The 113359-nt window shown below is 54.1% G+C and overlaps 7 protein-coding genes across 17 annotated transcripts; 2 read left to right on the plus strand and 5 right to left on the minus strand.

Annotated features, from left to right (window-relative positions):
- Nucleotides 1-2837: 2837 nt before the first annotated feature.
- Nucleotides 2838-12254, minus strand: TMEM161A (transmembrane protein 161A). 3 transcript variants are annotated; one of them, XM_060144853.1, is made up of 12 exons: nt 12087-12254; nt 9170-9273; nt 8657-8737; nt 8173-8270; nt 7904-8060; nt 6906-7057; nt 4741-4801; nt 4501-4644; nt 4284-4397; nt 3968-4142; nt 3753-3849; nt 2983-3374 (listed from the first exon to the last, which is right to left on the minus strand). In XM_060144853.1, the coding sequence occupies exons 1-12, from the start codon at nt 12252-12254 to the stop codon at nt 3121-3123; spliced, it is 1605 nt and encodes a 534-aa protein (XP_060000836.1). In that variant the 3' UTR covers nt 2983-3120. The 3 variants fall into 3 exon arrangements, with proteins under 3 accessions (XP_060000834.1, XP_060000835.1, XP_060000836.1); XM_060144851.1 differs by having other exon boundaries at nt 2838-3374; nt 3753-4142; nt 12087-12137; XM_060144852.1 differs by having other exon boundaries at nt 2838-3374; nt 4284-4644; nt 12087-12137.
- A 9071-nt stretch (nt 12255-21325) lies between these two features.
- Nucleotides 21326-56049, minus strand: BORCS8 (BLOC-1 related complex subunit 8). 6 transcript variants are annotated; one of them, XM_060144855.1, is made up of 15 exons: nt 55526-55987; nt 51854-51966; nt 48499-48609; nt 44894-45053; nt 41983-42231; nt 32211-32310; nt 30668-30768; nt 25925-26007; nt 25153-25356; nt 23791-23925; nt 22836-22983; nt 22531-22664; nt 22349-22442; nt 22079-22190; nt 21326-21783 (listed from the first exon to the last, which is right to left on the minus strand). In XM_060144855.1, the coding sequence occupies exons 1-15, from the start codon at nt 55560-55562 to the stop codon at nt 21558-21560; spliced, it is 2007 nt and encodes a 668-aa protein (XP_060000838.1). In that variant the 5' UTR covers nt 55563-55987; the 3' UTR covers nt 21326-21557. The 6 variants fall into 6 exon arrangements, with proteins under 6 accessions (XP_060000838.1, XP_060000842.1, XP_060000840.1 ...); XM_060144859.1 differs by lacking the exons at nt 21326-21783; nt 22079-22190; nt 22349-22442; ... (6 more) ...; nt 41983-42231; nt 44894-45053 and adding exons at nt 46958-47033; nt 51327-51391 and having other exon boundaries at nt 32226-32310; nt 55526-56049; XM_060144857.1 differs by lacking the exons at nt 21326-21783; nt 22079-22190; nt 22349-22442; ... (6 more) ...; nt 32211-32310; nt 44894-45053 and adding exons at nt 46958-47033; nt 51327-51391 and having other exon boundaries at nt 41995-42231; nt 55526-56049.
- Nucleotides 55681-61209, plus strand: RFXANK (regulatory factor X associated ankyrin containing protein). 3 transcript variants are annotated; one of them, XM_060144861.1, is made up of 10 exons: nt 55681-55756; nt 56343-56482; nt 56993-57186; nt 58425-58508; nt 58649-58714; nt 58977-59077; nt 59257-59382; nt 59784-59850; nt 60262-60342; nt 60977-61209. In XM_060144861.1, the coding sequence occupies exons 3-10, from the start codon at nt 57000-57002 to the stop codon at nt 61045-61047; spliced, it is 783 nt and encodes a 260-aa protein (XP_060000844.1). In that variant the 5' UTR covers nt 55681-55756; nt 56343-56482; nt 56993-56999; the 3' UTR covers nt 61048-61209. The 3 variants fall into 3 exon arrangements, with proteins under 3 accessions (XP_060000844.1, XP_060000845.1, XP_060000846.1); XM_060144862.1 differs by lacking the exon at nt 55681-55756 and having other exon boundaries at nt 56267-56482; nt 58428-58508; XM_060144863.1 differs by lacking the exons at nt 55681-55756; nt 60262-60342 and having other exon boundaries at nt 56267-56482.
- NR2C2AP (nuclear receptor 2C2 associated protein) lies at nt 60671-77710 on the minus strand. Of its 2 annotated transcripts, none has more exons than XM_060144865.1 (7): nt 77439-77710; nt 72593-72803; nt 62382-62534; nt 62098-62188; nt 61771-61876; nt 61630-61698; nt 60671-61375 (listed from the first exon to the last, which is right to left on the minus strand). In XM_060144865.1, the coding sequence occupies exons 3-7, from the start codon at nt 62417-62419 to the stop codon at nt 61257-61259; spliced, it is 423 nt and encodes a 140-aa protein (XP_060000848.1). In that variant the 5' UTR covers nt 62420-62534; nt 72593-72803; nt 77439-77710; the 3' UTR covers nt 60671-61256. The 2 variants fall into 2 exon arrangements, with proteins under 2 accessions (XP_060000848.1, XP_060000849.1); XM_060144866.1 differs by lacking the exon at nt 77439-77710 and adding an exon at nt 77258-77402.
- NCAN (neurocan) lies at nt 72621-91143 on the plus strand. Its single transcript, XM_060144854.1, has 14 exons — nt 72621-72700; nt 73583-73990; nt 76497-76671; nt 76782-76909; nt 77461-77754; nt 78661-79257; nt 79455-80915; nt 85017-85133; nt 86125-86238; nt 87575-87733; nt 88864-88946; nt 89668-89812; nt 90563-90745; nt 90998-91143. The coding sequence occupies exons 1-14, from the start codon at nt 72628-72630 to the stop codon at nt 91141-91143; spliced, it is 4083 nt and encodes a 1360-aa protein (XP_060000837.1). The 5' UTR covers nt 72621-72627.
- A 5764-nt stretch (nt 91144-96907) lies between these two features.
- Nucleotides 96908-103632, minus strand: HAPLN4 (hyaluronan and proteoglycan link protein 4). Its single transcript, XM_060146648.1, has 5 exons — nt 103533-103632; nt 102404-102524; nt 101767-102129; nt 99846-100178; nt 96908-99455 (listed from the first exon to the last, which is right to left on the minus strand). The coding sequence occupies exons 1-5, from the start codon at nt 103533-103535 to the stop codon at nt 99064-99066; spliced, it is 1212 nt and encodes a 403-aa protein (XP_060002631.1). The 5' UTR covers nt 103536-103632; the 3' UTR covers nt 96908-99063.
- Nucleotides 103633-104538: 906 nt separating this feature from the next.
- On the minus strand, nt 104539-113149 carry TM6SF2 (transmembrane 6 superfamily member 2). The gene is made up of 10 exons (XM_060144867.1): nt 112955-113149; nt 111216-111319; nt 110711-110808; nt 110538-110641; nt 110052-110134; nt 109284-109408; nt 109000-109101; nt 108577-108669; nt 107805-107924; nt 104539-105284 (listed from the first exon to the last, which is right to left on the minus strand). Exons 1-10 carry the CDS (start codon nt 113047-113049, stop codon nt 105078-105080), a joined length of 1131 nt encoding a protein of 376 aa, XP_060000850.1. The 5' UTR covers nt 113050-113149; the 3' UTR covers nt 104539-105077.
- Nucleotides 113150-113359: the final 210 nt, after the last annotated feature.

The raw sequence follows: 113359 nt of genomic DNA on the forward strand, positions 1-113359 counted from the left end.
ATAAACTTTTTTTTTAATGTAATTGCTGTTTGGACTGTTAAAATGATTGGCTAGAAAGTGCAAACTGCACAAAGAGTTTACCATGAAAAGTAGGTCTACCTCCCAGTTCCCTTTGCAGGGATGTCTCCCATTACCAGCTTCTTCTGTCTCCTTCCAGAGAGATCCTGTGCACAAAGGGACACACTTGTCCCTTTGGGGACGTCAGTCGGGATGGACCATGTGGTACTCAGGAAGCACTGGGTGGGGGGACACAGCTCAACTGGCGGCTGATGAGAACTCCATGTGCCAGTGTCTTTAGCTCTTTCTTCTTTGGCCATTTGGATTCCCCAGGAGTCTTCAGTCTCATGCCTGGAAGATTCTGTAATCTGCACACAGGGTAAGGGATAGTGGCTCTCTCCGTTTAGCTTTATGTGTACTCACTTAACCCCATTTGCCACCACACCCCCTACCAAGCCTGGCTTCCCTCCTTCTGGCTGCCCAGTGGTACTGTGGGAGGGACACAGGTACCTGAACTTCCCAAACAGCTTCCACACCAGAGGCCTCCATAGTCCACTGGCATCTTCAGCCCAGCCCAGTGGGACCTGGTGCACTCAGTGCCTATGGAAGGTTCTACAGGTAAATCTGGCTGGGCTTTGTGTTTGCCTTCCATGGACCAGGCAGTCAATTGTGGCTCCTCTCTTAGTTCCCACCTTCGGAATGTTCTGTAGCCTCTATACTTTTACTAGCGTTTTGAGAAGGATCAACATGAGAGGATGCATTTAGTTCGCTTTAAGCCTTGTGTTTAACACACTTTTCATTTTTATCCATGCAACAGAAGCACAGAGTTTCAAAAGTCAAACACCCGTCTAGGGGCCAGGACAACAGCATTCCCAGCTCCCCCCGCCCCACATGTCAGCACTTTCTTCGGGTGTCTGGTTATAACCTCACTTCCCTAAGTGAAATCATGCTCCCTGTTGCTTGTTCTTGTACGAGATATGTAGCAAATCAGTGGGGCAGCTGGGCTTGGGAGGAGAGGTTGGTGAGGGCGCTTCTCCCCTCAGGTGACACACACAGGTGAGGGAGCCTGCAGCAAAGTGCAAGGCCCCGAGGTGGGTCACGCTCGCCGCGTTGGCTGGGCAGCTATGCTGGGTCCCACACCATCACTTAGGCCCTTGGCTTCCACCCTGGTGAGGGAAATGGCTTTGCTTTGTCTTCTTTAGTCTTTTTTTTTTTAATATTTATTTATTAATGTATTTGTTTGGCTGCATCGGGTCTTAGTTGCAGCACTCTGTATCTTGTTGAGGCATGCAGGATCTTTCACTGCAGCACGCAGGCTCTTCGTTGCGGTGCGTGGGCTTCTCTCTAGTTGTGGCCTGCAGGCTCCAGGGCACGTGGGCTCTGTTGTTTGCAGCACGCCGGCTCTCTAGTTGAGGCGCGTGAGCTCAGTAGTTGTGGCGTGCAGATTTAGTTGCCCCGCAGCATGCGGGATCTTAGTTCCCCCGACCAGGGATCGAACTCACGTCCCCTGCATTGGTAGGCATATTCTTTACCACTGGACCACCAGGTTAGTCCCACCTTGTCATTTTTATTCTTAATGCACATTTTACATGTGCTAAAAGATTGCATAGCTTACATTGTGAAAAAAACAAGACGGGCTCAAAATGGAGTCACTTACGCTAAGGCTTATGTCACCAAACCGAGACTTAATTACAGTTTCAGCTCGTCCAGAAATGGACTCTGAAACCAGTCAATCAGAAATTGCCTGATCAGCACGAGTGAGGTGATCTACCTGATAGACAGCTGCCATCCCCTAAAGGAAAGAGACCTTGCCACAAGTCCACTTTTCGCTAATATAACTTCCTTGTTCCCACTCCCTTCTGCCTTACAAAAGTCTTTTATACAGCTCCTCGGAACTCCTTTGTATCTGCTGGATTGGATGCAGCCCGATTCATGAATTGTTATATAAAGCCAATAAGATCTTTAAAATGTACTGTTGGATTTTAACAACACGTACATTAGAATACGCACATGGGTTTCCCACCGCATGGCCACAGCTACAGGAAAATGCCAGTTGGTGATGGACCCTCGTCCTCCTTCTCCTGGGTCACCACGACCTCAACAATGTGCCCATTTGCTGTGTGTGACCTTGATAAGAAGGCAGTCCCCCTGTACTTGTGGAAGAGGGCGGTATCCCCCATGGCCCCCTGCCCAGTACCATGGGCTCACCCACCTCCCTCTCCCCCCATTTCTCTCACTTCTCACACTTGGTCCATTTCTTCCCACCCCCTTTCATTCTCGCTTTGTTTCTTCCTCCCAGGCCTTTGCTATGCTGTCCCTCCATCATTCCCTTCTTTCAGCACTGAAGCCCCGGACTCCCCACCCAGCCTGCACCACTTAACCTGACAGCATGCAGAAAGTCGCTTCCCAAACCGTCTGGATCCTTTTTGTAAAAAGCAGCTTGCTTGGGCTTTCCTGGTGGTGCAGTGATTAAGAATCCGCCTGCCAATACAGGGGACACCGGTTCGAGCCCTGGTCCCGGAAGATCCCACATGCCGCAGAGCAACGAAGTCCGCGTGACACAACTATTGAGCCTGCCCTCTAGAGCCCGTGAGCCACAACTACTGAGCCCACGTGCCACAATTACTGAAGCCCGCGTGCCTAGAGCCCATGCTCTGCAATAAGAGAAACCACCACAATGAGAAGCCCACACACCACAACCAAGAGTAGCCCCCTCTCGCCACAACTGGAGAAAGCCCGTGCGCAGTAACAAACAAAGAACCAAAGCAGCCAAAAATAAATAAATAAATTTTTTTAAAAATCGGCTTGCTCCTTTATTTGTTCAGAAGAGTGCCCCCTCCCACCCCCACGCCCACCCCCACTGCAGTCAAACTGGGCACATGCAATCTGGGAACAATGGCTGGCCGTGGGACCCTCTGCCGCTGGGCCTGGGGAATCAGTTTCTAGGCAGAAGCTCAGGGTCCAAGGCGTGGCCACGGCTCAGGCATGCAGTGAAGGGGACTGGCACAGCGGACGCATCTGGGACTCCCAGGACCACATTGCACCTGGGGACACTGAGGGGGTGGCCCGCGCCCCGCTGGCCCAGGACCAGACCTTGGGGCTGCAGGAGTGTCTGCAGGCGGGCTAGGAGCCCGCCAGATGCTGGTGGAAGTACAGGCCGAAGAGGCTGGAGAGCAGTTGGCAGGTGGCGATCCACCAGATGAGGAAGGCGAGGACGCCGCGGAGGAAGAGTGGCGTGAGCAGGCTGCCCAGGACCCCGGCGATCAGGGCCACGGTCTGCCGGGCCTCGTCCTCCTCGGGGCCGACCGGGCCATCGAGGGCTGAGGACGGGGTGGGGGACAGCGGGGGGACGGGACCCAGGCCCCAAGAGTAGCCGCCTGCGAGAGAAACAGGGTGGAGGGAGGGATGGGTGGAGGCGCAGGCGGAGTTGGCCTCCAGGACCCCCACCCATGCTGACACTCACCCGCCCCGCCCCAGGCTCTGCCTCCTTCCACCACCTCCGCTACCCCAGGCTCTGCCCGCACCTCATCTTCGGGCCCCACCCCAGGCTCCGCCTCTGACCTCGCCCCATCTCAGGGCCATCCAGCCTCCGCCCCGCCCCCTCTATAGCCAGGCCCCGCCCCCGCCTCGCTCAATCGCCGGCCCTCCCCTCCCCTCTCCCACCCAACTACAACTCCAGCCCCTCGCTCCAGGCTCAGCCCCGCCCCGCTCCAACTCCACACTCCGCCCCCGCCGTCGCCCAGGCGGGTTCTCACCCAGCGTCTTGAGCAGCAGCGTGCAGTTGAGTGTGAGGATGAGCGGAGTCAGGTACTGCAGGCTTACAACTGTCACGTAGCAGTACACCCGCACCACCTAGTGGACAGGTAGCAGTGGCTGCAGCAGGGGACCTTCGTGCTCCGGGTAACCCCACGCCTGAGGGACAGGGAACCCCGCCCTGAGGCCCAGGTTCCCTCCCCGCCCGCGCCGGTACCCGCCGTTGGATCTCTCGGGCCTCGATGCGGCCGGCCTCCCGCCGCAGCTGCTCCACTCGAGCCTTGGCCAGGCACAGGTAGGCCTGCAGGTGGGGCCGGGTCACCGCCAGCCGCAGCAGGCACAGTGCCACCAGCATCCAGAGACGCAGCGAGTCGAAGGCCGAGTCGGACAGCCTGCGCCGAGAGGGGCGAGGGGGCTAGTGAGGCTGCCTTCTGCCCCAGGATCCTCCCCCAGGACGCACTCCTCCCTTAGTCTCAGAGTCTGGAGTAGCCAGAGGGGGCCCCAGCTGCCCTGCCTCCCATTTCCATACGCACAGAGAAAAGGACGTGCTTCCAAAGGGAGCCTGGTGCAGGAAGTCCCGCGCCATGGGCTTGGTCCAGAGCCACAGGACAAACAGGGGGGACAGGAAGCTGGTGTGCAGAAGGAACCTGGGGGCAAGGGCGCAGAGCGGGTAGGCTTGGGCACCCACCATCCCCACCGGCCCCTTCCCTAGGCGCCCTAACGCTCCATCCACCCGGTCCCCCACGTAACTGCAGCATGGGCCGGTCTTCCGACATGGTCAGTGCATCATGGTGGGTCTGGGCCAGCCGCAGGCCTGGGAAGGTGAGGAAGGCACCCAGCATGGAGCCCACTGCCGCCAGCCCCACGCGGATGGCCAGCTTGACCAAAGGAAGACTGGGGAAAAGAGAAGGGTCAGGGCCCCGCGGCAGGTCAGCACCCTGCCTGCAGGTCGCAGCATGCTGCTGTTCCCCCTCCCCTCCCAGGACTCACGCCCAGTCCCAGCCCTGTGTCTTCAGAAGTGGCTCCAAGTTCTGGGTCATACTGGCCAGGCCTGGGGAAGACAAAGAGAGGGTGGTGTCCAAAATAGACCCCTGGGGCCTCAGAGCCTACTCTGCCCCCCTCCCAGACATCCTTTTGTTTTCCAGGTAGGAACACACTAGTGGCAGCCAGGCCCTGTGACAAGCATGAGGACAATTTTGTTCTCCAGTTATGTGAAGCTCAGGAGAATGTGCTAGACAGACACCCTTGACTGGACCGAGGGACATGGGGGCGGAGGGCACTGAGTCTGAGCTTCCCCGAGGCTGGAGGGTCATGAAGGGCTCCACAGGAGGAAATCAAAGTCCTGGAAAGATTTCTCAGTTCAGGCCCCCACATTTTCCACGGAGTAAAAGCAAATAATGTGAGCTCACAATCAAAATCACCAAACACACAAGACAATAAATTACCATAAAGGTGAGTCAGGAGAAAAAAAACAAAGGACAAATTTAGACCACAAGGCTTCTGTGTGAAATGCCTGAGGAAAATAAAAGTTGGAATTGCAGAACAGGTGACATGAGACTACCTCAGAGGACCAGGTGGATTTGCAAAGGAATCAGTTAAGCTCTTCCAAAAGGAAAATATAATTATTGAAGTGATAAGTTGTTAAACAGCATCTTAGAAGGAGCCAAAGGAGGAAATGACGAATTGGATCTGAAGAAATCACTCAGATTCTGACTAAGAAAGACAGGAAGGTGGGAAATGTGATGGAAGATTAAGAGATAAGGAGGACAGAATAGGAAGTTCAATATAAGTCAAGTCTGAACCCCAAAGGGAGAGAAGAGAGAGAATGAAGGAGAAGAGATATTGAAAGGTAATTATTGAGAAGTCTGCAGAATGGATGATACATACAAAGTATATAAAACCAGATAAATACGAAGAAATCCATACCTAGACACACTGTGGCAAAACTGCAGAACACCAAAAACAAAGAGCTCACAAAGCAGTCAGAAGTTATGACAGATCACCTAAAAGGAAGGACAATTAAGCTGGCAGCCACTGTCAACAGCACAAAAGAAAAGGAACAAATAGAAAGTGAAAATGTAAGATGGTAGAGACAAGGCCAAATATGTCAGAAAACACAATAAATGTAAGTGGATTAAATTTTGAAGTTAAATGATACAGACTATCAGACTTGATGGAAAATATCCAGATAGGGAATTCCCTGGCAGTCCAGTGGTTAGGACTCTGAGCTTTCACTGCTGAGGGCACAGGTTCAATCCCTGGTCACAGAACCAAGATCCCGCAAGCCATGCAGCACGGCCAAATTAAAAAATAAAGAAAGAAAATAAAGAAAGAAAATATCTATATCTAAATATTTATTATTATTTTTTAAAGTAGACATACCTCAACATGAGGTCACTGGAAGGTTGAAAGTAAAGGGATGTCAAAAAGATATAACAAATACTAATCAAAAGAAAGGTAGTATTGTATATTTGAAAGTTGCTAAGCAAGTAGATCTTAAAAGTTCTCATCACAAGAAAAGAAAATTGTAACTGTGCAGTGATGGGTGTTAACTAGACTTATTGTGGTGCTCATTTTGCAGTATACACAAATATTGAATCATTATGTTGTACACTTGAAACTAATATAATATGTCAAGTATATATCAATTTAAAAAGAAAAGAAGGGCTTCCCTGGTGGTGCAGTGGTTGAGAGTCCGCCTGCCGATGCAGGGGACACGGGTTCATGCCGCGGTCCGGGAAGATCCCACATGCCGCGGAGCGGCTAGGCCCGTGAGCCATGGCCGCTGAGCCTGCGCGTCCAGAGCCTGTGCTCCACAACGGGAGAGGCCACAACAGTGAGAGGACCGCGTACCGCAAAAAAAAAAAAAAGAAAAGAAAAGAAAAGAAGGAAGAAGGAAACAAGGAAGGGAGAGAGGAAGAAAGGAAGGAAGAAAGCTGGAAAGGCTATATTAATACCAGACAAACTAGACTAAGATGGAAGTATTATTAGAATCAAAATGGGTCCATACATCATGAAAAAAATGGCTGATTTGCCAGGAAGACATAGCAATTTTAAACTTGTAAACACCTCGTCAATTAGCCTCAAAGTACGTAAAGAAAACACTGACAGCAATAACCCAGAGGCTTAAACCCCAGGCCCCAGACTGCACATACCTGGCTCCAGGCCCAGCTCAAGGGTCTCCTCCGGCACCACCTGCACCAACATGGCCAGGAGGAGGAAGAGGAAGGCGAAGGTGAGGCAGACTGAGCGCTCGCCCCCCTCCTCTGCACTGAAGTACAGCCGGGTCACGGTCAGGAACACCTTGCTGGGGGCAGGGCTAAGGAGGCCTCCAGTGCCTGTAGTGACCCCTCCCCCATCCACCACCCCCAACCAGTGACCCCCCAACTCCAGAGCACTAACATGGAAGTTCAGGCTTAGAGTCCTGGGGAGCAGAGGAGTGAGCTGCCGGGCAAGTCCAGGACACAAGGCTTACTGCTGTTCAGGCCTGTGTCATCAGCGAGCAGGCGGTCCCGAGCCAGGCCTCCAGCTTGGCCTCATCACACTGCCTGTGGTCAGTTAGAAATGGCCAACTCTGTCTCTGTCTGTCTGTCTGCAGGAGGTCAAGTCTCCCTGACTCACTCAGCCTCCTGGCTGAATTCATAGCTCCTGAGTTTCCCGTTCCTCTGAGAGGCTAATAGAGACACCAGTCTCTATCTCCAATCTGCCCTGCTTTGCAAGCCCATTCCACAAGGACACTGTCTCCGATTTGGGTCCTCAAAGTCACAGTTTTGCCTCTGCTCTCTATGCAGCTTCCTAAAAAAATGACGGAAGGGACGTCTCTTTGCCAGCCCCTGCATCTGTTCTGGACTGCTGAGTTGCTTTGACCCAGAGAATGGACAGGGGTTGGGTGGACCGACTTCAGGCAAAGCCTCAGGAGGCCTGCAGGGCCCCCTTTTCCTTCCTGGCCGCTGTGGTGAGGAAGCTTGCTCTAGACCGCTGAAAGGCAAGCCCACTTGGAGCGGATATGAGGCAACCCAGCTGAGCCCCGGCCCAGGCAAACATGAAATAGTGACTGCGTTACACCACTGAGTTTCTGGGGCGACAAGGAGCCTGGGGTCCAGCTTCCACAGGCCTCCACCTTCCCCACCTGGGGAGCTAAGAGGAAGGATACATAGAGAAGGCGATGGTGAGCAGGCACCAGAACACAGCGATGTTGGTCTCCTTGGCCGGGCCCAGCACATAGTAGTAGGCCTCTGTGAAGAGGTACACGCCACCCGAGTATACCGCGAAGTCCACAAACCACTGGTACTCCAGGAAGAAGCGCAGGACTGCGGGGAGGATGCAACTGAGTCCCCAGCTTAGCCCGCCCAAGATGCTCCCCCCACCAACCCCACCAGGGTGTGAGCCAAGGGCCAGGGGAGCTGGGGACCCAGCTGTTACCGAGGGCATCAACGGCTGTGAGGGGACAGGTCTCTAGCTGGAAAGCGGTGTCACGGGGCACGGATAACGGCTTCTCCTCACTATAGCCATTGGCCCACCTGGGAGGAGGGGGGAATGTGTCAGAACAGCATCCTCCATCCTCCCTCCCCTGGCAGTCCACCCCACCCCAGCCTGGGAGGCTCTACCATGTCACCCTCAGAGCACAGGAGGCCTAGGAGGTACCTTCTCCCCCAGCCTGGATGTCCTCTGAATGCCAGGGTGGTGGCCACCACCCACCCAGAGGGCTGGCCCAGAGCAAACTTCCAATAAGCATTAGACGCCAACTGGAGGCAACCAGTGAATGACAGTGACCATCTCCTCAGTCTGGGGTGTCCCCAATTCTCCTGTGCCCAGAGCAGTGCCTGGAAGTGGGCAGGTAAGGCCCTGTGCCCTCATGGCCTCCCCTGGAAGGGAGCCACTTACCTAAGACTGGGGGTTCACTCACCGCTCCTTCCTGCCTCTGGGCCTCTGCTTCCCCGCCAGGGCCCGAAGCTCTTCCTCGGAAGGGTGCTTGTATCGGAAGAGACTAAGGGCAGAGACAGGCAGTCAGGAAAGGAACTGCCATGTGAATTGCCCTAGAGAGTTCACAATTTCCACCAGATTCTCAGAAAGGGTCCGAAACCCAAACCGGGACAAAAAGAGTTTCAGGAAACAGATCTACAGCTAGAGTAGGGATGAAGGAGAGCAGGAGTGGGGGAAGCAGCTGCTCGTCTGAGTATTTAGATGGTCTCAGCGATGTGTACAATCTGTCAAAATTGATCCAACTGTGTACTTCAAATATTTGCAGATTATCGTACGTCAATTACATCTCAACAAAGTTGTTTGTTTGTTTTAAACAAAACAAAACAAAACAAAAAAACCCTCACCTTTCAGGGCTTGAGGCGGGGCTAGGAGAAAAACCAGGGAGGGCGGGGCCTTAGGGGCTCCGCCCACCGCCCGGGGAGGGGGTGTGGCTCACCTGCCATTGCAGAGCAGCCAGCGCGCGAAGGAGCAGTGAGGCGCAAGCCTATGCATGAGGGTGGCGGTGAGCAACGTCACCACCAGCTGCACTCCAAGGACAGCCTGCGGGGAGGAAACATGAAGGGCAGTGCCAGCCAGAGGATCACAAGCTCACGCTTCGGAAGCCCGGCTATTTATAGAGACTCTGGGGCCAGGTTGTGGAGGCAGGGCCACCCTGGCTCAAGCTGCTTCTTGGGGAAAGGTCCTGGGGTGGGCTCAGACCCAACCCTGGGAGCCCCAGCAAAACTCACGTCCCTCCCCACCACCTGGCTGGGGTGTGGGGCGGCGGAGAGCACGTGCTGGAGCAGACACTGGGGCCCGCTTTCCTCCTTGTGCTAAGGATTTAAATCTCCCCAAGCCTCAGTTTTCCTCATCTGGAAATGGGGTGCTTCCTATTTTGTTCCGTGTACTCTCACGACCACCTTCTGGACCTACAACGAGCCGGGCACACCTAGTGGAAGCGCTCTTCTCCCACGGTCCCACGGATGCAGTTTTTGTAATTGTGTCTCAGGTGAGCTTGTAGTTTCAACGTTCACCCAGGTGGCTCTGTCCCCCAAGTCTTTCCCATCTTAAATTATCCCTGATAATTGAAGTCACCCTCTCTCCCTTTCCCTCCCTTGTACCTGTTTCAGGATAAAGACTTACACGTTTGAGTGGGATGACTTTTTTTAATTAGGAATTTTCTTACCAAGTTCTACTAACAAACTTTTAAACAACAATTCATAACACATTTTCATATACTTATTTTAAAACATTTTAGAAAAAATGTTTTTGGTAATCAGTCTGAAGCTGGGTTTTCTTGCTTGAATGCAGTATATACCAATTTGCTTTCGTAATTATGTAAAATTAAGTGCTCAGGAGGGCTGCCTGCTAGTATTATGGTATTAACAACTAAAATGAAATAAAGATTACATTAATATTAAAACTAATTGTTAAAATTATCCTTTAATCAGGCAAAAATAAGCTAAATTTAATAGGGAAAGCTCTAATGTGATGGCTATCGGGCCTAGCACTGTAATTCAGAATGACTGCTGAGAAATCCATCATTAAAATAAAAGACTAATAGGATATTTTCTTTATGCTGTGACTTGTAAACTGAGGCCAGGAACGTTTTTTCAGTAATGAGGTGGGGCGTCATCTTTCTGGTCTCACTGCTCACCCTCCCCCCACCCAAGTGCAGACTGGCTAGCAGGCATTAATGACCCAGAGCACAGTTGGGCCCCTCAAAGCGGCCCCGCCCTTCCTCCCAGGACCCCTCCTCCACTCCTCCCTGGAAACCCAGCACCTCCCAGCAGCTGCTCCCCAGTCTCCCTGGCTCTCCAGACACCTCTCCCTTGTGACCCATCATCCCCTGGCAGAACCTCTCTGCCGAGCTCGCAGACCATGCCTCCTCCAGGCCCTTCCCTGGAGGCCCCAGTACCTACCCATCACTCCCATGGACACTGCTCTCGGCTCCTCCAGGCAGCCCAGGCCCTTCCCAGTCTCATAGTAAACGTCCAACTCCACTCCTCAGCCCACAAGGCCGGGCGGACCCAGCTCAGGACCAACCCACCTCACTGCCTGGCTCTCTCCCCCGGCGTCCTCTGCGCCCAACCATTCGGGTCTCAGAGACCCTCCCAGACCCCCGGGCTCTCCATCGCTGACCCCATTACCCTTGGACACCTCCCAGGGAGGAGACCCATGGTTCAAACTGCGATCCCAGCACTTGGAGAGGAAGGACGTTAGAAAGGAAGGAGAGGGAGAGAGAGGAAGGGAGAAGAAGAGGGAGGAAGGATGAAGAAGGAAGAGAAGGGAAGGAGGGAAGACATGCATCCCTCCACCTAAGGCTCCCGAGGTCTGTCCAGGGATGTTTCTCACCGCCCACCCCCAGCAGCCTCCAGTCTTAGGGTCCACGCTCTGCAGATCTCCAAAGATCTCTGAAGCATCCCATCAGCCCATGTCCCTCCTCTGCTCAAAGCTCTTCCCTGAATCTGTGATCCCAGAATCCTGCTAAGTAACATCAATGCAACTTTCCTCCATCCCGTTTCCGAGAGCCCTTCCCCTCACCTCCCACAACATCCCGCACCCTGGAACGACATCCACTTTCATCAACCCCTTCCATCAATGCTCTTACTTCAGACCCACCTCCAGCGCCCCTCCTCGGGGTCACCCCCCACCCCAGGCAAGTTCAGGCCGCCTTCCTGGCCCCTCCATCCTGTCTCTCCCTCTGTCCAGTCCTAGGGGCTGGGGGGATCTCCGCCCTCGCCCAGCACCAGCCTGACCCACAGGGGCCAGGCTAAGCTTGAAGAATAAACTCAATGGGTTGGACCCAGAACTACGTGAGACCTGAGGGTTCCAACTGTGCTGTCTCCAATTCTGGGACCCTCCCCCGCCCTGAGCCCACCCAGATCCCCTCCGCATGGCCCCCTCCTCTCAGGATTCTCCCTGGTCCTTCGGCACACCCCACACCCGTAGGGAGCCCCGATGGACCCTGTCGACATGGCCCCCACGCTCCCGCAGGACACCATCCCCAGAGTGGGCCCCGGGGGACCCCAGATCTCCCTCACAGGGCTCCGAAGGTGTTCAGATCCCCAGTACCCTCCACGGGACGACACCCTCAGCAGGACCCCAGGCCCCTAGAGGGCCCCCCAGAGACTTGTCAGAAGCCCAGAACACTCAAGGCCTTCCAGTTCCCTTGTACAACCTCCGACCCCCTCATAGGTCCCGCAGTGAGACCCTGACCCCAAACAGGGAAACACGGCCCTCAGCGCAATCCCAAATCCCTCAGAGACCTCAGTGCCCACAAAGGGATCCCGGTCTCCTCGGTGTCTCCCTGGACCCCCCTCGGCGGAACCCCTAGCCCCTCAGGGCCCCCATGCTAAGAGTCGCCGGCTTACCATGTTGCCTGCTGGAGCGCTGTGCCGGGACCCATGGGCCTGGAGCTCGGAGCCCCGCTCGGAACTCGACCAATCAAAACCAGACTTTGGTCTGACAAGCAGCCCACCTAACCAATCGTCAGGCTTGGAGCCGGGGGGCAAATCAGGAGGACAAGGAGTCTCTCGCATTGCATGCCGGAAGTTGTAGTTCAAAGTTGCTCAACGAGCTCCTACCGGGGTCTCTGGGACCCCAGGGTGACCGGTGTCTCTGAGACTCAGTCTCCTCACCTGCACGTATTTCGCACGTTTGAGTGGAATACACTTATTCAACCAATCACTGTCTCCCGCTGGGGATTTCTGAGCGTGGAACTCCCTTGATCAAGAATATTTGGTGGGGGCTTCCCTGGTGGTGCAGTGGTTGAGAGTCCGCCTGCCGATGCGAGGGACACAGGTTCGTGCCCCGGTCCGGGAGGATCCCCATGCCGCGGAGCGGCTGGGCCCGTGGGCCATGGCCGCTGAGCCTGTGCGTCCGGAGCCTGTGCTCCGTAACGGAGGAGGCCACAACAGTGAGAGGCCCGCGTACCACAAAAAAAAAAAAAAAGAAGAATATTTTGTGGGGGCTTCCCTCGTGACGCACTGGTTAAGAATCTGCCTGCATACATGGGTTCGAGGCCTGGTCCAGGAAGATCCCACAAGCGGCAGAGCAACTGAGCCCGAGCGCCACAGCTATTGAGCCTGCGCTCTAGAGTCCCCGAGCCACAACTACTGAAGCCCGCGGGCCTAGAGCCCGTGGTCCACAAGAGAAGACACCACAATGAGAAGCCCGCGCACTGCAACAAAGAGTAGTTCCCGCTCGCCACAACTAGAGAAAGCCCATGTGCAGCAACGAAGACCCAAGGCAGCCAAAAATAAATAAATAAAAAATAAATTAAAAAAGAACATTCGGTGGCCCTCAATGACTAGATTCCAGTTGCTCAGACTGAATTCAGACCCCTCTGCCTAACTTCAATCTTTCGCCAACACTATTGTACGCGCTATAATACAGCTAGCCACAGGCCACGCTTTCTTATATCTCCAGGCCTCTGTAAATGCCATCTTCCATCTTGGGGTGCCTCCTTCCTCCCCCGCTCCCCCCTTTTTCTTCACCTGGCAAAAGCCTTATTTATCTCTATCAGCCAGAACCCTGGTTGCAAGCCAAAAAAAAAAAAAAAGTCCAACTTAAATGGGCTCCAGCAAAAAAGGGAAAAATTTAGCTAACGTAACAGAAAACTCCAAAAACATTGTCAGCTTCAGGCGTGGCTAGATCAAGGACTAAATGTCAGCCTCAGGAATCTGATGTTTTCTGTTTCAAGGCTTAGAGGAAAGGGCTTCGAGCCCAAGTTTTTCAGCTCTGTTTCTGTGGATAAGTGTGTTTGCCTGAGTGTGGACATATTATGTGGGTGTGACTGTCTGAGGGTCTTTATGAGGCTTGTGAGTGGATCATGTTTAGTTGTTTTTTGTTTTGTTTTGTTTTATTTTTCGGTACGCGGGCCTCTCACTGTTGTGGCCTCTCCCGTTGCAGAGCACAGGCTCCGGACGTGCAGGCTCAGCGGCCATGGCTCACGGGCCCAGCCGCTCCGCGGCATGTGGGATCTTCCCGGACCGGGGCACGAACCCGTGTCCCCTGCATCGGCAGGCGGACGCTTAACCACTGCACCACCGGGGAAGCCCAGTTGTGTTTTTTTTTAAGGAATAACAATTTTTAATATTGGTTCATTAATTGTCACAAGTGTACCATATTAATGCAAGGTGTTAATAATATGGGAAACTGGGTGTGGGGTATATGCGAACTCTCTGTACTATGTTCACAGTTTTTCTGTAAATCTAAAATTGTTCTAAATTAAACAGTTTATTTAAACAAAAGCCTAGATTGTGTATATTTTTCTCCAGCGTTATTGAGATACAGTTGGCATATAGCATTGTGTAAGTTTAAAAGTGATGATGTGCTACACACATATTACAAAATGATTACCACCATAGGATTGGTTACCACCTCCATCACCTAATTATCTTTTCTTTGTGTGTGGTGAGAACATTTAATACTACTGTCTTAGCAACTTTCAAGTACAACAAGGAAAATGAAAGCAGGGGACTTCACAGTGAATAAATTGTATTTTGGGGACTATGTCTCATTACTGCTGTCATCTTTGATCATTTATCTGACAGACATCCCCATGGTAAATTTACTAGTTTTCCCTTTGTAATGAATAGGTATCTTGTGGACAGGTACTTCTTGACCAAATATCTTGTTTCTCATCATACCATAAACCTCTAATTTTAGCATCTATTGATGATTTTTTAAATTTTTTTATTTATTTATTTTTGGCTGTGTTGGGTCTTCGTTGCTGCACACGGATTTTCTCTAGTTGTGGCCTGCGGGCTCTAGAGTGCAGGCTCAGTAGTTGTGGCACACAGGCTTAGTTGCTTCGCGGCATGTGGGATCTTCCCGGACCAGGGCTCGAACTCATGTCCTCTGCAATGGTAGGCGGATGCTTAACCACTGCACCACCACGGAAGCCCATTGATGATTTTTTTTTTTTTTTGCGGTACGCAGGCCTCTCACTGTTGTGGCCTCTCCCGTTGTGGAGCACAGGCTCCGGACGTGCAGGCTCAGCGGCCTAGCCGCTCCGCGGCATGTGGGATCTTCCCAGACCCGGGCACGAACCCGTGTCCCCTGCATTGGCAGGCGGACTCTCAACCACTGCGCCACCAGGGAAGCCCCCATTGATGATTCTTGATTGCAACAATTATTCCTGTGTGTTTGCTTAATGGTAATTTTCCACTTTTAAAAAAATTTTATTTTAATATTATTTTTTATACAGCAGATTCTTATTAGTTATCTATCTTATACATATTAGTGTATATATGTCAATCCCAATCTCCCAATTCATCCCACCACCACCACCGTCCCACCCCCCGCTTTCCCCCCTTGGTGTCCATACGTTTGCGCTCTACATCTGTGTCTCTATTTCTGCCTTGCAAACTGGTTCATCTGTACCATTTTTCTAGATTCCACATATATGCGTTAATATACGATATTTGTTTTTCTCTTTCTGACTTACTTCACTCTGTATGACAGTCTCTAGGTCCATCCATATCTCTACAAGTGACCCAATTTCGTTCCTTTTTATGGCTGAGTAATATTCCACTGTATATATGTACCACATCTTCTTTATCCATTCATCTGTTGATGGGCATTTAGGTTGCTTCCGTAACCTAGCTATTGGAAATAGTGCTGCAATGAACCATTGGGGTGCATGTGTCCTTTTGAATTATGGTTTTCTCTGGGTATATGCCCAGTAGTGGGATTGCTGGGTCATATGGTAATTCTATTTTTAGTTTTTTAAGGAACCTCCATGCTGTTCTCCACAGTGGCTGTAACAATTTACATTCCCACCAACAGTGCAAGAGGGTTCCCTTTTCTCCACACCCTCTCCAGCATTTGTTGTTTGTAGATTTTCTGATGATGCCCATTCTAACTGGTGTGAGGTGATACCTGATTGTAGGTTTTTTTTTTTTCTCATTGTAGTTTTGATTCTCATTTCTCTAATAATCTGTGATGCTGAGCAGCTTTTCATGTGCCTCTTGGCCATCTGTATGTCTTCTTTGGAGAAACGTCTATTTAGGTCTTTTGCCCATTTTTTGGGTTGTTTGTTTTTTTAATATTGAGCTGCATGAACTGTTTATATATTTTGGAGATTAATCCTTTATCTGTTGATTCATTTGCAAATATTTTCTCCTATTCTGAGGGTTGTCTTTTCATCTTGTTTATAGTTTCCTTTGCTGTGCAAAAGTTTTTAAGTTTCATTAGGTCCCATTTATTTTTGTTTTTATTTCCATTACTCTAGGAGGTGGGTCAAAAAAGATCTTGCTGTGATTTATGTCAAAGAGTGTTCTTCCGGGGGCTTCCCTGGTGGTGCAGTGGTTGAGAGTCTGCCTGCTAATGCAGGGGACGCGGGTTCGAGCCCTGGTCTGGGAGGATCCCATATGCCACGGAGCGACTGGGCCCGTGAGCCACAACTACTGAGCCTGCGTGTCTGGAGCCTGTGCTCCTCAACAAGAGAGGCCGCTGTAGTGAGAGGCCCGCACACCGCGATGAGGAGTGGCCCCCGCCTGCCACAACTGGAGAAAGTCTTCGCGCAGAAACGAAGACCCAACACAGCAAAAATAAATAAATTAATTAATAAACTCCTACCCCCAACATCTAAAAAAAAAAACTATTAAAAAAAACAACTGTATTTATAAAAAAAAAAAAAAAAAAGAGTGTTCTTCCGGGCTTTCCTGGTGGCGCAGTTGTTGAGAGTCCGCCTGCCGATGCAGGGGACACGGGTTCGTGCCCCAGTCCGGGAAGATCCCACATGCCACGGAGCGGCTGGGTCCATGAGCCATGGCCGCTGAGCCTGCGTGTCTGGAGCCTGTGCTCTGCAACGGGAGTGGCCACAACAGTGAGAGGCCCGTGTACCACAAAAAAAAAAAAAAAAAAAGAGTGTTCTTCCTATGTTTCCTCTAAGAGTTTTATAGTGTCTGGTCTTACATTCAGGTCTTTAATCCATTTTGAGTTTATTTTTGTGTATGGTGTTAGGGAGTGTTCTAATTTCATTCTTTTACATGTAGCTGTCCAGTTTTCCCAGCACCACTTATTGAAGGGACTGTCTTTTCTCCATTGTATATCCTTGCCTCCTTTGTCATAGATTAGTTGACCACAGGTGCGTGGGGTTGTCTCTGGGCTTTCTATCCTGTTCCATTGACCTATATTTCTGTTTTTGTGCCAGTACCATATTGTCTTGATTACTGTAGCTTTGTAGTATAGTCTGAAGCCAGGGAGTCTGATTCCTCCAGCTCCATTTTTTTCCCTCAAGATTGTTTTGGCTGGATTGTGTATAGTTGATTGCCTTGTCTCTGTGGGTGTTTTTGTCTTTGTGTATGAGCCCATGTGGATGTCTGTTTGCAGGGGATTAACTATTTGTGACTTTGGTCCTCTGGACTCAGACCATTGGCTTGAGAGAGTGTGGGTGGCAGTGGCAGTGAGGGTCACTGGGATTTCCCAGGATGTACATGGGGGTCATGAGACACCCCTCAGAGCTACAGCATCCAGGTGGGATCCAGTGAAGCTGGGGAGGGTGTCAGAGAAGGTGGACCAAGAAAAAAAGGGGGACATTTGTTGCAGACCTATTGCTCATCAAGCTGGGGGGCTGACTCGAGTGCTTTCTCCAGCAGGTCAGGGTGCTGGGACAATTGTCCCCATTAAACTGATAAAGATACTGAGACTCTGAGAGGCCCGAATCTAATTCACACCCTGACTTCTTCTATGGGCATAAGGTTTACGAGTCCAGGCATCGCAGCACCCCCATGTGGTGAGCCACAGGCAGCTCACACACATCCTGGCCCCAGGAGCTCTGTATCTTCCCTCTGCAGCCTCCGCATTGCAGAAGAGGCAGCTCCATCTTCCAGGTGCTTATCCCCAAACTCTGAAGTTGGCGTTGAATTCTCTCTCTTGCTCCATACCTGACCTGTTAGCCCCTCCTGATGGCTTCACCTTCCATGTGTAACCGTTGTCCCAACCAGCCTCCTTCCCTTCACAGCCTCCACCCAATCCAGCCTCCATCATCTCCCACCTGCAGTCCCCTCCTCCCTGGTCTCCTGTGGCTTCCATTCCCCGCTTCCCATCCACCCCCCGCAGTCTGTTTTCCTCTGAGCAGCCTGAAGGCACCTGTTGATACTTAAGCCAGACCGTGTCCCTCCTCCGCTCACAGTCATCCATGGCTCCCACCTCACGCAGAACAAATGCCAAAGTCTTCTCTTGGCCCATGTACTCCATCCCTCATTGTCTGCTCAGCATCTCAGTTCTACATTGACTGTTCTTCACTTCCTATTCTACATTTCATGTGCTATGTTGTCTGTTCTCCATTGGACATTCTTCCTTGTCTATTCTCCATTGGGTGAATCCACATTCTGTCCTACACTGGGTATTCCATTTTCCCTGATCCTCACTGGACACTCCCTATGTTTGTTTATGCTAATGTCCCACAATCTCTGTCTACACTGAGGTCCACACTCTCATTCCACACTGTTTCATTCTATGGTGCTCTCTAAAATGCATCTCTATGGTGCTCTCAAAAATGCATCTCTCAGATCTCTGACTTCCATCATCATGTTCGTACCCAGGCCATACTTCCCATGGTGCTTCCAACCGGTGACCGAGCCCCTGAGAGACTTGGAACCCATCTGTTAGTGACATTGGCCCTGGCCAACATCACCATGGTGTCCTTAGAAAGACTAGCAGTAGGACACTTCCACACAACCCTCCTTGCTTCCTCCTCCACACAGCCAGCAGGGGCAGAGCTAGGGTCTGGACCCAGAGGCCTTTCCAGAACCTAGTAGCGTGTCCACTGTCCCCTTATGGCCCAGAGCACCTCAAGCTGTACATGTATAGTCACACACACATGACATGTGACACAGCCCTTTTTGGTTCCCCAGGCTCATAGACTAAAAACATGGGGCAGACTCCCTGGAAGCCAAGATATATTTTATTTACTTATTCTTATTTCCACTTTATTTTAAAATTTTGAGCGGGGAGTTCAGAATCCAAAGGGCACTACTGGGCGCCACCTAACGGCAGATGGTGAAAGTGCAGCCTCCCAGGGAGGAGGACACAGAGCCACACCAAACGGCCCTGGGGCTCCCCAGTGTTTGAATGCAACATTTTTTTTTTTTTTTTTTTCTTCGGTACGCGGGCCTCTCACTGTTGTGGCCTCTCCCAATGCGGAGCACAGGCTCCGGACTTGCAGGCTCAGCGGCCATGGCTCACGGGCCTAGCCACTCCGTGACATGTGGGATCTTCCCGGACCGGGGCACGAACCCGTGTCCCCTGCATCGGCAGGCGGACTCTCAACCACTGCGCCACTGGGGAAGGCCCTCTCCCCAGCGTTTGAAAGCAGCCCACATTTTTATGAACTCCACACTCGGCACTTACCCTGTGGGCACTGACTTCAGAGACTGGCCCACCTTATCCACAATGTGGATAAGAGGCTGAAAAAGGGGCCCTTTCTGGATATGCCTCAGTTTCCCCCAGAGGACCTGCTGCCTTGGCCTTTCTCCTCCTCCCAAGTCCCTGGTCCTGCGTCTGGTTGTATGGGGAGCTGTGACTGCGACACTGCGGGGCGCCACCAGCTTGGCGGTTCATCCACCCCATGTGCATGGCCAGGGTCCTTGTGACCTGAGGAAGGGGATCCCCAGAAGGGTAACCCAGTTGGAGAAAGTTGCACCTGCGTGGTGACCATGGTGCGTGTGGCAATGGTGCTGCTGGGGTGGCAGGGGCTGTGTGTTCAGCTGGATCCCCAGAGGCTACTGTCACAGGTTGGGGTGGAGACAATGCCTCACCCCTCCTCTGAGGGTGGGAAGGGACAGAAGGGAGCAGGTGGGGGAGGATTTAGAACCTGAATCTGAGTTGGGTGAGAGAGCTCTCCAGCCTAACTTAAACACTCCACAGAGGCCTTGAGTTCATCCTACACACTCTGCATTCTCCGCAAGTTTCCCTGTGTTGTAAGAGGGGGCTGCGAGTTGCCCATGAAACCCTTTACCCCACATCCGAGCCATCTGCAGGTCCTGGTAGCTCTACCTCCAAATACACCCTGGTGTGTCCCTCCACTGTCCCTCGGTCTCTTGCCTCTTTTGTTCCTGGATCCCACCTCCACCTCACGCCACAGAAGCCCCAGGGAGGGAGGCTTTCACCAACCTTGATCGTGCCATGTTTCTCCCCTGGAAACTAGGGCTCCAAAGCCCCAGCTTCACAGGGGATGAAGGTGTCGAGGCCCAGGAAGATTGGAGAACAAAGTCCAGGCTGGATTTGGCATAGGAATGGACCTATATATATGGCTGCTCAAGCAAGTGCGCTCACGTCACAAAAAATGGTCTGGCACTGTACACATTTTCCCCTCTCTCCCTACCCGTCAAAGGAGTCCACCGAAAGTCTTGGCTGGGAAGGGGGACTATAGGAGAAAGGGAGGTGACTTTTTTCAAAGGCTGCACACATTTTTGCCTCTGTATCCACATCCAGGTCTGTGTGCGCTAATGGTGGAATGCAAGGCATTGAATTTTACTGAAAAAGTCCTCTGTGGAGGGCTGGGGTGACAGGGCACAAGGGTCTTGAAATTACAGCCAAGCTGGACCAATCAGCTTTGGATCTTCATAGAATGATGGTGGGGTAGGGGCATACAAATCTTATAAACACTGATACCAACACCGTGTGTTTTTCACATTCTCGTCCAGATCGGTGATCTCCACTAAGCAGACCCTTTGAGAATTGTCAGAGCCATTTCTCAGCTTGGGGCAGTGAGAGGGCTTCCTGCAGGAGCGGTCAGGGAGCTAGGCCTTGGAGGGTAGGAAGCAGTCTAAAAAGGAAGCCAGTTGAGGGTTGCAGGAGGTGGCCCAGGAGGAAGGACCAGCATGGCCCTAGCTTGGAACAGCAAGTATTTCTAAGGGCCTCAGGGCAGGAGACAGAGTGGGTGAGAGCAGCTGAGGAGCTCAGGAAGGTCAAGGGACAGATCTGAGTGTTATAAAGATCCCACTGAGACCACCTGGGGGGTGGTTGGAGGGGAGGAACAAATGGAGCTCCCTCTGGCTCCCTCCTGGACCCCCAAGTCTGCCCTCACACAGGACAGGACGAAATGGAGGGAGTTTGCACCACCCCAAAGTGGGTGGGTAAACGCCTGGCTCCCTCCTCCCTCCGGTGGAAATCGTTGGGTCAAGAGATCAAGGGATATGCCCATTTAAAAGATGAAGAGTGTAGCGGCCGCTCCAGCGCTCCCATAGCCCAACATTCACGGTTCCCCACTGCCTCTTGCTGCAAGCGATTGATTGCAACCCAGCCTGAGCCCTCGACCCAACACCCTCAGGAGCTGGAGCGCAAATAGCCCAGCCCATCACCACTGGGGCGGAACCACTCTAGGTGCCCACTCTATGTGGTGCCCTAGGGCCCCCAGCGGGCTGAGCACGGCGTCACCTGCTCATTGGCGCCCCTCCAGGGCTCCTCCCCTTACGTCCCCGTCCCCCCCAACTCCGATCCCGCTTCTCCCCCCCACCCCCCTTCCCAAGCAGCACTGGAATCCTCCTCTCAGGGTCAGGTTCTGGAGTGGGTACCCAAGACACGACAAGGCAAGACTGAGGCCGCTGGGGAAGAGATGGGAGGACCCGGGCGGGGGTGTGGCTCTGAGCAGCGACGGTTTTGTTCACGGATGTCCCGTGTGTTTTATTGATGGATACACACACACGGGAAGGGGGAAACGAGCACCCCAACCTTGGATCCGAACCAGGCTTTCCCCCCTCCAGGCCCCTGCCGTGGAGAGGGTCGTAACTGCTGGGTCTTCTCCAAGGACACAGGGAGGGAGGTTGGGACCCCGCGTGCCCTCACCTCGCCTGGTGTGAGGGGCAGAATCGGTGCCACCCCCGGGCCTACTACCGAGGCCAGCCGTCGGTAGTGGGCAGCCGGCGCAGGGGGGGCCCAGGCCGTAGGGGCTCTGCCAGGGGCCGGGCCAGGAGCAAGGGGTAGGGGAAGGCCTTTGGAAAGTCGCCGGGGCCTCCAGGGGCCGGCGAGAGGCGCTCGGACTTGATGCTGACTGGTGGGGTGGGCGAGGAGGCACTGCGGGCCGGAGGGCCTTCCTCGCCCAGGCTGCGGCCCCCACTGCAGAGAGAGAGAGAGGAGCGGGGCCGTGAGCTCAGCGAGGAAAGCCATGTAAGTGGCATGGCTTGGGCAAAGATTGGGCAGGAGGACCTTGGGAAAGGAGGGGGTGGCCATCCCTCTTGGGGCCTCCAAAATAGCCGCCCATCCCCACCAGGACCAGTCGGGAGGGGCTAAGTGCAGAACCGGGAGTGGCCACCAGGGGTCAGCAGTGGCTGGGGCTTGGAAGACTTGGAGGAGCCCCACCCGTGAACCCGGGGTGGGAGGGAGCGTGCAAGGAGGCAGTCGGGGCACTTACCTGGGCTGGGCGGGGGTGACTGGAGGCCCATCACCCCTGGAGGGCTGCCAGGGGGCCAGGGTGGGGGGCTGCAGCAAGCCTGGGGGCGGAGGGGGGTCTCCCAGGCCATATTCTGGGTGGGGGCAGGAAGAGTAAACTGAGGCCCTGACCTCAGGGAGCCCCTTGCCCAAGCCTGACCCACCCCACAGGCCAGTTTTCAGTTCTGGAGGGCGGGGGAGTGTGGACCCCCGGCAGGCAGGTGCGTGGACGCCTCCCACAGCGGGTGCATACCTGGGGGACCTGCAGGGAGGAAGGGGAAGCTCCCTAGTGGGGGTCCTGGGGTGGCAGTGGAGCACGGACTCTGCAGGCTACCATAGAGGCCTCTCTGTGGAGAGACAGGGGAAAGGGGAAACTGAGGCCCACACCCAGGCCACCCTGCCCCCACAGCCCTTCCACACCTTCCCCTCACTCACCGAGGTGCTCAGTCCCCCTCGGGCCCCAGCCAGGCCACCAGGCAGGTCTGGCCTCCTCCCATCCACTGCCAGGTACAGGGGCGGTGGTGTCTTGCTGCCAAGGTGGCTTGCTGAGAAGAGAGGGTGCGCAAGGCCTGGGGAGCAGGAGACCCCCAGAGAGAGGGCAGGTGGCCATGTCATCTAATGGAGTCTGAGGTCCAGAGTGATGCCCACAGCCAAGCAGGGCCAGAGCCAATATTCCCGCCTTGCACAGCCCCCCTGGGACCGCCACCCCTCCTCCCCCAGGGCCTATGCCCCATGCTTACCTGGGGGGCCAGCTTTAGGGGCTCCTGGACGGAAGGGGGATGGGCGGCTCTGGGCAGGCAGGGCCTCCCCAAGCCCACTGGGGTCGCAGCCTGGTGGGGGCAGGGCCCCATATGCCATGTCAGGGCTGGGCATGGTGGGAGCTGCTGGCTGAGGGCAGAGAGGACAGGATTGGCTGAGGAATGTGGAAATGAGGGCATCAAGTCCAAGACAGAAAATCCCAATGAGTTCAGTCGCCAGCCTCCACCTTCTGTAAGTCCTCACTACTCCTCCCTCTGGCCTAACGCCACATGGCTGGGGGAGCCTGTGTCTGCCTCTGTCGCTCCTTGACAGCTAGGCCCAGAGCTGAGGCTTCTTAATCAGCATAGCGTTGACCCTGAGGGGGCTTCCCAGGGTGTTTGATGAATCAAAGAAAGGAAGGAACTGGGACTTCCCTGGTGGTGCAGTGGTTAAGAATCCGCCTACTAATGCAGGGGACACGGGTTCAAGCCCTGGTCTGGGAAGATCCCACATGCCACGGAGCAACTAAGCCCGTGTGCCGCAACTAATGAGGCTGCATGCTGCAACTACTGAAGCCCACGTGCCTAGAGCCTGAGCTCCGCCTCAAGAGAAGCCACTGCAGTGAGAAGCCCACGCACCACAACAAAGAGTAGCTGCCGCTCACAACTAGAAAAAGCCTGCGCACAGCAATGAAGACCCAACGCAGCCAAAAATTAAAATTAAAATTAAAAAAAAAAAGAAAGGAACTGTCTGCCTGTTGAACTCTTTTCCATCCTTCAAAGCCCCTGCTATAATGCCCACTTCTCCAGGAAGCCTTCTCTGCCCACCCAGGCAGAAACCTGCCCCCCAATTCTAGGATTCCTGGTCTTAAGTCTCTCTCTCAATCTTGGCCTCAGCCATTTGGACCTCAGAAGTGGGGGAAGGGCCCCATTCATGGCGGGGCAGGGAGTCACTTACATAGAGCCGGGGTCGGGGCAAGGCTGGGTCACCCCCATCACCTGCCAGCCTCCGCAGCTTCTCTCCTGGCCCCTCAATCACCTCCTCTGGCTCCAGCTCTTGTCCATCAAGGCCCACGCCCCTCCGCTTCAGTGTCTGTGGAAGGGGGAGACAACAGGGTGACACTCCCCCCATCCTGGCCAAGGAACCTGGTTCTACGGGAGAGGGGAGGACCTATCCCATCCAGCTCTGTGGGCAGGCAGGGTGCAAGCACAGCCTGCTCCAGCCAAATCCTATTAACCAAAAACCCCAGTGAGTTATCACCTAGTAAGTTCCAACTGTGTGTGAGAGAGGGACTGTCCTGCCCTGGGACCAGAGAGGCCCGGGTCACACAGTAGAGGCCGAGATGCACCCAGGCCTGCTGGCATTATCCTAACACTGCTTCTGAGTGTGATTCAGTTCCTCCATTCTGCACCCATGTGCAGCCTCGGAGCCTGGCGTGCAGTAGGTGCTTAATAAATGTCAGCTGACTGAGCACCTGAGGACAATTTATAGGTTCTCCTAAGCTGCCACCCACATAGGAGCAGTGACCAGCGCACTCCTGGACCCCTGCCTCTCCTGTGCCAGCTTCTCCCCACCCTCTGCCAGATTGGGGCTTCCTGGGTGCAGTCCTAGCCCGCTGCTCTCTCCAGCCCAGTGGCTTTAGCTTCCCGCCCTGGGTAAAGATGCCCACATCCAAAGTGACAGTGATCTTGCCCATCCTGGGTCGTGGGTGTGAGGGCTGCCCAGCTAATGCAGGGGCTGCTCCTGCCTCTTTCTCCTGAGGATACAGCAGCTCAAGCAAAAACATTCCCGGGGCTTCCCTGGTGGCGCAGTGGTTGAGAGTCCGCCTGCCGATGCAGGGGACACGGGTTCGTGCCCCGGTCCGGGAAGATCCCACATGCCGCGGAGCGGCTGGGCCCGTGAGCCGTGGCCGCTGAGCCTGCGCGTCCGGAGCCTGTGCTCCACAACCGGAGAGGCCACAGCAGTGAGAGGCCTCTTTTTTGCCCGCGTACCGCAAAAAAAAAAACATTCCTGGACCTCAGTGAGGTCTGTTTGCTTTGTGGTACCTGTTCTTCTCTGTGTCTGTACTCACCGAATGGGTAACAGGAGCAAATGAGATGATGTGTGTGAGGGGCACATAGTGGAGCCCTCAATGTTTTTTATTTCCACTATCCAGGAAGTTGCCCCTAAAAGGGACACTCTATTACCCCAAACCTGCTTTGACTAGCAGCAAAGCCAAATTGCAACACTCATCTTTTGTGCAAACCAAGAGTCCCTAGGCTCTGAGTGAGCAGAGTGTGCTGGGCTTCATGAGGCGAGGGAGGTGGGTCCCAGGGGTACCTCAAGGATGTCGGTGTTGGTGCGGCTCTCGTGAGGCTCACTGTACTCTGTGTACTTCAGTAGCACACGGTCCATGTCCGTGCTGGCGTACTGGAAGAGGCGGTTGGCGCTATTGAAGATGATGAGGGCGATCTCACAGTCGCAGAGTACACTTAGCTCATAGGCCTTCTTCATCAACCCAAACTTCCGCTTGGTAAATGTCACCTGGACCCAGGACCCACAGGCGGGGCAGGAGAAGACAAAGATTTGGGATGGTGAGAGGGGAGGTGGAGGGGCCTAATTGTTGCCTGAACATGCCTTGTGATTCCATGCCTTTGCATGTGCTGTTCTTTCTGGCTATACTACTCCTTCTCACTTCTTAACATGGCAAACTCCTATCATGCTTCAAAACCCAGCCCAAAAAAAAAAAAAAAAAAAAAAAAAAACCCAGCCCAAATGTCCTCTCCTTTGGTAAATTTACCTTGGCCTCCAGGCAGAGCCCACACTCCCTCTCTGAGCTTCCCCGGTTCTGTGTCTCTCTCTGGTCCAGCGCTTTGAGTTGGGTGTATTTGTATTGAGTTCCACCTCCCCTGTGACTGGGGCTCCAGTCATCAAGGAGAATCAGTGAATTAATCATCATGAGAATGAGTAAAGGCTACATCTCAAACACCTGACATTGCATCAAGTCTCCTTATTCCCTTGCAGTTCTCCCAGATGGCCAGACCTTTGCCCAGGCCATGTCCCCTGCCAGGAATGCCTTTCCCCGAACCACTGGCCCACCCACTGAACTCACCTGCCGATTCCTTTGGTCCAGAATGCGTGAGATCTGAATTTTCTTCCTCCCCATTGTCCCAGGCTGGGTGGAGTGTCCTTGGTCTGGGGGTTGAGGGGGGGAGGAGAAGAGGACAGAGTAGGTGGGTGGAGAGTGGGGACAGGCACCCCAGTCTACCCCCTATCTTCCTCCTGCCCCTGCCAGGTGCTGAAAGGGAGATGATGGGGGAGATCAAGGCAGGCTGGGTCATCCCCACAGCCCACACCCTCGACCAGCCCAGGATGCAGCAAATGCTCATTGAACACCTTCAGACCAATGTTTTATAAGGAGAAGGCTGACTAAGGGGGAAAGATTGAGAGGTATGGGTGCCCCCACCTGAAGCTTTAAAGCAAAACAAGCTGGTAACTGTGGGACCTAGAGGGAGCCTGACCCCGTGTCTGTGCAGCGGGGATAACAGTGTGGTGCATTGCCCAGTGCTGCTGGAGCATAAAATGAGCTAACCCACAAAGGGCATTCAGATCTGCCTTGCAGACGGCAGGTGCTGTGTATGCACTGCTGTTATGAATACTGGCGACAGCTTAAAAGTTCTCAATAGGCCAGGTTGGAGGGCCATCCAGTGCTGGTACCCAGTGGTGCTCAGTGATCCTGAGCCTCTGAAAGTAAGCCTGGTCCACACAGCAGACACTTTTGAACTCATTCAATCCCACAATAGCCCTTCAATGAGCAAGGTTGAGGGCTGTGGTTACCAGAAAACATATATTAAAAATATATAAAACATATATTTAAAAACTGTACTGAGGGGCTTCCCTGGTGGCGCAGTGGTTGAGAGTCCGCCTGCCGATGCAGGGGACACGGGTTCATGCCCCGGTCCGGGAAGATCCCACATGCCGCGGAGCGGCTGGGCCCGTGAGCCATGGTCACTGAGCCTGCGCGTCTGGAGCCTGTGCTCCGCAATGGGAGAGGCCACAACAGTGAGAGGCCCGCGTACCGCAAAAACAACAACAACAAAAGAAAAACTACTGAGAGTGGAAAAGACTAGAAGGAAATGCTCAATCTGGGAGTCAACGCTGGGTGGAAATTTATGGGTGAGTTTTTTCCCGTTTTTAAAAATTGAGATGCAATTCACATAACATAAAACTCGCCATTTTAACGTGTGCAATTCAGTGGCATTTAGAGCATCCACGACGTTGTACAACCATCACATCTATCTAGTTCCAGAAAATTTTCATCCTCCCAAAAAAAGACCCCAGCCCCATTAGCAGCCACTCCCCATTCCCCTCCCCTCAGCCCCTGGCAACCACTAATCTATGTTCTCTATGGCTTTGCCTGTTCTGGACACTTCGTATAAATGGAATCATACAATGTGTAGGCTTTTTGTCTTTTTTTTTTTTTCCTTTTTGATCTTTTGAATTTTCTAACATTTCTCCCTCAGTGATTATAGATTTCTATTTTAAAAATTGTGTGTGTGGGGACTTCCCTGGTGGTCCAGTGGTTCAGATTCCACGCTTCCAGTGCAGCGGGCACGGATTCGATCCCTGGTCGGGGAACTAAGATCCCACATGCTGCGTGGCATGGCCAAAAAATAAAAATAAAATAAAAAGTTGGGGGGAAGCATAAGAGAAACCCTATCCCTGCCCCACCATCCAGCGGGAGGAGGGGGGAATGCCCTGGAAAGACTTAAGCTTGGAACCCTCAGACTGGGGGATGGGGTGGGCCCAGGCAAACTGGAGAGAAACTCTGGACCTTCCTCGTGGGGATCTTGGATTTCCCTGGTGGGGGCCCCAAGGGTGAGAATGGGCAGCTCAGTGAGCGCAGCATGTACCCAAGACACGGTCCAGGACTTTCCCAGCAGCCCTCATGCAGGACTCCTTGGAATCAAGGAATCATGTTGCCTGTTCAGCGGCACCCACCTCACTGTACAGACAGCCGCTCCCTGGCCCCCGAGATCCCCTCTGCCGACTCTATGACCACACTCCACTCCCCCATCTCTCCCATGTCATAGGTGGCTGAGGCCTGCCCAGGGTGAAGTGGGTCTGCTCTCAGGTCTCAGCCAGCCTCTGAACAGAAGAGCGGTCTTTAGCAAGGGAGGCCTCTCCCTCGGCCTCAGTTTGCTGTTCTGTGAATGGGGTGGGTATGAAATACAGAGTACCTGGCACAAGGCCTGGGAATGAGCTCTTGGGAAGTATAGGGAAATGTAGGTCTGTCTCTGGGAGTAGCCATACCTGCTTCCCACACCCCAGCCCGAGGGGTCTGAGCAGGGTGCCTCATCTTCCCACAGACCCAGGGCTGGAAGTATGAGACGCCCCAGTCTGTCATATGTGGCCCGCTGTGTGACCCCAGACACACCCTCCACCTTTTCTGGGTTGGGTCTCTGAGCGGTCACAGCCATGCAAATCCCAGGCCAACGAAAGCCCCCATCTCAGCCCCCCAGCTCCAGCTTGACTTGCTAAATTTAACCTCTGGGGCTAATTTTAATCCCCGGCTGGAATCAGGCTAGTTCCCACGGCTGGGGTGCGTTATCCCCGCCCTGACAGGTCCCTGGGGACAGAAGCAGGGCACTGGCCGGGAGGTCTTGGTGCCAAGATGACTCAGGAAATGCCCCCCACGCCTGGGGTCCCATGGGAACATGGGACTTGGACATGAGTCTCTGGGCCTGGAGGATCAACTCTGGCCCCTTCTCAATCTGTCCCCATTTTAGACAAGGACATCCTGGCTAGGGCAGGTTTCACATAATGGGGGAGCCCCAAGAGTCAGAAGGTCGGGGGGGGTTTCTCTGAACTGAGACCCAAGAGCCAGACAGGAAGTAAGTTCCAGGCAGAAGGAGTGGCAGGTGCAAAGGCCCTCAGGAGGGAGGAGATGCATCAATAAGACTGGAGTGAGGAGGCCAGCAGGAGAGGCTGCAGAGGCAGGGCCACTCTGGGTCCTCTGAGCTGCAGGGAGGCCTGTGGGTTTTGGTCTAAGAGCGGTATACAGTCGTGGGAGGGCTTTGAGCAAGAAGGCACACGACTTTTGGGGCTTCCCTGGTGGCGCAGTGGTTGAGAGTCCGCCTGCCGATGCGGGGGACACGGGTTCGTGCTCCGGTCCGGGAAGATCCCACATGCCGCGAGCGGCCGGGCCCGTGAGCCATGGCCGCTGAGCCTGCGCGTCTGGAGCCTGTGCTCCGCAGCGGGAGAGGCCACAACAGTGAGAGGCCCGCGTACCACAAAAAAAAAAAAAAAAAAAAAAAGAAGGCACAGGGCTTTAAAAACTTGGCCATGGCTGCCATGGGAAGCAGGACAGTTGGGGGCAGGGGTAGAGATGACAGGAAACTACCGGGAGGCCAGGGCTGTGTCCATCTGGGCAGAGACTGGGGGTGAGGCCCCCTCTGTGCTATGCCTGAATCTTGCACTTTAAGTCACTGTACTCTAGGGCTCTTTGGGTCCTCTGGAAGCCACTAGGTCCTCTGCCATCTCTGGAGCCAGGCCTGACAGGTAAAGATGGGCTCACACAGGGGTTTGAGTCTTCTGAACTTTGATGACCTTGGAGCCCCCAATCCTCACCCAGGAACCAAAGTCATCCCCTGCCCTGGTTCTTGAGGGATCTACCCAGCACAGAGCTGACCATGTCCCTTCACTGTTCAAGCACTCCTCATGGCCCCTCACTGCCCTCAGGAGGAAGGGAGCTCCAGTCCTCAGCCTGCCATTCAAGGCCCTGCCCCAGGGACTCCCCTGGTGGTCCAGCGCTTAAGACTTTGTGCTCCCCAGTGGTTAAGAATCCGCCTGCCAATGCAGGGGACAAGGGTTTGAGCCCTGGTCTGGAAGATCCCATGTGCCGTGGAGCAACTAAGCCTGTGCGCCACAACTACTGGGCCTGCGCTCTAGAGCCCGTGAGCCACAGCAACTGAGCCCGAGTGCCACACCTACTGAAGCCCACATACCTAGAGCCTGTGCTCTGCAACAAGAGAAGCCACTGCAATGAGAAGGCCGTGCACCGCAACGAAGAGTAGCCCCCGCTCGCCGCAACTAGAGAAAGCCCACGCGCGGCAATGAAGACCCCACACGGCCAAAAATAAATAAATAAATAAATAAAAAGAAAGAAAAATTAAAAAAAAAAAAAAAGACTCTGCGCTCCCAATGCAGGGGACCTGGGTTCAATCCCTGGTCACGGAATTAGATCCTGCACACTGAAATGAAGATCCCACGTGCTGCAACTAAGACCCGGCGCAGCCAAACAAATAAAATAAATTTTTTTACAAAGTAAGAAAGGCCCTGCCCCAATCAGCTCCTGCCCACCGTTCTCTACCTTCAACAAAATATCTCTGCCTGAAAAGCCCTTGTTGCCCCTTCTGCACCTGGCCAACTCTGATACACATTTCAGAAACCTAGCTCAAAAAAATCCATTCCTCCGTGAAGCCCTCCCTGCCCTCACTCTGGTCTCCCAGAGCCTCCATCCATCCCCTCCAGTTCTGACTCTGTGGGGCTAAGGGGGTCGTATATCCAGCTCTCTCCCTCTCCCCAAGACTGGAAGACCCTCAGGACAAGTCAGAGGGGTGACTGGGAAGATTTGGTGAAGGGAGCAGGTCAACAGGGACACATCTGAACTCCCCCCAGCTTCCCTCAACAACTTCCTCTCAGACTCCCCCAGCTGACTCCCTACCCAGAAATACACAGGCATGCAAATCCAGCCACTCAGCGTTGACCTGCCTCAGGCCCAGGTGTGAAGGGCCAGCCAAGGAATGCGGAGGCAGGCGGAAGGCCCAGGGTGTGCATATATATTTGTACTCACATGCAAATCCCCACCCCAGGCAGCAGACAGACCTGGCGGCCCCTTCTCCAGATGTTGGCGTGACCGGAACTGCTGGGGGGAGGTGGTGGTGCGTGCTGAATCTGCAGGGCACGAGGGGGGAGGCTGAGGTTAGGGGAGTACTCTTCTGTGCGCATGTCCCCTCCACCCCCACCAATGTCCAGCTAGAAAGCAGAGAGCTTGTGGCATCTGCCCAGCAGAGAGGCACAGGTGGACTCATCGACCCAGGAAAGGGAAGAAGAGTCAGGAGAAATCCAAGAGGGCGTCTCAAAGGAGGAAGCATGTAGTTGGGCCTCAGTGGAAGGGCTGGATGGGGCCCTGAGCAGATGGACAGGGGAGTGGGCATTTGAAGTCAAGAGTCCAATACCTCCCACCCCTTTCTTTGCCCCCCATACTTGGCATTTATCAAGTGCCAACCATTGTGATAAACTGACCTAAAAAGAAGTAGAAAGCTTAAGTAGACCAATGACCACAGAAGATTAGAAAAGTGACTTGAGACCTACCATTAAAAGGATAACAGGCCCCGACAGTTTTATGGTTATTTTATCAAATCTTAAAGGACAGGAGAGTGAAATGTTCTTTAAACTACCTCAGACCTTTGAAAACAATGGGAACTGCCCAAGTCATTTTATGAAGCTCTTGTAGGTCAGAACCTAAGTCTAAAAAGAGAGAAGTATTGACCACGAAAGGGGCAATGTTAGAAGCCAGGGATTTCAAGGAAGATCTCTCTGAAGAGGTGACATCTGAACTGAGACCCAAAGACCAAGAAAGACACAGCCAAGCAAAGGAAGAGTCAGTTGTGGGGAGATCTGGTGCAAGGGTGTTCCTGGCAGGGGGAACTGCAAGGGCAAAGGCTCAGAGTGATCATGAGTTTGGCATTTTGAAAAAAAGCAAAGAAATCTCTATGGCTGGACAGTGCGAGCAAGGGAGAGAGGGGAGGGGACTGGTGGTGGGGAGAGTTGTGGCACTTGGATCACATAGGTCCTTGTGGGCCACAGTGACGAGTGTGGGTTTTACTCTGAGGGCATTAGGGAGCCACAGAGAGTTTGGAGGCAGGGGAGGGTCAGGATATGATTTTACAGTTTAAATAATCCCCTTGTACTTCCATGCATTGCTGGTGGAAAAAGAAAGAAGTAGAGCCACTCTGGAAAACTGTCTGGCACCTACTAAAGCAGAACATGCATCTACCCTTTGACCCAGCAATGCTTCCCTTCAACATTCACCTAAGAGAAAAGTGTCCATGTTTTACCAAAGGACACAGACAAGAATGTTCTCAGCAGCCTCATTTGTCAGAGCCCCAAATTGGAAACAACTCAAATGCCCTCAATGGGAGAACTGGTAAATGATTTTTGGTAGATTCTATGCAAGACTACTATACAGCACAGAAAAAGGATGCATTCCACCTCCATGCCACCACACAGGTGAATCTCCCAGACCATGTGCCGGTTCAGCAATACTGGGCTCCCTAGAGAGGACACACCATGTGATTCCATTTATATGAAGTTCCAGAACAGGCAAAACTCACCTACAGTGATGGATATGAGCACAGTGGCCACCTGGAGCAGGTACTGTGACAGGACAGCGGGAGTCCAGGGACTGGGGTGTCCTGTTCCCCGGGCCAGGACCTGGATACATAGATGTGTTCAGTTTGTGCAAATTTTTTAGCCCTACTCCAACGATTTTTGCATTTTTCTCTATGTGATTTATCTCAACCAAAAGATTTTTTTAAAAACCTCATCCCTGGGGACTTCCCTGAACGTCCAGTGGTTAAGACTCTATGTTTTCATTATAGGGGGCATGGGTTCGATCCCTGGTCTGGGAACTAAGATCTCACATGCTGTGCGGCGTGGCCAAAAAAACAAAAACCAAAACAAAACCCAGAACAAACCTTGTCCCTAGTCATGGCTGCCATGAGAAACAGCATCTGTCTGCGCAGGAGCAAGGTGGCCGGGAGAGGCTGGGGCAGGTGTCTAGGTGGGAGATGTGGGGCCTGAACTGGGACGGGGGCTGCAGATAGGCAGAAGAGGATGGATTGTTTGGCGACCAAGGGGACAGGACGTGCTGGTGGCATATGCCTGGGGTTGGGAGGGGGCCTGGGGCCTCAGGCCTGAGCGTTGTTCTGGAGGGGGGAACTAGGGGTACAAAGGAAGATTTCATGAGTGCCTGGAGCATCATAAACCCTCTAAGGTGATACCTGTGGTCACTAAGTCCATCAACAAACACCGCTGCAGTCCTTCAGGCCATGACTGTCATCTCTCTCTACGAGGTCTCTTAGCTCCCTGGTGATGGAGATGGGGGTCTGGAAGGAATCCCACCCTCCCACTGACCCTTCACTGCTGGCCTCTCCCTGTGGAAGGACTCAGTTTTCTCACCTGTAAATGGGAGGGAGAATTCTTCTCCCACCAGCTGGGGAGGAGGGGGCAGTGGAGGGATCTATCAACCTTGGCTTCTGGCCTCCCAGAAGCCAGAAGGAAGAGGGGCCTTGGAACTGGGGATGCTGAGGCAGCGTGCCATCTTGCAAGACCACAGTGACACTTACTGTGACACGCTGGGAGACATCAGACCCCTACTTCCTCCCCCACAAAATGGGTCACAGAATCCTGATATCAAAGGCTTTGCAGTGAGGTTTGAGAGAAAAGATCAGGAAGAGGCAAGTTCCCCTTCTTGTCTCCCAGTGGGTCTTTAATGGAGGGACAAGTGGCAAAGTCACGCTGCCAGACCCTTGAGCTCAGAGGCCTCAGTTTGGTGGGGGACCCAGGCCGGCGAGGAAAGGAGAGGAGGAAAGGAGAAGTGAGAGGCAGGTGGGTGGCCTGGGGGAGATGAGGGCCCGCGGGACGCGGCGAAGCGGGGAGGGGGCGCTGCTCCTGGGTCCTGCAGCAAATCAGGCCGGTGGCCCCGCCTCACGCAACCCAGGCGGTGGTTTCATCACCTGCTCCCCAAGTACCTCATTACAGGCGACAGGAAGAGCCCCTTGGAAAGTCGGGACCCCCCCGCCCCTCTCTTGAGGGCTCCAGCGGCTCCCACCCCAGCTGCTGGCGACACCCCTCCTCCCCGAGCTGGGGCCCTGGGCCGCCTCCTCCCCTGGGAGCCTGGGGAGATGGTGGCCCAGGTAGTGGCGGGGGGCACTGTGGGTGACCTAGGGGCTGGCTCAGCCCACAACAGCCCCTGGAGTCCCTCACCTGCCCTGGGGAGAAGGCGGGCTCTAGCAGTGACTACTGTGCAACCAAACTTCTCTGGGCCTCAGCTTCCTACCCCAGAAGATGGGGAGAGTCGGCGACACCTCCCTGAGTTGGGGGGCTCTCTGGAGATAATATCGCCCTCTTTCTCTATGCAGGCAGCTTTTGCCATCACTGGGCCTGACCCTTCCCAGAAGGCCTTGGGGTCACCTCTCCTCAGCCCTGGGGTGCCCAGCTCAGAGTGAGGGCCCCGGGCAGACCCAGGAAGGGTGCTGGGGACAGGGGGTCAGGGAGAAAGCTCTTTCCTCCTACATACAGATGGGGGGGTTGGGAGATTTCCCTCGCAGGGAGACCCCCCCAAACACATGCATCACCGCTAACACCCACATACATAAGTCCCCAAAACACATGCAGTCCACAGTACATGCAGACCCCTCCCAAACCCACACGGCTTGCCAAACACACACATCCCCAAAACACACACAGAGGCCTCTGCACACGCAGATGCCCAACTACATGCAGACCCCTCAGACACACACAGAGTCCCCCAACACCTGCCGATCCCTCGAATGTACACAAACCCCCCAATATATGCAGACGCCCCCAAACACACGACCCCCAACAACATGCAACCCTCCTAGACACACACAGAGCTCCCCAAACACATGTAGACTCCCCAAATCCATGCTAGTCCCCCATTATAAGCAGGCCCCCAGACACAGATAGGGCCTCTATCCCCTGCAGGGGTATCGCCCACCCTCTGGCTTCCTGAGGCAGGGTGGGAGCACCCCCCAGGGGAGAGATGTGGGTTCGGGGCTGGGGGTTCTGAGAGTGGGGTGTGAAGATCTCAGGGATCGCACGTACGGACACTGCATGGGGAACACAAGCTATGCTGGTGCAAGGTGGCAGGGGGTTGAGGGGATCTTCGGGGTATTCCTGGGGACTGTGGGGGTCTGAGGGTGGGGTGTGTTACCCACGTGTGGCTCTGAATCCCAGAAACCCAGAATGTTCCAGCTGGAGGAGGCCCTTTGCGGGGGTCCCTTTGTTTATAGACCTCTCTGGCATTCATGGGGAAATGGAGGCCCAGTGGGGGACCCTCAGACCCACTTCCACAGACCCCTCCCCAGGCCTGCTCCATGAGTTGAGAGGTATGATGGCCTGGCTGTGGCTATGGGCACAGCCAGATGGGGGTATCGACTCCACTGTACACTCATTGCCTGACATGCTCCAAGCCTCAGTTTCCCCATTTGTCCAATGGGCCCTGGGGGCGCCTCAGGCACTCACCCACGTGTCCCTCTACTTTAGACAGGCCTCATCTACCAGCAGATTCCCAGCTCACCTTCCGCCCCTTTCCAGGCACCTGAAACACCAGCCCCAGACAGACCTGCCACTTGCCCATTGCCAGGCTTTTGCCCCCGCTGTGCCCTCTCCCTAGAACGCCCTTCTCAGACTCACCCAGGTCTGAGACGCTGCTACATGTCCTTCAAGCCTGGGCAGAAATCTCTCTTTCTAGAGGTGTTAATTTCCCCAGACCAGATTTCTCTTTCCCTGTGTCACTTAGTCCTACCAGATATTTTTGGTGCTTCTTTGTTACTTTCTTTGATGATCCTGTTGCCCCACTAAGATGTCCGTTCCACGAGGGCAAGGATGGAGCCTTCCCAATGCCCGGCACACAGTAGGTCCGCAATCACCCTTCCTTGAATGAATGAGCAAACAACTGCTTAACAAACGGAAGAAACATCAGCAACGGGTTCCGTTTTAAATACCTCATGGTTCACAAAACAAATTTGAGGTCCCATCTGGCCCACAGGCCGCCAGTTTGAGGGGGCCCCTGCTCCCCCACTCCTCTCTAAACAGCCCACAGCACGACAGCCCACTGGACGGTGCTCATGCTTCTCTCAGGCCAAGGGGCTGACCCTCTGAAGGTTCCAGTGCCCGCCGTGGAAGGAAACTATGTCCCGGGGTCATGCAGGACCTGGCTGCCCTCACTGTCCACTGAAGGTCCTGCCAGGAAGGCCATTTTCTCTGTCATGGCCACTGCAAATGGAGACGTGCCCCATCCCACCTCCCGTGGGGCTTGGGACTCCTACCCCTGGCGCTGAGAGAGACCATACATTCAGAACCCAACTCTGCTATCTCACACAGGTCAGAGCCCTCGGCCACTGAAGGCCCCAAAGATGTCCCCTAAGCTGCGGTGGCAGCTGCAGGAACAACCCAAGGCTTCTCTCTCTTTGTTCCAAAGAAAGATCTCCCCGTAGGGCCCCAGAAATTCATCCCCAGAGGCCCAGACCTCCCAGCTTGGGAAATTAGCACATCTGTCAGAGCTGAGAGGAAGACACTCAGCCCACAGCCCAGCAGACCCAAGACGCAGCCAGTGGGGAACCCAAGATGGGGCCTTTGAGGCATCCCTGGTCCCCACTTTCTTCGCCAAGAAATGTCTGGGAGCTGACCAAGGTGCCAGGGACGCAAGGGCAGGGAGTGGGCAGACCCGTCTGACCTTTCCCATTGCCCAGTCTGGTGGGGGAGACGACAGACACGTAAACTGTCAGGGACAGAGCCCTCACCAATGAAATTCTATAGGGCAGGGGTCCCCAACTCCCGGGCTGTGGACCGCTACCGTCTGCAGCCTCTTAGGAACCTTGCTGCACAGCAGGAGGGGAGTGGAGGGCGAACAAGCGAAGCTTCTTCTGCCGCTCCCCATCTCTCACATTACCACCTGAACCATGCCCCCTGCCCCCAGTCTGTGGAAAAATTGTCTTCCATGAAACCGGTCCCTGATGCCAAAAAGGTTGGGGACCACAGCTATAGGGGGAGGCAGTGGGGGAGGTGGCAGGGGAGGGAGCTGCTTTGGAAAGATGGGCCAGAAGGGACGTTTTGAAAAGGGGATCTCAAGGACTAGAGGACACCAGCCATGAAGGGGTGTGGGTGAGAGACTGCCTGGTGGAAGGAATGGCAGGTGCAAAGGTCCTGAGGTGGGAATGTGCTGGGTGGGTTCCAGGTGCAGGCGTGGATGGTGTTGCCAGGTATGGGTGAGCAAGGGGCATCTGGAGACAGAAGAGGGCAGGGAGGCTGCAAGGGGCCTTGGGGATCAGGGTGAAAGAGTGGGCTGTAGAGCAATGGAGAGTCATGGAGGGTGTATGAACGGGGGTGGGGGGTGGCTGTGGTGCAATTCAGGATTTTCAGCAGACTCCGTGGCTGCTGTGGTGAGAAGTCCTTTGGGAGCAGGAGGCCAGGACAGCGTCCAGTGGGAGAGGGTCGGGGCTCTGATTGTGGAAACTGGACAGAGGCAGGCCTGTGCCCACAGCAGTGACTCATTATCACAACTTGCCTGGACTGTTCCCTTCCGAGGACCCCACCTCAACCTCTGGTGAACCTGAACCTGGAGGAGATCAGGACAGGAAAGCTGACAGGCCTGAGGCTTGCTTGGCCCCTGGTGGAGGGTGGGGTGCGGGTGGGCCTGGATGGGGCTCACAGGCACGTCCACTCGGTCATAGTTCGGAGGGCCCCTCCTGTTACTGAGTGCCTGCTGTCTGCCCGGGCCCATGCTCCACCTCATTTAGACACAGGACCAGCTTGACTCAGATAGCCCAGTGAAGCGGAGACGGCTGCCCTGTTTTATACAGGAGGAAGCAGGCTCCTTCCCAGGGCCGCACGGTGGGACCCCAGATCCTCGCTCAAGCGTGGGCTTATACCACAGGGTTCTCCGGCCGTGCCCCAAATTCACCCTCGCCGACCCAGTCTGGGAAGTGGGCCTGGGCACCAGTGGGATCTGAGACACTCATTCCTGAGTTCCCTGGGGCCAGTGAGCAGCCTCACAAGCACCCCCCCCCCCCCGCCACAAGATGCAGGCTCAGCGAGGACCTTTGGGAGGCTGAGAAATGGGACCCAACCACTGTGTACACCCCACTCGGATTCATGGGCCTGGGCTGGGGTGACCTCTCCAACCCCACATGGAATCCCAGGAGTGTGATAAATACTCTCTGACAAATGACATCTGTCTCCAGGTGCATATGTGCCTCTAATATTCCAGAAGGTCAGACCCCCAACATGTCTATACTCATTGCATCTGAGTTGGGGTGACAAATGATTTTAATTCCCTTTCTCCTCTAATTTGCATTTTCTAGATGTCTGCCTGGTTGGGTAATGATTTAATGAAATCAATCATTAGTTGGAGATGGGAAGTAAGATCGGGCTCAAACTGCTCAGGTCACAGGGTCAGAAAGGGGTAGCGATTTGTCTGAGGTCACACAGAGAGGAGAGAGGAAGCTGGGGCACCTCACTCCTGGCTTTAGTTCTCCTAGGGGCTGAGGGGCAGCCTTGAGCCCGTCCTTTCTCTGAGGGGCCTGCGTGTTTCCACCTGGCCTCAGTCTTCCCTCCTGCAAAGTGGCAGCTTCAGACCAGATAGCGAGTTCCCAGCTCTCGCAGGTGAGACCCCAGGACCCTAAATGTCCCAAAATTCCATTCCCTGGAGGCCAAGATTCACTCCTGGACTCAGACAGGTAGTGGAAGGCAGGTATGGGGACAGGAGGGAGCAAGGCTGACTTCTCCCAAAGCTCCTTTGACCTTTGAAATCAAACCCCATACACTTGTCCTTCCAAGTCTAAATACTTTTTTGAACCCCGTTTCCTTTACCCCAAGAGCCTGAAAGTTCTCATCCCCGACGCCAAAGATCCAGAGGTCCTGACCTTCCCCAGTGAGGATTCTCAGCTGGTCAGGCAAAAGGCCTCAGCTATTTCTGACTTCTTGGGTCTGCAGCTTGGGGACTGGGAATAGCCAGGGACCCCAGTTGGCAACGTCTGCTGCCCTGGACCCTGAGAGAGGCAAAGGGTGGGGACCATGACCATGAAAGTAACGCAGCCACGGGCTTGTCATGTGCTGACAACCTCGGAGGGCTGTGACTATCCTTCCTATACCCATGGCCCAGATGGGACACTGAGGCACGGGGAGGAAGTGGCCCAGGCAGCTGTGGTGCCCCACTCAGGGCTCTGGGCCCACCATCCTGCCCTCAGCCACAAAGGCATCCTGTGGGCCCAGCTGAGGCCCCACGTTCACTGCATGAGGTGCAAACCCCATGGGGTGGATGAGGGTCATGGCGGTCACAGGCACACGTGGATGTCATGCCACTTGCAGGTCTGGGGCCGCGACACACAAGGGCACACCAACAGCAGGAAGGCATGGGGTCGTGGTTGTGCACAGGGGGCTCCAGGGTGCACAAAGGGATGTGACCCAGGAAAGGGGACCACTGTAACTCACAGTCGCATACCAGGGGCTCATGGCACCACAACTTTGGACTCACAATTCCCCAACTGACACAACCCTCAGACACATGCCCTTTGGACACACAACCCCTCAGACATGACACACACTCCTTCAGACACAACTCCTAGACATGCAACCCCTGGGACACTCACCCTTTCGGACACACAACCTCTCAGAACCACAACCCTTGACCTCCCCACCCCCCGAACACAACCCTCAGACTCACACCCCTTGGACACATACCCTTTGGACACACAAATCCAGGACACATAACCTCTCAAACTCACAATCTTAGGACTGCACACCTCTTAGACACAACTCTCCCTCGTACAGCAGGACATTCGGACTTTCAAACTCAACCCAGCCCACAGATGCCATTCAAAGGACACCGCAAAAACCTCGGCCCAACGCAACACGCACCTGCTACACCTGGACCCTTGGACGCTCGCGCACCGACCTGGAGGAAGCAGCTCAGAACCCCGAGCGCCCGGCAGCCGCAGGGGCCTTCGGAGTGGGCGGCCCCGCCCCCGGGAGCTGATTGGGCGGGGCTTAAATTTGCATAGAGGGCGTGCCACGGGCTGCGACGGACGGGCACTCGGGCGTGGCCGGGTCCCGGGAGTTCTGGGGCCCGGGACTCAGACGCGGGACGACTCTGAGGTGGGGGGAATAGTATAATGAGGGAGGGGGGCCCGGGAGGGAGCTGGTTCAGACCTGCCAGGCTTCCCCCGATGTCAGTGGGCGACCCTGACCTGCTGAGCCTGACCCTAATTCGGACCCTGTCTGTAACCCCCTGCTATCTCCTACTCTGGACTAACTTCAACCTGAGTGAAATGTAACTCCGACCCGGGACCTGAAGCCCCAGGCACCGAGACTTTCTCGAAGTCAACCCTGACCCTTGCTCTCACCCAAATGGAGGGACTGCAGAGAGGGGCTCTGGGGTCGCTGAGGGACCTCGCCCAGCTCTGTGCCTCCTGCAGCTGAATGTGTGACCCACGTGCTTCGACAGGAGGGTAACAGACCCCTCGGTGGCTGGGCGCCCTCCTCCACTTCAAAGGTCAGCTTCCAGGACTGGACCCCCTCCCTGGGATCCCAGCACCACCCAGCACAGGTCCAGGCCCAGAGGGGGATCAGAGCAGGATTAATGAGTGAATCAAGGTGGAAAGAATTACAGGATGAAGATGACTTTTGACTGGGCAATCCTGGAGAAGCCCCCAGTCTGAAGGAGGCAGAGCTACCACATACTCCCTATCCCCGTGGGATCAGAACTGGGCCAGAGGGGTCAGGGAGGGCTTCCCCCAAAGAGGGGTGGAGCATTTATACTGGGCCTTGAAGCATGAGTAGGAGTTTGCCACTGGTAGAAGAGGGAACAGGACTTGCAAAGGTTCAGAGAAAGAGTGCAGAACATTCTTTGGTGGGGGAAGATGAAGCCAGAGCAGTGAGTGAAAGTAGATTGAGCTGGGCACCCAAAGAGAGGCTTGGAGATGGGGGAGGGGGTCCACTGGGGCAGATGAAAGGGGAGAGCAGGTGGGTTGCAATGGCTGCCTGGTGTCCACCTTCTAACAAGACAACAGGAGGTGACTGGACCCCTGGACTCAGGGGAGAATATGTGGAGATATTAGTATGTGGGGGACACTGAAGAAGGCAACAGAGACCCTGCCTCTCCCCACACCTGTTTCCCCATCTGTGACATGGGCAGTTTGGACCCCCAGCCTGGGCATAGATTTCTCTTTGGACCAAAAAAACTAGGGTTCACACTGTGTCATAAAGGTGGGGATCAGGGTTCCTGCCTCTCCCACCCCATCTTTGCTGCCCTTCAGTGTCCAACACCAGACACTCAGGTGTCCCAAGAACACACCAGGGCCTAGGCCAGGTTGGGGGCTTCTGCCTGGGCTCAAAGGCACAGAACAAGGCTTGGGGAGTGTGGAGGTGGCTGGGGAGGCCTGGGGCCCTCGAGAGCTGCTCTGTTTACCCAAGACCGCCTGCCTGCCTCTGACGCAACAAGCAGGCTCTGGTTACGTGAGGGCGGCAGCTGGAGCAGCTCTAGGAGCAGCCCGGGCTGGGCCAGCTGGGGCTGCCCACTATGGGCCACACCTCTTGCCCCCTCACCACTGGGGCTTGCTCCTGTGTTCTTGCCCCTGCCACGTTGTCTCCTTCCACCACTCATGGTGGAAACACCCTTCCCATTCCGGTCCATACCATCTTCTATCATTCACACCGTTTCCTATAATGGCTCCTTTTCTGCCTTTACCCCTGTTCCTGTCCTATACCCTCCCCCATCGCTGGCTGTGTTACCCCATGTGGACCCACACCCCCCACTGGGCCAATCAAAAGTCTCGACCTCAGTCTTCTCAGATGAGGAGACACTCTTAGGTGCTGGAGTAAGAGGTTGGGGGGTTGAAAAGGAGATTTCGGGGGAGAAGGGAATGGAAAAGGCCAGAGAGGAAGATCTGGGAAAGGGGCCTGGAAGACGGGGAAGGTGGAGACAGGGATGGGAAGGTAAGGAGGTGTAGAAGCTGTTCCCCACAAGTCCCCCTCTCCAGATCCTCTCCCAGAATGTCAACAGGGGAAGCCTTTGAAGGATCCTCCATGGCAAGGACAGTGTGGTCCAGTGGGTAGGGCTTCAGGGTTCGAGGACCCTGGGTTCCCATCCCAGCTCTGACTCCCACTCGCTGTGTGACCTCAGGCCAGTCACTTCACCCCTCTGAGCCTGTTTGCTCATGTGAAAAATGGGGACAATAGTAGTCTCTCCTCTGGGGGGGGAGAAGCGTTTCAAGGTCGGCCTCCAATGCCCCCTCCTCCTCCAAAAGCCTTACCTATCCCCCCTCCCATCTGTTGTTCTGACACCCCCATCCCTCCTTCTACCTGAGCGCTGACCCCGTGGTTTAGAAATGTCTCTGTCCAGCTCTGTCTCCCGGAGCCTGGGCCGTGTGTTGTGGTAGCACAAAAGGGGTGTTTCCATGGGTTTCTTGAAGAACTGGAGTCCTGGAGAGGGTCTGAGTAGCGTAGGGGCATGCGGACCAATCTTGGGGCATCCAGAGGCCTTGCTGGGGGATGAGGCAGGGGCCAGGAAGGGGCTTCCCAGGGGCAGGACCCTCAGAGTACACAGCAGGCCTGAAATAAAAACTAGGACTTGGGGCTTCCCTGGTGGCACAGTGTTTGAGAGTCCGCCTGCCGATGCAGGGGACACGGGTTCGTGCCCCGGTCCGGGAAGATCCCACATGCCGCGGAGTGGCTGGGCCCGTGAGCCATGGGCGCTGAGCCTGCGCGTCCGGAGCCTGTACTCCGCAACGGGAGAGGCCACAACAGTGAGAGGCCCGCGTACCGCAAAACAAAACAAAACAAAACAAAACAAAAAACCAGGGGCTAAGAACAAAAAGCCAAAACTCAAGTCTGATTCCCATCCTGACCACTGTGGACCAACTGGAGACAAGTCACCGCCCTCCCGGGCCTCCTTTTACTCCATCCACAAATTTGAAGGAGACTGGTGGAGGGTGGGGGGGACAGTTCCAACACTTAACCCAGGGAGCCCTTCCGGGTTACCCCCACCCGTGGGTGCTAGGCTCCCTACTTGAATGCTCCGTGGCACGGAGAGTTCCCTGTCGCTCTCCTGGCTGCCCACCTATTTCTGGGAGCAAGTCTTAGCGAGCTAGGTCTGGGCATGCCCACACCCTTCACTCCGGGCGGGGGGGTGGGGCGGGGGGGGAGGGGGTAAGTCGGCCAGAGCGTCGAGGCAGATGCGATGTGTTGCTGGGTAATCTGGCCTTGCGGAGCCTTAGTTCGCTTTCTAGAAAATGGAAGCAAGAACGTATGAAGTGAAAAAGGACGGAGGGTCACGATGCACCCTTCAGGATCGGCCAAGACTGGGGACGGGGGCTTGAATCAGGGGCTAAGAAGAGCTTGGAGGCGGAGTGCCCGGCCAAGGCTTTGCCTCTTGCGCCCCCTTGCGGCCGGCAGGGGACGGACGTTCGCCCGGCATGAAAGGCGAGCCGGCCACGCAGAGCAAATAACCAGCATCTCCGTGAGCCCCAGGATTTGGGGTGGTGGAGCATCTAACAACCCACAGTCCTGCACAAACCTCTTTGAGAGTACTGGCTAAGGTCATGTTCAGGGGCCGTGGGTGACAGGGAGCCCTCGGAAGGTCTAGGGCACCTCATGACTGCCCCCCACTAACTCACAGCACCTGAGCCATCCAAGCTGCCTCTGGGATACATGCAGTTACCTCATCTGCCTGTCTGTCCAGCGGGTCTGAGCCCTGGAGCCAGGGTTGGTCTCTCTGGCTCACCGGGGCATCCCCTGGGCAGGCAGGGCCTAGCTCAGAGAGAACCGTCAATGATGGATACATGGCTGCATGGCAGGAGGAGAGATGGACGAGAGGTGCCTTCAGAGTGGGTGGAGAGGGAGGGTGACTCTGTGGGGGTTACACACCAGGCAGGGCCTAAAACAGTGTGAACCTGAGGCTCTTCCCTCCCCCTCAACTGAGCTGGGGCAGGGGGAAGGCATGATGGTAGCACACAGGCCCCCAGTACACCCTAGGAGAGGTGAGAGAGGGCTGACCCTGTTTCCTGGTGGTGGGAGGCAATTATTAATACCTCCTGTGTTCCTGAACCTCCTCCCAGGCCCTCAGGCCCCTCCACAGCCCTGATACCCCACCAGGACCCTCTCTGTCTCCCCTAGGGTGCCCTTGGCCTTTGCCACCCCTCTCGTCCAACCACTTCTCTGGGCCAAACTGGGGGATCCTCCCAGGGCAGTGAGCCTGGGACCCACCCTGGCTCTACCCTCGACAACTCAATTCTGCTCTTCTTTATACATTTTGCTGGGCACTTTGTTGGCACACAGCTGGCCTCGGAGGTGTACAAACCATGGGCCATGATCTCCCAGGCTTGGAATTCGCAGGGATCAGATCAGCGTGGGCTCTTCTCAAGTCAGCAGAAACAGACTCAAAGCAATTTTGGCAAATACAGTAATTTTAGGGACTCATGAAACTGAAGAATTGAGATTTTCTAGTGTCAGGTACAGCTGGATCCAGGGCCCCAGGCAATGTTCTCAGGTCCCCTGGTCCATCTGCCGAGCTCACCAACCCCAGAAGGAAGATGGTACTTTTCCAGCAAAATCCTCACGGAAGATCTCTCATTGGATCGCATGCCCATCTCAAACCAATCACTGTGACCTGGGAGATGGGGGGCTCTGACTAGCCAGGCCAGGGTCCCGCATCCACCCCTGGAGTTAGGGTGGCTTCTCCTTATGGTCTGAGCCTGAGGTGGGCATTTCTGCTCGAGGCAGAATGCAGTCCAGGCAGGCAGGTACACGAATGCCTGCCTCAGCCTGTAGAGAAGGTCCAGTCCAGCCTTCCTTGTTGAGATGGAGAAAGGTAGCACCAGGGAGGGTCGGTGCCAGACCCATGGCACACAGCATGTCAGAGGCAGGGCTGGGACCAAACTAGGCCGGGGTCTGCTCTTCTCTGTGTGATCTCGCACAAACAATGCCACCTCTTGGAGCCTCTCTTTTCCCTCTGCGTTTGGGTGACATCTGCCTGATAGGGCTGTCTGAGGATGAAAGATGACCCTCGTGAAGCCTCCAGCACAGATCTGGGCACACAGCAGGTGCACGATCAGGACCGTCATGGTGGCAGTTACTGGTCCGAGGGGCCATGGCCGTGTCCATGGCCAGTGGGGGCGGGTAAGAATCCAGAGGCAGCAAAGCCTCGTCTCAGGACATTCATGGCTGGCCCAGAGGCTCCAGGCAAGAGCAAGAGGAATGCGCCGGCCACACTTACTTGGTCTTCTGTCCCTGCCAAGTCCCACAAGGCTGTGTCCAAGGGTCCAAGCTTTGGTCGGGCTGGGGGGCAAGAGGTGAGTCAAGGCGAGGTCTGAGAGACCCCTAGGGCTGCAGGGTAGCCCTGATGAGGTGGCGTCTGAGGAAAATCCTGGGCGAGGCTGAGGGAAGAGGTGAAGCACTGGGAGTTAGAGGGTCTGGGTGTGAATCCTGGCATTTCCAGTCACTCGCCTCTCTGAGCCTCAGTTTCCTCTTCTGTAAAATGAGGCTGTGTGTAGAGCCCGGGGCCTGGAGAAGCAGGGGAGGCCAGGACTTGATCCTGTGAAGGTCACCTACAACCCTTGGGGGGGGGCAGTCTGGGGAGAAGTGGGAGTGGAGGCTCCGAGGTAGGGAGTGGGGCGGCAATTCTGGGGAGCAGAGCAGGGTCTGTAGGTACACAGGTGGGATCGGGCGGAGCCACAGAGCAGTTTGTTCTGAGGGGCCGCGGCAGTAGCAGTAAAGGGACGGCAGATGACCCAGGATGTTCACGCCTTGCCTGGAGGCTCCAGGCAGGAGCAGGAGAAACACACTGACTGTGGACGGGTGGAGAGGGCAGCATCTTTGAGGCTTGAGGGTGGGAGGCACCAGGGCACAGGGGATAGGATGGGGGAGATTTTGGGGTGTGGGTCCAGACTGGTGGGCAACAATGGGTGGGGAAATGGGGTGGGTTGCTGACCCCCTTGGCAACCCCTCTTGCTCCAGGCCCTCCCAGATGTCCCCCAAGTGACCCCACAGTCTGTGGGATTCCTCATCACCCCGATGCCCAGAGCTAAGCCTGTCACATAGCAAGTGCCCGATAAGAACTCTGACTGCACACCCATGAACTCTGCTGCCTCTTGGCTCTCGGGGCGGCTGCTCTAGGAGTTGTGGGGGCCCTGTCCCCTGCCACGCCTCCCTTGACCCTCTGAGAAGACCTCCACAGCACAGAGCACAATCACAGCAAATGAGCAGGGGGCTGTGAGAGCTACACAAGCTGCGGGCACAGTCAGTCCCTTGGGTACCTCCAATCTGCCTGTGTCTGCCCTGCATGAGCACAGAATAACAAGACACTAGGCCTTTCTTGGTGCCACGCTCTCCTCAGATGGTCAACCACACCTCCCAGTACTGAAGCCTTCCTGCAGTCCTCGCCCATCTGGTCCTGGTCACGTGACTGGCCTTGACCAATGGGACAGCCATAACTGAAGCAAGGGAAGGCTGGATGAACACGTGCACACCGGGCGCCCAACCACCAGGAGAAGCTTGGGCTGTCCTGCTGGAGAGGCCACGTGGAGGACCAGACACCCCCCTCCCCACCAGCAGCAGACAGCACTGGTCAAGGGCCAGATGTGAGGCTACTTCTGACTCTCTGGCCCCATCAAGCTCCCACAAGAGCCACAAGTAGCACCCAGGTGAGCCCAGCAAAACTGCCCGGCTGAGTCCAACCCAAAGTGCACGACCGTAAGCAGGCGAATGATTGGTGTCATAAGCCACTAAGTTTTGGGATAGTTTGTCATGCAGCAGTAGCTGACTGCTACAATACACATCACTGTATGCAGATGCGCCTAATGAAGCACTCTGACAGAAGGGAAAAGCAGAGACCAGAGTGGGGAGGGACTTGCTCAGGGTCACACAGCAGGTCAGCAGTAGAATGAAGATTCCAGAGCTGGGTGGATAACAGTCCTGCTGGGTTCCGCCTGAGACAATGTGTTTGGGTAAAGCAAGCAGCTGGCATGTGGAAGGGTATGGAAAATGAGGCTCCCCTCTGTCTTGGGGGGCAGGGGTCCTTGGGATCAGGACAGGGCCTGTGGCCTGGATAAGGGGCAGGAAGATGACAGAGAAAGCACAAGGGAGATGGGCTGACAACAGCCCCGAGCAGCAGAGGGCACAGGTGCCCCTACCCTCTACCCTCCCACGGATGAAACCATCCTACAAGCCTAGGGAGAAAACTCGAGTGGTTAGTCAAGTAGGTCCGTTCTTGGATGCCGAGAACGTGGGTTAGTTCAGAGCAAGGAGCACAGAGAGGCTTATGGCCCCACTTGGCACTGACCTGAGTCAGAGGGGCCAAAGCACCTCCAAGTCTCTTCCGGGATCAGGCTGAAGAGGGCGGGGGCGGTTCCTCGGGGCTGGAACAAAACATGTGCAGCGTCCATGAGGCTGAGGTCAGAGGCCATGAGGCCTGCTCGGCTAGGCTGGATTGTGCATTGGGGTCACACTCCAGTCCCCCAAGACCCCTGGCCTGAGCCTTCAGGGCATCCTCTGTAAAAATGGGACCAGCCACCCACTTCAGAGGTCGTGCCTGGGAGCTTCAAACCCCCAGGGCTTGCAAAGAGACGCAATAGCAGGTGAGTAGCTACTACGCAAGCTGCTACTGGTGCCTTTCAGAAGCACGGTGCATTTTCGCAACAGCAGGCAGAAGCAGGGCTTCTGGAAGCAGCTGGGAAACTGAGTTAAAAGTAAAAGCTATGGTTTTTGAGGCCCTACTGTGTGTATGGCACTGTGCAAGGCTTGACGCAGTGAACTCCAGTCCCAATGGCTGTCACCCACCCGGGCCAGAGCAGCCAGAGCCAGATGGTTATTTGGTGCAGGGGAACCATCATGAACCCCTCTCACGCTACCCTCAGAGGGCAGGTTGCTGCACATCCCTTCTTGCACATTTGCAAGGCCTTTTTGGTTTTTGTTGTTGCTTGTTTTTTAAGTCTTTTTTGGTTTTGACAGTTCTTTTGTCTCAATTATCACAGGCAGCAACACAGTTTTTTTTTCTTTCTAAGTGCCTGGTCGGGGACAGGCATACCAGAACCCCACACTGAAGGAGCCAGACACATCTCAAGCTCGAGTGATGGCTTATAGCACGTGTGCATGTGTTTACATGTGTGTTTATTAAGTTATAATGAAAACCAAAACAAAAAGAGCTACTTCTCCAAAAACTCTCTCCCCGGTATGTAAGAACTGTAAGTAGTTTTCATTTTTAGACCGTCTGGTCATTGGCTCAAAGCCTCTTTCAGCTCCGAGCGCCCTCCCAGCTGCCCTCGAGGCCCCTGCCCACCCCCTGAACCCGTCTCCCTTTCGCTCACCCACTGCAGCCACACCCACCTCAGATGTTCCTCCAACACACCCAGCTCACCAGGCCCCGGGCCTTTGCCCTGCCACTGACGTGCCTGGAGCACCAACCCCGGGTCATATCTGTCTGCAGGTTGTTCAAGCCTCTGCTCACACCTCTGCCGTCTCCCCAGAGAGGCCCCCCACAGCCCTTTTCCTCCTTCACATGTGTCTGAAATGTTCTTGTGTGTTCCGTGTTTACCTGGTTGCTGTGTGTCTCCCCGTGAGGCCACGAGCACACCTTTCTTGGTCACTACCGTGTCCCCAGCACCCAGCCCAGGGCCAGGCACACAGCAGAGCTCAGGAGCTGGGTGCCGAGTGACTGAACTCTCCCACTACAGACGCCAAAGGATGAAAGGAAGTCACTGGCCACCATGAGATGAAGAGAGGGAGTTGTCTGAGGAGCGAGAAGTGGCAGTTCCTGGCTGAGCAGCGAAGGTCCTTACAGCAAGGAGGCTGAGAGCAGCAGGGGCGGGCGGTCCTGGGAACTACCTGTGGCCCTGGGCTGTGGCGTTCATGTGGTCTCGGATGCTGATGGCCTGTTTGAGGAGGCCCTCCACGCTGCGGAAGTAGACGCTGCTGTCGACAAGGTTCTTCACGGCGCTGAAATGGGAGGATGGATCCAGTCAGAGGCACCACGCTCTCTTCGCCCCCCAACCAGAGCTCAGCGGATGCCTGTGCGGGCCAGCACTCATCAGGCACCTGGAGGATTCCATGGGCCTCCCTGAGGGCTCCCTGTGGGCTTAAAGATTAGACTTCCCTATGCAACAGAGCACTGGATGGCAACATGCAACTTTCGCTTAACGGCTGCTAGATTATCTAATGCTTTGAAGGAGCTATAAGCACGCAAAAGTGACCTCAAAAATATCTTGCTTTCCTCTTAGGTAACCTATTCCTGCCTCTGAAGGAAGCTTGTCAACTGGACTGTGAAAAGCTCTAGAGGTGAGTTTAGACTCATCACCATTAGAGGGGCACTACTGCAAAGCTGTGCTAAGCTCTGGTGTTGAAGCTACATTGATGGATGTCTAATGAAAATGTCCCTTCCAACAGCACTACAGGAACATATTCACCAAGCCACGTGGGGCCTTGCTAACGCCAGAAAGTTGCCTGTGCAACAACACCTGCAGTAAAAATAAGAGGGTCGTTTTAAAGTCCTTCTGTTAAAGACAAAGAAATCACTCCCATTTATTATCAGTCAGGGACCTGCTTATGGCTATGAGATCAAAAGGCAGGAGCGTCGGCTGTTGCCGCTCCGTTAACTTGCTCATCTGACACCACCAAATGTAGTCAGCTTTCCTAGTGCCCGTCCACCTTGATAAAAAGCTATCTAGGGCTTCCCTGGTGGCGCAGTGATTGAGGGTCCGCCTGCCGATGCAGGGGACACGGGTTCGTGCCCCGGTCCGGGAAGATCCCACATGCCGTCAAGCGGCTGGGCCTGTGAGCCATGGCCGCTGGGCCTGCGCGTCCGGAGCCTGTGCTCCGCAACGGGAGAGGCCCGCGTACCGCAAAAAAAAAAAGCTATCTAACGTAAGCTCACTACTGAATAGTTCACCCCAACCAATATACCATTTTAACATCTTTCAGTTTTACACCAACCATTAATGCTGCATAAAGCATTCAGACAACTAAAAGGGCACTTTCATGTCCGTAAAGGAAACAGTCTTTCAGCATTAGAGAAATTCACATCTCACTAAAGAGAAGTGCTCAGAGCTCGGAGCAGACTGGCCCCCTGCCTAGCCTAGGGCTGCTAAGCACTTGAAATATGGTTCATGAGACTGAGGAGCTGAATCTTCCATTTTATTTGATTAAAATTTAAGTGTAAACAGCCACCTGGGATCCGGGCTCCTGCACTGGATAGCACGGCTAGAGGAACTGGGAGAAAGTACAGACTGATTTGTTATTCCTTGAACCTGGACCTTTCTGATGAACTCTGGGCTGTCTGGGAACTATTCAGCAGCTGCGAGAAAAACTCCCATTTCTTTTCTACTCTTCCTGGAGCTAAGGAGGGTGTCTGTGACCACCATCCTCAGGAAGATGCCATCTGTCTGGGTCACCCTCCCGTCCCAGCGGAAGGGCCAAGGCTGGTGAAGGCAGAACTCCCAGAGGCACGACTTCCTGTCAAGGAACCTTCGACCACACAACAGAAACAGGCAGGCAAACCGCACAGTGCCACGGACGAGAGCTGCTGGGGAGTATCCAGCCTCCACCAAAACAACCCACAGCCCAAGCCAGGGGCAAACAGCACTCCTAATTAAAGTCGCCAACTCCTAAAGCAAACGGAACAAGCCAGGTCATGAAATACAGTCATGGGGAACAGAACCAACAGGAGCACAGGAGGCAAGGCTGGCAAAGCTGCAACAATGGGAAGAAACACCAACTACTGCTTTTTATTCTCAGGCACGTCTCTCACTTGGGGTTAAAAAATCTGGATATTTAGAGAAAGTTAAACAAACAAAAATAATAAATGGTATATCCACGGTCACAGAAGCTTTATTCATAGTAGCCAAAACATGGAAGCAACCCAGATGTCCATCAACAGATGAATGGATAAACAAAATGTGGTCCATCCATATGATAGAATATTACTCAGCCCTAAAAAAGGAAATTCTGACACATGCTACAACATGGATGAACCTTGAACACATTACAGTAAGTGAAAGAAGTTGGTCTCTGAAAGACAAATACTGTATGATTCCACCTATGTGAGGTTCCTAGAACAGTCAGATTCTTAGACAGAAAGCAGAATGGTGGGTGCCAGGAATGGGGGGCGGGAAACAGGGAGTTAGTGTTTAATGGGGACAGAGTTGCAGTTTTGCAAGATGAAAAGAATTCTGGAGACGGATGGTGGGGATAGTTGCACGGCATTATGAGTGTATTTAATACCACTGAACTGTATACTTAAAAATGGTTAAGATGAGGAATTTGCATCTTAACCACAAGATAAAAAATTGGAAAGAAATAAACATTAAAAAATAAACAGTCATGTTCATGTTTTGGCCCTCCCCCCCAGCTGCCATCCACCCCATCAGCCAGTCTGTGGTCCCCAACTGTGGGTGGGAAACATTGGCCCCTTGAGGCACCTCCTGGAGTCCTTATCAGCCCCTCCTGTGACAGATGGGGAGGGGCTGAGGGCCAGGAAGAAGCCAGCAAATAGCGAGAAGCACAGGTCTGGGCTGGAATTTTGCCCTGTGGCCAGGTGAGTCCAGACCCGCATGCCTCTACTCAGGCAGGGCAAGGCTCACGGGCAGCCGGCTGAGATGCCCCTGAACACCCGGGGCATAACAGGGCGACCGCGGCAGCGCAGAGGCTGTGGCGCTCACCTGCAGGCGTACTCCACCGTGTAGATGGCTCCCTGGCTTTGCTCCTCCCACCGCTGCATGTCAGCCTGCAGGGGGTTGGGGGCTGTTAGCAGGGGTGGCTGCGACCTCCATCCTCCCAGCTCTCTGGGATGGAGCACCCGAACACCAATCCCCATGGCTGTAGAGAGCAGCCCCCTCCAGCCCCTGATCTTTCCTCCTGCCACTCCCACCCCTCATCAGTCTGGGCTTTCTGTGAACACATGGCGACTATGGCTCAGGGCCTTTGAGCAGGCTGTTCTCTCTGCCTGGCATATCCTTCCCTCACACGGCTGCCTCCTTCTCACCACACAGGTCACAACTAATGCAGACCCTGCTGTCCCCTTCTTCCAAATCTGCCCCAGATCTATCCACCCAGCCCCTATCTGGGCTGGTGACCATGTGCCTCCTTGCTGGTGTCCCAGCCTTGACCCCTGCACCAACAGAGTAGGCCCCAGCTCACAAGGTGCAGACCCTGGGAGAGGTCGGTGGCTGGGGCGGGGACGGCTCACCTTATGCTGGGCCAGCTCGGGCAGAGAGCGGCGCACGTGCTCCTGCAGCCGGTACAGGGCCACGGATGGCTCGTTGGCCAGGACGTAGACACTCTCAGTGAACTTGTCTGTTACTGGGTCCAGGATCGACAGTCGGCAAAGTGGGACGGGAGGGTAGGGTGGACAGGGGGTCAAGGAGACAAAGCATCAGACTCCTGGTTGCTCAACCCGTGAGTCCAGCCAGAGTAAAGAGGAGGATCCAGTGTCCCTCCCAGTGGCTGGGTCACCTGTGGCCCCGGTGATGGGTTGCAGGAGATGGTCACAGCAGGGCCGAACAACTCCATCTGGGAGTCACAAAAGGGCCTTAATCTTTTTTTTTAAATAAATGTATGTATGTATGTATGTATGTATGTATTTATGGCTGCGTTGGGTCCTCGTTGCTGCGTGCGGGCTTTCTCTAGTTGTGGCAAGCAGGGGCTACTCTTCGTTGTGGTGCGCGGGCTTCTCATTGAGGTGGCTTCTCTTGTTGTGGAGCACGGGCTCTAGGCGCACGGGCTTCAGTAGTTGTGGCACGCGGGCTCAGTAGTTGTGGCTCGCGGGCTCAGTAGTTGTGGCTCGCGGGCTCTAGAGCGCAGGGCTTCAATCTTGATGACATTAATGTGTCCAGTGAATTCATGATCTTTCCCTTCCCAAACCCACTTACAGTGGACACTGCTACCACCTGCTCGGATCTACTCACATTCCTTTTACCCCAGTGACAAAATCCAAGATTCTTCTTCAGATGCCCACTGGCTACCAGACCCAAAAGTGCCTGGAAGTTTACATGGGTGGATGGCTCTCAGCCATGACTGACCACCGAGGGGTAGGAAAGCCCATGTCCTGTGCTGTGTGTCGAAACAACTCAGAGGTGTGACCCATCCCTGTGAGCTCCCCTGTGGGAACAGACTGTGGCTTCTTTCTGCAGGATTTTACCTGAGGTCACTCCTTGCTCAGCTTCCTCCCCGGCCCTGTCCTGTTTGCCCCCTCTCCTCTGTGGGGTTCTCTTGGTAGGTTGACTACACACAAATCCTCATCCCAGGGTCTGCTTCAACAAACAGCAGCCAGCTGGTTGTCCCTGCCCTTCCTACCCCATCAATGAGCAGACCCTGCTTGTTCTGTCACAAAACAAAGCCCAGAACTCACCCATTCTTTTTTTTTTTTTTTTTTTTTTTTTTTTGCTGTACGTGGGCCTCTCACCGTTGTGGCCTCTCCCATTGCGGAGTACAGGCTCTGGATGCGCAGGCTCAGCGGCCATGGCTCACGCGCCCAGCCGCTCCACGGCATGTGGGATCTTCCCGGACCGGGGCACAAACTCGTGTCCCCTGCATCGGCAGGTGGACTCTCAACCACTGAGCCACCAGGGAAGCCCCAGAACTCACCCATTCTTAACACTGTACTGCCCTCACTGGTCCAGACACAGCTGTCTCCCACCTGGATGCCAAACTCAGCTGCTCTCTGGTCTCCCCGCGCCCACTCCTGCCAACAATCCAATCCCCACAAAACAGATGGCATGAGCTCCTAAAGAATATATCAGATATGTCTTTCCCTTGGTTGAAACACTCCCATCAGCCAAAAATTAAATCTGCCTTCCTTAACATGGCCCTTAAGGCCCTGTATGTTCTACCTGCTGTTACCCGCCTCTGCCCTCCTCAGCCACTGCCCCAGGCACAATGGCCTCCTAGCTGGTCCTTGGACACTCTCGGCACTGTCGAAAAGAACTTTCTGCGATGATGGAAAGTTTCTATAATCTATACTGCCCAATATGGTAGCCACTAGTCACATATGGCTACTGAACACTTGAAATGTGACTGATGTGACCCAGAAACTGAATTTTAAATTTTATCTAACTTTAATTAATTTAAATATGCATAAGTACTGTGACCAGTAGCTACTGTATTGCAGCACAGCTCTGAAGACTTTGCCACCTCAGGGCCCTCATACCTGTTGATCCCACCACTGACACTGCCTCCCTCCCCCCCCCCAACCATCATTTCTCTTAATCCCTCATGTCTCAGCTCAAATGTCACCTCCTGGGCAAGGCCTTCCCTAATCACCAAGCTTAATCAGATGTCCCTTCACCTTCACTCTCAGCCTCAGCACTTTGTTCATTTCCCTTATGCTTAAAATCTCACTCTATTTTTTTCTTAAATTTTATATTGGAGTACAGTTGATTTACAATGTTGTGTTAGTTTCAGGTGTAAAAATTCTCATTCTTTATTAGGTTACATGTTTACCTAAAATTTGATTTGTGAGGGCATGGGCTTCTCTGAGCCTGTTTCCTCATATGCAAAAATGGAATGATAAAGGTACCCACCTCAAGGTTTGTTACAGAGATGGACCCTATGCTATTGTGCAGGGCAGTGTAGTTTGTGAGGGAGAGAACCCACGTGTGTCTGGGAGTCAAGGGAGGATGTCTATGAGTCTGTCCAGTTTGGGTTTGTCCAGCTCACCACGGTGTCCTGACTCAGGCAGAGCCCAGCCTGCCACCTCCAAACTATGTGTCCTCTTACCTTCTTAGGCCTCCTTGTTTTGAAAATGAGCACAGTAGCTTACACCTCACAGTGCTAATATGAAGGATACGGAATTACATGTACTTGTGACTTCTAAATAATTAACTAGTGGGAGTTGCCTGGTAGCCTAGTGGTTAGGATTCCGGGCTTTCACTGCTGTGGCCTGGGGTTCAACTGAGGGAACTGAGATTTCACAAACTGGGTAGCACAGCCAGTTTGTGGGGGAACTGAGATTTCACAAACTGGGTAGCACAGCCAAAAACAAACTATAAACAAATAAATTTGTTAAAAAAAAAAAGAAAAAATTAACTAGTAATAACATATATAATAAAGTATCAAAGACATTTATACTTTAAAAATAACTTGTGGCATTTTGTAATTTGTAACTATGTGATTTACATATATTTGATAAGTCGATGTAAACGTATGCAAATGCATAAATACAAAGGAAACAATACGCACAGCAACTGCCATGCCCCAAGCGTTCTTCCAATGCTTTACAGATATCAGATTACTGGGGGCTTCCCTGGGGGGCTTCCCTGGTGGTGCAGTGGTTAAGAATCCCCTTGCCAATGCCGGAGACACGGGTCCCAGCCCTGGTCGGAGGAGATCCCACACGCCGCGGAGCAACTAAGCACGGGTTTTACAACTACTGAGCCTGCGCTCTACAGCCCGTGAGCCACAACTACTGAGCCTGTGTGCCACAACTACCGAAGCCCGCGCGCCTAGAGCCCGTGCTCCGCAACAAGAGAAGCCACCGCAGTGAGAAGCCTCCGCACCGCAAGTAAGAGTAGCCCCCACTCACCGCAACTAGAGAAAGCCCGCACAGCAACCAAGACACAACACAGCCAAAAATAAACAAATAAAATTTAAAAATATTTATCAAGTTACTGAATTATCACAACAATTTTATGGGGGGAGGGAGGGAGGGAGTCTATTATACTCTCCATTGTACAGATGACAAAATCGAGGCACAGAGACTTTCTAAAGGTTTCAAAACTAGTCAGCGGCCGAGCCGCGATTTCGTGGCAGTTCAATCACACCTCCCAAACGCTCCCTCCGCGCCTTGGCCCCCTCCCGCCCCCAGTCTGGTCGCCCTTTTGCGAGTTCCTGACCCCTCCGCCCGCCCGGGGCCCCACACCACCTTTCTTTCCCTTGAGCTGCATCTCCGGTTCCTCCATGGTGGCTGCGGCCCTATTTCGAGGACAGGAACCGGAAGTCTGGGGTGGAGACAGCTGCCTAAACCATCCCTGGGAAACTGGGGCACCGCATTTCTCCAGTTCCGCTACTCATTGGCCTGCCCTCCTCGATCTTTAGTCTACCCAGACAGGAGAAGGGCTGTGAGTTACAGACTGGGGAAAGAGGCAATCGGCAGGTGGGTGAAGAGGGGCCGGGAACCCCTTGAAGCTCCAGGAGGGACACTCAGGCAGGGGAAGGGCGCCCTCCTTTACCGAACCCCTTTTCCGGGGGCATATTGGGGGAATACTCCACACAGTGCCCACTTCGGGCCGTATAAACTCCCTTCTTGTACCCCTCTGCTGCCACCAAATCCCTGCACACACTCCTGAGCCCCCAGGACCGCACAGGAGACATTGTTATGGACGGGGACGCCGTCTGTCCGAAGGTGGAGCCACTTGGCTCCGTCTGGGAAAACTTGTGGGTGGTATTGGGAGTGAGGGAGGAGAAGGTCAGGGAACTCTTGAGAGCCCTCTGACGCCCCGCCCACCCCTCCCGTTCCTACTAGGCTCCCTCCCGAGCGGCGGGGACGAGGAAGCGCAGGCGCAATTCCATAGCTCTTGCCTCAGCGGAAGCCACGCCCCCCAAGCCTTAAAGGGCCAGAAACAGCTCATACAGCTCCAGCCCTTCCGCGCTTTCCGGGGGGGCGGGGGCGCGCAGGCGCAGTGGAGGCACTCTGCGGTGTGGGTAGCGGTCGCGTATCAAGTTGCTCTCTGTCCCGGCAGAAGAAGCCAGGGCGCAGAGGGTCCAGGCTCCATTTTGCTACCCATTACATCAATTGGAAGAGAAAAGTTTGTGAGTTGGGCCCCCAAGTTTGGGGGGACCCGGGCTTGCGGCGTGGAGTGACAGAGGAGGCTCGTTGGAGGTGAGTGGACCTCCTGGATTGACTTGGGAGGGGCGGGTGGGATGCAACCAATCACATCTTTGTTGAGCCCTCACTCATTATAGGGATTTCCCCCCCTCAAAAAAAAAAAACAAAAACACAGCGGACGTTTAAGATCTGCCCGTGTATCAGGCCTCCTGCTTAGATATTTACAGACATGATTTTTTTAGTCCTCCTTTCCCCCATTTTACTAATGAAGACACTGAGGCTTAGAGAAATTAAGCAATGTGCCCAAGTTTTCACAGCCTATAAGTGGAGGGATTCAAACCCAGATGGCTGACCCCAGAGCCAGGGCTTTTAAGCAGTGCATATTGTATGTGCTCTGGTGTTGGGGAGGAGTGGGCCTGAGAAGCAGTTGGACTCTGGTTTTAATTTCCTGGCTGAGTCTTAGTTTACCCACCCTCACTGTGTGAGGCCAGGTATGCAGTCAGTGCCTATTTAATGAGTTGTCAATAATTATTGCCATCTCTCCCTGTTTGGCCTTTCCACCAGCTTCCCCATGGAGCCCACCCAGCCTGCAGAGGATCTCAGCCTGACCCAGCAGCCTTCTACCCCAGAATTTGGGGACCCCGAAGACCCCAGGGGTGAGGCCCCTGACGGCTCAGACACTGTGGTCCTCAGTCTCTTCCCCTGCACCCCGGAGCCTGGGAATCCTGAACCAGATTCTGGTACCTCCTCACCTCAAGGTAGGATACTTACCCTGGACTCCTGCTTCTGGGATGCAAGAACGGTGGAATGTCAGGCCCAAGATGGGACTTCAGTCTTTTTGTCCTTGGATGTGTCTTCCATCTCCACCCTGTGAGGGGTTGCTTATTATTTTTTTAAATTGTGGTAAAATTCACGTAACATAAAAGTTACCATTTTAACCAGAATTGCTTACAATTCAGTGGCAGTAAGTACATTCACAATGGTGTATAACTTCCACCTCTGTGTAGTTCTAGAACATTTCCATCACCCCCAGAGGAAAACCCCAGACCCATTAGCAGTCACTCCCCATTCCCCTCCTCCAGCCCTTGGGAAGCAAAAATCTGCTTTCTGTTTCTATGGATTTGCCTGTTCCGGACATTTCATATAAACGGGTTCATACAACATGTGGCCCTTCCCATTCTGGCTCCTTTCACTCAGCAAGATGTTTTCAAGGTTCATCCACATTGTATGGTGTGTCAGTGCTTCATCCCTTTTATAGCTGAATGACATTCCACAGTATGGCTGGACCACATTTAGTTTATTCATTTATGCATTGATGGACATTTGGGTTGTTCTCCTTTTAGTGACTGAATAGTGCTGTTGTGAACATGCGTGTACAAGTTTTTGTCTGAACACATGATTTCAACTCTTTGGGGTAGATACCTAGGAGTGGAATTGCTGGGTCAGATGATAATTCTGTTTGACTTATCAAGGACCCAAGGGTTTCTTTTGACTGGAATCCTTGAACATGTCTAACTCAGCTGCCCTGGGGCCTTCGTCCCTACCATTCCCTGTGTGAAATGCTCTTCCCACACCTCTCCCCAGGTTTCTTCAACTGGCCAAGCTCTCGTTTGGTGTTACCTCCTTGGAGTGACCCTCCCTGACCATTTTCTTTAAAAGGGACTCACCCTCTGCCCTCCCTTCTTTCCACCCCCTTCCACCTGCTTTTCATTTCTCCTGAACACGTATTTTAACTTAAGCTCTCATTCTATTTCTCCATTTCTGTCTGACTCCCCAACTTGTCCATGGGCCCCTTGAGGGCAGGGACTGTCTCGTTTGTGCAGAATCTTGCCAGGGGCGGAGGAGAAATCCACACCCTGGGTATCTGGGAGGATGGAGTGAGTGAACAGTGGAGCCACGCACTGTCTCTGGTAGTTCCAAGCCCCCAGGGTCTGGTCTGAAGCCCAAGACATACTGGGGAATGAGGGGAAACCGAGGCCCTTTCTCTCTCTCCCAGCAGGCAGCTCCCTAAAGCACTCCACGACCCTCACCAACCGGCAGCGGGGGAATGAGGTATCAGCCCTGCCGGCCACCTTGGACTGTGAGTGGGACCCCGGTCCCCATGGGGGAGAGAAGTAGTGGGCTGGCAGGGGCTAAGAGGAGCAACTTTGGACAAGGAATAAACTGGGGCATGGAGCTCAGATGGGACAGGTAAGGACTTTACCTCTCTCTGCCCCCCAGCCCTGTCCATCCACCAGCTCGCGGCCCAGGGGGAGCTGAGCCAACTGAAGGAGCATCTGAGGAAAGGTGTGTGCCCACGCTCGTGTGCCGGTGTGTCCGTGCCTGTGTGACCTCACATGCTGCTGGGTGCATGTGGCTGCTAACATGACCTGAGTCTCCACATGTGTACCTATGTCTGTACGTGTGTCTGAGCATGTCCGTGTGTGCATCCACATGTATGCTTCCCCGCCCCACATCTGACCCCAGCTGCCTGCCCTGCCCCCAATTCTGCAGCATTGGGGAGAGTGGGCAGGGGTGCATCCCAGTGGTACCACCCCCCTCCTGCCAGGAGACAACCTCATCAACAAGCCGGACGAGCGAGGCTTCACCCCCCTCATCTGGGCCTCCGCCTTTGGAGAGATCGAGACCGTCCGCTTCTTGCTTGAATGGGTGCGTCCCAGCCCAGCTGGGGGCTTCCTGGGGACTCGAGGGCGGGCCAGGGTCTCAGCTGAGTCTGCTGGTGCTGTGTCTGTAAGATGGAGCTAACATGGAGACCCCAAGATTGCAGGGGATGCACCCACTCCTCCTTTTGCCCCCCTTCTGTCACTGTCCCCCTCTGTTCCCCCCAGGGTGCCGACCCCCACATCCTGGCCAAAGAGCGGGAGAGCGCCCTGTCACTGGCCAGCACAGGTGGCTACACAGACATTGTAGGGCTGCTGCTGGAGCGCGACGTGGACATCAACATCTATGACTGGGTAAGGTGCCACCCACCGGCCCTGGGCACCTCACAGGGTACCAGGCTGGCTCTGGGCGCTAAGAACGCAAGACAGACCCATCCCCAAGCCTCATAGAGCTCCCAGTTTTTTTTGGGGGGGGCGGGGATAGCCGACACATAAACAGCTCAGGTATAGTGAATAAAACTATGTTGGCAGATACACAGACAGCTAGCTGCAAGAGCCCAGAGGCTGCCTATAGAGCCAAGGGAAGTCAGGATGGGCTTCCTGGAAGAAGGGGCATCTAAGCTGAGGCCCAAAGGAGAAGCTAGATGGGCCTAGTGACAAGCAGAAGGAGGAACCATATTAAATTGGTGGGTGTGGGGTGTCGTGAGAATCTGGAAAAGATAGTGTTGCTTGCCCCCTACCCCTGTCCCTGACAGAATGGAGGGACACCACTTCTGTATGCCGTGCGTGGGAACCATGTGAAGTGCGTGGAGGCCTTGCTGGGTGAGTAGGAGTAGAGGCTAGCCTGAGGGGCCCTAGAGCCCCACGTGGCTCTGCAGGAATCCTGAGGGCCAGGGAGGGGTCTGAGCTCTGCTTGAACAGCTCTTGGGATGGGTGGCTGCTGCCTGCTTTGCCCAGAGGATTGATGTGGGGACAGGAGGTAGCAGGAATAGCACAGGGATCTGGCCGACTGGGTTGAAAACCCACATCCTGCGTGCCTCAGAGACCCCGGAGGTGGAGATTCTATTGGCCACATTCATCAGAGAGGTCAGGCTCTTGTCCAAGACCACACAGCAACCAGCAGACCTGTGGCTGCACAGTGGGTAGTCACTGGACCTCCCGAGTCCCCGTGCCCCACCCGGGCTCCCAGTCCCCAGGCCCAGCCCTCTCTGCAGTGTCTGCTCTGCTTTGCAGCCCGAGGAGCTGATCTCACCACTGAGGCAGACTCTGGCTACACCCCAATGGACCTCGCCGTGGCCCTGGGATATAGGAAAGGTCAGCCCGAGGCACATGGGGCTAGTGACAGGGGCCATAATGGGGGGACATATAGGCATTGAGAGGCCCAAAGGAGGCCCCCTGGCAGGGTGAGGATACCAGGAGGGCCACAGTTCACATGGCCATGGAGCCCAGCCCCCTCCACGGCGAGAGGTGGGTATGAGTAGGGGCTGTAGGCAGACCCCAGTTTGACTCCCCACTTCAGAAAATGGGGGGATCCTAACAGAACTGACCCCCTGGGGTCATGTGGGGGTGTGTGGGAAATATCCCACTCCTTCCTTGAAGGAGTTTTATTCCATTTGAGACAAGTAATTCCTCACAGTCCCTCTCATCTTTTCATAAAAGTTCAAATTGGACAATTTTATTTGGTAAGGAATATTTTTATAATTCTGAAAAGCCTCCAAAAATGCATCTTTACAACTCAGGGGAAATAGAGGCTCCTAAGAGGGGGGCCTCTGTCTTCCCAGCTGTGCTCTGGCAAGGGCTTGGACTTCCCTGTGTATGAAATGGGTCCTCCATCCAGGTCCCAGGGCTGAGGCCCCTGTTCTTACCCTGAGGGGAAGGTACAGGTTGGCCTGTGCCTCTGCAGCCGCTGTTAAGTTCATGGCCCACCTTTTCCCTGTTCTGTTTCCAGTGCAACAGGTGATCGAGAACCACATCCTTAAACTCTTCCAGAGCAACCTGGTGCCCGCCACCCCTGAGTGAACACCGTCTGCCAGGGACTCAGACACTCAGGGAACAAAATGGTCGACCCAGAGCTGGGGGAACCCAGAACTGGCTTCAAAGGCAGCTCCTGGACAGACGGTGGGAGGGGGCCCTTTCCAAGAGGAAACAATAAACCTTCTGTGCAGAACTTGAAGGACTTCACTGTGCTTCCCAGAGAACTTCCTGGAGGAGGCAGCCACCCAGTGGCCTCACACCTTCTTCTCCCCTAGCACCCGCAGGTGGTAGATGACCACTCGGCCAAAGAAATCAGTGGCGTCCTCAAATGTCACTTTCAGCCGGTCCACCTCAGCAGATGGCACAGGGAAAGTGTAAGCAGGGCAGTCAAGGGAAACAGATGCCTTATCTTTTCCCACCCACCAGCCCCAGCTCAGGTACTACAAATGTGCTGGGTGACCCAGCACACTGTGGGTCCCTCTGAAACTCTAACACAGAACAGATTATCATCAGCCCATTTCACAGGTGAAGCAATGGAGACCCAGAGGCCAGTTGCTCGAGGTCACATGCCAGGGCCCACAGCTTTCAGAGGCACAGACCACCCCACCCAGAGGCTGAGGCAGGATATCTGAAGCGAGTTGTTGTCCTCAGGATAAAAGTCCACAATCTTGCTAAGAGCCTCACTCCCCTGAGAACCTGCAGCAGAGAAAGGAGCAGTGAGGCCAGCATACCCCCTCTAATCCCCCATCTTCCAGGGCCTTCCAGTACCTTCGAGGCGGCCCTGGCGACTGGAAAAGCCCCCCTGGAACTGGATCTGCAGCTGGGAGACACAGATGCGCTGGGGAAACTCCAGTATTACCCACTGGGAGGGGCCCTGGAAGCAGAGAAAGAGGTCCATGGTCACTCCAGACTCAGAGCCCAGCTGTGCCTCTCTCAGTCACAGAGTCCATGGTGGGTGGGGAGCACAGTGAACACGGGTTCCCTCCCTGGCCAACCTAACTGCCCAGCTGGGGTGCACCCAAATTCTCAGGGTGCCCCAGACCCCTGATTCTGATTCACACTAGGGGTGGAGGATCCAGGGAGAGGGTGCCTCACCTGGTCCGAGTTCCAGCAGGTCTCCTCGTCCTGGTCGAACAGGTGCTTCTTTCCAAACTGCCGAGTGTTACGATTCAGCACCGAACTCACCCTAGAGGCAACCAGAATCGGCGCGTGGAGAGGTGCTGAGCCCTGCGGCGAGGGCCCGCCCACTACTGGGCCCACCCCTCCCTCGCCACCGGTTCCCCCATTTCTGTCCACTAGGGAGGGACTATCCCAGGCCAACGGCCCCGTCCGCTACTGCCCGCCGCCATTCACACCCCACCCCCGCCCGGGGCTCTCACCTGCTCACTGTCTCTGGACAAACCAAAGAGTGGGTCATCTCGGTTCCACAAAGCCTCGCAGGACTAAGAGCTGGGCTCAGTCCAGGTTCAAATCCCGGCCGCCAAAGCGCGACCTTGTTCACGCTCAGAGTCTCAGAGTCTTCACGTCCTCACCTGTAGCACGGCACAAGAACAGTCACTGCCCCGTCACTCCAGTCCTAAATGTCGCCTTGACCACCCCCTTGCCAGAAAAATTTGGAGTTTCGGGGACACTGCCGATGACCCGAGGCCAAGCGTTTCACAGTGGGTCCAAGGAAGGGAAACGGGTTTCCTGTGGGTTTCGGGAGCAGTCGCTCCCTCTCGGTGCCTCAGTTTCTCTGCAAACAGCTTGGGAAACCAACATCAGTACCCGGAACCGCGTGAACACCGCGCAGGCGCAGAGTCCCTCAGGCGCGCCCAGCCCCCGCTCCCGGGGCGCGGTTTAGTTTGAGCCCCGCCCCCTCAGCGCCCGCCTCTTAAAAGGTCCTCGTCCAGTGATTGCCTATCCCTCGGAGCTGGAGGAAAAAGGCCGGCATCTAAAGCAATTGTATGTCCACTGTGTGCGGAGAGCTGTCCTTTGGTGCCCGCGGGTATAGAGCCCTAGTTTTGGTGTCCGAGAGCCTTCTTATAATGATGTCATCCTACCGGCAGAATGAACTCGGCCGAATTCATTCTCTGATTGCAGTTGCCGCCTGGGAACCCCTGCATTTCACTGCCTCCCAGAGGCCAAAGGAAGAGTTGAGGAAGAGGCTACGATGGTGCGAGTACTGTACTGGAAGTCTCTATCAGCCTCGCCTGTCCCCACTGGGACACAGGAGGCCCGGTTTCCAAATCTGTCTTCTTAGTAAATGCTGCCTGGGACAGGCTTCTTGGAGGAGGGGTAATGTGAGGTGGGTTTTGAAGAATGAAGAGGAGTTTGCCAAACCGGATTATACAAAACCTCAGATACACGGCTAAAAGTTTGGTTCTCTGATTCACTAAACAACTGCCACTCCCCACTGCCCAACCCTGTGCTGAGTGATTCTGAGGACTGTGAGAGGCCTCAGTTCCAGCCCCATATCTGAAGATCTCCCAATCTGGGGAAGACAGAACTAGACACATACACTCAGAGACCCATGGGGCCAGGGCTGAGCCAGGGGGAGAGATAGGGCTAGGGAAGCAGGGGGTCTACCTGGAGGGAGGGCTTCCTGGGAGAGGGGATATTGTCCTGCACTTTAATGGGTGGGCAGGAATTCACCAGGGTGAGAAAAATTGGGGGGCGAGGCGGGGCAGACAGGGTGAACAGCATAAGCAAAGGCCTAGTTGGATGAAAGACCATGAATTTGAATAAAATATGTGGAGCCAGATCCTGCTGGGCCTAAAGCAGTCACGGAAGGTGTTTGAGAAAGGGCAGCACACCCATCCAATCTGCATGAATGGAGGGTTCTGAGACAGAGCAGCCACTGGCAGGAGGCTGCAGTTCCTGGCTTTAACTGAATGGTCTGGGATCCAGTCCCTTTCTTCAAGGGCTAGGGGAATGGTTCTCCTGGCATCCTACTAGTGTCTGCCCAAGTCCACACCAGGAGTGGAGGCTGGCTGGGAAACTGGGACACCAGCGGAAGGGCCGCCCCATCAGCCCCTGCCTGCCAGGACTTCCTGCATTCAGTCATGGCCTGGTGCCATCCAGACCTGGCTCTACTGGTCTCAGGGCTGGGGCTGGGGTGTCAAAAAACACCTCCCTACCCCTAGAGGAATTTAGGAAGAGCATGGACCCTGGAGGGCCCAGATCCTGTTCTAATCCTGGTTGGGCCACTCACTCATTGGCTGTGTGATCTTGGACAAATATGTTGACCTCTCTGAGCCTCAGTTCCCTCATCTGTGAAATGGAGGGAAATCTATAGGACTGCTGGAGAATTCAGGGGGCTCTTCAGGCTGACACATAACAACAGTGGCTGACATTTGTTGAGAGCCTACCCTGTGTTTAACTTGAAGCCACGTTTGTCTCCATCCACAGGATCATTAAATCTGCTGTTCTGGTCTCTGTCACTCCCATTTTACAGCTGAGGATACGGCCACTCAGCCACTTGGCTGCCAAGGTTCCCCAGGGAGGATACGCATGGCCCCAGGGCCCCCCTTGCCACTCCTGGTCTTGGCATGGAGCCACCTTGCCCACTGGGATAAAGCCAGCTTGTACCCCCTTCCCGCCTCCTCACCCCACCGGTGCCTGGTCATGAAAGAGCCTCCTGTTTCTCCAGGGAATTAGCAACTCTAAGCTCCCAGCAGGGCAGCCAAAAGTGGTCCATTCATTTGCCTTAGTGAGAAGAGACTAGGCACTCCCTCCTCCCTCACCCCAGGGGATGGGGCAGAGGGAGGTCTAGAAGAGCCAGGAGCTGTAACTCTGGTTGGCTGAGGGAAACTGAAGCAAAGAAGTCATTTGGCTAAGGTCACGGAGGGGAACCGGGATACAAACCCCAGTCTGACTCTGGAGCTCTCTCCAGAGCTCACTCTCTCCACTGAGCTGAGCTCTGCATTTTTCAGGAGAGGACTTGGACGCTCAGAGAGGGTCAGGGATTTGCTGAAGTCACACAGCAAGTATGGGTCAGCAGGGACTCTCTCTGGGGAGGCAGCCACACTCATGGCAGAAAACAGGTCCCACTTCCCATGAGTTTGTCATCCCGGAGTAGGGCAGGGAAAAGCCCTCAGATTGCTTCAGGCCTCAGTTCCCCCTGGGGAATAAGTGTAATGGTTGCCCCAAGACTCCAGCCTGGAGGGTCTGTGGGGTGGGGGTGATGGAGTCCCCTGGGCTGGCAGCCCCTCTATGGGGCAGGTCCGGGTCTGATTTATCCACCGAGGCCTGCATGAGTACCACAGGGCCCAGCTCAGAGTAAACGGATGCTCACTTGTTTCCAACTGGACTTGTTGGTCCTGGCAGGGGGCAAGCCTGGGAGCCTGGAAGCCTGGGGAAGTGGAGATGACAATAGGCATGAGAGAGGTCGGCCAAGCATGAAGGGATTGAGCTGAGTTTACGTGAGAACACCTAGGGCCACGACTGGCCGACTGGCGGTGCTGAGCATTGAGTATGAGTGGCTGTGCTGTGAGCATGGCCCCGGGGGGACTGTCTCCCTGTTGGTAACTTGGTGTCAAGTGATCATGGTTGGGTGCTGGCTGTCTGTAGGTAATGCCACAGCTGTAAACATAGTAGGGTGTAAACGACATGGGGCAATGGGGCAAATGTGGGCTGTTTGTGGCTGCCAGGAAGGCTAAGTTCCGATGGGTGTGCACAGCAATGGGTGTGTTTGAGCGTGAAGGGACTAGGTGCAGCTGGGCTCACAGCTGTGAGTTTGGTTGTGCAGCAGACATGACTTATGCATGGCCAGTGTGACTTATATGTGGCCTGGCTAGGTATGGTTGTATATGAGCTGCCTGTGCTGTCACTGTGTCTCTGGCATATGGCTTTGTGTCAGTGGTTATTGGTAACATTGTATGTGACAGGAGTGAATATGGTTGCATGTGCCCTGTCAGTACGTCACCTTGGGTGTGTGAAAAGCACTTCGGGGGACACTGTCCACCCCTGATGCCCAGATGTCCTGGAGGGTCTTGCCTCCTTGCTCCGGTTCTGGCTCACAAGCCCCCTCCCCTGCTCCCTCCCCGCACTTGCAGCAGCCCCTGGCCCAGGCCCCAGTGTAGAGGAGACAGAGAGAGCACTCAAGGCTGGAGGAGGGGGGTGGTTGGCCCATTCCCAGTGCCGGCCTATAAATAGCTCTTTGAGCCCGGCAGATTCCCAGGCAAGGTTGCCTCATTCAAGCCCCCAGCAACAGCCTGCTCCCGGGCTCCAGGCCAGCCCCTCTAAGCTCAGCCCTGGCACCAGCCAGGGGAGCCAGGGGGTGGGGGAGTGAAAGGGTGGGGGGAGTCAGGATGGGGATCAACTTGGTTCTGAAGCCACAGACCTGGACTCCCACTTGGCCCATACCCATACTCTGCAACCTCAAGTGCATGTCCTACCTCCCCGAGCCTCGGTTTTCCCATCTGGAAAATGGGCAGCAGTACGACAGCAGCCCCCAGCTTGTGTGTTTACTTCCCATTTCATTCTCCCAGCAACCCTGTAAGGTGGTTACTCTTAATTGTCCCTGTTTTCGACAGGGAAACTGAGGCACAGAAAGACGAAATGGCTGCCCCAGAGTTACACCACTGTTAGGAGTTGCAGAGAGGGTTTTGGTTTTTTGGGGGTTTTTGTTTGTTTGTTTTTGCCATGCCGCACGGCTTGCAGGATCTCAGTTCCCCAACCAGGGATTGAATCCTGGCCACAGCAGTGAAAGTGCCGAATCCTCATCACTAGACCCCCAGGGAACTCCCCAGAGAGGGGTTTTGAACTGTGGACTTGTGAGGCCAAGCTGCAGCTCCCACACATGTCACCCAGATCCCTGTCTCCACCGCCTGTCACCTGCAGACACTTATATCAGTGTGATCCCCGACCTCCATCCCTCCTCTGTGATGAGAAGTTGGACAGTGAGCATAGTTCCCCACTGTGTCACTTTGACCCCTAGGGCCACCACTAGCCCACCCCCGGAACAGCAGTCTGACACTTACAGACCTTCCAGGGCAACCTTGCTCCCCTGGGGTCTTCGTCCTTCACTCATTCTCACCCCTTTCTTGGTAATCTTGCCGAAATCATCTAGTTCCCTGTTTGTCTGTCCCCCCACCAGACTGAAACCCACCCTCAGAGATGCACACACACACATACACACAGATGCAGGACACTGGTGGAGTGAACAGACCCTCCAACTACCACAGCCCATTCTCAGTGCTGAGAATCTAAGACCCTGGGAAGGAAGGCCAGCTGGGTAGAGGGCTGATTTTTTTAAGTATCTGTTCTCCTTCGTTTCCATCTTTCATTGTGGTAAAATACACGGAACATAAAATCTACCATTTGAAAGTGTACAATTAGTGGCATTAACTCTACTCACATTATTGTGCAGCCATCACCACTATCTAGTTCTAGAACATTTCCATCACCCTAAAAGCAAACCCTGTACCCATTTGGAATCACTCCCTGTTCCCCCTCCCCCAAGCCCCTGGTAATCACTAATTTACTCTCTGCCTCTGTATTTGTCTGTTCTGAACACTTCATATAAATGGACTCATGCTGTGACTTTTTGTGTCTGGCTTCTTTCATTCATCATAACGTTTTCAAAATTCATCTATGTTGTAACATATATTAGTACTTCATTCCTTTTAATGGCTGAATAATATTCTATTGTAGACCTTTTAAGATCAGGGGTCTCCCTGCAAAGACACGCACATGCTGCCTGCTCAAAGCAAAAGTATTTCTGTAACAACGGTACCCGGTCCACAGCAGGTGCTCCATAGAAGTTGACTAGATAAGGGAATGAATGAATTAATGAATGATAGTTCTAGGTGGCGCGGGCAGAAACAGCTCTGGGTGTGACACACCTGGGCTCTGACTCTGCAAGTCTCTTACCAGCTGTGTGAACCAGGGAGCTTTCTGTCCTCTCTGAGCCTCAGCTTCCTCTCTATACATGGTGTAAAACAGTAACTATAGCCAAAACTGCTTCCAGTGTGAACCTGCCGAGTCAGGCAGACCAGGGTTGGAATCCCAGCTCAGTCCTTCCCCTCTGCGTGACCTTGGGAGAGACTTCATCTCCCTGGGGTCTCAGTTTCCCCATCTGTAAGATGGAGCAGGCCCCACTGCGGGGCGTCTGGGGACCCTTAACGTGGCACCTGGGGCGAAGTGAATGGGAGGAAGTCAGGAACAGTCTTCCCCGGGGGTGGGGTGAGTGGTCGTAGGAATAGGGAGGGGGTTTTAGGCAGAGGGAACACCCTCCCTCGCGCAGTGGAGGCGTCGGGCTGACGGGAGCGCATGCGCAGAGCAGCCCCGCAGCCCCTTTATAAGCGCTGAGGCGGCGCTGGGGCGAGCGGAGCACAGGGCTCAAGGGTGGACCCGGCGCGGATTGAGCGCAGCCACCGCGTCCTTTGTGCCGGTTGACCGCCCCGGGATGCGTCCGAGCTAGGAGCCAGGTGGGGGTCCGTCGTGGGGAGGGGGCCGCGTTGAGGGAGAGGTCCTTGAAAATAGAAACAGAGCCCGAGATTGGGGAGGGGGGATCAGAGAGAAGCCCCCAGAATGGGGAGGGGGTTTAGAGGGGGAGGGAAGCCCCGGGTTGGGGAGGGAACCCACACTGGGAGAGGGCTTGGGAATGTTAAGGGGATTCGGATTTGGGGGCAAGGTTGTCTGGGGAATTCGGAGACGACCCCGCGATGGGGAAGGGGCCGGGCTGGGGGTGGGTCTTAGAATTGGGGAAGCACTGGGAACCAAGGCTAGGGAAGGGGCACCCCGAGTTTAGAGAGAAAAGGGGGACATCCACACGTTGTGTGGGGGACTCTGGAACAGGGCACCCCGTGTCTGAGCTGAGACACCCCAAGATTTTAAGTGGGGATTCCCAATTTGCAGATGAATGCAGGATTCCAGGCTGGACTGCAGCGGGGAGGAGGCCCCCAGACCAGCCTGAGCCCAATGGACGGGGTCTGCCCTGAGAGTAAACCCCAACAGGGAAGGGGTGCCCTGCAGTCTCCCTGTCTTTTTGGCTCCAGTCTTGTCACCACATCTTGACTCAGGGAGGAGGCTCTGGGGGCTCCATCCCAAGGTGGTCCCTGTTGTTCCCTGGGACTTGGAGTTGGGGTGCTGTCCCTTCTCCCAGGGAGCACGTTGTGTCTCCGAGGTTAATGCTAGTTGAGAGCCTCTTAAAGCCCCCAGTTATGGATCCCACGGACCCGTAAAGAGCACCCAGTATCTAGGGGGGAGCCACCCCAGTACTTCCACATCTGGCCACGTTCTCACAGCTAGACACAGATCCTTGCCTCACGCCTTCCGTTCCATCTGGCCACATGGATGCATGTGGAAGTCCTGGCTTGGCTTGGGGGCACAGGCGCTGGGAAGGAGGGGGCTGGGACCCCAGGCCCAGCCTGGGCAGGAGCAATCCCCATCCCTGTTCCTCTTTGTTCCTCTCAGCAGCATTAATGGGAGACAGCCAGGCTGAGGAGAGGGTTGGCGCTGGGCCCCAGCGGGGGATGTGGGGCAAGGGCCGGGAGTGAGGGCTGGGCAGACCATGGGACCCCAGACCCCAGCAGCCTCGTTGGCTTGTGGACATTTCCAAACAGAAGGCGTCCCCCAGGAGGTAGGGACTTGCGTGTGTGTGTGTGTGTGTGTGTGTGTGTGTGTGTGTGTGTGTGTCTACCCCATACTGGGAGAAGGCATGTGCTTATGGGGGGACCTGGGGTCCTCTGTGACTCTAATGTGACCAAGGTTGTGTCTTTGTCAGGAAACTTGTGCTGGAGGCCACTTCACCAGGCAAAGTGATGTGTGCCCACCAGTCACCAAAGCCACAATTTATCCAGCCTGGTCTGTGCCAGGGGCTGGCAGCTATGTGAGTGAGTGTGTGTGAGGAACTGTGTCTGACAGAGTGGCCTCATCGAGGGGTTTATGTGGGGAGCCTGAGGCTGTGGGTGTGTGTCTTTGTGCAGAAGACGTGCTGCCTGGCTTGTAAGTGCCCATATTGTCTCTCTTTGTTAATGTCACTGTGAATCTGTGAGTGTGTGTGTCTCCTAGGCTCTGAGCCTAGAGTGTGTGGCTGTGTACGTGTCCCGTGTGTGCAGCAAGGGTCCTCTCCATGTGATTGGCAGCGTGGACCCTGAGTGGGTGAGTGTGAGATGTGGTCTGTGTACAGAGTTGGGGAGCTAATGGGAGAGACATTGACAGGGGTTCAGATCTCCAAGGGACAACCTGGGATGATTTACTGAGCCCAGTTTCCTTTCTTCTCCAAGGAGCACACAAATTCGCTCTGACTCCCAGGCCAGTAACACATACACACGTGTGCTCATAGCCCTTGCTGAGGGGTACTTGAACCCACACATCCAGAGACTACACTGGGTCCCCTACGCCCCACCCAGTGCATATTGCTGCTGTGGACCCTCGTACATGTTCACACACCACAGGGGGCAACCTCATGGATATCCTTGCCTGGACACACACCCAGGCACAAACACACAAAAATGCCTACTGGCAAACTCACCCTCACTCAGTGGCTTGAGACAGGAGGTGGATGTGAGGGAGGAGGAGACACACGCGCGCTCACGCGCGCACACACACACACTCTCTCTCTCTCTCTCTCTCTCCCCCCCCCCCCCCCCCCCGTCCTGGGCCACCCCTCCCACAAAGCCCCACAGGCCCCTACTTGCATATGTATGAGGCTCATGCATTATTAATGAGGGGACAAGCCCCAGACAGCTGTGTAAATGCTCACCTCTTGTGGCCCTGGGGAAGAGGTATTTTAAGAGAAGGGGTGTGGGTGTGTGAGGTGCAACTGGAGGGGATGGAGTGTGTGCGGGAGGGCATGGGGGGGGAGTGCAACTGAACCTTTTTGTGTCACCTTGTTGGACCACCATTGCATATTTGAGTGTGTACACAAGGCTTTGTGTATAAGAAGCTGTTGTTTAAGTGAACATTTCTTGGACTTGACAAGTCTTAGCTCATTCCATTCTCACAATAACACTCTGAAGTATGTGCTGGTTGATCCCCATTTTACAGGTGGGAAAACTGAGGCACGGAGTGATGAAGCAGCTGTCTAGGATCATGCAACATGTAGGGAGTAGAGGCAGGGTTTGAAGCCAAGTCATGTGGATATAGTCTGAGCTCTTAACCGTACAGAGTATGTGTGTGTGTGCACGTGCATGAGAATTCTGTGAACTTGCCCCCTCCTAAAACTCTCTTGGGGTAGGCGCAGCCCGGAGTCCTGCCCCACCCTCTAATACCCATCCAGGCCTTGGACAGCCATCAGGGGATCCCACCCCGCTCAGGGTTCCGAGGGGGAGAAATGAGGACAGCCTGGGATGGAGGCAGAGGTTGCTGAGGTTTACAGGTCGGTAGTTAGGGGCACCGTCCCAGAAGCTGGCCTCTGCCCTGCTGTGCAGTCCCAGGAAAACCGCTCACCCTCTCTGGACCCCGAGATGCTGCCCTAGGAAGGCAAGAAAGAGACCAAGGGGGTGGGTAGTGCCACTGCGTTGCTGCCCCAGAGTTCAGCACCACGGACAGGTCCCTGGCCTGCCTCCCTAAGGTGGGGCCAGCTGTCCCCCACAGGACCCTATTCTGGACTCCATCCACACTGGCTATTCTTTTATCAGGAGGAGGGTGCAAGGGCTGGGTTTGTAGGTGATGTTCTAACTTCCCATCTGCCCCCACCTTCTGAGCCCCCCCAGGGGGGAAGGGGAAGGGGGTTCCAGAGGGGTGGGACGCACCACCACCCCAGGGTTTCTAGTCTCTGGAAGAATGTGAGGTTTGGGAGGGCACTGCTGTATCCCAGTGTTTGGAATGGGCCTTGCTTACAGGTAGTGCTATTTGTCCACTTTATGCTCATGTGCCACAACCCCTATAGGAGTCTAGACCCGCAACTGGAGTTTCTCTGTGGACCTAGAAGGCATCTTCACCAGTCAGTATGGATTCAGGGGGAGGATGGGGTGGGCGAGGGCGAGGTCCCTTCCTCCAGCTGGGACTTGGCAGCTCTTCAAAAATCCCAGAAACCAGGAATAGAATCTTGGCGACAACCAAATCCTGGAATTGAAGCTGAGAATCGTGTCAGTCAGCAAACCCAGATTACAGGCTGGCTTGGAGTCCAGTCTGCTGCCAGAACTGGGGACCCCAGGACTGGCTGCTGCTCTCTAGGAGCCCCCAATTTGATTTGGGAGGCTGACTTGAAAAATGGGACTTTGATCTTGGCTATGTTAAAGTCAATAATAATAATAGCAGCTGAAATTTACTCCTTCATGCCAGGCAGTTCTAAGCATTTTATATGTATTGACTATATTGACTCATCTATCCCTTCCAACTACCTCATATTATCCCCATCTGACCTGCAAAGAAACTGAGGCACAGAGAAGCTAAGCTACTTGCTCAAGGTCACCCAGCAAGGAACAGGCAAAAGACAACCCCAGGTTTGATTCCCTCCAGAACCCATGCTCTGACCATAGGACTTCACTGCTCAGATTCTGAAGTCAGTTGGTCCTGGGTTCGGATTCTGGCTCAGCTCTGGCTTGCTGACTGTGTGACCTTGGGTGACACACTGGCCTCTCTGAGCCCCAGTTTCCAGATCCGTAGAGTGGGAGGAATTGGTCCTTTCATGCCTAATGTCTAGGAGGGTTGTACTCACCCCTTCCTTCCTCTCCATCTTGTTTCAGGTCCAGGATGGGGGCCATGTCTGTCTGGGTCTCAGGCCTCCTGATTCTCCAGATGCTGCTCTTTGTGGCTGGGGAACAGGGTGAGTTGGCTTGTGGGTTGGGAGAGGTTGGGGTCTGGAGAATTGACAAGATGGGGCAGCTTTTTAACTTGAGAGCCTTCTCCTGCTGGTTCTCTGGCTTGGTCTGGAGAATAAAATGAGAATAGATGAAAAAAGTCTTTGAACAGTCAAAAGCGAACAAGACACCTGAGAGGTTATTTTTAGTCATTGCCAGCGGAGGCTAGAGTTTCCCGCCTCTCACTGTTTTGCTGAGATGAGCTGAAGAGAGAGAGAAAAAAAAGAGGGAGAGAGAATAGTATGAAGATTGATTAGTGATGCCTGCCATGGGTAGGACAATAGAAATAAAGGTCTGTGTGCCTCTCCCTGGCATCTCCCCAGTAGCGGTCAAAAGCCCAGACTTTAGCAATGCCTCCTGATTTGCTCTGTGGCCTTATGCAATTATAATGATGTCTCTGAGCCTCAATTTCCTCAACTCCCCCAAAAGAGGATGAGACATGGCTACCTCTGCAGATGGTTATGAAAATCAAATGAGCTGATTGCTATTTATAAAGTGCCTGTTATATAGAAGGTACTCCACAAACACTGTTTCTCTTCCAATGGCTGCCTATCACTTAACTTTTGGGGAAACCATGGCTCAGAGCAGAATAGTGACTTTCCCATGGACACATAGTGAGTCAGTGACACTGAGAGTTAAATCCCTGGCCTCCAGGGTCTGGACTTTGAGAGGAGGCAGAACTATGAAGGGATTCGACCCCATTACCCCTCTTCTGCTCACAGACTGGGTTGCAGGTCACAGATCTGTGTACGACATTGTGATGTTGTGTAGGCAACCTAACCTCTCTGGCCTCAGTCAGAGGGTCCTTGCTTCTCAGTCAGGCCCTCTCTCCACCTTCTCCACCCCAGGCACACAGGACGCCACTGCTGCTGCCACTGCCGAGAAGGGGCTCCACATGCAGAAGGTGGGGTCTGGGTCGGTGCGGGCTGCGCTGGCAGAGCTGGTGGCCCTGCCCTGTCTCTTCACCCTGTGGCCACGGCCAGGTGCAGCCCGAGAAGCTCCTCGGATCAAGTGGACCAAGGTGCGGACTGCCTCAGGCCAACGGCAGGACTTGCCCATCCTAGTGGCCAAGGACAACGTGGTTCGAGTGGCCAAGGGCTGGCAGGGACGCGTGTCACTACCTGCCTACCCCCGGCACCGGGTCAACGCCACGTTGCTACTGGGGCCACTGAGGGCCAGCGACTCCGGGCTCTACCGCTGCCAGGTGGTGAGGGGCATCGAGGATGAGCAGGACCTGGTGCCCCTGGAAGTGACGGGTCAGTTGGGGGAAGGGGAGGGGCCAAGGCTGGGATGGGGAAGCCCATCCACTGAATGTCACCTTAGAAATTACTCCCTGGGGAATTCCCTGGTGGTCCACTGGTTAGGACTCTGCAGTTTTACTGCCGAGGGCCCAGGTTGGATCCCTGGTCAAGGAGCTAAGATCCCACAAGCAAAAAAAAAAACGAAAGAAAAGAAAAGAAAAAAAAAGAAATCACTCCCTGAACAGCAATTTGCTTTCAGTTCTTCTGATGAAGTCAGGAACAAAGTCTCCATGGGTACGCCTCTCTCTTTAACATCTCTCTCTTTCTCTTTTAGCTAAGAGAGAGCAGCCTCTGGCTCAGTCTCTTATGGACCACAGCATTTCATAGGATTTCATAACCTTGTTTTAAGTCCATTTCATGGTTACCTACTTTCACATAAGGCAAAGGATATTGGCTTTCTATTTAAAATAGGAATACAAATTTCCTTTTAAAATAAATATATGTTTTTAAAAAGTAAAGTTCTTTTTAAAAAGTGGATTGAAAATATAGATTAAGTAAATAAGTCATCAATGTAACCAATTCCTATATTAAATTGTTTCTGTTGAAATAGTCAGTGTAGTTTCTGTTTTCCTAACCAATCAAGATGAACAAGGCCAAAAAACAATTTTTTTAAAAATTATTAAACAAAGTCCTAGGACAGGGCATGGCACACAGAAGATGATCAATTGATATTTGACGAATGAATCAATGAAAGGATTTGTGGGGTTTTTTGGCTGCGTTTTGGGTCTTCATTGCTGCGCGTGGGCTCTCTCTAGTTGCAGCGAGCGGGGGTTACTCTTAGTTGCGGTGGGCAGGCTTCTCATTGCAGTGGCCTCTCTTGTTGCAGAGCATGGGCTCCAGTAGTTGTGGCCATGGGCTCAGTAGTTGTGGCTCGCAGGCTCCAGAGCACAGGCTCAGTAGTTGTGGCGCACGGGCTTAGTTGCTCCAAGGCATGTGGGATCTTCCTGCACCAGGGCTTGAACCCGTGTCCCCTGCATTGCAGGCGTATTCTTAACCACTGCGCCACCAGGGAAGCCCAATGAATGGATTGTTGTGTGGAGAATATCCTGTGGACTCCTACTGGGAAGTCAATTTCCCTTAACCTATGTTGGCCATGAGCAAAGTCCCTGCACCCTCTGTTCTGGAGCACAGTCTTTGCCCAGCCAACAGTGTCTCACTGCATATTTTATGGAGTCAACCAATCATACCCTTTCCAAGGCATTGTTCTCAAAACTGATAAACCTCAAAGAAAACTGATAAGTCGTGAAAGAAGAGAATTCCACCTCTGGGTTTGGTTAGTTCGTTCATTCAGCCAAACATTTATTGAGTAGCTACCACATGCCAGCCTGGTGCTGGAGACACAGCCATGAGTGAGACACAGCTGCTGCCTTCTGGGAGCTCTCAGTTTGATAAAATGGAGCAAAATGTTTAACACCTTTGTTTTGCTCAGCCATTTCTCTCATCCCTGAATCAGAATTTGAGTCACAGTGAGCTTATTGATGCTTCATGTCCTGGCTTACATGTCACCTCCTCCAGGAAGCCTTCGGTGACTCCATTTCTAAGCTGAGCAAGAACCACATTTGGGGGCTTCCCTGGTGGCGCAGTGGTTAAGAATCTGCCTGCCAATGCAGGGGACACGGGTTTGAGCCCTGGTCTGGGAAGATCCCACATGCCACGGAGCAACTAAGCCTGTGTGCTACAACTACTGAGCCTGTGCTCTAGACCCCACGTGCCACAACTACTGAAGCCTGTGCACCTAGAGCCCATGCTCCACAACAACAGAAGCCACTGCAATGAGAAGCCCGTGCACCGCCACGAAGAGTAGCCCCTGCTTGCCACGGCTAGAGAAAGCCCGCGTACAGCAACGAAGACCCAATGCAGCCATAGATAAATAAATACAATTTTTTTAAAAACCCACCACATGTGATCACCCATTGCTGCCTTTGCTTCCCCTCTATATGCATGTACTTAATTTCTAAAAGGCAGAATCTCTCTCTCACTCTTCTCCATGCCTCCTGTCACCTCCAGAGCCTAACCCTAGGCGTGAAGAGTGCTATCTTTGGAGTCAGATCTTTCTGGATATAACTTCTGGCTCTCCCTTATACAGGTTATGTGGCCTTAGACCTGTCCCTCAACCTTTCTGAGCCTTAGTTTGCTCCTCTGGAAATGGGGATAATCATAGGGTTGTTGTAAGATTTCAATGAGATAATGCTTATAAATGCTTTTTACGTAGCAAATATTTAACAAATTCTAGCCCTTTATGGCCATTGCTATCATTTCCTCGTCTGTAAAATGGGAGCATATCTGTCTCACCCCCCCATCATCACCCTAGCACTATGCCTGTTGCTGAGTGAACAGACATGGTACAGGGCAGTGTAGGGCAGCAGGTCTGTTATTATCAGACTGGGGGGGGGGCATTCTGCAAGAGCGAGGTCTGTTCTTGAAGATTACAGCATACATCATCCTGGATATTTCCCCATAGGTGTTGTGTTCCACTACCGAGCAGCCCAGGATCGCTACTCGCTGACCTTCGCTGAGGCCCAGGACGCCTGCCGTCTCAACTCAGCCACCATTGCAGCCCCGCGGCACCTGCAGGCTGCCTTCGAGGATGGCTTTGACAACTGTGATGCTGGGTGGCTCTCTGACCGCACTGTTCGGTGAGGGGGTACACAGGGTAGGGAGATGGAGAGCTAGCCCCTGGAGAAAGATGGTCCTTGGGGGCCCCAGGAGCACACATCTGAGAGGGACCCCCACCTTGTCTTGTCAGGTATCCTATCACCCAGTCCCGTCCTGGTTGCTATGGTGACCGTAGCAGCCTTCCAGGGGTGAGGAACTATGGGAGGCGAGACCCACGGGAACTCTACGATGTGTATTGCTTTGCCCGTGAGCTGGGGGGTAAGTCTGGGGCTGGCAGAACACCCCCTTCCCTGAGCCCCATTACCCTCCCTAACCCCCATCCTTCCCTAAGTCCTTCCTAGCTCTCCTAAGTTTCATCCCTCTCTAAACCTGCAGCCAAGATCTGAGCCCACCGGTTCCCTGAGCCTTCCTCCACTCCTTGAGCCCCTCTCCTCTGTGCCCCTTCCCTCTCTCTGAGCCTCTTCCCTCTCTGAAGCCTTGTCCCCTTCTCTGAGTCTCTCCCCCTTCCTGCCCCCCCTCCCTCTTCCTACTTCCCTCCTCACTGATCCCCCCTCATCAAGGCCCTCCCTCTCTCTGAAGCTCAACTCGTTAAGGGGCCTGAGTTACCTCACTTGAAAAGGAAAGTGAAGCCCCCTCTTAGCACTGCATGAGAGGTAACGACAGTGATGTTCTGGCGATGGGGGCACGCAGCTGCGGCTGCTGCAACCCAGATCTAGCCAGATCAGGGCTATTTGGGGTGGGACCCCCTTCCCGGGCTCCGTGGGAGGGTTCTTGGGGCCCTTCTGACCTTCTCCCGCGCCCTCCCGCAGGCGAGGTCTTCTACGTAGGTCTGGCCCGCCGCCTGACACTGGCCGGCGCGCGTGCCCAGTGCCGCCGCCAGGGCGCTGTGCTGGCCTCGGTAGGACAGCTGCACCTGGCCTGGCATGAGGGCCTGGACCAGTGCGACCCGGGCTGGCTGGCCGACGGCAGCGTGCGCTATCCGATCCAGACGCCGCGCCGGCGCTGCGGGGGCCCAGTCCCGGGCGTGCGCACCGTCTATAGCTTCGCCAACCGCACCCGCTTCCCGGCGCCGAGAGAGCGCTACGACGCCTACTGCTTCCGAGGTGCGCGTGAGGCCACGCCCTTTGAGTGTGCGTCCCCGGGTGGCCACGCCCCAAGGGCATGCACCTTGATACCGGCCGCGCCCCCGGGAGCTTGGCTTTCTAGTAGAGGTGGAGGCCAGGCAGGGGAGAGACACAAGAAAACTTGCTGCGCGGTGAGCCGCGCCCCCAGGGAAAGGTCGTACCCCTGAGACAAGCTTTCCGTAGGAGCCCCGCCTTAGAGGAGGACGAGCCCCAGAGAAGACCAAGCTCTGCGGGGAAGTCCTGTTTAGTGGGTGGGCTATGTCTCCTGAGATCTCTGAGAGACACGCCGCTGGATGGAGCAGTTCTCACCTGGAGCCTTGCCCATGAGCACCCACTGGGGAGGAAGTGATGCCTCAACTAACCATGACCCCTGAGCAAGGCCACACCCCCAGGGATGGGACCAGGGATGGCCTTCACCCTTGGGGTGGGGCCACACCCTCAGAAGCTGCAAACCTCAAGTCCAAGGAGCAGAGTCTTATGTGTAAGCTGGGGGCGGAAAAAGAATCTCTTCGTAGGAAGGCCATGCCCATTAGGCGCTTTCTCTTCCATGGGAGGAGCCACGGCCCAGGTCTGACCTGCCCCCTGAGAGCTGGCCACTGCTCAGCTTCACCCACCAGCCAAGCTGTCTCTTGACCCTTTACTGTGACCAGTTGATTCTGACCTTGACAGTGGACCCCAGCCTGAACAGTGAGGATGATAACTTTGCTCCTCTGTCTCTCAGTCAGGGGGGGATCCTAGAAACAACCCAGAGAGACAGAGGGGCTCAGAGAGACAGAGGTACATAGAAGATCTCTGCTGTAGCATGCTGGAATGTGGGTAGACTTCAGGCAGAACTTCCCAGCCAGCCCCTGGGCCTAACACAGCCTCTTCTGCTTTCTCCCACAGCTCATCACCCTTCATCACAACATGGAAACCCAGAGACCCCGTCGTCTGGGGATGAGGGGGAGATTCTGTCAGCAGAAGGGCCCCCCGCCCAAGAACTGGAGCCCAGCCTGGAGGAGGAGGAGGTAGTCACCCCAGACTTCCAGGAGCCTCTGGTGTCCAGTGGGGAAGAAGAGCCTCTGATCTTGGCAGAGAAGCAGGAGTCTCGAGAGACCCCCAGTCCTGCCACTGGGGGCCTCACACTAGCCTCAAGGCCTGCTCTGGAGGCTGAGGAGGTGTGGCTGAGCACGGTGTCCCCCGCCCCCGGCAACGTGGAGGCAGGCACTGCGGTGGGCAGGCACGCAGAGGCAACCCCAGCCAGCCCCATGCCCAGGAGGAGGGGGCGCTTTAAAGGGTTGAACGGGCGCCACTTCCAGCAACAGGAACCCCAGCGAGGGCTGAAGGGCGCGCTCCAGGCCAGCGTCCAGCCCCCCACCCCAGAGGTTGCTGGGAATTACGTGGAGCCTCCCCTGGCCACAGGAGCCACTGACGCCTTGGGGAGTGGCCAGAGCCAAAGCCCCTGGGCTGTGCTGACCAATGAGGTGGATGTGCCTGGAGCTGGTGAGTGGGGTCCAAGGGGGAGATGGGACCTGCCTGGGGATGCAAGGGGGATAGGGGAGGAGGCTCCGAATCACAGTTGGGTCCCCTGGCCTCACCAAGCCTCAGAAGACCCCTCTTCCTCAGGCCTGGAGCCAAGGAGACGATCAGCAGAAGAAGCTGCTGAGAGATAATTATAATTACTGTTGGTATTGTTTCAGGTTCCCCTGGTGGCAGGAGCCCCCCAGAGCCCTGGCTGTGGCCCCCAACCATGGTCCCACCTATCACCCTTGGCCTGGAACTAGAGGAAGCCAAGGGCCCCAGTGTGAGGCCTGCCACCCCCGACCTGCCCTGGTCCTCCTCGGAGGCCACTGCCTTGGCTCCCGACCCCTTGAAGGGCCCCAGCACTGCCCGCTGGGAGGCTTCTCCCACAGTCATTTCTCCAGACCTCCCTGTCATGGCCATGCTTCGTGGCCACAAACTGTGGCTCCTGTCACACCCTACACCCCTCCTCACCGATGCCAGTGAGGTAAAGGGGTATAGTGAAGCCATGGCCACTGCCCCACCCTCCCCTGCCTCAGAGATCGAGGCCAGCCCCCAGGATCCCATCCATCCAGAAGTGTATTCCCTGCCCTCCTCCTCGGGCCTGATGGGACAAGGTGGAGAGGCCACATCCCTGACACTCAGCAGCCCTGGAGAAGGAAGTCCTACGGCTCCTTTGCGGGCAGCTACAGACACACAAGCTGGAGCGGGTCCTAACTATTTCAGAGCAGACTTCGGAAAAACTGGGGGGACCAGCCCTACTGGGCTCAGCAAAGCTGAGCCCCCCAGATCCAACCCACAGGCTTCTGTGGATGGGAATGTGGTGGCAGCCGTCACTCCCACTGAGACGGCCCCTGAGCCCATGGGAGCCAGAGGCGTCTTGGGGTCTGAGTCTGCGGTCTTCAACACAGCAGAGACCCCCACTTCCAGCTTGCAGGCCAACATGGATGAGGCACAGGGCATGTGGCTGTCACTGCACAGTGAAGGGCTAGACCCCCATTCCCCATCTGCACCCTTGGGGGTCCCTAGGGTCTCCTTGATGCTCAAGGTCACCCCGCGTTCGGAGCCTTCGGCTGCTACAGATGGAGGAGCCACAGTGGCTCCCATGAATTCCATGGCCACACTAGACACCCGTGGTGCCGGTGGGAATTGGGAACCTGGATCCCACGTGGTTGAGGGAGCTGAAAGCCCCACCTTGAACCCTCAAATGGCTGTGGATACAAGTGTGGTGATGTCCCTCATGTCCCTGGACCTGGGGGACAAGGTTGGGGTCCTGGCCATGTCCACAATGGCCTCCTCAAACTCCCAACCCCATCCAGAGCCGGAGGGCCAGATGGTGACCCAGGGCACCCTGAGAGGCTTGGAGCCTCCACGTGAGGGCAGCCCCTCAGGGGAGCCCGCTCTTCCTCCTTGGACACCGACGGCAGCCAGCAAGGACAAGCCCATTTCAGTTTCCTCGGGGGAGCCTATAGTGCCGTGGGACTCCCCCAGCACCCTGCTGCCTGCCTCCCTGGGCCCAGAGGAGTTTGAGCTGGAGGTCCTGGCGGGGAGCCCGGGTGTGGAGAGCTTCTGGGCGGAGGCAGCAAGTGGAGAGGAGCCAGCCCTGCCAGGAACCCCTGCAAACGGGAGTGCAGAGGAGGGTGAGTTGGAAGCTCGCGGTCTCATCCAGGTCACTGTGTTTGTGCTCAGGGACCAGGGGCTGGGGTAGGCCAGAGCTGGGAGGAAGGATTGCCCTTGGGTGCCTGGGAAGGTTTCTAGCAGGGGATGATGTTGAAGGCGGGAGGTCATTAGGCAGAGTTGAATTACAGAAAGCGTATTCCTGGCAGAGGCACTAGCCTGGGCAAAGGCCAGGAGGTGAAGCTGCGTTTGATGTGTTTTATGCACAGCGAGCAATGAGGCCATGACGAGGTGTTGGGCAGAGTTTGGTTTTGGGGACGAGTACAGTCAGCAAATCATGTTCATGACCACTCTCAGCTGACAGTGTTGTGTGACGCCGGGGTCCTGCTTTCAGCGATGCCTCAGTCTGAGGAAGACAGAGCTGGTTACAGGCACCCCCCCTGGGGTGGGGCCGGAGGGAGGAGGCGTGGCAGGGAGGCCTTCCTGGACAAGTGTTGAACCGCAGCTGGAATTCAGTGGTGCGAAACGTGGGGGGCCTCAAGCCACAGATAAAGTGGGTGCTGGGAAGGGGTGGGAGTGGTGGGCATCACCCCCATTTAGTAGACAGCAAACTGAGGCTCAGGGAGGTATGTCACTACCCGCTAGTCAGTGGTCAAACCTCAACTGGCACCCAAATCCACATGTGCCTTGGTTGCTCTATGCCCAGCGGAGTCCAGAGAAAGCCATCACCCTGTTCTCCTGGGGCCAGGTCTGCCCGTTATGGGCAGCCTGCAAATTCCAGCCCTTTAGTTTTTAGGTCCTGCCATATTGAGCTATTCTCTCGGTCAAGTGAGCGTTAAAAAAAAAACAAAAAACAAAGAAGAAGAAGAAGCTAATTAAAAGGCACACTTTTTCCGAGTTGCAAAACACTCTTATTAACACGGTTGGTTTTACAATCAATCAATAACACTTGCTCCTTTTTTTGAAGGCAGAGTGTCGTGGTGATGGAAACAGCGGATGCAGGGTTTTATCACCCACCCTGTCATCTCTGGGTTGTGTCTGGGGCTGCATCTTCTTTTCTTAGATGGCCAGGAGGCAGGTGGACCCTGGGCAGGGGCACTTGCATCAATAAAGGCTTATGTTTATTGGTGACTGCCTTTGTGCTTGGGTTGGTCTGAGCACTTTACTGGAATCACCTTGGTTAATCTTTTTAATGTCCTTGAGGAACAAGTTCTAGTACGATCCTAACTTTACAGATGGGGATACTGAGGCACAGGGAAGTCAAGTGACTTGTGCAGAGTCATGCAGCTGGGGAGTGTCGAGGATAATGTTTGAATCCAGGCTGTCTGACGACAGTCTCTGTCTCAATCACTGGGCTCTAAGATGTTTATTTCCTTGACATAAAACAAAATAAAACGCCCTGAGGTCTTGGGGAGGTGGTAAGCTTGCCCAAGGCCAAAGGAACTAGAGAAGGAATGGTCAGGTGGGAGGGAAACCACGAAGAAGTGTGCTAAGGAAAGTGTGTTGAGAGGAGCCCCCAGGGCCACGGCTGGATCTGTCTTGGACTTTGTTGGTTTTTCTGCTCCAGACTCAAGCCATGGGCAGCCGGGGTGGAGGGAGGCAGCCAGTGCTGGGGGAGACCTGGGCGCCTACTCACCTACTGCTTGCAGCAGAAATGCTAATGAAGCCAAAAATAAATGCAGCACCAGCAAGCGACTGAGTCACCGCCAGTACGTGGGCAGGTGTCAGCAGCTCGGGGCACCTGGTGGGGCTTACACGTCCTGGCGCCTGGCAGCCCCACGCATGTGCCCGCACGTGCCAGGGTGGCACCAGGCACAGAAATAGCCACAGGCCTCTCTGGCCATCCGTGGTGGTACACGCCACTGCCCCAGGGACCGGCTTCAGTCACTGCGGGCAGGCCAGCAGCTACCTTTATGCAGTTAGCAAGCAACTGTTGAGTGCTTGCTGTATTCCAGGCACCATGTTGAGACCGAGTCCCTTGTCCTCTGGCAGCTGACATTCTAGAACAATGCTCTAGAACTTTCCCAGTGATGGAAATGTTCTCGAGCTACGCAGTCTAATACAATAGCAACAAGCCATTGGTGGCTACTGAGCCCTTGAAATGTGGCTAGTGTGACTGAGGAACTGCGTTTTAACTTTTATTCCATTTTAATTAATTTAAACTTAAATAGCTGTGCGTGGCTGCCATGTGGAACATCACCGCTCTGGGGGGAGGCATGGATAAGAAATGATGGTCCTAATAAATTATATTGGAGGTTAGAAAGTAATAAAGACAAAAGAGAAAAGTAAAGCAAGGGATGAGGGATGCCAGTGGGTGGGTTTTGGTTTTGGAAGGGGGGTTAGGATGAATTTTAGCAAGCCTGAAGGAGGTGAGAGAGGAGCCATGCAGAGATCTAGGGGAAAAGCAGTTCAGGCAGACGGAATAGCTTGTGCAAAGGCCCTGAGGCAGGACCATATTTGGTGTGTAGGAGGAACAGCAGGGTCAGTGTGGCTGGAGCGGAGTAAGTGAAGGAGGGAGAGGAGGATCAGGCAGGGAGATATTGGGGAAGATTGCACTGGGCCCTGTGGGCTGAGGTAAGGATTTTGGCTTTTCCTATGAGGGCAATGGGGAGCCATGGAGGAGTCTAGGCAGAGGAAGGACATGACCTGACTCAGGTTTACATGGCCTCCCTCTGGCAGCTGTGGGGAGAACAACCTGTTAAGGGTGAAGGCGGAGTCCAGAAGATCAGGGAGGAGGTGACTTCTTGTCATCGTCTCAGTTTCTTGTGGGCCTCCAGACCAGGACAAAACAGAAACAAATTCTACGTTATAGGGCCTGGAGAGAGGGCCTTAAACGGCTTCCAGATCCCCGTAGGCCAGTCTTGGCTCTTGTACTGTCCTGCTGAGCGGCTTTGAGCTAGACCCTGCCCTCCTCTGGGTCTCATTTCTGGTATCTTGCAGTGGAAGACTTGACACTGTCCTGACAAGGGATAGGGGTCATCTGGGGTACATGGGGGTTCTTGCTCTGCCCCTCCAAGACTCCAGGGTGGTCCAGAGACCACTCACCAGGGCCTCTGAGGCCCTGAGATGGAGAGGGGTGACCCTCCTGCCTCCAGAGAAACCCAGCTGAGGAAGGAGAGAGGTGGACAGGGCCTCACATTCAACTCCCCCTGGATGCCCTGTCCGTGTTAAGCAATGTTGAGACCCCTCAAGAGGCCCCAGGCTGATATACAGAGAGCCAGTCATGGCATTATGGTCAGGACTGGGAGAGCAGGATGAGCTACTTTTTTTTTTTTTTTTTTGCGGTGCGCGGGCCTCTCACTGTTGTGGCCTCTCCCGTTGCGGAGCACAGGCTCCGGACGCGCAGGCTCAGCAGCCATGGCTCACGGGCCCAGTCGCTCCACAGCATGTGGGATCTTCCCGGTCCAGGGCACGAACCCGTGTCCCCTGCATCGGCAGGCGGACTCTCAACCACTGCGCCACCACGGAAGCCCAGGATGAGCTATTTTTATTTTCATTTTGTAAATGAGGCAACTGAAATTCACAGAAGTAATTTGCCCAGCGTTCCCTAGGGAGTGGCAGAGGCAGGAATTGAACCAGCCTCTCTGACTGCACAGCCTATGGTTATTACTGCTATAATCCACCACTTCTCCACACTGTAACCACTGAGGTTGCATCAGAAGAGGTTGAGCCACAAGGACGAAGGAAGTGATGGTTCCCACTGGTCCCAGTGCCATTCATACCCCATCTAGAACCTATGTCCACTTCTTTGCTACAAAGTATGAGAAGCACAATGACCAGTTGGGTATTTCTAGAAAAATGGGGATAAGTCAAGGAGGGCACTTAAACCATGTTCTATGAGAAGACTTCCTAAGAGAAGCTGCAGGAATCCCATTCTAGTTCAGTCCAAGGAAGGACTTTGCCATAGCCAGGGCATCCCACAGGTGCTTTGGCCAGTTCCTGGAAAGAGTAAGCTCATCACAGGGACATGTGAGAGGAAGTTGGCAATCAATTATTGGGAAGTTATAGAGGGGACTCCACAGAGAGGGGTGGAACGAGAGGGCCTTTAGGGGTCTGAGGTCTGGATTCCCTGGGAGGCAGACTTGGTGGTCTGACTCCTTCCCGTACTCCTGTCCATCCTGCAGTTCCCTCGGATCCCTGTGAGAACAACCCTTGCCTGCATGGGGGCACGTGTAAAGCCAATGGCACCATGTATGGCTGTAGCTGTGACCAGGGCTTTGCTGGAGAGAACTGTGAGATCGGTGAGTACGCCAGACTCAGGATCTGAACACAGACTTGTCTGACTCAGAGCCCTGGGGTCTATCCCAGCAGCCATCCCCATGAGGATCAGGGATCACAAAATGCTGGCTTCAGATGCTCCCTTCCCCTCCCTCACTCCTTGGTTCCAGTAAATCAGCCTCAGCAACAACCATCTGAGGTTTTATCCTCAGGGCTGAGGCTCTGGTGTGCTGCCTCCCATTACTACCGGGCAGGGGTGGGGAAGGGGAAGACAAAAGGATGGTAAGGCTCATACTCCCACCAGCAAAGGGCCCCAGAGGATGGCCTACCCTCTCCTGGGTAGGCAGGGGTATAGGCACCACCACCAGAACTGTTGGAAGCTAGCTCCAAAGCCCAACACAAGACATATGAAAAATTATGAAATTATAACAATAATTATAAATGATATAATTTCTTGAGCTCTTCCATTGACTCTACTCACAACCACTGCTGTGGAGGTGCTATTGTTATCACCACTTTGCAAAAAAAAAGAAACTGAGTCTCAGAGAGGGCAAGTGACTTGCCTGGCATCGTACATGCTTCAGGCACTATCTACACAGGGATTGGGAGAAGAGGTGCTCAACTGATTGCTCCCTGTACCTACAAACAACTTCGTGATTCTGTGCAAATCCTTATAAGTGCTCCACATTCTGAAGACCCTTCAGCTTCGACATTCTATGTGTCTGTTTGCCAGACCCACCTTCACTGTTCTGGAGTCAGGGGGAACGTCCTGCACACTCTGGCTTTCAGCCAGCCCAGTGGCATCTCCTCTCATTGATGCTAATTCACATCAGTTGTATGAGGTTCCACCCCCTTGACCTCCAGAGTCATTGGGCCATCAGTGCAGACCACCACTGTTGTACTCAGGTCTGGGATAGATGGTCGGGTCATGAACGCATCTTCTGCCTGGTTCTCCATGGGGACTGGGAGCCACAGGGAGGCTGACCTCTGACTCAGCCCCACCTTCCCCTCCAGATATAGATGACTGCCTCTCCAGCCCCTGTGAGAATGGAGGCACCTGCATCGACGAGGTCAACGCCTTCGTCTGCCTTTGCCTCCCCAGCTATGGGGGCAGCCTCTGTGAGAAAGGTGAGTCTCTGCCGAGACCCCAGAAACAGTTCCAGGAGCAGGGTTGGGTGCTGGACCACAAGCTTCCCACACATGGAGCTCCAGGTCTCTGCCTCTGGTTCCATGGCCGTGAGTCAGACAGGCAGGAGGCGAATAATTTTCTTGAGATAAAATTCACATAACATAGAATTAACCTTTTTAGAGTGTACAATTCAGTGGCATTCAGTACATTCACAATGTTGTACAACCACCACCTCTAGCTAGTTCCAAGACATTTTCATCATCCCCAAAGGAAATCCTGTCCCCATTAGCCATCACTCCCCATTCCTCCCCTCCAGCCCCTGGCAACCACTAATCTACTTTCTGTCTCTATGGATTTGCCTGTTTTATATGTTTCATATAAATGTAGTCATACGCTCTGTGTCTTTTTGTATCTGCCTTCTTTCACTCAGCATGATGTTTTTCAGGATTCATCCACATTGTAGGACGTGTCAGTGCTTCATTCCTTTTTATGGCTGAATCGTATTCCATTGGATGGTCCACATTTTGTTTATCCGTTCATCACTTGATGGACCTTTGAGTTGTCTCCCCCTTGTGGCTAATGTGAATAGTGCGGCTATGAATGTTCATGTACACGTTTTTGTTTCAATACCTGTTTTCCATTCTTTTTGATTTTCCCCCCATTCTTTTTGGTGTACCCAGGAGTAGAACGGCTGGGTCATATGGTAATTCTGTGTTTAACTTTTTGAGAAGCTGCCAGACTGTTTTCTACAGGGGCTACACCATTTTACATTCCCCCCAGCAATGCAAGATGGTTCCAATTTCTCCATATCCTTGCCAGCGCTTATTATTTTCCTTTTAAAAAAATTATAGCCATCCTAGTGTGTATGAGGTGGTATCCCATTGTGATTCTGATTTGTTTTTCCTAATGATTCACGTTGTTGACCATCTTTTCATGTGCTTGTAGGCCATTTGTATATCTTTTTGGGAGAAATGTCTATTTGAGTTTTTTCCCAGGAGGGAAATTTTAGGCCTTCCTGAGACTATTTCCTGAGGTCCCAGGATGTGGCCGGATCAGAGAATGAGACATTAGAGTTGGGATAAGAGGGAATGGGTGTAATGGTCTTCCAGTTGAATCTCTTCCTGCAACAGAGAAAAGAAGTGAATATGGGAGGAGGGAGGTGAGAAGGTGGGGGGACAGAGTGGGGGCTGGGGGATGGGCCCAGGGAGAGGGTTGATTTAGCCCCACAGTGACCTTGGATTGGGCCCTCTCTCTGGTGGGCTGGTGTGCTCACGGCTGGCAAGGCAGGCCTCGGCTTGAGGCCAGCCCCCTTCATGCTCCCTTTCCACCTCCCAGACACAGAGGGCTGTGACCATGGCTGGCACAAGTTTCAGGGCCACTGCTACCGCTACTTCGCCCATCGGCGGGCATGGGAGGATGCCGAGAGGGACTGCCGCCGTCGAGCCGGCCACCTGACCAGCATCCACTCATCCGAAGAACACGGCTTCATTAACAGTAGGGACTCTGGGACGGGCAGGGGTGGCCTTTACAGTCCCTTTGTCAGGGGATCCCCCCCGGGTCCTGAAGACGCTACCTTTCTGAAGCTATGTTCATTAACGCAAGCCCTGACCACTTATTAATTCAAGTGTCTATTTATTCCCTTGTCAGTTCATTCATTCACTTCATTCATTCTCTGACTATTTACTGAGCACCTGCTATGTGCCAGGCACTGTTCCAGGCACAGAGACACACATTGTCCTGTCCTTAGGGAGTGACGTTCTTGAAGAGGATATAGTCAAACAAGTAAATATCTAATTAAATAAGTCTATCCTAAAATTTAGCTGGTTCTCAGGGCACTGATGACAGTTAAAACAGGGCCAGGGGACAGAGGGTGATGGAGAAGCATCTGTGGTGCGGGGGATGAAATGAGGGAGGAGCAGAGATTTAGAGAAAGAGGGGTGTCCCATAAATTAAATCCGGCATTTATTGATTTACTCATTATTCCTTCTACCCTTTTTCATCCATTTATTTATTCACATTTTCCCCATCCCATCCCCTGTTAATTCTTTAATTTGTTCATTCCCTGGTTCACTGGCTTTTTTCCTCTATGTAATCAAACACACATGCATCCAGCTGCTTCCTCCTCAGTGACTGATTGGCTCATTTAGATTCACCTGCCTGCCCTGTCAGCCTTGCTCGCTGGCTCTCTTAGCCCCTGCTCTCTCATTTCTGCAAAGATCTGACTTGTTTTTATCGTTTTCTCTGGCCTTTTGTTTAAGCCACAAATTGTGACAAGGCCAGGAACCTAATTCCAGCCCTTTCCATGCCCCAACCCCACTCCCCAAGTATGAGGCCAGCCAGAGCCTCAGCCTGCTAGGAAATGGGGGGATGTGGCCTCCAGCCCATGCCCCCCAGGCTGGCAGAGGGGCTGGGGTCCTCCCCTCCAGCTCAAACCCCAAACTGGGGGAGGGGCTCTGGGTACCCCCCCTCCATTCTCATCTTCATCCACTTCCCCTTCCAGCCCACCTTCAGGCTGGGGAGGGGGCTGAGTCTCCCCTCCCACAACCCCCACCTGGCCTCCAGCCAGCAACCTAGGCTGGGGGAGGTGCAAGTACCCAGCCCTCACGACACCCCACACCCCACAGGTTTTGGGCGTGAAAACACGTGGATCGGCCTAAACGACAGGATCGTGGAGAGGGATTTCCAGTGGACGGACAACACGGGGCTGGTGAGTGGTGGCAGCCTGGGGGCCTGGGTCCCTGCAGTCAGACTGTTGACTTGGGCCCTGCCTAGAATGGAGAGTTCTGGGTAAGCTGCAATGACCCGGCCCTCTGGCTTCACTTTAGTAAATCTTATATTATATCTTTTTCACCACAATTAGAAAAGAAATCCACCTCCTCTCCTCTGCCATGAGAACTGGCCCCGGCCCACTCTCTGACTGCACTTGAACTGGATCAAGCAGCCCCAGCCCTCCTGGCCTCTGTTCTGTTCCTCAGACAGGACAAGCTCAGTCCTGCCTCAGGGCCTTTGCATTAGCTAGTCCCTCTGCTTAGAACTCTGTTCCCTGCCTGCGTTGTTCTTATCCTTGAGTCTTCCTTCAGCTCTCCTGTTGCCTCCTCAGGGAAGCTCTCCTGGACTTCCAGTCTGAGGTCACCTTTTTTTTCAACTATTTATCTAACAATGAGTGACCCATGTGGAAAACAGACTGTCAGGGAGTGAGCCGGGGCAGGAGGACCAGGGAAGAGGGCACCACAGCCTCGCAGCTAGAGGAGGGTTGACTTGGACTGTAGTGGCAGCCACCCTCAGGGCAGGCAGAACAGTGCTCATTGTAGAGATGGAAACACTGAGTCCCTAAGAGTTTGAGTGGTCTGGCCAGGGGAATCCCACAGTGCCAGAGCCTGGGACAGGCTGCCTGTCCCCTGAGCACCCCCTGCTCCCCATTCTTACAGCAATATGAGAACTGGAGGGAGAACCAGCCCGACAATTTCTTCGCGGGTGGGGAGGACTGTGTGGTGATGGTGTCACATGAGAGTGGGCACTGGAATGATGTCCCCTGCAACTACAACCTCCCCTATGTCTGTAAGAAGGGCACAGGTATGCTGCTACTCTCCCTCCCACCCCTTCTCCCCCAACCTTCCCTCCTGCCTGTCACTGGTTCCTTGTTTTATTTAAGTTTGTAAATGTAGGAGTCAGTCCAGCCCAGTTTTCACTCTTTAGAACTATGTGAGGGTACCCATTTTTCCCCCACCCTTGCCAACTCTGTGTTACCAAACTTTTTGTTCTTTGTTCATCTAAGTCCTGAAAAACAGTATCTCATTGTTATCATAGTTTGCACGTCTTCGAGGATGAGAATAACCAGCTCTTCATATGTTGATAAGCTGTTTATATGTATTTGATTTCCTGTGACCTACCAGTTCATTTCCTTTGCCTAATTTTCTATCGGTTCATTGGTCTTATTGATTTGTAAGAGCTCTTTACATATTAAGGAAACATATATATGTATAGGTATATTCTCAAGTCCACCTTTCTTATACTTTTCTTCATTCTTGCTTCTGTTTCTTTGCCAATTTTCATATCCTTTTTTCCATTCATTTGCTCAGATTATTCTTGCCTCCCATCTCCTTCATTCCCATCATGCACAAGAATTAGGGGGTGGGATGTGTCCAGGAGGTTCCTGCCCCTCAGCATCTCCTGGTTTGGGTGGAGGAGACATTCACTTCTAGCCTTTTGAGGTCACAGCTGGGCAAAAGGTGGGACCTGTTGAGGGTTCATCTCAACAAGAGATGAAACCAGTTCAGCCCCAGTCCCATCCACTTCTTTAACTGGAGGTTCCTCTGTCCCCAGTGCTGTGTGGTCCCCCTCCAGCAGTGGAGAACGCCTTGCCCATCGGTGCCCGCAAGGCCAAGTATAATGTCCACGCCACTGTACGCTACCAGTGCGACGAAGGATTTGCCCAGCACCATGTGGCCATCATCCGATGCCGGAGCAATGGCAAATGGGACCGGCCCCAAATCGTCTGCACCAAACGTAAGTGGCTTCCGCCAGACACCCCAACAAAAGTTTCCAGCTACTTGTAGTCTCCAATTAAGCATCTCATGACTACACACATTGATCTGGTTGAATGTCTGCCTGATAATATGGCCTTGCAGATAAGTGAGAACTTACTAGTTTGCCTGGTGTTCCCTCCATTTCCCCCTCCCCCGAGGAAGCCTGTTCCATCAGGCCACCCACCTCTCATCAGCTTTTGCCACGTCCCTGTCGTCCCTCACTTCCCCGCAGCCAGACGATCCCATCGGATGCGGCGACACCATCACCACCACCAACACCACCACCAGCATCACCACCACAAATCGCGCAAGGAGCGCAGAAAACACAAGAAACACCCAGCAGAGGACTGGGAGAAGGAAGAAGGGAACTTCTGCTGAAGAACCAGGCAAAAGAAAGCACAATCCCCTTCCCACACCTCCCCTGGAGCCTTCACCTGGGGAGGCAGAGCCCAGAGAGAAACAAGAGGGTCCGGAAGCCCCTGAGTCCCAAACCGCATCCCCCCATACATAACCATTTGTAAAAAGCTCCTCTCTCCTTTTTCTTACATATACAAGGTCCTCTTGGCAGGTGTAGCCATGTGTCTGAAACGTCAGTTCTAGTCAGGCTGAACTCTGGGCGCATCTCTCAGTGGAGGGAAGCATAATCGGCAAAGATTATTCTTTGCACTGGTTTAGTCTTTTGTTGGCAAGGCTGACTGCCAGTTGTGGAAATAAGGCTGTGATAAGGGTGCAAGAATGTGTGTTTGGATTCACACTAAGGAATTGCTTTTACCACCAGAGGTTCAGATTTAGTAAACTGTCGGATGTCCTAAATGCAGGCTGAAGCCTATAGTGAAGGTCACTGGCTTTGGGAGTGGAAAATTACATGGACGCACACGGCTTGAACTTGATGACAGCTCTTCCTTCACCTTGGACTTCAGCCTAAGTCAGTCCTTAGTCTTGGTGGATGAACTGAGTGTGGAATTCCTATGTATTGAATTTTAGGAATGTTTTTAGAACAGCATCCCTCCGTGCCCTCAGAGTTAGGGGTCAGAATAGTCAGAGGAATTTGTGGGCAATGAGGGGAAGCTGTATTGCTTGCCCTCTCAGGTCTAGTCCAGTGCTGAGATTTGGTGGTTCTGCATGTGTGGTGAATTTTATACACACACACACACACACACACACACACGCACACACACAGATGAGAGGATGTTTAGGGCTCTACGAACCCAGATTTCTTCCCCCTCCATCTCTCAGGGAGACAAAGAACCTCCTTCCTGGGCCAAGGAGGTGCCAAGTTTTCTAGCTCGTTGCCCATATCCATCCCTCAAGCAGACATTGGTAGTGCCCCTGCCATGGGTCCCACCCCTACCCCTACTCTATTCCTGTCTCCTCCATTCATCGCCTGGTGGACTGGAAATGCTTAAAACTTGAAGTAGTGACATCTACCTGCCGTCATGTAGAGAGATGTGCAGTGTTAAAACTGAAACACACACACACACACACACATTCTTCTCTTAGTTTTTTAATTTTTTAAGCAGTAAAGAACTCACCTTGCCTTCCTCCCCAGAATCTGAAACCTGTAAAAACTTGCCCCAAGCCGGAAGTCGGGATTCAGCTTCCTGATCTCTGGCAGGAAAGAGCCACAGCTTTTCCTCCGTGTCCTTTGTCCACTCTCAGCCTCTCTAGTCTGGGTAACATCTGTGGATTAGTGTTAAAAACCACAGTGGAGAATGGCCCTCTGCAGGAAAGAAAAATAAGCAAATATACAGTCCATCTAAGGGTTCAGTAGAGAAAGAAATGTGTTGGCTTAGCCTATATCCCTCCTGGGAAGTACTAATCATAATTGACAACTATGGAGTAGGTACCATGCTAAGGACTTACACTGCCTCCATGAATCTTCTCAACAGCCCAGTGACTTAGGAACCATCACTTTCCCATTTTACACAAGACAAAACTGAGGCTCAGATAAGAGAAAGGCACTGGCTTGCAAGACAGGAATAAGGATTCAGTCCTGCCTCTGGCTGACTCCTAACCCTGCTCTCTATTTTGGGGGGAAGGAATTGAAACATAATCATGCTCTAACACACAGGAAGATTTAGGAAAAGATTGAGAAGTGCAAACTAGACCTGCATCCTTGACCATGGTCTTTAGTGTCCCCTGCTATAGACATTATCTACTGTCCCATGTTACGGTTATTGTTGAGAAAACCCAGGGATATAGGTTTGCCTTCTAGGTTTGATAATTCCTCTTGGTTTAAGAAATATAAAAACAATAACACATCTTCAGTCATCCATGTCACAAAAGAATTTTCCTTTGTTTGGAGTGGGGGGCTCTGGGGATGCAACTTTTTTGGCGGTGTCTTGGTTTATGCTCCTTACCCTTGACCACCTCAGCCCCTCGCCCTGCCCCCACCCCAGCTCCGTGGTGGGAGGGGGCTCTGATATTTTCTAAGGTGGGTGGTTTGTCTCTTGGTCTTTCCCTTTGAGATGTGCGTGTGTGTTTGCGTGTGCCGCGTGTGTGGCATGCGTGTGAGTGTGTGTGCGCGTGAACAGCTTTGGATTCTGTTGGTTATGCTGTCAGCTGCCGTATTCCGTGGGTCTGTGGTATCTGACACTATGGACATTAATGTACTCCTTGGACATTTTAATAAAATTTTTTAACAGTTCAACCTGCCTCCTGACACCTTCCTTCATTCATTTACTCAACAAGGACTTACTGGGCAGCTGTTATATGCCGTGTACTGTGCTGGGTGCTGGGGAGATAGTGGTGGACAGAACAGATGTGACCCCTGGGAGGTGGTCAGGGGAGGCTTCTTAGAGGAGGTGAATGGAATCTAAAGGATGAATAGCATTAACTAGACAAAGAAGGGAAGAAAGGAAGAGAGTTTCAGGCAGAGGGAAGAGTAAAAGTGAAAATCTTCTTGCAGAAGGGAACATGGTTCATTTGAGAAACAGCAAAGAGTCCATAGCGGCTGGAGCGGAGTGACAGAGGTAGACAGTGGAGGGAGATGAGGTCAGAGAGGCAGAGGATGGATCACTCAGGGCAATATGGGCTGTAATGAGAAGTTTGGGTTTTATTCTAAAGCAATAGTGGCAACATAAACAAGGACAAAAGGTGAATGCCAAGCTTGGAAACAATTCTTCAAATCAGAGATAAAGGAATTTTGCCTTAATATATATAAAGAGCTCCTACAAATCAATACGAAAAACCCCAATAATCCAATAGCCAAATGGGCACAGGATATGAACAAAAAGCTCAAAGAAAAGGACAGATGGCTCTTAAACTACAACATATGCTCAACAAAATAATACACAATTTTCAGATCACCAAGATACACAAATAAGGACATATAAATAAAAGGGAATAAACGAATAAATCTCACAAGAGAGGGGCCTTGCATATTTCAATGATGACAATGTACCTGAACTGAGAATAATTTATGATTTACTCAACTTCCTGCATCTAAAGTCAAAGTGGAGGATAGTCAGCTTCATATAACAGGTGAATTGCAAGTGACAACCACAATGAGATATTATTTTTCACCTATCAGGTTGGCTAAGGTAACAAGTGATAACACATGATGCTACTGAGGACATATGGAAATAGGTAGGTACATCTGTTACTGATGGGCTATAAATTGGCCCCACCTCTAAGAAGAGTTGGAGATCACTAACAAAACGGCCGGCAAGTTTTGACTTCTTGATCAAACAATTCCTGCTATCATCCTCCAGTTATACTTGCACTTATGTGATGACCATGGTACTTATTACTAACAGCAAAATATGGGAAACAATGTAAATGTCCACCATTAGGAGACTGATTACAAAGATTATGGTGCATCCAAACAGGGACTACTTTGCCAAACTTCAAAAGAATGCTGGTTGGGCTTCCCTGGTGGCGCAGTGGTTGAGAGTCCGCCTGCCGATGCAGGGGACACGGGTTCGTGCCCTGGTCCGGGAGGATCCCACATGCCGTGGAGCGTCTGGGCCCGTGAGCCATGGCCGCTGAGCCTGCGCTCCGCAACGGGAGAGGCCACAACAATGAGAGGCCCGCGTAACGCAAAAAAAAAAAAAAAAAAAAAAAGAATGCTGTTGGGGGAAGGGGGCGGATTTTTACATGCTGAAGGAAACCAGTACCCAAATATATTGTTAAATAAGAGTTACTTCAAAAGTGTATATGAGGGTTTCCCTGGTGGCGCAGTGGTTGAGAATCCACCTGCCAATGCAGGAGACACGGGTTCGAGCCCTGGTCCGGGAAGATCTCGCATGCCACGGAGCAACTAAGCCTGTGCGCCACGACTACTGAGCCTGCGCTCTAGAGACCGCAAGCCACAACTACTGAAGCCCGTGCACCTAGAGCCCACGCTCCCCAACAAGAGAAGCCACCGCAATGAGAAGCCCGCGCACCGCAACAAGAGTAGCCCCCGCTCACCACAACTAGAGAAAAGCCCGAGCGCAGCAACGAAGACCCAATGCAGCCAAAAATAAATAAATAAATTTATAAAATAAAGTATATATGGCACACAAATGTTCATAGCAGCACTGTTCACAATAGCCAAAAGGTGGAATCAACCCAAATGGCCATTAACTGATAAAAGAATAAAGAAAATGTGATATATATATACATATATATGAACATTATTCAGCCATAAATATTATACTGAGTGAAAGAAGCTAGACACAAAAGGACACATACTGTAGGATTCCACTTATACAAAATGTCAAGATGAGGCAAATCCACAGAGATGGGAAGTAGATTAACAGTTTTCAGGGCATGGAGTGGGGAGGGAGGAATGGAGAGTGATTGCTTAATGAGTAGGAGATTTTCTTTGGGGTGATGAAAATGATAGGGGTGATGGTTGGACAACACTGGGAATGTACTAAATGCCACTAAATTGAAGACTTTAAAATGTTTACAATGGTGAATTTCATATTATGTGAAGTTTTACAACATAAAAAATATACGTTGCATATTTTCATTTGTGCAGAAGTGGGGGAAAACAATATATGCATGTTTGATTGAATGAATATAAAACATCTTTTGAAGGACATGTAAGAAATTTTAGTTGTCTCTGAGAAGTGCACTGGGTGCTGGAAGACAGGAGTGAGACATTTTTCTGAATAACTAGCTTCAGGAGTGGCTCTACCCTGGTTGCCATCCTTAGGTCTCCTCCAGGTGGACCCTCAAAGACCTGCAATCCAACAGTGCAGAGACCCAGCAGAAAGAGGGTTCCCTTGGTCCTATTGGTCCGTCAAAATCCCAGGCAGTCTCATTGGTCTGCCTGGGTCCATGTCCACCCCTGGACCAATTAGGGTTGCCCAGGAAGATGAACCACAGCAGTCATTGCCCAGTGGAGTCAGCCCCTCTGACTCACAGAATGAGAGGAGGGAAACTTACATACCCGAGGCAAAATCAGGATGCTGGAACCCATGGAAGGGAGAAAGGATGTCAGCAGGGAAAAGGTGGGATGAAAGAAATCTCATGCACTCATCTCCAGAAAAATGCCCCTACCATTCCTCTAGTCAAGGAAGCTAAGGCACAGCTGGAGCCCAAGGCAGTCTAACCAAGGGACTGGACCCTGGCTTCAGATGAGTGGTTGGAATCTCTAGGAGTTCTGTCCCATCTGATATTGAAGCATGAGCAGTTAACGAACACCCCACTTTTACAACCATATCAGACATTTACACTTTTTTCCTCTTCTGCCTTTCTTTGTATGCCCGAAACGAAACTTTCAATACTCCTCGGCCCACACTCTCCCTACCCCCACCTCCACACCCACCCCAGGGAAAATTTGCAACTTCTCTGCCTTCCTGATGCAGGAACTCAACACCCAGTTTCACACACTTCATTCCCAGGGGACCGAGAGGAATTGCTGGATTGGTTAGTGACCCAATTAGGACAGGGCTGAGAAGGGCCAGACCCATGGGAGGTGGCTCGAGAGACAGAGTGAGGGAACAACGATGGGGGGGGGAAGGGACGGGAGAGAGATTGGGGATAGGGAATGGTCCTGAGGAATGAGAGGAGACGCTTCCCAACTGAATCATCACCAAGCACCCCCAGCTGAAAAACATTTTGTCCACCAAAGTGCATTTTTGAAGTAACTACCCACGAGCTGTCTCATTTTCTCATTCATCAAAAAAAAAAATTTATTGAGCCCCTGCTGTACACTTTGTACTCACTGGGATCTTAGAACATCCTTGATACAGAGGAGGAAATAGGATCAGGGGTTTTGTCACTTGGTCATAGAGGCAGGATTCGAACCCAGGCACACCTGGTTCCAAAACCCACAGATGGGTTTCCTGGAGATGGATGTGACAATATGGAGGGCTCCAGGAGGGACCCCAGTGCCACTCCAGGCAAGACCTCGAAACTGGGGTCTCCAAAAGCTGGGGTGGCCTTGTTCATGGACAGTCTCCCTGAGCTAGCTGTTAACACTGGGGAGTTTGGGTCCTGACTTCTTAGCACAAATTACCCTTTAGAACATGGAGCTCAGAGAGGATTTTGAGGTTTAAAGACAATTCAACCTCTCCTGGACCTCTAAGAAGGAAAATGTGGGGGGAGGGAGGTTAGAAAAGGAGAGAGGAACTCAGTGAGAATGGGGATGTGGTCTCAGAGAGGAAGCGGGAGTCTAGTGCTTGCATAGCACAAAGGGTAGGGGCACGCCAGAGCCTCAGTTTGTTCATCTGGGAGCTGCAAGGGTGTCTCGTGAACAGCTGTTGCCTGGGATGTAGTTAGCGTGCAAACGGAGGATATCCAGCAGCTCCAGAAGTCCACCTGGGTCTGAGATGCTGCCTGGAGCTGGGCCCATCTGGTGAAGGGGCAGCCATTAAGCCCTATGGGGCACATAGCTCGGGCCCATGGTAAGAAGTTCCTGAGAACTGGGAAGTCAGTTGTCCTGGGGACGACGTTGACAGTCTCTATGGTGACAGTTTGGAGGGGCGGGCCCTACCGACAAGGGAAAGCCTAGGGGGACAGGTGTTCTGTTACCTCAGACACCGGAGTGTGGTCTCCATGGCAACAGCTGCCGGGGGGGGGGGGGGGCGGGGGGTGGGTCCAAGCCGCTTGGGGGCGGAGCTTGGAGGGTAGCAAGGAGCTGGGGCACCCCGCGGAAAGGAACAGCCTGTTTCCATGGTGAGAGCTGGAGAACCGAATGTTGGGTCACTCTCAGGACAGTTAGGGGAGGGGGTGGTCTCCACGGCTGTTGGTCAGGGTGAGGACAGTGGGAGTGAAGTTGTAGGTCTCAGGGGTGAATGTGGGTGACATAGTAAACGTGCGGTGTCCATGGTTACAGCTGGAGGAGGGAGGTACTAACTCCATGGGTGTGACTGATGAAGGAAGGGCTGTGTGACTCTAGGTGACAGGTAGAAGCTGGGCTGGTCGCCTTGGTAACAATGGGAAGTGGGGCAGCTTCTCTCTGTAGTGAATGACATAGATTTTATGGGTCTCTGGGCCTGGGAGATGGTCTCTTAGGCGACAGCCAGGAAAGGGGCCGTCAGGTGAAGACGAATTTGCTCCCTCAGATACCTAAGGGATGGGCCACGGCTGCCAGTAATGCGAGCCAGCTGGGGCGTGTCAATCTGTCTTAACAGTGACAGACAACGGTGGTGTCCCCTGAAACTGGAGGGGTGGAGCTGTTCTCCACAGTGACCTGGGGACACGACCTGTTACTATGGAAACTGGGGGACTCGTGGGAGAAGGGGGGAGAATGGGAGTAACCAATCTCCAGGTCACCCTAGAGGAGAGGACAGGAGCCCACAGTCTTCATGTGACCATGGTGGCATGGTCAACTGACGAACTCTGAGGTTTCTGGTTTCTCTACAGGTGATAGGGAGGAGGGTTCAGTGTCCCGGTGACCTTAGGGGACCAGTCTTCAGTCTCCAGGGAGATGCATAGGACGTGTGCCCAGTCTCCTGATAATCCCGGGGGTCCAGCCTCCAGGCGACCTTGGGGGTAGTTCCAGAAGACCTCGCGAGACGTTTCCAGTGTTCAGGAGACCTCGGGTTCTGTTGGTCTCCAGTGGTTCTCAGAGGGTGTGCCCTGTCTCCTGGAGAAAGTTGGGAGAGGAGAGGAATCCACTGTCCAGGAGAGGCGGGGCTTGGTCGATTTCCAGGGGACTCCAGGGGACTTGGCTTCCGGGACTGGCCAGACTCTGGGGACCTCAGAGGGTGTGGCCAGGGTTTAAGGACCGCAGGAGGCCTGGTCAACTTGCAGGGCACCGCAGGGTGCATGGCCAGTCTCCAGGGGTGTGGTCCATCTCCAAGCGGCCGTAGGGCACTCGGCCAGCCGCCAAGCGCCCCAGTGGTCCACGGCCCGGACCTAGACGCGCAGCGGGGTCCAGGCGGCGGGGTCTCGCGCACCTCCAGCCCACCCGCCGCCTCCGGCCCAGCCCCAGCCCCAGCCACCAGGTGCGGGGTCCGGTGCACCAGGCGCGCGGTAGCAATAGACGCCGAAGAGGCGGCGCGTGGCGTCAGGAAAGCCGAGGCTGCGCACACCTGGCCGGCGGCCGCCGCAGCGCGCGCGCGGGTTCACGATGGGGTAGCGTGCGCTCCCGTCCGCCAGCCAGCCTGCGGTGCAGCGGTCCAGCAGCTGCAGCTTCCACGCAGCGAACAACTGCCCCACCTTGGCCACGGCCGCTCCGCGCGCCGCGCAGGCGCGCGCTGCTCCCGCGAAGGGCACGGGCCGCAGCGGCTTCAGGAAGAACACGCGGCCTGCAGGGGGGTGGGGAGGAGTGGTTAGGGCCGCTCTTGGGACCCGGCTTCCTCGGGATTCAGGACACCCTCTCGCTTGCAGCCTAGGACCTCAGCCTCAGGGCTCAGATACACCGCCTCCCCTGAAGCCCGGGACCACAGCCTCGGCTAGAGCAGTGCTGGTGCCAGGCGATGTTTGATTTCCGTGCCTAGGCAGTACTAGGGAAGGGATCTCCTGGTTCGGACCCCCGAGGGCGGGTGTGGAGAGGAAGGACAGGGAGGGAGACCTGGGCGGAGTGGTAAAGACTCTGAGAGGGAGGGGTACCTGTGTGTGGGTGGGGTCTCATACGCGGGGCGGGGCCCGGGCCAGCGGAGGGCAGGACCATCCTCCCAGGGGTGGAGCCTACGCACCCGGGAGGTTGGATGTGAAGCAGAAGGCGTCGTAGAGTTCCTCGGCGTTCTGGCGGTAGCCGTAGTTGCGCACACCCCCCGAGGCTCCGCCGCCAGCCCCGGCGCTCCCGGCCCCGCCCAGGCCGCCGCAGGGCTCCCGGGGCTGGCTCACCGGGTACTGCACCGAGCCGTCGCGCAGCCAACCCGCGTTGCACCAGTCCAGGCCGTCGCGCCAGGCCGCGTGCAGCTGCTCAGCCGACGCCAAGATGCCGTCCTGTTCAGCGCACGCGCGTTGCGCCTCCGTGAAGGTCAGCTTGTAGCGGCCTCCACGCGGGTGGTAAGGGAAGACTACGCCTGAGAGGATACACGAGGGTCAGCTCGGACCCGCCAACTCTCACCCACCTACCTGACATCTGTGGTGCCGTGTGACTCTTCAACCTAGACCTTTCAGGCCATCCCTCACTATGGCCTCAGAGCTGACCATGCCTTTCCCCAGTTCACACCCCTCATACTCGCTGTGCCTTAAGCTTACGATTCACTTGACCCTCCCCCTTGACACACTTAATCACGTCCACCTCCTTTCCACCACTGGAGACCTTTGTTCATGTTCTTTCCACCTTTCCACCTGTCGAACTACTATTCATCCTTCAAAATCCAGCTCCCACAGCCCTCCTCCATTCAGTTCTACGTGCTTCTGACATTCTTCCAGCATTGGGACCTTCCTTCTTGTCAAATCCTGAGCCCACAAAACTGACTCCCTCACACTGGGAGCCCACGAAAGTTTGACCCGGGGCAAAGACCTCTTTGATCTCCAGCATTGTCCAGGACAATTTCCATTGGTTTCCCTTCTACCTTCAGTTCTTATAACTCGTCCCTCATCAGAATCACAGTCACCTCAGCTCACTAGCGTTCTGTGTGTCTGTGTTTGTGGGCTGGACCTTGGGGGTGCAGGTGCAGATGCTTCTCTCAGCAGATGCAGGAAGGATCAAACAGCAGCCGGAGAGAAGAGCTGGAGCCTGACAGACTAGAGTTCCAGTCCTGGCTCTGCCACTCACTGGTATGTGCCCTGGTCAAGGCTCTAACCTCTCTGAGCCAGTTGCCCCTCTGTGAGTAATACCATCTCCCTCAGGGTTTTGGGGAAAATTAAATGAAAGCTAAGAGAGCTTCAGCCAAGCTCCTGGCACATAGAAAACACCCAATAAAGGAGAGCTGCTTCAGTTATTGTTGTTGTTTTTCGCTATTGTTGGGAAGTTCAGCAAGTGAGGGCTCTGAAATCTCCCTAGCATCTTCTGAGGTGGAGTGAAGAAGGCAAACCACATGGGAGGGAATTCTTCAGAGAGAAACCCTACTTCCCAGCTCCACAGTCAGCCAATCAGAGCATCCTATCTCCCAGGCACAGTGATTGGCCCATGGATAGGCAAATGACTCAAGCTGGGCCAATGAAGGACAACTCTGGAACTCTAGCTAGCACTCCTAGGAAATCAATTGCCAAGCTGGGAGGGTGGAAGCCTGGCACTACTTTTTGGTTCCATCAGGGGAAACTTGTCCAAGGAAAGCCCACCCAGGGAAACAGAGCTGAAGGAAGGATTTCTGACATGATGTGAATGCCTGGATCTCACTGTGCCTGGATCCTACCAAAGGGTTTCCCGGTGTCTTCACTATTGACATTTTGGACTGGATTATTCTTTGCTGTGGGGAGACTGTCCTGTGTGTTGTGGGCTGTTTACAGCATCCCTGGTCTCTACCCGCCATATCACCACAACCTACTTCTAGATCTTGCCAATATCCCCGGGTAGCGAAATCACCCCAGATCAGAACCATTATCCTACCCCACCAAGCCGCTGAGTTCCTTCAGGCCAACTTGATTTGATTTCTGTCCTTTGCAATACCCTCCTCTCTTCTCCCTTAGAAATGAGCCTCATCCTGCCCACAGGCTAGTCACCTTCCAGGTCCAGCTTGACCATGCCAGTATCATCCTCCAGCTCGTTGGTGACCTCGCACTCATAGCGCCCATAATCCTGCAGCGTGACGTTTCGGAGAACCAGGGAGGCATCCCCGGGCCCATCGCCCTGCAGCTCAGCCCGCCCGCGGTAGCTGCCAAAGGCCCGGTGCTGGGCACCCAGTGCCACGAAGACATCGGCAAAGGCCAGCGGGTCCACCACCTTGGTCCACTTGAGGCGGACGCTGTCGTGGCCGTGGGCGGCTGCCTCGTAGTGGTAGCGGCAGGGCAAGACGATGGTGCCACCCCGGTGGCTGACCACCTGTCCCGGCGCTGTCTGCACCACCACCGAGCCTGACTCCCCTTCTATGGGCAACCAAAGAGGGTTAAGAAGAGGTTCTAGGGGCGGGGCAGGGGAACCTGGGGAGGGGGACCCAGGGAAAGGGATGTGGGAAGAAAACTTGGGTGCGGATCAGGAGATCAGAAGGGTAAAGGGGCTCCGTAAGGGGACTAGGGAGGGGGCGGGGACTGTGGCCATCAGGACCGCCCAGCACCCTCCGTCCTCCCCGCTCCATGCACCCTGGTGATCCTACTTGGCCATGTCTGCGGGGCAAGATCCGCTTCCACGGCCCTGACTCACCCAGCACGTGCACGACCTTCTTCCGGCCGTGCTCCGCTTCCGCGGCGCCGGTGAGCAGCAGGACTCCCCATGCAGCTGCCCAGAGCGCCCCGCGACCGAGGGCCGCCGCCGGAGCACACACCTGGGGGCACAGTGCGCTCAGTGCAGCCTCCTGGCCTTTGTCTTTCAGAAGACTAACTCCCTGGCCTTCCTTTCCCGCGGCGAGGACTTCTTACATGCCCAGGTCCCCAGCCCAGCCAGGATCCCAGAGGATTCCCCCAAGGAGAAGGCTAGCAGACCCTCCCACCCACAGACCCTCCCACTCTCCCAGGATCTCACACACTTGCCCTTGGGCAAAGCGCACACCCCTGGACTCACTCTCCCTTAGTTCTGCACGGGCAACCCACCTGACCCCCTGACCCCAACACCAGAGCCTCGGAACTCCGCACCTTTCTCTCTTTCTTTTCTGGCCCAGGCCAAGGATTGGGGAGGAGGGAGGAGGGAGGAGGGAGGAGGGGCTGGAGCAGCGGCAGCAGCAAGGTTATCAGTGCGCCAGGAGACTGCAGCAAACCCGTGCAGGTGGGGGTGGTAGAGGCAGAGAGGGGGAGACACACAGAAAGAAGGCGAGAACGGGGAAAGAGACTGAGACAGAGAGAAGGGCAGGGAGAGATGGAGACAGAAGGAAAGTGTCACAGACAGAGGAAGGAAAGATGGAGAGGGACAGAGATACAAAGGGAGAGAGAGAAGAGAGTGCCAGAGGGAGACTCGGAGAAGAGTAAGGAAAGATGGAGAGAGACAGAGATAGAGAGGGAGAGACAGAGACTGAAAGAGAGAAAGGAGAGAGAGCAACAGGGAAAGAGACACAAAGATAGAGGGAGATGGGGGGTAGGGAAAGACAGAGAGACTCAGAGAGAGGGAGAGTAAAGGGACCCCCCCCAAAAGGGAGAGAAAAGTAGGGAGAGACATAGAATAAGAGAAGGAGAAGCAGAGAGGGAGAGAGTGGGAGGGAAAGAGATACAGGTGAGAGACAGAGAGATGGGAGAGATGAGAAGGAGAGAGGGACTGAAGAGAGAAACACTGAGGGTTGTAGATCAGAGACACAGAGACAGAATCCCAGAGAAGGACCTACCGAACCCACAGCCCCACTCACCATTCTGCCGGTGCGGCCCCCGACCAGCGGCCCCTACGTGCCGGGACTGCGCTCCCTGCACACGCAGGAAGGACTGGGCAGGTCCCTGCAGGCGGCGCAATCCCGGCGTCTGCCTGCAAGGGGAGGAGGGAGGTGGACGGGGGGGGGGCGTTAAAGGGGACGTGGTGGCGCCTGCTGGAGGAGAGGTGATGATGGGCACAGACGGAGGAAGGACTGCCCTGAACAGTGAGTTCAGAGCCAGGTACCAGCCTCCCTGCTGGCTGACTTTGGGCCACCGGAGGAAACTTTCTGGGTCTCAGTTTAACGCTCTTTAAAATGGAGGAGGGGGGAGCCTGATGATGCCCTGCGTGGGCAGGGGAGCTGAGTAACCTGGGAAAGGGGCTTGGCTTGCACGCCTCAGTTTTCCCATCTGTCACTGGGTGACCATCAAAGGGTCCTGGGCCCCAGCAGCCAAAGGGTGCTCACTCTGCGGGATGCGGGCCCTACAACAATCATACACTCTGCAGAGGGACTCTGCCCCTCACTCTATGCCTCAGTTTCCACATCTGAGATATGGAGTGCTGGGTCTTTCGTGAAGATCTAATGGCTAGACATAGGTGCCTAATAAGTGTTGGTAAGGGCAGGGAGCAGGGGGATCAACCCCCTGACCCAGAGTGGTCTGGGCAGGAGTTACCCCTGAACGTGAACCTGCACTCAAGTTCAAAAATCAAACCAGGAGGCAATGAGCCCTTCTCCCAGCCTCTTGGCTGCCTCCCCAGCTTCAGTTTCCCCCAAATATAAGCCCGTCAGCAGAGGCAGGTTTATGGGGTCTGTGGTTGAAGGGGCTGGGGCTCGTTGCCTAACTCAGCTGCATCCAGGAGGCGTGACTTGGGACCAGGACATTCACCTCCTGCAGGCTCAGTTTCCCCATCTGGAATATGCGGTGAGATCCAGCATGTAGCATTTGAGGTTAGCCATTGGCCTGGTATATGGTAGGTGCTTAATAACTGTGCCACACTGTTAGTTATTATAATTTATTGGTGGAGCTTAGACTTTGGACCCTTCTCTCCTGATTGTGCCCTCAGGCAGGTCTCTGGTCCTCTTTGAGCCTCAGTTTTCCCTACCTGGAAGATGGGGCTGGGCACACCAACCAGAGGTAGACTTCTGCTGTCCGGCACCTCCAGCTCCTGATGTCTATTCTGGCAGTGATGAGTGGGCCCTCGTGGGTTCGGAGGAGAGGGTCCCTTGCCCCTGCCCCCTGAAACACTCAGAGCAACATTTTATGCATCAAAAGGAATTTTACTGAAAGGATCCATGGGGAGATGATGGATAAATTCCGGGAGGGTGCCAGTGTGGAGTGTGGTGAGGTGACAGCTGAGCATGGCCGTGGCCTTCTCTGCTGGAACACCTGGACCTTGGGCCCCCCCATCCCACCCTGAAATCACCATAGCCAGGACCGAAGGCACCCAGAGACACACCTCCTGCCTCTAAAAAACCCAACCCCCCCTTCCAGGGGCAGGGCCAGCTGGGTATGTAAACAGGATCTTGGGGAGTCCCACAGCCCCCTCAGTGCTGCTTCTCATGGTGGGCTGGGGGGCCAGGAAGCGGGCGTAGGAAGAAGGCAGGGCTCCACAGGCAGCGGTAGGCCAGCAAGTGAGGCCCCAGAGCATACAGTAGGTTGCACACGAAGAAGCTGGCCCAGGCATCCTCAGGCAGACGGTAGGTGAAGGGCGTGCGCAGGTGCATGGAAGCACCCATGTGTGAGAACTGTGCCTGGTGGCCAAAAAGGGAGGATGGATGTCACAGACCAGGAGAGAACAAGCCCCAGCGTCACCAGCATCCCACCCTGGGGAGCTCAAAATATCCCCTTCTCTATCTCACTGGCTCTGCTGACCTACCTGTCTCCCCTCTTCAATCCATCTGTCTCTAAATATCCCTGTCCCCACATGTCCTGTCTATCCTCGTCCATCTATCTGTAAGCCTCTCCCCAGCTGCCTAACTAGAACGATCTTCAGGGTCTGCTGGACCCTGAACCCTATTTCTCTGCCCTGAGTCCAGCTCCTGGTCTTCCCCACCCCAGGCAGCCTCGATACAAATCCTCTCAATTCTACCCCTAATCGATAAAATAATAATATATCTAATGGATGTCCCCCTGGTCCCACTGCCCTGGCCAGGACCCAGCCTTTATCACTTCCCATCAGAAACCCAGAAACATGCCCCCAGCTCTGACTGGGCCCTCCACTGCTCAGACACCTTCTACAGCTCCCCATTGTTCTCAGCACAAGCCCCCAAGCCCAGAGTTCAAAGCCCTTAGCACCTAACTGTCAATTTATCTTGTCTCTGCCTTTACCCACATTATGGGACTCTAAATCACTGTCCCCCTCTGTGCATATCCTTATGCTGTTACCATTCCTGGAATGCCCTTCCCTGCCTGAAGAACTCATACCCATACATCAAAGCCTATGCCCCCGGGGGTGTGTGTGATGAATTGGGAGATTGGGATTGACATTTATACACTAATATGTACAAAATGGATAACTAATAAGAACTTACTGTATAAAAAAATAAATAAAATAAAATTCAAAAAAAAATAATATCTTTCCAGAGCTCAAAAAAAAAAGAAACATTTATTTGAAAAAAAAAAGAAATGGAAAATTACAAAAGGGGTAAGTAGAAAAATTACTGAAAATGGTTTGGCAAGGTGGGTTAGACAATGTACATTTTGTGGTTTGGCAGGATCACATTTTCTTGAGCAAAGACTCAGCATGAGGGCTGGGGTCATCTTTATGGACACAAACTACAACCTAGTTCAAGTGGAAGTCAAATTGAAGTTTGGTCAACTCTCTTAGCACAGTGTTAGCCAAGCCCTTTTTTTTTTTTTTTTTTTTTTTTTTTTGCGGTACGCGGGCCTCTCACTGTTGTGGCCTCTCCCGTTGCGGAGCACAGGCTCCGGACGCGCAGGCTCAGCGGCCATGGCTCACAGGCCCAGCCGCTCCGCGGCATGTGGGATCTTCCCGGACCGGGGCACGAACCCGTGTCCCCTGCATCGGCAGGCGGACTCTCAACCACTGCGCCACCGGGGAAGCCCAGCCAAACCCTTTTTTCTGTATAGGGGTTTAGAGTTCAGAAACCTCACGAAACCCAAAACATTCCTTCATGGCAATTTTCTTTGCTTCAGAAATTCTGAACAGTCCTAACTGGCTTGCTACCTAAAACTATGCAAAAAGTAAAATCTATGTTTAAAAGGAGTAAAGAAATTTTCTACACAAAGCCTTGAATATGCTTGAATGACTATTCTCCCTTAATAATAACCCTTTATAATTAGATAGTAATACACAAAATAAAAACAGAGAGTAGGATGATAGCGGGGGCTCAGCAAGATCAATCCAGTCCTTCTGGTTTACAATGTTAGAAGATTTCCCTCCTCCTGAAATAAGGTTTCCAATTTCTTGAACTTGTCAAGTTAGATACGTCCAACTTCTTTAATACCTCGGATACTGAGTATCATTGAGTATCATAAGGAGAAACATATAATTTTCAGATTCTTCCTTCACGTCACATAAAAAAATAAATTACAGATGGAATAAAGAGGCAAATGTTGTGTGTAAGAATTTTTAAAGCCTATGCATGAGAAAGCTTTTGAAATAGCAAAAATATCTCCAAAGCTTGACTTTAAACATTGGTAATCAGAGCCTTCGGACTCAGAACACAGCTTCCAAAGCAAAATAGAACAAAGAAACCAAGTTAAGAGTAGTTCTTCTGCCTTTAAAGAGCTGGATGGAAATGAGACGTTCTTAGCAATTTTGATAGATGGCTGAGATTTTTATAGCACTCTTCTGTACAACAAAATTATTTTTGACAGTCATCGTTAATGAAACAACTAATAATAATAACAATGATAATGATATCCAGAAGAGAAATAGACAATGAGTATTTTCTTTTATTGTACTTTGAATATACAATCATGCTGCAACAAAGTAAAAAATAAATAGTAAAGTACAATAGAGAAAAAAAAAAAGCCTATGCCCCCTTTCTAAGAAATCTGTCCCCTCTGGAATCCCTCTCAGACTCTCTACCTCCCTCTATTAAGTTCTAACCTCATGGGGTTTGGGGTGCCTGTGTCTGGCTCTTTCTCCCCCACACTAGGGAATCCTGGGGTACTGAGCTGGGGGTGGAGCCTGTCAGGGGCCTAGTATCACCCTGCTCAGGGTGAGCACAAAAGCAATTGATGAGCAGGCAGAAACTTTCTTCCCTACGCACTGGCCCACCCCACCCCATTCCACCCCACCTCACCTGGCCAATGGCTCCAGCAAATACCAAGGTCCAGTCAGGCAGCCAGGAGCAGCCAGGAAAGATGAGGGCATAGATGGCCAGGCCATAGAAGGGCAGCACGTAGAACATATTCACCAGCATCTGGGGGACACACAGCTGATGGATTGAGCGGCTGCCCCAGTTGAGTCTCCTGATACCCCTCAGGTGGTGGACCCAAGGAGAATCTGGCCAGCCTCAGACCCCCCCCAAGACAGGGGCTCTCTGCACATCCTACCCTGTGCAAATTGCTCCTTTATTTCCCTTGGGTTTCCCCACCCATCCCACTCCCACACACTGAGCCCACCCACCTTACTCCAGAAATAGCATGTGACCCTGGCCTGGCCAATCAGAACACCATAATAATCAGCTATGAGCATGTGATTTAAACTTGGCCAATCAGAGCCTGCCTGAGACTTATATTAAGCTGAGGAATTAAGGGCTCACACTCCTCTGTGGTGGCTAAGTAGAAAGAATGGAAGCCTAGAGCTACCCAAGGCTGTCTCTGCCATACCACAAAGGCACTACCTGGGAGTGGAGCACATGTAAAGAAAACACAGTCTAGAGACAGAGCTATCCTTGAGCTCCTGGATCCAGCCATACCTGAAGGGAATGTCTATACTTTTTTGGTAGGACAATAAATTCCATTGGTGCTTCCACCAGTCTGACTTGTGTTTTTGGCACCTGCTTCAAAGGGGCCCAGTAGATCCCTAACCACGGCAGGACTGTGGCCCTCTCCTCCCATCTGCCCTCTCACCTGCACCTTCGGATAGGCCACGGGGTCCCTCAGGTATGGCTCATACTGATAGATGTAGACGAAGCAGGCATCCATGGGGCAGTCAAGCACCACCTGGGGCCCACAGACAAACCAACAGCCTCAAATATCCCTCCCAGAGGAAGCCTTCCCCAGCCTCCCAGGAGAGGCCCAAACCCCTGGCTCTGGCCTGCCCCAGCTTTGGTTCTCTCCTCTGGCTGAGAATCCACAGATATTTGAGCTGGGGAGAAGGCTACAGGGAATGGGGCTTTGTGATGGAACGCTCAGGTTAGACTCGATGAACTTCCCTGGATGATCAGATGGGAGAGCAGTGGCCTTTTTGCACTGGATAATGAAGATAAAGGAGGGAGGGATGGGCTGGGGACGGGGAGTTGGAGGCAGGTAGGCTGGCCAGTGCAGACTCACCAGGCCCCGAAAGAGGGTGAAGAACGCAGCAAAGATGAGGTAGATGATGAGGGCCAGGTCAACTGGGCGCCGCAGAAGCCCCTTTCTTTGTTCCTCCTCCACCTGCCCCATGAGAAACAGCATGAGAAGTCTGGTATCCAACAGGCACTCAATGAAGGCTCATCCCTTCTTCCCTAATGACCAAGGAGATCTTTCCAAGGAGATAACATCTTTGACCAGAAGCAACTCAAATGGGGGACATTCAGGCATTTGGCACAAGGCCTATCTGGGGGCAAGGGACTCACCATGTTGGGAGTGCAGCAGCTTGGTGCCTGGGTCTGGTTGAAGACCCTCAAGCCAGCCCAGCAGGGGACCAGCAAGCAGGGGATGGTGAGGAAAAAGGAAGGCCTGATCTCTGAGTTGTATTTGCCTGCCGTGGTAGGAGAGACAGGGTGTCACGCAGCGAGGATCCCCCAGGCCCGGCCGGACCCTTTAGCTGGGCCATGTCAGAGCACCTGGCTGGAAGTTGTGATTCACAAATGCCATCCTAGCTCAGCCCTAACACGTCTGACTCCCGAGTGCCCATAAGATGATGTCCATGCTCCTCAGCCTGGCCTGCCTCAATTTACCTTCTGGACATGGCTCTTACACTTCAGCTGTTCTTTGCTCCCCCTAGAAACACCCTGGATATTCCTCTTGCACAGCCATCCCCACATCCCTGGCTGCCTTCTCTGCACCGCCTCCTAAGACCTACCTACAAAGGTTTCACTCTGCCCTCTGGATCCACCTTAAAATTCCCTTCTTGTGTCAAGAGCATTCTGGGCCAAGCCCCTGGGGTCAGGAACCAGCTAGCTGGGGAGGAAATGGAATGCGCTTCCGCTCCTCCAAGAGGAAAATGGGGGGGGAGGTGGGGAAAGGCTGCTGGCTTAGGCTCTGAATGGAGAGGCATGTGGTGGGGAGGAGGTTGCCCTCTGCAGACATTGGAGAGGGTATGCAGGATCCACTGGGAACTTCCAGACACAGGGCAGTGACCCAGCCCAGGGAGACAGGACTCCTCAGAGCCAAGTCCTTACCAAGGATGTTTCCTGGGAGGAACACCAGGATGCTCATGACGAAGGATCCCAGCCAGTAGAGTGCAAGGTTCCGGTACCTCTTCCTGGGCAGGGGATGGAGGGGTGACCAGTAGATCCCTGTCCCCCAGTCTCAGAGCCCCCGACAGGGTCCAGAGACCAATCTGGGATCCCCAGCTCTGGATCCCTTCAGTGTCACCCAGAACAGAAGGGACAACAGGAAGTTGAATGAGGGAATGAACAGTCAGATGCTCTGTCCAAGGACAGTAGTGTCTGCCCAGGCACAGGGTGGGAGAGAAGAGAACCGACCATCACTGACACCTGTGATGTTCCCTGGATCCTTCTCCTGGCCACTCCTGTCTAGAGCCCTAGAGAGGCTTCCTGATTTCCCCTACAGATACTTCTGGCTTCATCCTGACCTGGGACCTCCCACCTAAGGACTCCACCTCCTTCCCAGGGTCCAGGTGCCACGCTGCCCACCCCACGCACCTTTTACGGATGGCACCAGCCATGGCCAGGTAGAGGAGGTAGTGAACAGTGCCATCCCAGTAGCAGATGAAGACCCCGTGTGCCGTGCGCAGGTACGGCTCACCCTACAGGGGCAGGGGCAGGGCTCAGACGGGCAGTAGGGCTGCGGGCATCCCAGACAGCTCCCTACATACCTCCTTGGTGTAGAACGCCATGAAGCTCCCCATGTAGCCATCTTCCTCGAGAGCGATAAGGAGGTCCACCACGGAGGTGAAAGAGAAGACTGCGAACACTACGGGGAGAGTAGCAGGGCATGGGCAGGGTGTGGGCGGGGCACAGACCACGTGTGGGCGGGGCCTGAGACTGCAGGTCGGTGACCGGCCACCCAGTTTCTGGGCAAAGCCTCTGCACAAACCTGCTCCCAGGCCCCACCCCACAAGTCACATGACCCACAGCCTGCCTCAGAGGGAGGCACAGTCCCTGCCTTTAGGGGTCCCCAGGCTGATGGGAAAGGCACTGTCCCTGCACTCAGGAGTCCCAAGTCAGAAGGGGGAGGCCCCTTGAGGTTCCCCAATCAGTAGGGGTTCTCCAGTCTCTGAGGTTCTCCAGTCTGATGAAGGCCCTTCAAGGGCTGCCAGTCTGATGGAGGAGGCCCTTGCCCAGACAGTTCTCTTCCCTAAGACCCTCCCACCAACTCACCGGCATAGAGTGGGTCATAGTAGATGTCACTTCGGGACAAGCTGTATATAGCCAAGAAGAGCAGACCCAGGATCAGGGCGCTCATCCACACCACCCCCAGGGGGCTGTGGAGAGGAAAACCAAGTCAGGGAGGCCAGGCTCATTCTGAGGTCCTGCCCCACCCTAGGGTAAGAGCAGACTCCAGGAAGCTCCAGGTGAGGAGGCTGAAGCATCTGTCCATCCAGGAAAGCCATTCCCTGAAACTCCCCTTTCCTAGCACCAGGCTCTTGCCCCAGCTGTTTCCCTCTCTGGAAACTCCTTCCAAAAGTCTCCTTTCCACTTGGCAAACTCCTACTCATCCTTCATGGCCCATCTACATTGCTCCTCCTCCAGGGAAGCCCTCCCTGACTCCTCAGAAAGGATCATTGCCTGACTTGGGCCAGGCATAGAGAGAGCATCTGTCAACACTTCTGATTATATGATTTATCCAGTCACTTGCTGATGTGTGTGACAGTTTGCTTGCTCTGTCATTCAACAGCTCCAAGACCCTCTGTGGCCAGTCCCAGTGCCCACACCTGCCAGAGGGTCTCTAGTACTCAGCTCTGTACACCTCATGGTCTGAAGCTCCTGACTCCTCAGGTAAAGTGCAAATATTTCCATCAACTCCACCCCACCCCTGCCCTGATCTGTTCCCATCAACCTGATAAGGCAAGTCAACCAGCTGCAGAGATAACAGAAGCCAGGTCTCTGGGCAGCCCCAACTCTTGGCAAACCAAGGCCAAGGGTGGGAGGGTGGGAGACATATCCAAGGTCACACATTCCCCCCCACACTCTCTCCAGGCCCCGACCTTCTCCTGAACCCCTCTAACCCCTAGGATCCCCATTCCTAGCCCCATCTAACCAACATGACAATTATAGTAATCACATGAGACCACACCAGCGTCTTGGCACACAATTTGTAATCCCAAACTGTAACTATGGGATGAGCTCTAGAATTACGTTCATTACACAGTGAAGAAACTGAGGCTCCCGAGGCAACCTGTCTCACTCAGGGTCCAGGGGGATGGAGCCAGGAATTTGTACCCAAGGAACCAACTCCACAGTCAAGACTCCCTCTACCCCATGTCTTGGGTTGCACTGGGTTTGGGAGTGTGAGGGGCTTGTGGTTGCCTGGTACCCAGTAGCTGGATCCACAGGGTTGAGGCCTAGGGTTAGGAGACAGGGACAGGGGAGGTCGAGGTATGTAGGGGAAACTGAGGCTAGGGACAGGGTGGGCCAGCCCTGAAGAGAAGAAAGTCCCAGGCCTGAGACAGGCAATGGAGGGACAGTCTGGTAGGGGTGGTGCAGAAGAGCGTGTGTGTGGCAAGAGCCGGGTCACTGGGGCATTATCTGGGGCAATACTTTGACCCTTGGGGACTCTGGAACCTGTGCTGGGCACATCCCTGGGAAAACACCAGAAACCCTCCAAAACCCTGCCTTGTTAGGGGCTCTGCTTCTCAAAGTCCCTCCTCCCCAGGCCCCAAACGTCCCAGGAGCGCCCCCAGCTCCACCACACAGCTCCGGGCCTGCTGGAAGGCGATTTCCGGTCGGAGGTGCGGGGGGGGGGGGTTCTTCTGACCCAGCCCCTGTCCTCGCGGGCCGGAGCGGCGCGGGGCCGCTGGGCTCGGAGGAGCCCGCGCATCCTCCATCCCGCCCCCTCCACACCCCAGCCCAGCCCCGCAGCCCCCGAGGAGGCCGCCCCGGCCCCTCCCCGCACGCACTACGAGAGCGCCGAGACGTGGTTGAGCGCGTAGGACAACGGGAGAGCGCCCAGCGACAGAACTGCGACCTTGCCCGCCAGCGGCGGGATGTCCATAGCGGCGGTGCCGGGACCCTGGCTTGGTTTCTGCGCGGCGGTGCCTCTGGGCGCGGAGTTGCCGGGGACCCAGCCCGGCTCGGCCCCGCCTTGCGCAAAGGTCGCCCCCGCGCTGTGACTGCCCTGCGAGGCCCCTCCCTCTCGCAGTGGCCCCTCCCCGCCTTGATAGCGTCGCCGGACTCTGCGCTATCCCCAGTGGCAGTCCCCGTCGCCCAACCGGTTTCCCTCTCTACTAATGCTAGAATACGATGCCTCAGGATGCTTCCGCTTCTGCGTCCTGGAGGCCACTTCGGTCTAAGGGAATTCGTTC

This window comes from Lagenorhynchus albirostris, chromosome 3 (assembly GCF_949774975.1).
Source record: "Lagenorhynchus albirostris chromosome 3, mLagAlb1.1, whole genome shotgun sequence".
Classification (NCBI taxonomy): Eukaryota; Metazoa; Chordata; class Mammalia; order Artiodactyla; family Delphinidae; genus Lagenorhynchus; species Lagenorhynchus albirostris.

Bases quoted from the DNA above. Each gene is read 5' to 3' on its own strand.
- TMEM161A (XM_060144851.1), bottom strand. The intron at 8,738-9,169 runs GTGAGCCACACC...CTCTGCCCTTAG, and splicing joins TGGCTGCTCTGCAATGGCAG to TCTCTTCCGATACAAGCACC. The intron at 3,375-3,752 runs GTGAGAACCCGC...TTTCTCTCGCAG, and splicing joins GCTGCTGCTCAAGACGCTGG to GCGGCTACTCTTGGGGCCTG.
- BORCS8 (XM_060144855.1), bottom strand. From the start codon at position 55,562: ATGGAGGAACCGGAGATGCAGCTCAAGGGAAAGAAAG. The intron at 30,769-32,210 runs GTGAGTTTTGCC...CGTGCCCTGCAG, and splicing joins GCTCATATCCATCACTGTAG to ATTCAGCACGCACCACCACC. The intron at 22,665-22,835 runs GTAAGCATGGGG...CCTGCTCCCCAG, and splicing joins CCCTAAAGCTGGCCCCCCAG to GCCTTGCGCACCCTCTCTTC.
- RFXANK (XM_060144861.1), top strand. From the start codon at position 57,000: ATGGAGCCCACCCAGCCTGCAGAGGATCTCAGCCTGACCCAGCAGCCT. The intron at 59,383-59,783 runs GTAAGGTGCCAC...TGTCCCTGACAG, and splicing joins ACATCAACATCTATGACTGG to AATGGAGGGACACCACTTCT. The intron at 60,343-60,976 runs GTCAGCCCGAGG...TTCTGTTTCCAG, and splicing joins GGCCCTGGGATATAGGAAAG to TGCAACAGGTGATCGAGAAC.
- NR2C2AP (XM_060144865.1), bottom strand. From the start codon at position 62,419: ATGACCCACTCTTTGGTTTGTCCAGAGACAGTGAGCAG. The intron at 62,189-62,381 runs GTGAGAGCCCCG...GGTTGCCTCTAG, and splicing joins TGTCCAGAGACAGTGAGCAG to GGTGAGTTCGGTGCTGAATC. The intron at 61,699-61,770 runs GTACTGGAAGGC...TCTCTGCTGCAG, and splicing joins TCGCCAGGGCCGCCTCGAAG to GTTCTCAGGGGAGTGAGGCT.
- NCAN (XM_060144854.1), top strand. From the start codon at position 72,628: ATGGGGGCCATGTCTGTCTGGGTCTCAGGCCTCCTGATTCTCCAGATG. The intron at 80,916-85,016 runs GTGAGTTGGAAG...TCCATCCTGCAG, and splicing joins AAACGGGAGTGCAGAGGAGG to TTCCCTCGGATCCCTGTGAG. The intron at 90,746-90,997 runs GTAAGTGGCTTC...ACTTCCCCGCAG, and splicing joins CCAAATCGTCTGCACCAAAC to CCAGACGATCCCATCGGATG.
- HAPLN4 (XM_060146648.1), bottom strand. The intron at 102,130-102,403 runs GTGAGTCAGGGC...GGTTGCCCATAG, and splicing joins GAAGGTCGTGCACGTGCTGG to AAGGGGAGTCAGGCTCGGTG. The intron at 100,179-101,766 runs GTGACTAGCCTG...GTATCCTCTCAG, and splicing joins GGTCAAGCTGGACCTGGAAG to GCGTAGTCTTCCCTTACCAC.
- TM6SF2 (XM_060144867.1), bottom strand. From the start codon at position 113,049: ATGGACATCCCGCCGCTGGCGGGCAAGGTCGCAGTTCTGTCGCTGGGC. The intron at 111,320-112,954 runs GTGCGTGCGGGG...TCCTCTCCACAG, and splicing joins CACGTCTCGGCGCTCTCGTA to CCCCCTGGGGGTGGTGTGGA. The intron at 110,135-110,537 runs GTGCGTGGGGTG...TCCCCTGCCCAG, and splicing joins GCTGGTGCCATCCGTAAAAG to GAAGAGGTACCGGAACCTTG.